Source organism: Alosa sapidissima, chromosome 6 (assembly GCF_018492685.1).
Source record: "Alosa sapidissima isolate fAloSap1 chromosome 6, fAloSap1.pri, whole genome shotgun sequence".
Classification (NCBI taxonomy): Eukaryota; Metazoa; Chordata; class Actinopteri; order Clupeiformes; family Clupeidae; genus Alosa; species Alosa sapidissima.
This window is the reverse complement of record NC_055962.1, coordinates 31,446,839-31,572,735: the sequence shown is the minus strand read 5'-3', so window position 1 is coordinate 31,572,735 and position 125,897 is coordinate 31,446,839. Positions and strand designations below refer to the sequence as shown.

At 42.8% G+C, this 125,897-nt stretch overlaps 7 protein-coding genes across 16 annotated transcripts; 4 read left to right on the top strand and 3 right to left on the bottom strand.

Moving 5' to 3' along the window:
* Positions 1–12,980: 12,980 nt before the first annotated feature.
* magl (MAX dimerization protein MGA-like) lies at positions 12,981–35,321 on the top strand. 4 transcript variants are annotated; one of them, XM_042094661.1, is made up of 23 exons: positions 12,981–13,189; positions 14,457–15,453; positions 16,559–17,075; positions 17,530–17,689; positions 17,842–17,949; positions 18,791–18,889; positions 19,334–19,447; positions 19,724–20,313; positions 21,107–21,404; positions 22,019–22,206; positions 22,928–23,080; positions 23,349–23,421; positions 24,402–24,778; positions 25,742–25,976; positions 26,657–26,917; positions 27,264–28,126; positions 28,229–28,474; positions 29,521–29,632; positions 31,162–31,431; positions 31,838–31,897; positions 32,414–32,500; positions 32,885–32,947; positions 33,664–35,321. In XM_042094661.1, exons 2-23 carry the CDS (start codon positions 14,732–14,734, stop codon positions 34,539–34,541), a joined length of 6,474 nt encoding a protein of 2,157 aa, XP_041950595.1. In that variant the 5' UTR covers positions 12,981–13,189; positions 14,457–14,731; the 3' UTR covers positions 34,542–35,321. The 4 variants fall into 4 exon arrangements, with proteins under 4 accessions (XP_041950595.1, XP_041950594.1, XP_041950592.1 ...); XM_042094660.1 differs by having other exon boundaries at positions 12,983–13,189; positions 27,264–28,474; positions 32,417–32,500; XM_042094658.1 differs by having other exon boundaries at positions 12,984–13,189; positions 27,264–28,474.
* A 2,342-nt stretch (positions 35,322–37,663) lies between these two features.
* On the top strand, positions 37,664–50,830 carry LOC121711312. Of its 2 annotated transcripts, XM_042094793.1 has the most exons (6): positions 37,664–38,072; positions 38,206–38,529; positions 38,779–39,072; positions 39,821–39,987; positions 49,480–49,576; positions 50,400–50,830. In XM_042094793.1, the coding sequence occupies exons 1-6, from the start codon at positions 37,886–37,888 to the stop codon at positions 50,435–50,437; spliced, it is 1,107 nt and encodes a 368-aa protein (XP_041950727.1). In that variant the 5' UTR covers positions 37,664–37,885; the 3' UTR covers positions 50,438–50,830. The 2 variants fall into 2 exon arrangements, with proteins under 2 accessions (XP_041950727.1, XP_041950726.1); XM_042094792.1 differs by lacking the exons at positions 49,480–49,576; positions 50,400–50,830 and adding an exon at positions 40,255–40,482 and having other exon boundaries at positions 37,670–38,072; positions 39,821–40,084.
* Positions 50,831–52,465: 1,635 nt separating this feature from the next.
* LOC121711306 (zinc finger protein 501-like) lies at positions 52,466–61,645 on the bottom strand. The gene is made up of 3 exons (XM_042094782.1): positions 61,034–61,645; positions 60,607–60,888; positions 52,466–53,656 (listed from the first exon to the last, which is right to left on the bottom strand). Exons 1-3 carry the CDS (start codon positions 61,041–61,043, stop codon positions 52,650–52,652), a joined length of 1,299 nt encoding a protein of 432 aa, XP_041950716.1. The 5' UTR covers positions 61,044–61,645; the 3' UTR covers positions 52,466–52,649.
* Positions 61,646–62,342: 697 nt separating this feature from the next.
* Positions 62,343–73,513, bottom strand: LOC121711322 (zinc finger protein 239-like). The gene is made up of 2 exons (XM_042094831.1): positions 72,666–73,513; positions 62,343–63,918 (listed from the first exon to the last, which is right to left on the bottom strand). The coding sequence occupies exons 1-2, from the start codon at positions 72,919–72,921 to the stop codon at positions 63,242–63,244; spliced, it is 933 nt and encodes a 310-aa protein (XP_041950765.1). The 5' UTR covers positions 72,922–73,513; the 3' UTR covers positions 62,343–63,241.
* Positions 73,514–77,394: 3,881 nt separating this feature from the next.
* LOC121711317 (T-box protein VegT-B-like) lies at positions 77,395–91,148 on the bottom strand. Of its 4 annotated transcripts, none has more exons than XM_042094818.1 (8): positions 90,726–91,148; positions 88,227–89,078; positions 87,642–87,820; positions 87,129–87,174; positions 86,928–87,035; positions 81,365–81,599; positions 78,500–78,850; positions 77,395–78,148 (listed from the first exon to the last, which is right to left on the bottom strand). In XM_042094818.1, the coding sequence occupies exons 2-4, from the start codon at positions 89,024–89,026 to the stop codon at positions 87,143–87,145; spliced, it is 1,011 nt and encodes a 336-aa protein (XP_041950752.1). In that variant the 5' UTR covers positions 89,027–89,078; positions 90,726–91,148; the 3' UTR covers positions 77,395–78,148; positions 78,500–78,850; positions 81,365–81,599; positions 86,928–87,035; positions 87,129–87,142. The 4 variants fall into 4 exon arrangements, with proteins under 4 accessions (XP_041950752.1, XP_041950751.1, XP_041950753.1 ...); XM_042094817.1 differs by having other exon boundaries at positions 88,227–89,059; XM_042094819.1 differs by having other exon boundaries at positions 87,677–87,820; positions 88,227–89,059.
* Positions 91,149–92,696: 1,548 nt separating this feature from the next.
* On the top strand, positions 92,697–93,715 carry LOC121711323 (neuropeptides B/W receptor type 1). The gene has a single exon (XM_042094832.1). The coding sequence runs from the start codon at positions 92,704–92,706 to the stop codon at positions 93,628–93,630; it is 927 nt and encodes a 308-aa protein (XP_041950766.1). The 5' UTR covers positions 92,697–92,703; the 3' UTR covers positions 93,631–93,715.
* Positions 93,669–123,317, top strand: LOC121711262 (bromo adjacent homology domain-containing 1 protein). 3 transcript variants are annotated; one of them, XM_042094674.1, is made up of 7 exons: positions 93,669–93,716; positions 109,157–110,827; positions 111,091–111,449; positions 113,259–113,418; positions 113,742–113,821; positions 115,282–115,373; positions 117,828–123,317. In XM_042094674.1, the coding sequence occupies exons 2-7, from the start codon at positions 109,177–109,179 to the stop codon at positions 118,024–118,026; spliced, it is 2,541 nt and encodes an 846-aa protein (XP_041950608.1). In that variant the 5' UTR covers positions 93,669–93,716; positions 109,157–109,176; the 3' UTR covers positions 118,027–123,317. The 3 variants fall into 3 exon arrangements, with proteins under 3 accessions (XP_041950608.1, XP_041950606.1, XP_041950607.1); XM_042094672.1 differs by lacking the exon at positions 93,669–93,716 and adding an exon at positions 98,015–98,667; XM_042094673.1 differs by lacking the exon at positions 93,669–93,716 and adding an exon at positions 104,141–104,340.
* Positions 123,318–125,897: the final 2,580 nt, after the last annotated feature.

The window sequence follows — 125,897 nt, the reverse complement described above, 5'->3', positions numbered from 1 at the left end:
GGTCAGGGCTGATAATGCAACTGTATTTGACAAAGGACCGATATAGGCCATTTGCTAGTGACAAAATATGAGCTTTCAGTGTGATACGATCTCTTTGTAGATTACGTTTAATTAAAACGTGTTTCATCTGTTCTGGCTATCCCGTTTGGATCTTACTGTATCTCACTCAATGAACAACATCTCAACACTAAATGATGATGATCCGTAATTGTCATCAGATAGCCTAGTCATATAGGTAGACATTCAGTGTGTTTGAAATAATTAATTCGATAATATTTTCCATCTTTGCATAGGAAAAGTTTTGTGTAAAGGGAATTAAAGGCCTGTCTCATATAGACGCCTGTCTCTAATACTAGCCGGTGCAGTTTGGCGATTTGGGAAAATAAAAGCCCGGGCTATTATTTGGAGTTTTACGGTATTCCTATTGGGGTGGGGGTGGCGTTTATTGAGATTGGCAATCTAATGTATGTACCCACTGTGCAAATGTGTCTATGAACATTAGAAGATTCTGAGAATGAGCATCTCACTTCACACACCCTCAAACATCCCCAAAAATACACTTCTGAATGCAAATGCAACTACAAGTACCTCTGCAGTGTCTTGCTGGTGGTGATAACCCTAATGGGGGGACTGGTAACATCTTCACTTGATCAACTACATGCAATTACTTTTGTCTCTTATAAAGGCTGTTAGGATGGGATTTTAAAGATACATCAAATTCCATGCAGTGTTTTCTGAATGCTTATAAGTATAATTGAACTTAAAGGTGCTCTGCTGTGATCTTTTATACTGTACAGTATAGACCTACAGTAGGCCCGCACATAAGAAATCCGGCAAGTTTTCACATAGATCTCTTTTTCTCGAGGTCACCGAGTACTGTTGATACAAAAAAAACAAATGTTTATTTATGTATTATAACCTCTTTATTCTAATACTCATTTTTGGTTTTCATGAGCTGTAAGCTGTAATCATCAAGATTACAACAAAATTGGCTTGACATATTTCACTTTATATCTAATTAATCTAGAATATATGAAAGCTCCACTTTTAGACCCACCTGTGTACATAGTTCTGTGCTCACCACACTACAGGGGCCAACAACTGAACAGAGCTGATGTGACAAGACTATTACCCGTATGAGGCAGCTGCTCTGCCCCCAAGTGTCACATCCTGGTCACTGCACAGCCCTGGCCCAAAGCAGGAGAGTGGGGGACCCGCAGTCTCCCATTCAGCCCCGCAGGACGTCATTCCCATAGTCTCCAGTACTGCTGTCTTTCACTAAGACACACAAACGCTCTAAAATCAACAGAACACTAGTCAGTCAAGGACCACAAAGGGCTGAACATGTTCTGTTGAGGAGGTCCTACACTAGCCTGGCCCCGCCCACCTAGATCTTCTTTCTGGGAGATCTGGGGCTCTGGGCCCTATTTTAGCGATCTAAAACGCATCAGTGAGTAGCTTAATTCAATTTAGTGGGTTGTCCAGTCCACATTGGGAGTGGTTTTGTTATCAAACATTATCTAATGTCGGGCGGATGACGCAACAAGGTGTTCCTATGTTTCTTAATCAGTCATGGGGGTGTTTTGGGCGTATTTAAACCAATGAGAATGACATCTGTCATTCCCTTCACAGCAAGCAGCGCAACTTCAAACAGCGCATCAGTATTTTGCCAGTCAGCGGCGCATTTGAAGGAATCTGCTTGCATGCGAAACCATGTATAGAAGTTTTATACATGGTATACATGTATTCACAAACAGGTTTCAAACAGGTTGTGACTACATGCATTCTGCACTCACCTATTATTTGAACTCAAAGGCAAAGTGAAACTCATCTCGGCAAAACAGTTTAACACAGTTATTTACTTTCACTACTGATTGTCAAGGGATTACAATCGAAAATGTAGCCTGAAAAAAAGCAACCCTTACCCCAATAATGTTCGAATGACTGAATAAAAATCCTATGACTATTTATGTTGTTGTTGTTTGGGATTGCTTGCTAAGGGCTGTTTACATCTCATGACAGTGCGTCTTCAGCTGTGCTTTGCATGCACCTTTCGCTAAAGACCAGGTTTTTCTTGGTCAGTGGCGTAATGATTTTTAGAGGGTGTAAGATAGCGATTTTTGGATCATGCGCCAGACAACACCTTCTGCCACACCCCTGGGTGCAAGGCTTAATAAAAGTGAAGTGCATGTTGCAAAATCTGCCACTGACTGGGTGTAAGATAAGAATAAGCTTTGCGTCACGCTTTGCACCACTTTGTATCACGTTTCTGATCGCCAATATTGAGCCCCTAGTCTGAAACACCATAGTTCCTAAAGAAAAATGTCAAGCCAATCAGTAATAAGAGGGGAAGACGAAACCGAAACTTATTGTGATAAACAGTATCAGCAACACCTGCAAACATCAAAAAATGCAATTGGAAAAATGCAGAAATGTATTTACAGCAAAGGTAGACCAACATACATTGTTTCCTGATTGTTGATGCTGTTTTTTGTCAGTTTGCAAAGTTTAGGCGAAGTAGGACGTAACGTTAGGTATCTCTGATCAATGTGATTGTTAAGGCTGGACCAATAATTTCAAAGTTAGTGCCCGCCTCGATCCAAGTGTTGGAATCCCAATCATGAGTCACCAGACTCTATTCGCTTTGTGAATTAGTCTGGATTCTTCCAGGCTAGTCCTCCACCCCCCACCAAATCCCTCAAAACAACAAACAATTGAAGTCAGTATAGGTGTAGCATATACTCAGACAAGACTATATACAACCCCAAATCAGAAAAAGTTGGGACGTTGTGTAAAATGCAAATAAAAACGTAATGTAACTAGATGTACCGCATAGCGGTACAAAATATGACCGCCGCTCAGTCCTGTACATCCGTTCCGCGAAAATGAATCACACTAATGAATTACTTCATCCCCCACTCTTGAAACTTTTGTGTATGCTTGTTTGGCATGCCTGTGTGTGTGTGTGTGTGCGGCTGCACAGAAAGTAGCCTACTGGTGCTGCAAAGGTGAATAGATTGTAGAATAGCCAAAAAAGTTGTAGCATTGTTATAAAACCTTTAAAATCTCTAAACAATCACAAGTAGGGCAGTTCATCACAGTTCATCCATTGCTACTGGATCGATGAAAGGTCACTTACACCTGTAGGCTACATTGTATTTGGGAAAAGCAGAAGGTATCAGCATAGTGTTATATTTTTATTTATTTCTTATTTCTTTATTTATTATTAAACAAAAACATCTCTGTCAGTTCCATGCAGTTTTCAACAGCTATCAAAAACAAAGGTAATTTTTGGATGGATGGATTTTTTGTGAATGTTTCTTCTTCTACATAAGATTTTAGTCATCTTTAGTTCATGTGATACTTTATTGTCAATGTACAAATTAAGTAACAGTAGTCTGAAACAAAACGCAGTTTTACATCTAACCAGTGGTGCAAATAACTGACATCCAAATGGGCCTTGATGAAAGACTAGACTCGCTAGACTGTTCATACACATTTTAATGGGCCAAGTTGAAGAGCTGTTGTCCGTTATTGTTTGTGCAAATATAGGCTGATTCATGTTCCCTTGCATTGTGTAACTGAGGTCCATGGCTAGTCTGGCTTTCACGATACCAAGTTCAATATTTTAAGAAATCAAAAAATAAATCGCCGGCAGATCAGGCTGGGTTCACCATGGTAGGCGCCCGATATTGTTTAATTTTCCGATTGAGATATCCACGCTCTGGCTATTCTAAATGCAAAAATGCATCAGGGAGTTATGACAAAACCGTAACTGTTAACAAACTAGATCCTAATAGAAAGCTGTTAGCTTCCCTAAGCTACAGGTATAAGGTAGGCCTATTTACAACATAAATTGTCAATAGGCTATGCTGGCGACACAAATATAATCTCCTGTGGAAACCAATGGCTTACGCCTACAGTATCAAGCGGACTTAAGCTGCCACATCGTGGCGAAAAGTTGTAATAAAATTCACGCAGCTCCGTGAATCACGGAAAGCGCGAATGAAGTAGTCACTTCTAAATGGGACCCACTACACAGTAGCTTAAGGTTTGTTGCTAAAGCAGCCATAATGAAAGCCATAATGAAAGTGTCATTGTTTGGATACTTCACGCACACACATGCTTTTTAATCTCACAGACTACAACTACCAAGCTGGGATCAAAGCACATAGATTCCCCTCTCACACCCTGCACGCACTTAAAACAAATAAACAGGCTTCTCAGTCTCACGCATGCATAGCCATAGGTAAAACTGTATCAGACCGGTGTAACGTTGGTAAATCTTCCATTGCACAGAATGATTTTTGTAGCACGTGCAACAAATAATATTACGATTATGTGTACAGCCCTGCCTTGGATACTCTCAAAGTGTGCTCTAAAATATTTGGTTTAGATGTAGATCATCACGGGTGCGTTAATTTTGAAAATAGAGTATTGAAGTAGCCTGGGTGTTTGGGAATGAACGTTAGCTCAGGTGCTTTTTGAGACTTTTTGTGGTCTTAATGCAACACTTTACAAAGCACTGACAGGGCCACCAAGGACTGTGACCAAATCAACAGCAGAAAAAAAACTATTTAGGAAGCAGAAATGTCCCAGCCCGGTGTTTGCATCATAGACAGGTTATCTTTCAGCTATATTTTCCATTAGAAAACCATCGCGTTAGGGAACATTGTGGCTAACTTACTTAGCTTGTTAGTAGGCCAGAATGAGATGACAGTCGAAAGATACAATTACAGTGCTGCTATCAATTTGCTTGGTATAACCGCATTTATAGTTTTCTACAAATGCAATCAAATTGGCCTCCATTACTCAACCAATGCTAACGGTAACATTATTGTACCTAGGTCCTTATTGATATTATAAGATTAACTTACCTGCAGTAAAAACCAAGCATGTCCGATAAACATTCTCAGATTTATTTCGGCTTCAAGAAGAAATGGGAATTACATTTCATGTGAAAATCCTCCTATCCTTATTAGACTCTGCGGTAAACTACAGTCCAGGAAGCATCCATTGTTTTTCCAACCCACTTTTAACTTCCAACAAAATTACGTCTCACTGCAACGATGCGCCATCTAGTGGACAAACGACTACGTATCACCAATACTGGAAATGCAGCCATGATGATGATGATGATGAATATTTGGCTTTCCTTTAATCCTACTGAATTTGTAATTATGTATCGGCCGTTCTAATTGCCGATACCGATAGTATGTGCGTGCCTGTGTGTGTGTGCATGTGTATATGTGTGCACTGCCATCTACAGGCCAATAAGTGTACAGTCACTAAATGTACACATAACCTAAATGTTTTTAGACCCCCCCATGGATGAAATTCTACAAAACGTGGCATACCCCCAGAGAATGCCAGGTTAATCATACACATAAAATTTGGTGCAGTTCTGAACATCTTAACTGAAGATAGGGGCGATTAAAGCAGAATGATATTGCATTTTAATTTTTTACCGGGGGGGGGGTGCAAATCACAAATGAGTGATTATGGGCCAGGTTGATGTGGGCCCTTGAGACCAACATACCATAAAAAATTCTTCATCCTCAGTGCCACGGTTCAGGTAGTTATTTAGGAAAAAATTAATTTTGGGGGTTTCGGGGGGCTCAGCGCGGTGGGGGAGTGGCCCCGGGGACCAAACGAATTTTTTCTGTAAAAGTCTAGTGGGGCTACATACCCACCAAATTTCATGTGCCCCGGTGTTTCGGTGTCCCGGGTATCATTGACCAAAAATTCAGGAAGTAGATGACGAAAAAAAAAAAAAAAACTTTGACAATCCCTATATGACCGCTATCTGCAAATTTCATAATAAACTCATATTTAGTTGCAAACTCATATTTAGTTGCAAAAAGGACACAGACAGCATATCAAATGTCGAAAATGACAAATTTGACTGTTTCATGGAAAATATGTTCATTTTGAATTTGATACCAGTGTAGCAGGTAGAACTTCTCTGCCTGCTATTTCCAGTAGCACCTGGCAGTGCTAATGAAGGGGGTGGGGCATAGGCAATTAAGCAATCTGGCACCAGTGGAGGGGCAGCAGCCAGTAGCAATGTAGGCTCCACTGGTGTAGCCCCTCTCTGTGCTATCGTCGTTTCCCTGTACATTTGTGGTTTTCTGTTATGTATATTGGGGTGTTTTCATTGTTTAATCTTCTGTGTTCTTTTAGGCAGCACAGTCATGATGGTAGGGTAACATGGGTCGTGCTGCTGTATTGTCTTGGTTTTGCTTTGGTTATTCGTTATGTTTGGTTTTTGTTTTGCTTGTCTTGTCCTTTTGTTTGTGTAATTATGACCACCGCGCAGCGAGGCGGCGGTCATATAGGTTTAGTCAGATTTTTTTTTTTTTTTTTTTTTTTTTTCCGCATGCCCAAATTTCCGTCAAGGATTCCCGAGACACTGAAAGACCGGGGTACACGAAACTTGGTGGGCATGTAACCCCACATGGATAGCATGGAACCATCGTTTTTCGTTTTGATCTGTAGCCCCCTTGCTGGACTGGACCCCCGAAAGGAGGGTAGGGCAGACCTTTCTGTGAATATCTCGAGAAACGTAGGGTTTAGGAGGACCATTTTTTTTTGTATGTTAATCTCAAGGGGCCATGTCAACCCATTTCATAACTACTCATTTCATGTATAGCGCCACCTAGTTAAACACAAAAAAGTAAAAATGAGGTGTTGTAATTGCAGGTATCTGTGACCTAACATAGTCAAAACTGCACGAAATTGGAAGTGTAGGATCATTATGACACCCTCTGTATGCACGCCAAGTTTCGTGGAATTCCGTTCATGGGGGGCCACACAATAAATTAATTTATGTTACTATACACCAACTGGCCTGTAGGTGGCCGGAGACAGTTTTCTGTGAATATCTCAAGAACCGTAGGGCCTAGGAGGTCCACCTTTTTTATGTATGTTGGTCTTAAGGGGGCATGTCAACCCATCCCATTACCACTTATTTCATGTATAGCGCCACCTAGTTAAAAATTAAAAAGCAAAAAATTAGGTGTTTTCATCACAATATCTCTGGCTGACATCGTCAAAACTGCACGAAATTAAAAGTGTAGGATCATTATGACACCTCCGAATGCATGTGAAGTTTTGTGTACTTTCGTTCATGGAGGGCAATACAATAAATTAATTTATGTGTACATTTAGTGACGTACACCAACAAGGATTCCCGGGACACTGAAAGACCGGGGTACACAAAACTTGGTGGGCATGTAACCCCACATGGATAGCATGGAACCATCGTTTTTCGTTTTGATCTGTAGCCCCCCCGCTGGACTGGACCCCCCGAAAGGAGGGTAGGGCAGACACAGTTCTCTGTGAATATCTTGAGAACTGTAGGGCCTAGAATGACCAATTTTTTCCGTATGTTTGCCTCCAGGGGTCATGTTAACCCATTTCATGTGCACACATGTGCACAAACAGATACACACGCACACACATACATTCACAGTAATCATACGTATGACACACACTCACACAGTAGACATATGTACGCATGCATGCACAGGCACATACGCAGGCACACACACAACATAAACATGTACATGCACACATGCACACAATTCAAGAATTTCTCAGAATTATGAACAGGCAAGATGAAGGTGGGGTTGTATAAAATGAATTTTACATGTGAAATCTATGAACTAATCATGTTTTGGTACTTGTTGTCTAGTAGATACCAGTGAGAATTGAGTGTGGATAATGCAATTTAGTGAGACAGTTAGAATCATATAGGCCTTTCAGCGTGATTTATTTTTGTGGGAAAAAAGATGTTCCGCTCTGCGGTACATCTAGTTTTTCTTTTTATTTAGTAGGGAGGTGGCTCTGAGGGGGGGCTAGTTTAAGCACATGTGTGGTGTTTCTGGTGTATTGCTTGTAGATTTGCTGTGTACCTTTGCTGTGTAACAGGTGAACCTTTCATGATGCTTGCATGGTATTGGTGTGAAGTTCCATATTTGCCACCCTCAGATCTCCATTTCCCAACCCTTGTGTCTTAATAAATCTTTTTATTTCCTGGAATTCATGTTTCCACTGTGTAATTTTCGAACCTGTGAGGGCTGTCTCAGTTTAGAGGTACGATCTCTTAAAGATTCCCTGATGCATTAGGCCTCAGGGTGGCGTAGTCAGGCTACTGTGATTGGCCCCTTGGCCCTTCTTATGTACCACCCTGTTACACCAGCAACAGGTTTTTTTTAAAGAAAAAAAGTTCTCACAGGGGTAACAAAATGCTGGAAACATTGTGTAATGATAAAGAATGTTTCATAACTAATTAGAGTAGCTGGCAACACGATTGGGTATGAAAAAGCATTTGCATTTCACACAACATCCCAACTTTTTCTGATTTGGGGTTGTATCACTCTTTAACCTTTTTAACAGATGTTATAACGTCATGTACACATTTCTGGCAAATTCTTCATTATACTAAATGTCTTTCTCACTTTGGTATAGATACCTGTCCTGTAACTAACATGGCATGGGGACAGAAAACCAGTGAGATCATAAGAAATAAGATCAATAAATTCTGAAGCAGTACAATTCATCAGCAATCCATCAGGAGAGACACAGCTCTGCTCACTGTGTGCCTGATGGAGCAATCTGTATCACACAAGTTTCAGGGAATATCATATAGAAACACATTCACCCTGGTTACCTGTTAGAATAGTCTGATTGGATTTTAAAGAAGTCATCCTGAGTCCACCATATTAATTCAGCACCTGTAGTTGGGGGATCCTCTGTGGAATGACGGAAACTAACACCAGTAATAAAATGAATATGACATTTTTATGAATACATCTACTGATGCAATCTGACACTACTATACATCACAAATATAATATGGGAGATTACTCAGACCTGTGTGTGTGTGTGTGTGTGTGTGTGTGTGATTTAACTTTATTGTAATTTCTGATGCATTGCATACAAAAACACAAAATTGCATTTATCAAAACCCACCCCTTTGACAGAGACAGTATAAAAAGGCAAAAAGCTGGAAGCTTGTGAATAAATAATTTTAAAATATTCAATATAATTTAAAAAAGAGTCATTTCACTCTAAATTGTGTATACATGCATTGCTATGCTTGTTGTGGTGCAATGTGCTGGGCTTTCAGAAGTCTAACAGCCTGGAGGAAAAAACTGCTCAGAAGCCAGGTGGTTCTGGACTGGTTACTCCTGTATCTTTTCCCAGACTGCATGGGAGAAAACAGGTTGTGAAAGATGGGAGGGGTCTTTGATAATATTGCAGGCTCTTCTGATGCAGCGTTGGTGGTAAATGTCCATCATGGATGGCAGGGAGGCTCCAATGATTCTCTCTGCTGCCTTCCTGACCCTGTCTAGCTGTTTCCTGTCCTCCACTGTACTGTTACCATACCATGAGGTGACAGTATAGGCAAAGTCCTTTAAGGCAAGTCCCTCCACTCGGCGGCCATTTGACAACGCTTTTTGGGCACTCGTCGGGCATCCATTTCGGCAGAAATGCGCGTGCGCAAGGCTTCACGACACCAATCTTGCTCCAGCAGCGAGATCACAACACATGATTGGCACGATGTCTTCACAACACACCATATTATTGGCTCAATGTATTCACATCACACCACATAATTGGCTCAACGTATTCACATGTCGACATTTTGCCGAGGAAGGGGTGGGATATGTGTAGACAACGGCCATATTGGCGTGACAAATTAGTCCTATGCATTTCTATGGAGTATTTTTTGAGTGCTGTGTCTCCACATTAGAAAGTCTCTGGTATAGGTGAGCAGGCTCTCAATAGTGCCAGATTGTGGCACTATAGGCCTGATGTGGGGAGGTTTGCCATTTTCAGCCCGCGGATGGGGTGAAGCCGCTTATAGGCCTTCTTGCTGATGGAGGTGATGTGACTGTTGGTGGATAGGTCCTCCAGCAGCTGAACTCCCAAGAACTTGGTGCCTTTCACCCTTTCCACCACTGACCCATCAATGATCGGTGGCTGGTGATGATCAGAACGGGTCTTTCTAAAGTCAACAATCATCTCCTTCGTCTTATTTGTGTTTGTGGGCGAGATTGTGTTCTCTCATGCACCAAATGACGAGCTGCTCCACCTCCTGTCTGTAGGCGTCCTCCACCCGTCATCTGCTGATTAGGCCGTTGTGCCACCGTTGTGCTGTCCACTAACTTTATAATGTGGTTGCCATCCCACCTGGCAGAGCAGTCACGAGTCAGCAGAGTGAACAGTAAGGGACTTAAGACACAGCCCTGTGGCGAACCTGTGTTCACAACAGCAGGTCTGAACATGTGTGTGTCTGTGTGTGTGTGTGTGTGTTTGTGAGAGTGAGAGAGAGATAGAGAGAGAGAGAGAGATTATGTGTGAGCATATACTGTCTTCTGTCTGTGTCTCCCAGACTGCATTTTCTCCATAATGCTGATTGTACCTAAGCTCATTGTTCTTTTAGTAATGTAGCTTTGCTATTCGGGGGTCTGGTTTGTTCTCCAGTCTCAGTGAGTGATATAAAAAACTCACACCAGGGTACAGTGAACTGACTTTTTTTACTCAAGGACCACATCCAACACACCAGTCATACCGCACTCTCCAACTCCCTCTTTTCCAAAATGAAATTCCTTTTTTGTATTAAAAGTAACCTAACAAAATCCTTTTACAGTAGGAAGGAGGAAGCAAACATGTATAGGAGAGAGTGACACATGCACACAGAGAAAGACAGAGAGAGAGAGAGAGAGAGAGAGAGAGAGAGAGTGAGAGAGAGAGGCTGGGACTCACTGCTCTAACCGCTTGCTGGGAGATGTAATATTGCTGGAGGTGAATTATAGTATTATCTGCTTTGTTTTGTATGCATCTACGTATCCAGCCTGCCTATTTTATCACCCAGTGTTAAGTGAACAAACTGTGTGTGTGAATGATTCAGCATAAATATACAGAGATTGTGAGCCCAACTCCATTTGTCTGGTTCTACTGTCCACAGTCTGACTCTCTATACATAAATAGTCATTAGGGGCTTTCACTGTTCCAGTTCTCTCCATTCCTCTGTATGGGCTGGGCAGGGCTTGGTGACATATATGTTGAAACCAAATCAGCCTATTCTCCCTGCAGTTCTCTGTGCAAGTACTATGCTGATGTGCAGTTCTCTACTCACCACACTACAGGGAGCAGCATGTGGGCTGAGGGGAGAGGATTGAGGCAGCTGCTCTGCAGTAGCTCCCTCTAGTGTCTGATTATGGTCACTACATGTCTCTGGGTCAGAGCTAGAGAAAGGGAGGCCCTTCGACCACCAGTACTCTACAGTGTCAGCCTCTTTCACAAACTCAGACTCACACACGGCCATCGCTTAAATTAAGGCCCTTGGAGTGAGACCAAGAAGATAACAAATGGTGACAAAGGGGACAAGCTCTCACCAATACCACAACCGCAAAAAATCACCAATGTAACCACCACCACCACTGGAAAAAACAACAATACCATCACCACCACAAGAAAAAACGATCAATCCACATAACATAGCCCAGTCAAGTTGACTGAGTTACGTGTGTGCACGTCTGCCAAGTTTATGTGTAATTCTTGCCAATAGGATAACCACTGGATCGGCACCACCCTACATAAGCGCTGTGATTCCACTTTATTCCCTTTCTCAACCACATCAGCCCTCTGATGAGATCTGCTGTCTCTGCCCTCCCTTAGTATTAAGAGTTCAGTCAGGATTCTTTGTGCACAGCGCATGTTGTAGCCTACATGGGCCCTCAATGGTGAATGATCTATGAAGTGCTGTCTGTTAAAAGTAGCCTTGGTAGGCCTATTCACCCTTTTTTTCAACAAGGGAGAGCCATAATTGTTAATGTTGTGTTAAACTTCACCTTTCCTTTCTAACCACCATCTGTCTAATAACAGATGTAATTGAGCCTTACTGTAAACTTTACTGTATGGTTATTATTGTTAGGCTACTATGGAATATTACTGGGATTTATTTGGTTGTTTTTCTAATAACTGATTCTCTTAATGTTAATGCAGTGATTAGTGTTGTTGTTAGCTGTTATAACTGCTTTGGAAAAATGCATAACCATTTCAGAAATGGGAGGCCTCCATTTCTGTAATTAAGTACATTGCATTCAGACTATTCATAGGGTGTTATCCCAATACTAATTCCAGATATTTTCCACCAAACTAACTACTTTCCCGTTAAGACCAATTTCTAGACTTCGTTTCACCCACCCAACTTTCCTCATTTTGCCAGATCTGGAAAACAATCATTCCTAATTCCGCAAGCCTACTTTTCTAGACTTTCCAGAGCCCTGTTTGCAGACCTGTAGTACAAACCAGACTTGCAGTTCAAATCAGTTTACCCAGACCGTCCAATGGGCCAATCTGTAACCACAGACAACACATTCTGACCATTTTCATATGCGCAACTTTAGCGATACGCAGTCATTCGGATCCGCTCCCATGTAATTGGTTCTTTCTTAGTAGTTTATAGGCCTAATAAGAGTTTGGTAGCTACTACTCAAATGTATTAACGTAGCCTATAGGCTAAGTGGTATAATCTCTAATGGGGTTAAAATAGCCTACAGCCTGCCTGTTTGCGTAGATTAGTCAAAAACGAGGACACGTGTTTTGTTTTTACTGTCGTATAGTGATAACACATTTTAATATGCCACACTCACACTTTCTGTCCTGTTCTGTCCAATGGAAGACACAAGTTCGCTGTGTGTGTGTGTGTGTGTGTAGCTTCTCTAGGCTATTTCATCCTCACCGACGACTTTTGGCCACTTGACGATTTCTGAACGCAAACGTAGCCTACATTGTAGTGTCGTCTACTTAAGACATGGTCATAATATGGGATGCCATTCACCAACAAAATGTGTTGTATTGTTGAAGCCTTTAACGCTTCTCTTCGAAAGACCTAGGCAGCGCTTAGTGGTCACTAATGAAGTGGTAGCCTACGAGTCACCTCTGGAGGGAGCCTGCGTATTGTTCGAAAAGCCGCCATGGTGCTTCTTACGTCACTCCTTGTGAGCACGGATGTGTGTGTGATCTGTGTGAGTGTGAGCGAGAAAGAGTGGTGGAAGTGTGCCTAGTACTACTGCTAGTGAGAAGCACGGCGAAAAGCCCGTGAGATTGTAAACGACAGAAAATAACAAGGATTTGAACTTCCGACAACTTAATCCACAAGACATGTTTATGGGTAAGCAACACACGGTTTGTATGCATGAGTTTTTGACGGACTTTGGAGTGTGGGCGAGTGGAGCTCGGTGGTGGTGACCACCACGGGATGGACTCACGCTCCAATCGCGGCACTGCAGGAGGAAACACGCGCCATTGAGGTTGATGTGCATGCGCTCTGACTGGCCTTTGCAGCCTAAGCACGATCTGCGAGTGGCGGCCTCCATTGCTGAGTTGGAGGTGTTCGTCGAAGAACAGAAGTCAAGAGACCTTTCAGCGAGAGAACTATAGGCAACAGTTCGATTTGGTTTGTACCCACAACAACATGTAGAGAGAAATAGGGGCACTGAAGGCGAAGCGCGGTGATATTCTGGACTAAAAAGTTAGACCACACCTGGCTAGCTCCAGGGCGGGCCTGGCAAAGAGCTACACGACGAAATTACGCGGCCAGTGTTGGGGTTTCGATGGGAAATCTAATTGGGTTTACATTAGATACGTTTAGAACTTACTTGTGTGACCACTGCTGAAATTGACTGATTGCAACTCGCTTTTAAGAGCCCGTGACCTTGCATTCACCAAGTCTTCGTCAACACAACTTTAGGCCTAGCGTAGCCGTGAAGTGGAGAGGCTTGACAGTCGAACAGGAAGTGAACTGAATTGTGTTTTGAATTTTAGCTACGCTTTGGTGGCTTTTCGAACATATTCTTTTATTATGTCAGTATTCAACTTCTAATAACGTCTAATAACGAAATTGGTTTAACTGTCATTTCGGCGCTAAATTAGTCATAAATGAGCCTCAGGGTAAAGGGAAATTAGGAGAAATCCATGTTTACATGTTGTTATACGCTTATAGCAAGCTTTTCCCCCAATGACTATTATATCGATATTTGCTCTCCATTGAAAATGGCACATGAACCTCAGTTAGTGTATGCCATAGGTGATATGGTTCCAGTGCGTTAGGGTCCCACAAATTTGACCAAGAAATTAAGTTGTTTAAACATGTATTCACCATAGTATTGGATATTTAATTGTGGTGTATGAATGGGAAAAAGCATTCCACGTTAGAGGTAATTTCCCACACTATGCCTTTGCATTTAAGCGTGTATGCATTTACACTTGGCCTTAATTAATGCTATTTGTAGCGCTTAACTGTATAATGCAGACATCTAGCCTACACATTGTTTCAATGTTATGTAGGCCTTTGGTCAAAGCTGTTATCTGACATTTCTGTAAACTGATTTTCATTAATTACTCTTTTTTATGTTTGTATCTTTTCTCTCCTCTTACAGAATGAGTCACCAACACCTCTCAGGACCTCAGATCTGTAGTCCAGAGCTGAAGCTGTGTGCAGCTTTGAAGCACCATTAAAAACACTCCACTCAGCTCTCTGCTTCAGCCACAGACAACAGACTCAGAGACATGACTGTCTCAGGTGATGAGGAAGAGGTGTAGGACGTGCGCCTCTCATCCTTTTTCTCTCCTCTGTCTGGTGTTGCTACGCCACTGACAAAAAAAAAAACAGCACTGTGATAACTAAGGATTAGCATCTGCTACTAAATCTAAGATGGCCAACCGAAGTGGCACTCTCTGGCCCTCGGAACACGACATGGACAGTGAAATCCGTGTCATGCTGGACAACGACTCAGTGTGGCAGGAGTTCCACAGCATCGAGACGGAGATGCTCTTGACGAGGAAGGGGCGCCGCATGTTTCCTTTCTGCCGCTACAGGCTGACAGGTCTGGCCCCCCGCGGCCTCTACTTCCTCGTCATGGACTTCCAGTTACTGGACGAGCAGCGGTACCGCTGGACAGTCGAGGGCCGGGTGCCATGCGGGCCGAGTGAGACGCATGAGGCGCGCGGCCGTGTCTACACGCACCCATCGTCACCCACCACGGGCTCGGTCTGGATGGAAGATCCGGTAGTGTTCCGTGCGGTGAAGCTGACCAGCAATCTCCAGAACAACGACGGCCTTGTTGTGCTGCACTCCAACCACCGGTACATCCCACGGCTGCACGTGGTGCCCTTTGACCCCTACGGGAGGAACACGGTCGACCTGGACAGCCCAGAGACGCAGACGTTCGTGTTCCCGCAGACGGAGTTCTACGCTGTCTCGTGCTACCAGAACCCCAGGCTCATCAAGCTGAAGATCAAGCACAACCCGTTCGCCAGCCAGTTCCGCCATGAGGAGATGCAGTCGGACCAGCTCATGCAGTTACCACCAGGTGGCGCTCATGAGTCCAGTGCTTCTCTCTCCCCCGATTCCAAGCACGCCAAAGGCAACAAGTGGTAAGAGGGGTCGCCACGCAACACACAAGCACAACAAACCAGACAGGTGCTGGCTCTGTAGTGAATTTGTTATCAGGATTGAGGGCAGGGCACATTTCAGTCACACTTTCTGTGGGCATGAGCACATCTCTCATAGCAACAACTCCTGCGTCTGAGGCTAAGCAAAACAAAAACATTTTATTTAAGCAACTGATGTTATTTAAGCAATGTGATGTTATATTGTCCTTTTTCAAAGGAGAAAAATATATCAAACATATATGTGCGCTTGCTGCAAAGCAAAATCCCTACATGACATGCAGTGGGTGGTGGCTAGATAGTAAGTTGGCTTGTTGTCGTAGCGGCAGGCAATTGATACAAACATGATATTCACTGTAAATTCACTGCAAACTTTTTGAGAAAGAAGCTTATTCACCGTCTACCCCAGAGTAAGATAGGAGGATACATACCCTTCTTGTCTCTGTGTTTGCAATAACCCAGTCTGATACCATTACCCTAGCTTAGCATAATTCACTAGAAGTGGGTTAGTCCAGTTAGCCTACAGCCCCCTTTTACATTACATTACATTACATTACATTACATTTGGCTGATGCATTTTAGCTATAGGCTAATTGGTCTAACCCACAAGGTGGCATGTTCCTTTAATCCATTTCACTGATATTGCAAAGAGTGTAAATCCACTGATGACAAAGTAGTTAGAGCGGACCTCCCAGATTCAGGAAGTAAAGAATTCCTGTGACATATTTGATTTAACCATTTACCAGCTAATCCTTATTAGTCATTATTAGTCTTATTAGCCAGCTAGGTTAGCAAATGAGTGATATCGCCTATGTTAAGCACATAGGCAGATCGAATAGACCCTTTCAACAAGGTAAACAAAAACAATGCTTGAACGTTCTATTTGGGCCCCAATCTACTTCCTCTGCATTAAGATAACATATGGAATGTTAAAAAGGAAGTCTTGTGGGGCCAACTATGATGCTGATAATGGAACTCTCTTGAAAGGGTCCATACACAGCAGGACTTTCTTTCTGAACCCGGGATACCTGCCTCTGAAAGTAGTGTTTTGTGTTTGGTTAAACAAGCCTTCCTCTTCTGACTTCCCCAGGGCTAAAAAGCGCTCATCTCTCCCCTCCTCTGCCGAGTACGGACTCGGTGCCTCTCTGGTGTTCAAGAAGAGGATGCACCTCTCAGAGCGGTCATTAGGCAATGACTCCTCGCGACTCTCAGGAGGCCTGAACTGCACCGAGGAGATGTTTTGCACGGACGACGAGAGCCACGATGGCGACGGTGACGACGAGTCCACTCAGTGGCCTCTAAAAGCCCGACCCAGCGCCCCCTCTCTAAAGAAGCAAGTCCCTGCTAAGTTCAAGTCGCGAGCCACTGCTTCCAAAGTGTCTGCACGCACCTTCACCTCAACGCCTCGGGTGATGAAAAGGCCCTCACTGACCTCTCAGAAAACACCAAAGATGCCCCCCCACAGGCGCAAGAGCACCAGCAGCGGGAAGAATGCCAGGGGTTCTAACGCAGTCACAGAAGCACCTTTAGAACCAGCGGAACCATTGGCTTGTGAGCTAGCTGTGGATGACGTAGAGGGCATGCTGTTTGTCTCGTTCTCTAGCAAGGTAATGAGCAGAGACCCTGTCTCCAAGGCTAATGAGAAATGCAGTACTGTGCAAAGTTACTTGTTTCCCTTGCATTTAGACTTTCTATGTGTAGATTTTTATACATTCTGTTCTGTTGATTAATACAAAAAACTATTCATGTGATTTCTTTTCACAACTTGCCTCAAACATTTGCTCTTGTTGCTGTAAGTCGCTTAGGATAAAAGTTAAGTTAAAGGATAAATTAATTAATGTAAGCGTAATTGTAGGTAAATGGTAGATGACGCCTGTATACAGTTGCTGATCCTGAACCCGTGGTTTAGTCTGTCTGCATTCTCAACACTTCCTCTGATGATTCATGATTCCTCTTTTGTGTAGCTTGCTACCTTTTAATTTTCTGAAGTTGTAAGTGGTGTACTACACGATTCTCTGAGACTCATCCATGATCATGTATGTGTGTGTGTGTTGTCTGCAGGATTCTCACGATACCCACGTGCCTTTGAAGAGGCAGCCACCTCCGTTGCCCCCACAGCCTCCGTTGCCTCCGCCACCTCCGTCGCCTCCATCTAAGTGCCCCCCTGTCCTGCAGGTCCAGGTGGCAACCAGGGCAACAGAACCTGAGGAAGTTACTGGAGGTAGGAACAACCCCCGGCTCTATTTGCAGCCCCCTGACCAAAGCGTATCAGACCTGTTCTTCTTCCATCGCCTGTCGACATCTTCCTCCCCTGTTGACAGCTCACTCTTTTTCTCCGTTCCTCTTATTCTGTGTGTGTGTGTGTGTGTGTAGAAGGTCCAGAGGTCCAGCAGGAGAGTATTGTGCAGCTGCAGAAGGTGTTGCTGTTGGATCTGGGGTTTATCAAACACAGACAGGTCATCCATCCTGCTCTACAACAGGGTAAGTCAACATCAGTTTTCTATCAGTTTCTGTTCGCTTACACACACACACACACACACACACACACACACACACACACACACACACACACACACACACAGGATGGTGCTGGTGGGGGCAAAAAACACCAAGGCCATCCTTGGAATTCTTCTCCAAGAAACTTCTTGCACACACACACACTCCCACACATATATCTGCCACCCATTGTTGATATTGTCTGTGCTAATGTGTTGTTTTCTGCTTACACGTTGAATGGAATGTCCACTTGATAATGGACCCATAGTGTTGTACCTCCACATGCATTCAGGCTGATTAAAGGTGTAATTCATGATTTTATGGACACATAGTGCTGCACCTCCTCGTGCCTTTAGACTGATTAAAGGTGTACTCCATGACTTTATTGGACCCATAGGATTTAGTAAACTACTCCTTGTGGCCCTTTGTCTGTCTATGCAGTGTGAGCTGAAAAGATCTCAGGTGTTTGTACTGGTCTACCTCAGGAAGTGGCTTAGACCAAGTGATTCCAGCAATGAACACATTGCTCCAGGGGCACAGGAGCAGGGGGATTTAATTGGCTGTTGAGTTTAAACAGAGTGCATACTGAGGCCACTGGTAAATCACCCAGAGAGGGTGGAGGAGTGCCGTACGCTCTGGCTCCTTATCGAGGATTTTATTCATGATAAGGTTTCGGTCTCTATCCTCAATTTAAATGTTCAAATGTCATATTTCAGAAGGATTGTAGATTGTTGCTGTAACATTTTATGTAATAATCCAGCACACCATCACTCACATGCCATGATTGTAAGCGTTCATTTGTGGTGCTTCAATTCTCTCCCTCCAGTTGGCCTGAAGCTGAATCTGGTGGATCCTGAAGTGGCTATAGATTTGCAGTACCTGGGCGTGGCCCTGCCCCTGCCGCCCTTCCCACAATCCTGTGCAGGTAAGGACAGGGTGATGTCACCCTTCTGCTTGTATTGCAAATGTATGGATAGTCAGTTTATATGGCAAAAGTATGGGTTTTCAGTTTATATTGCAAAAAGAATTGATAGGCTGTTTGTGGTGTGACTGTATATATGGATAGTCAATGTATAGTGCAATGTATGGCGAGACGGAAAGAGGACATCAGGTGGCTACTTGGGTGAATATAAATGTATGGAATGGAATAAAACACTGGCGAGTGTTTTAATTGGACACAGGGGTAAACTGAAGAGGAGATCATCATTTGTTTTCAGGCTAGACAGTATTCAGTCAGTATCACCGCTGAGTTCCCCATCAACAGACACCAATATATAGTTTTAATGTTGTCATCTATTATGGGAGTTTTATTTGGTCTGCTGGACCTGGAAGTTGATTGTTTGTTTTTCTGTGAAACCATTCTATGCAGAAGGGACCATTCCATTTGTTTCGCGCACAGGGAAGACCAATGACCTCACTAAGATAAAAGGCTGGAGAGACAAATATAGCAGCTCTTCAGACCTCCCCTCTGGCCCACCACAAGGTGAGTCGGCCCATTGCTGCAAGCAAACAATTCTTGAAAAGAAAAACAGTTTGTGTTGATTTCAGAGACAGAGATCTGTTGTGTTTCAATGGGAGCTTTGCAGTGCAATGGTGTTTGTCACAGTGATGTGTTTGTTTAAAAAGTAGCTGTGTGAGTGTTATATATGCAGAGTGTTATCTATATGCCTTGATCTGTGTGTGTGGGTTTCAGATGTCAGGGCTGTCTGTATTTAGCATGCTCTTTACTCTTTCTCTGTGTCTGTGTGTGTGTTTCCAGAGAGAGCGGTGAAGGTGCCGTCTGCGTTCAGCAGTGAGCTGCTGGATGAGTACCTGGAGAGTGAAGGCCAGAGCATCAGTGAGCGGGCAGAGACCTTCTCCTCCTTCTCCGACCCGGCCGCTGCTGCAGCCGCCGCTGGCGTGGCCTACAGCTTGCCCTCCAGGGGCAGCAGCTACGTGCGCACCTTAGACAGCGTGCTCAAGAGCCACGTCGCAATCGCCAGCGCCAGCGCCAGGCCAACAGCGGCCACGCGCAGTCCCACGTGGCCAGCTGATACCAGTAACGCCAAGCCAAGTCCTAAACCCGGCCCTAATTCTCACCAAGTGCCCGTCCACTCACTCAAACACAGTCCCATCCCGGGCGGCATGTCTCCAGGCGTGTCACAGTCGTGGGGCTCCAGAGCGCACCCTGGTGGCAAGGCACCGCTGAAGCGGGACGCCAGTTTAGGCGTCAGCCGCTACACGGGCTTCACGGTGTCACAGCGCCACCTTCAGGCCTTGGAGAAGCATGCGTTCTGCCGTGGACACACCGACACCTACATCACCACAGAGAGGGCCACCGTCGCTCTGAGCGTGCTCCTCACGGCACAGGTGAGGCATTATGGGAGAGTGATTGGGCAGTGTTTCCTATACATTGACTTATTTGTGGCAGCCCACCGCAATATCAACTTGTGAAAAACTATTGTATTCAAGGTAATTCTGCAAACCAACCACCACAAATGGAATTCAATTCTGTGAGAAACACTGTAGGGTGTAGGGAGGCTGTCACTACAGAACAAGTATAACTTCCACCTCAAAGGACTACCATCAAAGTGTCTTTATTCTTGTCTAGTATAAGTTTTCTTCATATTTGTTTAGATTCCTCAGTTACTGCTGTGTTGTTCTCCACAGGACTCATAAAGATGTGCCTCATTAGTCTGGTGTAGTTCGCAAGCACACACACAGGCTTTTCCTTATAGTCTTACAACTTATTGCAACACAATGTCCTTCTTTTACCTTAAAATGACGTCAAACTCTTTTTAATGGCACATTGACTTACAACGAGGAGAATGGAGAGTCTGAAATGGTCATTTTGCACTTGGAATTCCTAGTATCGTAATGTTGTTGTCGTAGGGTAGGACCATGACCCTTTTCATCTGTTTCAGACAAAGTGGTACTAAATGGGTACACGGTACATTGACATGTGATGAAAAGGGCTTAGGTGCCTTGCTCAACGGCACTTCAGCCGAGCCTACTGGTCGGGGTTCAAACCGGCAACCCTCCGGTTACAGGTCCGAAGTGCTAACCAGTAGGCCACGGCTGCCCACAATTGACATGTGATGTAAAGGGGAGTTCCTACATTGATGTACTGTAATGAGTGACCCTGCTCTCTGTGTCCTCTCAGGGCTCCGTGAAGGCGGACCGCGTGAGCTGGACGACGGCGGACGTGCTGGGCCCGTGCCAGAGGGACCGCTGCAGGCTGGGGTGTGTGTGTCTCAGCCTGACCAGGGAGCCGCGCGGGCCCACACACTGCCGCAGGCCCCAGTGCATGTTCGAGTGTGCGTGCTTCAGGCACCGGGTGCTGCTCGTGAGGCCTCATCCCGACAGCAACACCAAAAACAACGCCAAGACCGGCGCCCAGGGGTGGAGGAGACAGCACGTAGAGAAGACCGCCGACGAGGACCCAAAGTTACTGGCTTACCGTAAGTCTGCAGATATGATGAAGTTACTGGCTTACCGTAAGTCTGCAGACGTGTTGAAGTTACTGGCTTACCGTAAGTCTGCAGATATGATGACGTTACTGGCTTACCGTAAGTCTGCAGATATGATGACGTTACTGGCTTACCGTAAGTCTGCAGATATGATGAAGTTACTGGCTTACCGTAAGTCTGCAGATATGATGAAGTTACTGGCTTACCGTAAGTCTGCAGACGTGTTGAAGTGTGAAAAATGTGTAGAACTGTATTTTAAGTTCCAGCCTCATGTTCATTAAAATACAATGAACATAGTTTTCTCCTTACCCAATCCAACATGAAAACCAGTTTCACTGTCTTTTTTTTAAAGACCCCCTCCAACAAAAATCAAGCTTTAACCTGTAAAATATGCCCATTAGGTGTGTTTATATGTTACAACACTTATCAACAAATTTAGCAGTAAACTTAAACTTATATATCATCATCCCCAAACCAGATACCCTCTCTACTCTCCTCCTTAACTCTAGATAGATAGATAGATAGATAGATAGATACTTTATTGATCCCCAAGGGGAAATTCAAGGGAAATTCAAATTCTCACCATCCCTCCCTCCCTCTTCCAGCCATCTCTGACGCTGATAAGAGCCCCAGGCCATCCCCAGGCCAGCGTGTGCGTGTGCTGTGGGAGGGCAGAGCCAGTGAGATGGACCCTGAGCCCCTGTACAGACCGGAGAGGCAGCGTGTCGACACAGACAGGACCTCTGTCCTCTCAGCAGCGCTCTCCAAACCAGCCAGCAGATCCCAGCCCAGGGTAAGAAGCATGGATGTTTCTAGAATATTAACTTGTCGGAATGTAAGAGTTACCTTCTTCTGTACTTTTAAGGCGCTCTAAGTGATGTTACTAAGCTAAAACACATTTTGTCACATACAGCAAACATCGCCTCACCATCCGCTAGCTGCCTGTGCCCTGAATACACTGTAAAAAAAACCCCCCATAAAAACATAAAATGTTCCAGCCAATAACCGAGGAGATGCGTGTTTAGGAAAGTTTCAATTGCACAGGAGGGAGGGGGAGGGAGTAGTGCGCTAGCTCTCTGTTTTGTTTGAATGTCAACAGAAGTGATGTTACCCAACATCGCTTAGAGCGTCTTTAAACTCCTTGTGAGTGCTTAGTTGATCATATCTGACTTCCAGAATTTTAATTAGTTTAATTAGTTCAAATTACATAGTAGTAATTTTATGTTAATCAGTGTTTTTCATAATCAATCACAGTCAATTGTGTTGATTTAGAGTAGAGTAATGCACATATTTATCATTACTTAACTCTATAGTGCTTTCACCTGTGGCCTAATATTTGAAGCCCTCTCTCTGCTAGCTCCCATCTACTGTATGCTAGCCCCCCACCTACTTCACTGTCATCATGTGGTTAGCTTTGGTCAACATTTAAATTGAACTCTCATTGTGTATACTGGTCACATATTGTATTAGTCCCTGCCTACTGTGATGTGTTGCTGCGGGGTGTGCTCTTGTAGGGTGGTGGTCGTAGGGTGGATGAGGTGGAGAAGGACAGTCCGGTGTACATGTACTTTGACAGCATGATGACGTGTGCGCGCGTGCGGCCCATCAATAGCATGCCGCCGCCCCAGATGCACATCCTACCTTTCGCCGTGACCGACAGAGCAAAGGTGAGGTGACCACCAGTCCTCAAATGTGCTTAAGTGTGTGTGTGTGCGCTCCATCGACAGCATGCCACATCCAGCATGCATAGTGAGACACTCAATGTCTTCAGGTGTGTGTGTGTGTGTGTGTGTGTTTCTCAACAACATGTCAAGGCCCCAGGTACACAATCCACATTCAGTGTTTACAACAGGGCAGAAGTGAGACACTGTTTGAGTGTGTGTCATTGTGATTAACATATATGTTAGTGACAAATTGATTGTCTTCTTCTCCTAGGAGAAAGCTCATCCGTCTCCTGAGACTTCTGTAGGCAAGTTAGACGCTGCACCCTCCCAGAAGTCTGCGCAAGGTGAGACATCATAACACCAGTGATTTTGTTGAGTTGTCACAGACCAGCATTGGTCACATTGTGTAGGATCTTTTTTAATTAGGACATCCTAGAAGTAATGTTATGGTTATGGCTATGGATTTAGCAGATGCCTTTGTCCAAAGCGACACATAAATACAACACAACATAATAATATTTAAAATTGAACAGGGAACAGATTAGAATGTTGGTCAAATATAATAAGGAGAATAGTTATAATAAACAATAATATCAATTCAATCAATAGCCTAATAAAAATAAGCAATGAAAATGAGGGGAAAGGCAATAATAAAACAATTATGTCCATTCAATCAATAATATAAAAACAATGACATGCTAAGACTACATTAAGGAGAATATCAATAATAAACAATAATGTCAAATTAATTAATAGCCTAATGAAAATAAAACAATATTATACAAACCATAACACATAAGTGCTTAAACAACTAAGTACATGTTGAAGAGGAATGTCTTTAGACACCAACGACCCAAAACTACCACAGGAACGGAGAGCACTGGGCAACTCATTCCACCAACATGGATGTATGTAAAGTAATCTGTGTGGAGTAGTGAATCAACTTTCTCATTTGGCCTTTATGTAGACAGCCAAACAATGTCATTTACATAGACATTTGGACAAATTGGGCATTTATAGTTAGACTACAGTAAAAACAAAACACAGTAATATGTTTTTAGTTAACAGTATTAAATCCAATTTAAAGGAACACAATGTGGTTATTTTACCTTAAAAAATGCTTTAAACTTTTGATGCCACACTGACTTATAATGAGTAATATAGTGGGTACCCCCTGAATAATATACACTAAGTGACACTAATAATAATCACTAAATGGGTACCTAGTCCATTGATAATTAAACGAATTCCTACATTGTGTGAGTCTCAAAACGAGGTAGACTTTGTGCTTTATGTGTGAATGTGTTTGCTTTATCTGTTGCAGTGGCCCAGAAGCAAGTGCTGGAGACGGAGGCCCAGCCCACCAAGCTTCTGGAGATCGTCTCCGAGTGCAACTGGGAACCGCACCGCAACCTTGTCCTGAGCGCGCTCAACAGGCGCCTGAAACTAAACCTACTGACGCCGTCGTTCCGGCTGGGGTTCTACCGCGTGCGTTTGCTATCCATCGACCGGCAGAAGGGTCTGAACCACTCCACCATCACCTACAAGCTCAGCATCTCACACATCGATAATGACAGTGACGACTCCGCGGAGAAGAAGTCGCAGAAGAAACCGAAGCTCCAGCCGCCACAGCCCCCAAAGCCTGGCTACCTCAAGGCCTTCAAGCTCAGGCCCAGTGGCTCCCCCAACAGGCTGGTTGAGGTAATTGCTGAATGCTGATTCATTCTGATTATTTGAACAAAAAGATTATTTGGCAACAACTTTGTTTCCTTGAAACTATTTTATTTGAATGATTTTGTGTGAATGAATATTCCATTCAGTAAGAAAATAAATCACAAAGGTTCGCCAAGTAATCAAGGCAAACAGAAAACTGTTTGTAAATGTTTGTGAATGTTCCTTTGGGGCAGTTGGCCGAGGAACTGGTGGAGCAAAGTGCCGAGATGGGCACTCCTAGCAACATCAGAGGTGCCAAGCGTGCACCCCTAGCAAAACACCAGGGTGCCAAGCGTGCGCCAAGCGTGCGCCAAGCGAGCAAAACACCTGCCAAGCAAAACACCTGCCAAGCGTAGCAACACCAGATCAACATCAAATTCGCAAACATAGGCGAATGTTTGCTAACAAGTTTCTATGCGCTTTGAGTTTTTGGCGAACATTTGCAAACAGTCTGAGGAGGTAGTTCTCCACGAGCATACAGTGGAGCTCGACGTGACCTGGACAAAGTGTTACCATGACAATGGAATGTTAATACCAAGTCATTCAAATTTGACTGTTCAGAGAAAACCTGTTCGTAATGAACGTTCGCCACTGTTTGCCAAATTGAACGCACCTCAGGACAGCGGGTGATGTTCCTCAGGACCAAACGCGCTAATGCGAATATGTATCTGTACTGTTGTGCGAGCAAATTTAGATAAATAGACAGCCTGATGGCTGGGTAGATGTACATGCATTTTAATATTACCAGCCCGTGGAGGGCAGAATCTCGGCTCTGGGTGAGTTTGAGTGGACAATAAGTAATGGTCTCTTATTTTAAATTACATGAAGCAGGTTATAGCAGCTCAGCACATAGAAAAAGGCTTAACCAAGTCAAGTCTATTGTTGTTCAGCTCTGATGTGTAGCAGGCAGATCATGGTGTGTTCTTGAAGCTGATGTTTTGTGTTTTTCAGGTGAACGGGAAACACTATGCAAAAGCCAGACTCATGCTGGGTCGAATGGGAGCACTGCATCCAGCCAATCGGCTTGCAGCGTTCGTCACGGGCCGGATGGTGACCTTACCTCAGACGGAGGCTGAAGAGAGGCTCAGGGCAGCAGTCAGAAAGACCTCCGAGGCTCTAAGCTCCTCGGCTGCGTCCTCCCAAACCCAAGAGACCTCCGTGGGAGAGAGGGCACCTGAACCACTGGGTGAGTGGGTCTCAGTGTAACATTTGTCATTGTAGGACCACTGAGAGAAACTACTGATGGAAACATAAATGGCTGGCTGTGTATGTTGTTTCAGCAATCTAAGCAATGATTCCAGCTTTGCATTATTTAGGCTTTGTCTGTTCTAACATTCTATATGGAGTTGTTATTTGGGTCCATCCCAATTTATTCAGATGCCTGATCATGCAGCCCAGAATAGCTGTCAAGATGCCTGCTAAGAAGCATTTTTCCTCAGATAGACATATCCCACCAACGGAGAACTCGCGCTCCAGATGTTAAACAGTTTCTTGACCAAAAAAGTTTCTTGACCAAAAATAAATCGAAAAGTTGGTTTGGAGCTGGCAGTTATTGTAGTTGAGTGTGTGTGAACTGAAGTAGGCGTGCCATTCTACAGTTCAGTTATGTACGCAAGACCCTCTGCTGATGAGGTATTCTTGGTTCCGTTCAAGACTGATGGAAATGCGGGCTAGTTCACAGAATTCTGAACGTAACCAACTCAAGAACCAGATCTCTAGAAGCCATTATACTCACATATGAAGACATTAGCTGTTACAATGTACGGTAAATGATAGAAAACTGCAGTGTTTAGATTAACATTGATGTTGATCTTCATATACAATGTATAGATCTCAGTGTGTGATTTTGTTCATGTTTTGTTTCAGCTGATGCTCCTCCAAAAGAACCTTGTGCCTCTCAGCTTCTCTACATCCCCATTGGTTCTCCCGATGGAGTCACGCCTCCTGCCCAATCGACCCTTGACCCTGCTGGTTTGGTGACCCACGCCCAGAAGGTCATGCTGAAGCCAGTGGGCAGCACCCAGAAGGGTGCCCTCTACCGTCAGCCCAACGGCCAGCTGGTGCAGCTGGTGCCCCTGAAGCCGCTCCAGGCCATCAGGCCCAAACCCACCCTAGGTTCTGCTCCAGGTCAGTTCAGTTGGATTCATCACACAACCACAAGCCTGGCCTCGAATTCAACTGAATTACACATTTGGGAATTGAATTGAAATTAATTGAATTAACCAAAATGTAACAGAATTGCAAATGAGTTGTAACTGAGTTGAATTGAAGTGAGAGGCTGATTCTAAAGCTGATCTAGTGGTTCTGCACTAGATTAGCGTAGGGGCCTTTAAAATGTCATGGAATAAATTGAAAATGAACTAGTTTTAGATTAAAATTCATGTTATTGATCTGATATTGCTGGCTTGTCACACCATTGGACGTGGTGTCGGATGTTAATGTCCGGCTACTTGTGCTTGTGTCTTTTGAACAGGCACTCAGAGTGTCTTTCTTACACCCAGTGGTCCTTGGCCAGAAAACTCCTCTTCCTCTCAGGACGGAAGCACAGACCCAGACACTCCTCCTGTCACTCCAGACGCCTCGGCTGTCGTAGCCAAGCGCTTCTCGCTGTCAGGGAAGAGCACCATGTGCATCTCTCAGGGTTCCGCAGCCGTCAGAACCCTGCCTGGAGTCGGAGCCTTCTCCTTCAGGATCTGCCCTCCCTCGGAGCAGTCCAAACCGCAGGCGCTGGACTCGCAGGCGCTCGGGGAGGACCAGAACCCTTCTCAGAACACGAGCTCCTCTCTTGCACTGCCAGGGGGGTTCACGCTGATTCAGCTGCCAAAGGCTTCTGACGGGGAGGTGAAGATGTCTGTGGGGGGTTCTAAGACCGCTGCAGCAGCATTCCCTCAGGTTATTGACAAATCATACGGAACGTTGTCCAGAAAGGGTTCTAAAATCGCTGGAATGTCTAAGCTGGATACTCAAATCACCGGAACGTTGGTGAAAGAGAGGAAGAAGATCGTTGCCCCTGTGGTGATTCCACCAATGGTCTTGGGAACACCGAAGCCTAGCTACATATCACCTAGAACAATCAAACAGGGTTCTGGAACACCTCAGGCTAGTAACACATCAATTAGATCCTCCAGACAGGCTTCTGAAACACCTCAGGCTAGTAACACATCAATTAGAACCTCCAGACAGGCTTCTGAAACACCTCAGGCTAGTAACACATCAATTAGAACCTCCAGACAGGCTTCTGAAACACCTCAGGCTAGTAACACATCAATTAGAACCTCCAGACAGGCTTCTGAAACACCTCAAGTTAGTAACATATCACATAGAACATCCCAACAGGAATCTGGAACACCTCAGGCTAGTAACGCATCATTTAGAACCTCCAGACAGGCTTCTGAAACACCTCAAGTTAGTAACATATCACATAGAACATCCCAACAGGATTCTGGAACACCTAAGGCTAATGTAGCTGCAGTTCCTCCCAAGGCCACCGGGACAATGCACAGAGGTCCTGAAATCCAGCAGTCCTCAGAGCGGGGCACAAAGGTCCTCTCCACACCAGAGCCCCTAAACCACATCATTAAAGAACGGCAGCGCCGCGTGGTCCAGGAGAACGGCTTCAAGAGGCTCAAAGAGGTGCTGCGCATCAGCAACCTCAAGGTCACCCAGCAGGACATCCTGGACCAGGTAGGCTGCCATCCGTCCCACGCCGGACATCCGACACCTTCTCAATAGGGCTGCAATATATATCTAAAATCTATCGTTATCACGATATCAACGCTTGCGATGGACATACCGCAAAGATGACTTAATTTTCGATAAATTTCAATACATTTTCTGTGCCGTGCGCATTCCATACAGTCTATGGTGTATTCACATTCTGAATGTCAACATATTTTACCAAACCGATGCCGTCATGCTGGCCTAGAAGCCCGTCGATCCCCTACCAGTTAAGGTGCGTGGTGTTTTAGGTGTTGAGGTGGGAGCTAAGTCGTGATGGCTGAAGATAGTGAGTCAAGCGAGGTAAGCTACACTTGGGTGAAGAGGAATTGGTGACTAAAAGGAAAAGCACGTCTTATATGGATATTTTATATGGGATATTTTATTTTATATGGGATATTTTATATTTTTATATATATTTTTATTAAGGATGACGTGTTACAAACACAGCTCCAAATGTGTCCTTCTCCACTGTGTTAAAATAAACAATTTCTTTCGTTATCGTTATATTAGAAGATATAGTCTTTCACTGTAAGGCTTGTAATTTCATGATTTGCATTTAGCAAAAGCCCCAGACAGCAGCAGAGAGGTAGGCTAATAAGGATTCGTTATTTGTAAAAGTTGTTTAGCCTACTTCTTAGCCTGGACTGTGCGATTGCAGCCCAATTACTTTCACTTTCATAGTCGGCGTGCCGGTAGCCTAATAACGTGGGATGCGCAGCGTATGAGGTTACAGACTGAGATGACCGCCGCGATATAGCTTAAGTAGCTTTTTTGCTAGGCCCGTCGAAGGCTGGCAATGTGGAATATTCTGCTGGTTGGTGCAAAAGTGTTCAGATTAGCTGTCTATCCGTCTTTTACGAGGATTTTCTCGTAAAATTCTCTTTAAATTCCAACGGACCACCTTGGTAGTTCTAGTAGTTTTGAAATTGTAGGCAGCTCTAGTGTTAAGTGTCACCCTAGGGCAACAGGCAGCATGTGTATTTGACTGTTGTTTCCTGTGTCTCTCTCAGGCACGGCTCATCATTGGCGCATTGAAGACCAGAGAGAGGAGCTTGGAGAGGAGGAAGGCAGCCCTGCGTGACACGCAGTCCGTCTATATCAAGACCATCTCAGACCTGTCCGGTAAGGATCTGTGTGAGTGACTAACAGGCAGACTGCACCAGGCATGTAACTGAAGTATTCCATTTGCGGAGCGTACAAATAGTTTTGGAGGACTGGTCTAATTTGTTTTAATGTTCTCGCTGCGGTCATGTCTGGTGTAGCCAATTCCATTGATTTTAGTGGAAGCTGTTGTTGCAGCAAATGAAGCGAACAAAACGCTTCAGCGGGGAACTAGCTGAAGCAGATTGACCCTGACAAACCAGCAGTAGCTTGACCTACAGCATTGAAAGCCTGCCTATGTGCTCAGCCAGCTCTAATCAAATTAAATAATACATGTGTAGCTGGTAAACTATTAAAAAGAGAAAATTCTCCCAGGGTTAGATTAGATTCTGTCAAAGTTTAGGGTGTTCATCAAATGGGGTTTCAAAAACGGAGGCTCTTTTGTAAAAAGATATATAGAGCAGCGGTCCTCAAACTTTTTCTTCAGAGGGCCAGCTCACTATGCCTGGCTCTAAGAGAGGGCCAGAGACTCAGAGTATGTCAGTAACCGTAAATAGCTTAGTGCTGTGAACAACAGCAGTCTACCTTAGTTGAAAATGAATCCATTACGTTTAATCATAGGCTATTGCAATCTAATACCATTGTTAGCTGTGTTTATTTTATATTGCCATCATGCCATATCAATTTAAAATGCAGTTCAACATGGAAATAGCTCACTGTTTAATCAATGCCCTTGCACTGCTAACACCCAAAACTACACAATATATATATTTTTGCATATTCCATAATCTGCCCATAAACATGTGCAATATACCTATTAATTATGTACAGTACAACAGTGTATAGTTAGGTCAATACAGGTTTTCATGTCTGTGACAGAAAAGGAGTATAGAGGGCTATGTACAGAGAGTATAAATAGAAATTATATATAAATTATATAAACTCACTCTGAAGAAGCGTTGTGTGCTCCGGTCCTACTCCTTGATTAGTTAGAACTTGGTTCTCCTCTTTTGACTTCTGTGTCCTGTTCCGTGAGCACCAACCAGGCTGAAGCGCAAGTGACCCCCTTTTACTATATATATTATTGTACATAATTAATCTCTCGTTTACATAACTGCACAGAATACTGTACGCAACCTGCACTTTGGTATTTAATGCTTCTGTTTCACTTCTGGTTGGATGTCAACTGCATTTCATTGGCTCTGTACCTGTACTCTGCTGAATGACAATAAAGTTGAATCTAATCTGAAAAAAAAAAGTTGTGAACAAGCAATATCCTAAAAATAATTTAAAGTTCTCAAACTATTAGAGTTTTATGCTATGGTCACAAAATACCCTTCTAAATACAGTAGCCATCAGAGGACAGAAATGCGTAATTTGTAGCAATACAATCTGTCACATCAGGTAGGCTGCTACATTGTTGGCAGGTAGGCCTACATTTCATTCCGTTTTCAATGGCAAACTCGAAACAACCACCAGTGGACACAAAAAGTACTACATGTGTACTGTTAAGACTCGCCATAGAGAATGAATGGCCTTGTCCTCCTCAGGGAAGTCGGAGGAGCAGATCAGGAAGAAGCTGCAGGAGACGAGCAAGCGGCAGCGTCTGCTGGAGCAGTACCGCCAGAGGCAGAACGAGCGCAACAAGCCCAGCCAGACGCAGCTCACGGCCAAGGAGTGCGACTGGCTCACCGAGCGCTTCGCCATCTGGAAACGCCACAAGAGGAAGCGCAAGAGGAAGCAGCTGCTCGAGGACCAGGAAGAGGAAGCTACTGGAGTGGAGCCCGCCGTGGGGACCCTCAAACCCAGCTGGCGCTCAGGCAGGTTTTTAGGGGGACCCCTCATAGGGGGTTGGGGTGGGCCTGCCGAGCTGGTTTCAGGGTCTGTCAAAAGCAGTAAAAAATATTAGGTTTTGAGGTGTTGGTAGGACTGTTAGCCTAGCTCACACCATTTCCAAGGGGCGTAACCTGCAGTGAAATTAAACAAAGTCCAGAAAACATATTTTTCCTGTAATACTTATGCTATCAGCGCAGCCATCGTATTTTGTAAATCACTGTGTATTGGGGAATTGCCACACCGAGCTGCAGAGCAAATTCAAATGCTGTTCACATGGCTCATCACAGCTTGGCAACCAGGCATGAGGTTTCGGTTGCCAAAGCCAACCAAATCTAGTTGCCTGGATGGTCACCAGGAGTGTGTGTTAAAGTTTGCTTTGCTGTTTTCCAGACGTGAAGGCCAGAGACTCTCCTGAGCTCCGAGCTGCTCTGCTGACGCCGGGAAGCAACGGTAGGCAACCTTACACTTTTAACACTGTTAAAGGAACCGTATGTAAGAAATGTAATTCAATTAATCATAAAATGGCCCTGATTTGTCAGTAGACATTAGGAAATCATGCTAATTTCAAATACTTATATCACTGACAACAGTAGTCCGGCCAGGATATCGTCATTTAAAAAAGTAAAGTTGCAGCCCTCAACTCCTGTTGATGTTTACATATTTGTGTTTTAGCCTGATCCGCCACCCTCCACCTATCTAGTAATCACAAAGTCAGTAGTGTTTCGGCATCTGGGTTGCCAGCTCTGCTCTAGTTACCACATCTGCGGTGTACACCGCTCTACAGTATTTTGAAAGTGATTGTAGTACCAGTTTTGGCCAAAATCCTACATACGGTTCCTTTAACTACTTAATCGTGGTTAATATGTCATTTAATTCCACTACCTGATAAGCAAGTTTTGCTAACCCTAGTGTATGTGGCGATGGTGGATTTTATTCCATTTAATTTACTTCTGGTTGTTTTTTTAGCAGCGCAAGTTAGCAGTTCTAGCCAGCTGTCATCACCTAGCAACAGTGGTGCACAAGGACAGCAGAATATTCCATCATCGGGATTAGGTGAGATGAACTAGCCCCTTTATGGAACGCTGGTCATTATCGGTAAAATAAGTCCCTTCAGGGCAAAGCAAGACCCCTCTGCTTGCCCATCAGGGTCTGGTTCGTTCTGTCAGAACTTATTTTCCCAATAATGACCGGCATTCCATACATTATCCCTTATATAACTACTGCAGGTTTTTAAGTGTGTGTGTGTGTGTGTGTGTGTGTGTGTGTGTGTGTGTGTGTGTGTGTGTGTAAGCATGATATAGAAAAGTATATAACTACTACAGGTTTTTAAATGTGTGTGTGACCCTTAGCTTTACAAAAGCAGCTCCACCCACAAAAATGAACCTAAAAACTATACACTGCAGTATATAATACCACTTTAATGCTTTATTTTTACAGATATAAACAAGGTGCTATCGCTACTCAAGGTGAAATCCCTGCCCCCTCAATACAGCCATTTAGGTAATGTCTTTTCTTAGCATTCCTCTGTTAATTGGTAGTGTCACCACGCTGCTTAGATAATGACTAGATTTTTTTGCTTTGCTTTTTCACTTCACCAAGAAAATGATATTGTAGGTGTGACACCATTTGTCAGTCTGTCTGTTTGTTTGTCCATCTGTGTGCAAGATCGTACAAAAATCACAAGTTCAGTTTTCATGGAACCTGATAGAAAGGGGCAGCATTGGACGGGAACAAATTCATTACATTTTGGAGTGGCTCCAACTCATGTGGTGACTGGATCTTACTTCTCTTCTAGTGTGTCTTTGCCGTCGTTTCGTTAGAAGATAAAGGTGTAGGTTTTTGAACATTCTAAGTTCCGCAACCAATTGAAGGTTCTAAAATTCTATGTTGAATTCAATGAACCCAGATATTCTTTAGAATGTTAATTTCCCAACATTCCCGTCACACCGGTTAAGGGTTAACCCCCTTTCCCATTCAGTTTTCAACTGATTGTGAACCAGGGACCACCATTCTGACTAATTGCGTAACCCCAGGACCACCACTGAATTCCGAACCATACTGAAATACTGATTTCTTCATTGCAACTACATTACTGAATCCATGGTCAGGGACCACCAGCAATGTCCTCACGGACCACAAGTGGGCTGCGGACCAGTGGTTGAAAAACAGAAGATATGTGTTTAACCCCCCTTTTTTATTATTTTGTTTATCCTCAGGCGCACCTGTGAAACTGCTCCTCGTCCCAGTCTTGAAAAACGTTGGCAAACCTGATGAGAAAGCTGATGCAGAGGCCAAAGACCCGGCAGCGTTGACGGACACCCCGAGCACTGCCGACGCCACGGAGACATCCTCTGTGCATGCTGGGAAAGTCACCTTCAGTCCTTTTTCACTCAATCCTGGGACAACAGAGGGACCATCCGTCTGCAATGGCAGAGATCTGAAAGGAAATTGCCGGGCTGTGGACAGCTCTGATGACCACTCCGAGTCACTGGCAGAGGATGCTGGGAACATCTCCCCTAGTGGGCCGGTAGATGCCTCAAGCTCGGAACACAAGAACGAGAGTCGGCCCAAAGAGGTCCCTACTCCAGGGGGAGGGGAGGTTCCGGGCTGCAACATTGAGAAACCGGAAGAGCAGCCATGTTCAGATGTTGCCATCGCCACGGAGACGGCAGAACATCAGTGTGTGGACGAGAGCGTGTCTGCAGCTGAGGCCAATATGGCGAATGTGCATGCAAAGCAGCCAGCTCCAACACCAACACCCCTCGTGGAGAACGGTGTCCCAAAACGCAAACGAGGCAGGCCACGCAAGCATCCCAAGGCTGAACGAGGCAGGCCACGCAAGCATCCCAAGGCTGACGACCCCACACCCAAAGCCCAGCCTGCACCACCACCACCCAAAACCCAATCTGCTGCACCACCACCCAAAACCCAGTCTGCTGCACCACCACCCAAAACCCAGTCTGCTGCACCACCACCCAAAACCCAGTCTTCTTCCAAACACTCTCCCAGGCTACAGGCTCGTCATCTACGGAGCCACTTGCCGGTGACCACACGTACACACACACGAAGAGGAAAGAGGAGGGGACGGCGATGAGAAAACACACACACACACACACATGGAAGGGATACTGAGGAGCCCACACACTAAGCAGCAAAGAAAGACATGAGACATACACGAGCGAAGAGAAGAATTTCACTACTGGAGAATAATGCTTTGACAAGGCTTTGACTGTCGGGGGGGGCTTTTGAAATGAATTTTCCATCCATCCATCACACAGACAACAGGAAGCTCGCATGAGTGTTACATTTCCCTTTATTTACATAGCAGATGACCTCGAGCCCTCTGATTTCTATAAGCTAAATTATGAGACAACACAGCACTGTACAACTGCAGGAATCCATAACCACTCAGGAATGTTTCACACTGAAAACAACTCTAAACAAATGTCTGTTGCATTGATGTGTTTTTTGTTTTCTACTGAATTACTAAACCAATGTCTTTGAGTTGATGTGTTTTGTTTCCTACTGAATCACAAGGAAGAATACTACAGCAAAAAATAGAGCAGACCCTATTTCTCGAGTGTTTTCATAAAGCATTAAATTAATGTGTTGCTAATGCATGAATCATTGGTGAGCACGAACGTTAACTCTACCCCATATTGGGGACTTCCTTTTTGCTTTAAACATTCCGGTCTCTACCTACAAGAGTGCATATTTAAGTGCCTGAACAATAAATTGTGATGATGCAGGTTTCTTCTTTAGACACGTAAAATATTGGGTTGTAGATTGTATTGTAAACCATAGAGTTGATCATGCCTTCTGTAGTTGTGAGAACGCCACTGTGATTTGTTCAATAAACTAACCCTGAAAAGTGGTCAGTGGTGAGAGAGTGAATGTAGAGGAGTCACACGCTTCAGTCAAAATAACATGCCGCATATCCTGATGTGATCACGTTTGATTCAACCTGTTTGTGAGAGCATTTGCCTTACAGTCCTCGCCCCCAGATCTGCCTCTTATAGTATGGTGATGGCTAAATTGGCTTGAAAGTGTGCCTCACTGAAACATACTTTAAGGATGGGAAATGAGCTTATTCACCGTCTCCCCCAGAGTTAGATAAGATGATATGTACGCATCTGGTCTCTGTGAGTGCAGTAACTCCGTCTGAAGTACCCACATTAACCTAGCGTAGCATGGCTCATTGAGGTGGGCAGAACCAACTAGCCTATTTCCCAAAAGTGACAAAGGAGTAATTGACATGGGTATAAGGGGGTCAGAATTGGGAGGGTTAGCTTTAGCTTGGTTAGCTTTAGCTTGTTAGCGTCAAAGTTAGATGCCACCATCCTTAAAAATGGCATTTCACCCACATTTTCACAAATTGGTACCACATCATGATGGGGGATGAGTCGTCGGCTACTCTGAGCCCTTCAGTATTGATGTTGGTCAAGGACTGATGTTTGGTCACCCAGATGATGATGAAATCCATACAGTAGATGCCGAAAGCCTCAAGCAGTATATTCATTTTTACGCCCTAATTTAATTCAAAAAGTGATCATTTTTTTTACTACATATATTCATTACATATGAAGTAACCTATTTCAAGAATTAAAGCTATATCAGAATTAAAAGTTCCTACAACAGAAATGTCAACCTGAGAAGATCTTAATTTACTCAAAACACCTGTAAAGGTTTCCTGAGCCTTAAATCTCCCAGTCAGAGGATTGTGAAGTGAAGACAATTTAACAACTTGGGGGAGCTTCACAAGGAGTGGACAGAGGCTGGGGCCAGTGCATCAAGAGCCACTACACACAAACGTGTCCAGGAAATGGGCTACAAGTGTTGCATTCCCATTGTCAAGCCACCCCTGAACCAGAGACAGTGTAAGAAGCGTCGTACCTGGGCTAAGGATAGAAAGAACTGGACCATTGCTCAGTGGTCCGAGGTCCTCTTCTCAGATGGGAGCAATTTTGAATTTCATTTTGAAAGCTATGTCCCAGCGTCTGGAGGAAGAGCGGAGAGGCACAGCCGCCAAGTTGCTTATAGTCCAGTGTGATGTTTGGGGTGCATCTGCTGGTGTCCACTGTCTTTTACTGTATCAAGTCCAGAGTCAATGCAGCCGCCTACCAGGAGATTTTAGAGCACTTCATGCCTCTGCTGACAAACTTTATGGAGATTTTGATTTCCTTCTCCAGCAGGATCAAAAGTACCACAAAAGTACCCCATACCGCATTGATGGAGTAAATCGTGTTCAAGGAGCCCCAACATAACATGCATGAATTGACTTATAACGTATTGACTTATTTTTTCTGAAGGTTGACATTACTTTTTATACCTGTTTTGTTTATGAACTGTAAGCCCGTAATCATCAAAATTCAAACAAAAAAGGCTTGAAATAGTTTACTTTATATGTCATGAATATAGTCAACATATTCAATTTTTAATTAAATTAAGGGGTATGTCCAGGAGCATACTGACAGGGGGCACTGTGGTGCAGCTGGCTATAGAGCATACGTATCAACCTGAGTCTAGGTGCCCACAGGGATTTGTTTGTGTCCACCATGGGTCATTTCCCGATCCCGCCCTATATCTCTCTCTCTCCCACTTGTTTCCTGTCGCTCTTCATTGTCCTGGTACTCCATTGATACAAAAAGTACCAAAGAATATAAAAAAAAACTTTGCTCAGTTTGCACCTACAGATGGTGTCGGCGTGAACGTCCCTCAGGACACTGTTATATTTTGGGAAAAGGAGCCGGATGGTCCAAGGGGTCAAAGGTCAGCTGGTCTTGAGATCAGTGTACTGTAGGTGGGTGACCTGAGATAGAAAGATTTTAACATATTATGTGTTAGTATGTATATAATATATTTATATTAGGCTATATAATATAATATCATTTATCTTTAACTAACTCTATGAATGTTACAAAACATGAATTGAGACACATCATGCACATGCCCACTAAAAGGCAGGCATGTATTATGCACTATGCCACAGCCCCCCTACACCACCTTGCTTGGTGGTTTCATTAATGTTCGGGTCAAAAACCTTCTGAACTGATCTGTGCACTGCAGACATGTCTATTTTGGGGCTGAGGTGTGAGAAAGCATTTGCAGTGTAGAAGGTGTCAGACCAGAACCGCATGAGAACATTTAGTTAACAGAAACTCTACCACTAACTCTATAGGTGAGAGGTGCACTGAAACCACAGCCCCATATTGTGCGTATACGCTTTATCACAGTGTGGTACCTGGGACATGAATGAGGCTTGTTAATGTTTAAATGATTAATACATTGCAGGGGTGTACAGGTTTTGTAAGGGTTTGCAGTACATTGCATCTGACGACTGTGCCAACAAGGATGATAACCAGAGGAGATACTTAGGATGTGCATGTCAGACAAGAAGCATCATGCAGTCAGAACAGCATTAAGAGAGGGTCACTAACGATGATGCACTTGAGGAAGTGGTGTGTGTGTGTGTGTGTGTGTGTGATGGGCATTGGACAGATAAATCGTCGTAACACCCTTTGTGAGGCTCATAGCAGAGACACACCAGCTCAGAGATCAGAGGAAATGGCAAAGCTGCACAACCCAACAGTGGGACTACTGCTGACTGTGCTGCTGCTACTGCAAGGTGAGACCATGAGAGCTACAACTGTTGAGAGGATGTTTCAAAGTATTTAAGATGGTTGACATAAAATAATCTGCCTGCCGATGTCATTACCCTTGATTTAATATTTTTCATTCCTATTCTCATCCCTTCGCAGGTACCAGAGGAGACTTCATCTCTGTGTTCTCCAGTGCAGGAGGAGCTGTCACTCTGCCATGTAATAATGTGATGATCTTATTCCCACGCTGTTCATCAACTACATGGACCTACAACAAGAATAAGGTTACTGTGGAGGAAGTCAAATTTGGAAGGGTCCGACCAGGGATCACCCGCAGATCTGAGAGACTGAGTCTGCTTCGTAACTGCTCTCTCCACATCACGAATGTCACCAGTGAGGATGCTGGACTCTACACCTGTCAGCAGTATGAAAAAGGCAATAAAAGCAGAGAGGATGCGCAAGTCTACCACTCAGTTATTCACAGTAAGTGTGGTCACTCATGTCACTGAAAAAAATGTATATTTGTCTCTAGAGTTAGAAATAGCATTATAATAGCATTGTATTTTGGATAGCTATTTGTGTTTTACCATGTTTATGTCTATATTATGTCTATCCATGGATATATTACAGATGAATAGACTACAAATATTAAATAATATATGTCTCCACAGCTAATTGTTTACATTATGTCAAATAAGACATTTCTGTTGTACATTTTTGTGTGTTTTATAGTTACTAAGAAAGAGTCAGGCAGTGAGGTGACCCTGGACTGCCACCTGCACACCTATGAAAACTTTCAGAGTTTAGTTTATAACACAAACACACTTCTGAGCTGGGTGGACGAGGCAGGCCTTGACCTGCAGAACACAGACGACCTCCAGGTCAGACAAAAATTCCCCTCGTACACCACACTGACTGGGAAGCTCAGAGCTCTAAGTCCTACTCTCACTCCAAGGACTTGGACATGCCAGCTGACTGCAGGAGGGCAAGTTCAGACCTCTGCCACCTACACTATCGATGAACCAGGTCAGAGATTATGTCTCAGATGTTCTCTGATATTATACTACAAATACTTGTACAGGCAACATTGGACATTATTTTCTCAAATGTAAACATAAGCAATCACACCCTTAAACATAGACTGAATCAACACACTCATGGCTTGGCATGCACCAAGTGAAAGTGAATTTTATTGTCCAAAAGGAAGAAGCATGCTAGTAGGCTAACTTCAGTAACACCAACTTAGCGCTCTATCAAGGCACCCAAAGCAAAACAGTGAAGCAGGAGCCTCACTAACCACCACCAATGTGTACTGTAGCTACCACAGTGCTCACCACATACAGCTTGAGGTGGAAAGACGGGGAAGAGTTATGCCACAGACATAATGGGACTATTTCCAGAGACTATTTCAAGTCTATTTCAAGACTATTTCAAGTCTATTTCAAGACTATTTCAAGTCTACACATAGAGGTGGACTGCCCTAATGTGGGACATTTGTTTCTTTTTGGACTTAGAGTGTATTAGGCTACAATGTAAAGGCAACACGTTAAATCCACATCCAATTTTGATAACCCTACAGCTTTTGCTTTCCCATAATTTCACTGACATGCATTAGTTTGGGGAAGAGCCACACCCACTGGAGCGTAGGTGTCCCACATCAGGACAATTTAGCATAGTCATAGCCCCTTTAAACAAATGCTATCTATGTACATGTATGGTATGAAATCCAGCACAGTATTGCCTACCAGACTTCACTCTTCTTACACCCTTGCAGTAAAACCAGCACGAACCACAGCGGTGACGAGAAGACCAGCACCATCACCACTTTCATCAGCAGCAGCAGCAGCACCTCCACCAGAGGCAACAACAGCAGCAGCACCACCACCACTACCAGCAGGAGCTACCACGGCCCCCGTGTGTGTGTGTATGTTTTCCGTAGAGGTTTTCATCAGACTCAGCATCTTCTCCATGGTGCTGATTGTACCTGGACTCATTGGAACTGTTCATTTAGTGAGAAGGAGAAAGCAGACAAGTAGAGGTGAGAGTGACACACACACACACACACACACACATACACCATGTTGCTGACCGATGGTTTGAGTGACCTACATGTTATATTTCAGATGTACATAGTGTCAGATTCAGCTTCAGTGGTTTGTTCATATTAGTGATGTACTAATATTATTCATACTGTTTGTCATTTCACAGAGGCTTCTCCAGCCATTGAGCTGCAGGTGCTGAATTAACATGGTGCTGTCAGGAGGACGTCCCTGTTACACTCTCTCCAGATCCAGATCCAGACTAGAATATCCCTGCTACATGCTTCATGTGTATTCATCCATCAGGTGAGAGATCTGTCCTGGACAAAGCTGCCCCTCTCCTGATTCCCCAGGGTGGTGATGGATCCATCTGCTTCCTCATCATGCAAGTTCAGAATGTATTGATTTGATCTGTGTTTATAGTTTATTTGTGCAGTGACCACTGACCACATGATAAAGTGAAAATGACATGTATTATCTGATATAATATGTCACCTATAATATGTCACCAGGCATATAAAGTATATACTTTGACATTATATCATCTTTGGTTAAATAATATCTAAAATCAGACATTTGTCAGGCAGCTACCACAAACACCTGAGCTTTGTTGAGTTGTTGCTATTTCAGAAGTTCCTGCCTAAAATAACTCTGCTTGGGTGCAATACCCCACCTGGCCTCTAGTTGGAAGACAGGCGTCTGACTGATGGACTTAACATGCAAAACCAAAGCTGTAATTCTTTGTACTATTACTGTGTATGATTTTTGGGCGTTTTTGGGGGTGTTTTGTTTGTATATGTATGACCTTGGAGCAAGTAGGCACTTTTTTTTTACAATAAACTGAATTCAGTGGCATTTAACTGTATCTTTATTTAACCAAATTCGTTTTTTTCATATATTTCATTAATTTTAACTGACCCGCCCGCAAATGACCCAAATATCATTAAAATATTAAAGGGACACCAGGCAACGTTTTCATGTTAATTAATCATCTTCGTAAGTTGGTATATGGTTAAATGACTCATTACAGGGCGAATGAAGACTCTCTCGCCCGCCCCTATTGCCTGTAAGAAGAATATCCCACTTGCAAGTTCGGTGTATCCTACCCGCCGACCGAAGCAGGATCTGTTTACATCCTGCATACAGCACAGAGGCAGGCTAACGAAACTCTAGTGATTGTTGCAAACATGTGTATAATGGCAGAGCCAGTGAAGAAGCAGCGAAAACCCTTGACGGAAGATGCAAAGAAAAGGAAAAGAGCTTCAGACCGAGCGAGGGGGAGTTTTTTAGAGAAAAAGCATCAAGCTTGCCTGGTGTCCCTTTAATGATATGAGTCATTGTTATGACTCGTAACCGCGGGTGACCGCTCAATTTAGGACGGACCGCGCAACACTGGTGTGTATACAAAAACTGTGTTGCATCATTTCTTTTAGTTTTTGACAAACTCAGAATTATACAAAACACATGCAAACAGACACATGCATGCACTCACATGAACATACATTCAAAGTCACGCTTACACTGTGGCTTGCTTGGTGGTTTCTTAGTCTAAGTCAAAAACCTTCTGAACTGACCGGTTCTGTAAACGTGTCTATTTTGGGGCAGTGCGGTGAGAAAGCATCAGTTGTGTAGGAGGTGTCAGACCCCAACAGCATGAGGACATGTTGTTTAGTACTTAACAGAAACTCTACCACTACAGGGGCGCTGTGGTGCAACAGGCTATAGTGCCCATACCATGCACGGGTCCAAGTGCCCACGGGGACCCAGGTTTGGATCTGACATGCGGTTATTTCCCAACCCTACCCCATCTCTCTCTCTCTCCCACTCGCTTCCTGTCTATCTTCACTGTCCTATCTGAATAAAAGGCAAAAAATATACTTAAAAAAAGAAACTCTACCACCACATTTATGAGAGATGAACTGAAACCATATATCACGGCTGATTTATCACAGCTGTAGAATAAGTTTGTGTTTAAATGATTGGAAAAGTTGAAAGAGTGCAGTGACTTGAAAGGTTTGCAGTTCATTGCATTAACATGGCCAGCAATGTAAGACCAGCAGCACCAGCTTGAGGTGGTATGACAAACAAAACAAGCTAAATTACCATTGTAAACTAACCAGCTGAAGGTATGTTTTCGCAAGTGTTTTGCTGTTCTAGCTGGTCAACCACCAAACCTTAAGCTGGTCAGGCGGTTAAACAAGCTGGTCAACCACCAAACCTTAAGCTGGTCAGGCTGTTTTTTCAGCAGGGCTGTGTGAGAAAAGTCACAAACAGAGATGGAAAAACTTACAGGTGTCAGTATGTAGCGTGTGTTACAACAGGAAGTGATGTAAGTGTTCGAGGCACATTTAGTATCATCACCCCCTATGTGAGGCTCAGAGCAGACACACACCAGCTCAGAGATCAGAGGTGGCAAATGGCAAAGCTGCACAACCCAACAGTGAGACTACTACTGACTGTGCTGCAGCTACTGGTGCTACAAGGTGAGGATAGCTACCAGTGTTGAAGGTGTGTTGCAAGTACCTAAATGTTAAAATGTTTAAATGACTTAAAATAATATGCTTCTAAATAGCCGTTGTCATTGCCATTGATACAATTCAGTGCATTGCCATCTTCATGTCCCATAATGTCTACAATGTGTGTAAATAAGAGTGTGTTTATAATTTATAATGTAAGTTTTATTTAAGCTTCTTAAAAACTAATTTGACACATTTTTCCTTTACAGGTACCAGAGGAGACCTCCTATCTGTGTTCTCCAATGCAGGAGGGGCTGCCACTCTACCATGTAATAATGTGCAGTTACATTACCCAAACTGTTCATCAACTACGTGGATCTTCAGCAGGAATGGAAATGTTTTTACTGAAGAAGTTGCCCACGGCAACATCAGACCAGACAACTCACACAGGTCTGAGAGACTGAGTCTGCTCTCTAACTGCTCTCTCTGCATTGCTAATGTCACCACTGAGGATGCTGGATTCTACACCTGCCGGCAGTATGCAAAGGGAAATAAGAGCAAAGATGACGTGTTCATCTACCACTCAGTTCTTCACAGTAAGTCTGATTACTCATGACACTGAAGAAATCTGTCTTAATATTATGGCGTCTCATGTCCAAACACATATATAGGTTACTCTTTCAGGCTTGTTAAAAAAAAAAACTTTTACGACACAATACAATGCTAATGTCTGAAGTCGAAGTAAAGTTAATTTAATAATGTGACAAACTCTATCTGCTAATTTAATACCAAGAGTAAGATCCTAAGATGAAACATTGGTCAATACTCCCACACACGATGGCTATAGTAGAATTACACACAGGGTGCGATTTGTAGGGGGGGATGGTGAGGATTTCCCCCCCTCTGGTTTTCCTATCCCTACCTCTGCTAAATTATTTTTATCCCCGGTGGGGACAACATTTATCCCCCTCTGCCCCTCATATTGATTAATGCTAATTCATATAAGTAAAGCGCTGCAACGTGAGAACAGTCTAGTAGGCTAGCCTACATAATAATCTGACATCAGAAACGCACCGTCACCGTCAGCACTCATGCTGCTGACACAGTGGCTGCGTGATAACTTAATTTGGCCTTGATCGTGCAGGACATTTCAGAATGTCGAGTGTGTAATCCATCATAAATGGCTAGTTTCAATGGAAAAGTTAGCTGGACAAATGAAAGAAAACGAGAAGGATTCAGTGAAGCATAATAATGTTTTAGAACCTTCAAAATTAGAAAACTGATGCAACTGAGATGGAGGACAACTGCACGTAGAGTAGAACGTAGGCCTATTGTCCGAAGGAACTTACATTAAACTAGAAATGCAATTCCAAGGAATTACCAGTGCATGAAAATGCTAAAGTTGTGATGTAAAATATCATGTATAGTTAAAACAGATAATACAGAGATGGTTACTACGGTGATGCTAGGATAGACATGGTGGTTGCATAGCTTAATAAAAGTTGATAGTTTAAAAGTAGACTGTTTAAAAGCTGAATGTAGATAGTTTAAAAGTTGTTGATAGACAGTAGATAGTTTAAAAGTTGTTGATAGACAGCTAGTTTAATAGATAGTTTAATGATAGTTTAAAAGTAGACCGTTTAAAAGTTGAAGGTAAATAGTTTAAAAGTTGTTGACAGACTGGAAGTTGAATGAATGTTGATATTCAAATAGTTTAATGGCTGTGTATAGGTAGATATTTGACGATAACTGAAAGTTGGAATGGCTCTAATGTTTGCTAGCAGTTATGCTAAGATTTTTAACTATGCTAACCATGCTACTTAGCTAATGTTTTATAGCAGTGCTAGCAATGCTAACCTGCTAACCATGCTACTTAGCTAACGTTTTCTAGCAGTTTAATGAATGTTGATATTCAAATAGTTTAATGGTGATAACTGAAAGTTGGAATGGCTCTAATGTTTACTAGCAGTTATGTTAAGATTTTTAGTTCTGCTAACCATGCTACTTAGCTAATGTTTTATAGCAGTGCTAGCAATGCTAACATGCTAACCATGCTACTTAGCTAACTTAACTAACATTTTCTAGCAGTTTTGCTAAACATGCTAACTAACTATGCTAGCCATGTTACTTAGCTAATGCTAACATGCTAACCATGCTACTTAGCTAACTTAACTAACATTTTCTAGCAGTTTTGCTAAACATGCTAACTAACTATGCTAACCATGTTACTTAGCTAATCATTTTTAGCAGTTATGCTAACTATGCTAACTAGCATGTTAACATGCTAACATGCTAACTATGCTAACCATGTTACTTTAGCTAACCTAGCTAATCATTTTTAGCAGTTTTGTTAAAAATGTTAACAATGCTAGCAATGCTAACATGCTAACTTTGCTAACCATGCTAACTAGCTACAGTGGGTAGGAGTCATAGTTGATGAAAAGTGTTGACATAGTTGATGACAAGTTAAAAGTTGTTGATAGACAGCTAGTGAATGTATATAGTTTAAAAGTTTAAAAGTTGAATGTAGATAGTTTAAAAGTTGTTGATAGACAGCTAGTTTAATAGATAGATAGTTTAATGATAGTTTAAAAGTAGACCGTTTAAAAGTTGAATGTAAAAAGTTCAGTAGTTTAATGGGTTACATTGTTTAACAGTGGATTATTGTAGTGAGGACTTTTATTTTGAAACAGTTTTGGGCAGAGGAAACAGTTGAATAGGATGTGTATTCTTAATTGACCCAGATTGTATGCTTAAAGCCTGAGGCTGCAGGTGGCCTGAACACCTGCCATAGGATTCTAATTGCTTAACGGCCTTATTATGATGTCACGGCAATCGGCAATGTTAAGTCTATGGGGATTTTTAAAAAGTTTTTCTTTAATAGTTTAAAAAGTATAAAAGTTTCAAAGTTGAAAAGTCATACCAACCCGATCTGTTTGAAGACCTACGTAACACAGTTTGAATGAAGTTTCTAAGTTAAACTGTTCAAGAGAAATAGCGTACGGAAAAAGTGGTAAGCGGAATAATAATAAGAAGAATAAGTTGCCTAGGAAGAACAGTACAGTGCATTTTCATGCACTGTAATGAGGATATATTTGCTGAATGTCACAAAAAGTGTTACAGAAATTGCTTGGCATCGCTTATTCAATGGCTCTCTACCGAAACACCTGTAGTTTGCGGAGGACGAACGAGAAAGCACTCGTTTGATAAATCAGCCAGTAGGCTAGGCCTAGTAGACAAATAACTTTTAGAAATAATCTGTACTGCAAAAACGAATGTTGGTGGGTATTTAAACTATCTAGCGGGTGTTTTAACAGCTGCAAGAAATAGAAGCTTCATGGTCTTTATGTTCTGGTTCGTAAATTATTTTCATAAAACTTCAAGTTGCCCTATAACTTTACTCTCCAAACTCTTCACTGCACTGTAGGCAATTAACTGACAGTATGATAGGCTATTTATTTTCTGTAGGCTACAATAAACACATTTATTTTTTCAACTTTTGCAATATTACGCACTTGGCTACTGAACGCAAATCAGCAGGAGAGAGAATGCACGTAGCCTACGCAGCGTGTAGCGCAATGTGTAGGCTATTTGGTTACCAACTAACACTGTTAGCCAATTCACTAACTTAAGACTTCAGTGCCATCATATACAATGTTTTTTTACACAACAAATACAGAAAGGATGGAGGCAGCAAAAGTAGAGTAGTCATTTCAGATGGGGCAAAAACAAGGTGAATTTGTATGCTTGTCAAAACGTAGTCCTACCCTGCATTAGAGGAGCTGATCATCATACCAAGCACACTCGCTGTTTAAAGTCATACACCACGGTAAACTAAAACTAAAATGTTACAAAGGTGGCCAAAATAATATAGGGTATTATTAGCCATGACATTACTAGGCTATGAATCGTTCGTTCATTTTTTTTTGGGGGGGGTTACAAATTTATTCAAAATCATCCCCCCTCTGGTTTTTACACAAATCGCACCCTGATTACACACACCACACGATGACTTTAGTACATCAGCTTAGTACTGACACACACCACACTATGGCTTTAGTGCATCAGGATAGTCACACACACCACACAATGGCTTTAGTACATTAGCTTAGTACTGACACACACCACACGATGGCTTTAGTGCATCAGCATAGTCACACACAGCTCTGCCCATTATTTAAATGAGACCCCTTTGTCTCTACACACACAGGAAAAAGAAAGAAATTGTTGACTTCAGGATCCAATTTGACAATGAAATATTTTTACCTTCATGTTGGGGCGGGGGGTAGTCAACAAGCCATACACCCAAAGAAAGTCATGGAGGGTCTTGCATGTTCAGTTGAATCGCTAACCTTTAATAAAGAAAGTTGTGGAGGATCTTGTTTGTTCAGCTGCATTGCTAACCTTTCATACTCAGTCTCAGTTTCATATGTGACTCAGCGCTCTTTGGAAATCTTCTTACCCGCAAATAACATACATGTTGCTATGACTTGTGATCATCATATTGATATCTTCTTTCTCCTAAATGGAACAGGGCCTATCTGCAACGCCTAGTCTTTCATTGGTCACAAACATTCTTCATGCTTTCTTCCTTCAAGTTGAATATCCTCTTACCGTTTACATCTGTACATTCTCCATGCTAAACCCACACACATCAACATACAGATACATACAGACACACAGAAACACATCCACATGAAACACAGGGTTGGGGTTAGGATTATAGTAGGATCAATGTGCATAGATGTGTGTGTGAGTGGTTGTGAATGTGTTTGTGAGAGAGTCAATGTGCATAAATGTGTGTGTGTGAGAGAGAGAGAGAGAGAGAGAGAGATAGATAGATAGAGAAAAGAGTGTCCAACGTTGTGGGTGGACAGCGAGCAACATGTAAAACTCATGAGGACAACATAACTAGTGTCAAGCCTTAGAAACTACCTCCGACTACAGGAGGTGCAGCATAGCACTCTCTGTGGGCATATCTCCAGATTAGAGATTGGCTACTGCTACAAAATCCATCACTAGATGTCCTTGAGTGTGGATAGAAACAAGGAGAACATGATTATGCACCAGTCACACCAGATCCCATTGCACCAGACTACCTTCTGAAGTTTGTCAGCTGCAACTGTGCAGGTGTCTGTGACACTCTCAGGTGCTGCTGTAAAAAGCAAGGAGTCAAGTGTATTTCTGCTTGTTGGAACTGTCATGGTAACTCTTGCCAGAACATCAGCCAGCCAGAAGATAACAGGAGTGAGGAAGTGCAGGGGAGTTGAGGGATGAGGTTTGTTAAATTTTAAACTGATTAAGAAAGTTTTGTTTTGTTATGGACTTGGAGTCATTTTTACTCAAAACTAATGGCTGGGATAGATTCAGCACCCCTAAAACCCCCTAGTTAGACATCTCAAAAGCTAATATCTGTCAACAAAATGTGTTCATTATTTTCTCACTTTCCCTCTTGGCACCCCAAACTTGATGGGCTCTCCAGGTGTTTCCCCGAGGATTTGGCTTGGATAAATTGGGAGGTGTTACTAGACACCTATAGGAACACATAGTAAAAAAAGCTATTGGTAAGAATTTTTTTTGCAGATTGGCGAAAAAAAAGCCTAACTTTCCCTAACTATTAGGGTTAGAGGTTAGGGTTCATGTGTCATGACAGCGTCATGTGTTCATGACATTGTCATGTCACTCTTATGTCGATACTGTCAAGTAAAGTGTTACCAATCAAGATATTTCTGTTTTGTTTTCATTTTTTGTAGTTACCTCAAGAGGGACTGACACAGATGTTGGCAGTAAAGTGACCCTTCACTGTCTCCTGCACACGCATTATGACTGTGAGACTGTAGTTTACAACAGAACCGTCCATCTGAGCTGGGTGGATGAGGGAGGGGTTGAGCTCCAGAACACCACCCACCTCCAGATCAGCAAAGAATCTCCCTGTTCCACCACACTGACTGTGCAGCTCAGAGATCCAAACTCCGTTCACACTCAATGGACGTGGACCTGCCAGCTGACTGCAGGAGGGCAGGTTCAGACTTCTGTTGATTACACCATCATTGCACGAGGTCAGTGATTATGTCTTAAATGTTCTCAAATGTAGTCCTGTATTAGCCTGGGTGCCAATGCCACTGTAAACATTATGCATCAGTATCACAAATGTAAACACAAACAAGCACACTTCAAAAAGAGAGTGAGTTGAGGCTCTGCACATGGCTTAGCATGCACCAATTGCACTGGGTGGTTAAGTTCAGTTTAGAGTGGCAGTTTGATTTAAAGTGACAGTGTAGTTTTTTTAATGGGTCCCAACCTGTTACAAGTAAAAGGTGAGTCTTAAAGGAGAATTCCGGTGTGATATTGACCTAAAGTGTGTTGAAACATGATACCGAGTGTGAACGTATGTCTCATAGCTCACCTCGGCTTGTCCCCTGCACTCAGAAATCTGCCGCTAGTTAGCCAATGCTACCAACAGTGTTTCGTTGTGGTGCCTCGGGCATTGGCCTAGCCATGCAAATAAATCACTGTTTTACACCATTTACGAGGCTCAAAGTAGCTCCATACTTCATTGGTAGACTTCCGAGGGCCTTGACATTTAAAACGAGACATGGAGAACTTTGAAAAAGCACTGGTAGATTATTTACAAGACGATTTATACAGACAGTACCTTAAGGAATTTTACCGTTCGATGCCATCTTGAATTTAGTCATGATAAGTTGAGCGACAAGTACGAACGAACAGGTATGATAAGGGGTCAGATTTCAAAAAATAATTCAGTGGAAATGCATGGATTCCAGTTGCTGCTACTGGAAGCAACTGAATGTTTCAAGACACTTGACACACCGGAATTTCACTCTTCTGAAACTTTTGTAGTGAAACCAGTAAGAGCACAAGTGGTGACAAGAGGACCAGGAGCTGCCACAACCCCAGAGTGTGTGTTTTCCATAAAGATCCCCATCAGACTCAGTATCTTCTTCATGGTGCTGATTGTACCTGGACTCATTGGAACTGTTCATTTAATGAGGAGGAGGAAGCAAACAAGTAGAGGTGAGAGTGGCACACAAACACACAGGGTTGGGTAGTAATGGATTACATGTAATCTGGATTACAAGTCCGAAGCGCTAACCAGTAGGCCACAGCTGCCCCCAAAGTGTATTTGGTTTATACTGTAGTTACATTGTTGGGGATTACTTAATTACATTTTATCAGGCAAACAATGCAACGTTTTTATAATAGCCTAGCTAATGTTTTAATTTGACAAGCAGCCAATTCCTTTGTCCACTAGATATCATTATCATCCAATTGCCTGTGTAGTTTCTTGACAAGAAAAAGGTTCAAACCAAAACCGAAAATGGAGGAGCCGTCGACGTTGACCAATAGACCGCGTTCGTAAAAAATGCATTCAGTACTTGGCAATATCGCCACAATTTGAATTAAATACAGTGGAAAATAAGATTGTGTATGTCTTGTGTTAGTTATGTAAAAAGCTAATCCTAAAGTAATCAGATTACGTTACATGTTTTGGGTAATCCAATTGATTATGTTACTGATTACAAAAATTGCCATGTAATCTGTAGACAGTAATTACATTTCAAAGTAATCTGACTCAAACCTGCAAACACACACACACACTCACTCACACCATGAGGCTGACAGATAGGTTAACTTGATTTGAACAAATACCAGTTCATAAGTCACAAATTGACTGATATACTCTTTATATTGCTAGATTTAATAGAAGCCATGGTTTGGTTTAAGTGACCTGCATATTATATTTTGATTATTATTTATATTATATGTACTGTAAATGTAATAATGATGTAAATTATGTAAAATGGTAAATTTATTGATAATTTCTGTCATTTCACAGAGGCATCCCCAGCCATTGAGCTGCAGGTGCTGAATTAACATGGTGCTCTCAGGATGACGCACTCTCTCCAGACCCAGTCTATGGTATTTCTACATGCTTAATGTGTATTCCTTCATCAGGGGAGAAATCTGCCCTGGACAATTCAAGTCAAGTCACTTTTATATTATAGCGCATTTTTGTATGCACAGAGTGCAACCCAAAGCTGCCCTTCTCCTTATTCTCCCAGGTGGCGATGGATCCATCTGCAGAATTTGATCTCTTTATTCTATGTAGTACTTATTGCTGCACTCACATGTCCTGTCCTCATCACACTGTAGCTTGATAGTTCCCCTTGTTGTAAGTTGCTTCGGATGAATATGTTAGCTAAATTACTGAATCTATGTATGTATATCCCTTGGGGATCAATAAAGTATCTATCTATCTGTATATATATTTATTGGTTTGTGTATGACCTATTAACAAGTACTTTTTGTAATAAACTGAATTTGGCAGCATTTTTGCTGGTAAGTGATTTCTTATCATTTTGTATCACATGTTGATTTTATCACATTTTCACTAAGTTTGAATTACTTTTCTCAGGATCTTTATTAAGCCAACTAAAATTTCCCCAAGGGTATACTGTAGTTCAACATATTCTGCCGTCAAATAGTCAAGATTTGTAACCATCGTTGGTATTTAAGGACCAGTGTTACAGTGAGATGCCACTGTAACTCTGATAGCAAGGTGTTTTGCACAGAAACAATACACTACATAAAGGATTACAGTAGGGGGTGCAGGGAAGCCCTTTTGCTGTGATCAGCTGATGGGATGTCTTTGTCTTGTATGGTCTCATGTACCTTGATATTACACTTGTAGTTAAAGCAGCACTAAAGATTTGCTCTCAGGGTCCCCCCACAGTCGAGAAGAGCAATAATAAACTAAGTAAATATACATCTTTTGCAACAAAATATGACTTAGATATATAACTCTGATACAATATAGAGAGAATGCATAGACAGCAGTCTTTCCTAGAAAGAGCTCTGAATTCCTGTAGCATAGCAGCTGTTTTCTATTTCGATTGGAGGGGGGGGCTGTGTCTATACCTGAACACCAAGCTTCCTGTGGCTGTTTTACAAGCGATAAGAGTTTATGTTTTACAAGCGATAAGAGTTTATGTATCATCATGATTCATGATGATACATAATGTCAATCATGATTTTGGAAACATTATTTTAAGATAAAAAGGGGGGCTTTAAAGGTCCCACCCTGGGAACATGTGTGAGGTTTTTATGCTGTGTGAGTGCCCTGATGTGAGTAAAGATTGAATATACAATTGAAACTCTTCCAACATGTAGTGCACATATACAGCTTTTATTTTTTGAGATAATCGAGTGAAGTACATTGACTATCCTTATTGACCAATTAACTTCCTGGATTCACACCTATCAGCCAATCAGCTGCAGGAGCTCTTGGAATGCAAACTTGAGTGCCAATGTGATGTGGGAAGGGACAAGTTCTTGTTTTGTTTTGATACTGATTCTGGTTTTTGAGGCCTTTGAGGTGTTTTTCTCTCTTTTGGTGGGGGGTGTCAGAAATGCTATCCTATTAGCTTCGGCATGTATACAAAACCCAAGAGTATTGAAGGCAAAGTGTGTGTGAGAGAGTGTGAGAGAGAGTGAGAGAGAGAATAAACCTTACTTTTCTCCTAATGCTTTATGCCTGAACCATCACCTTCCTAGATTCAAACAAACCATCTTCAGGAGCATTTGGAATGCAAGCGACAAATACAAAGCAGTGGGAAGACATTCCATGTGAATGAGCACTGTTTACACTCCTGGTCCTCAGGTGGGAATGGCCATAGCTCAACCTATAGGAACTCCACAGAGGGGCACAGGTGGGGTTCAGGTGTGAACTGAAAGGGCATTCATAAATTCATGTATTTATTTAAGTATGTTAAACTATGTGTGAGTGATTGTATTGTTTTCTAATATGCAGTGCCCTCCTCGTGGTTATTTGTAAAAAAAAAATTAAAAAAAAATTTTTGGTGGATTATCTTGGCCTGACTGAAAAAGAGAAAAATCCAGCCATGAAGTAAAGAGAATTTATTTTGGAAAAACAAAATACCTCATGAAAAAGACAAACAAAATCAAAACATCTTTTCAAAAAAGATAAACAATAATGCATGCCAAATTTACTGCATCCCTGCATTTAACATGAAACACTTATTTTATTCTAAATCTCAATTCATACAGTTGAGGGATTAGGACAAGCCTATTTTCTACCCATCTTCTTGTGAGTGGAGAGCTGAGTGGATTGGACACATCTTTTTCTCTGATGTTTGTTGCGATTACCAATTTGAGTAAAGCCCCTTCCACAGTAACAACACTGGTAAGGCTTTTCTCCTGTGTGCGTCACCTGGTGCATAGCCAGGTTTGAGCTGTAACTGAACCCCCTCCCACACGTGGTGCACAGATAAGGCTTTTCCCCAGTGTGGACCCTCTGGTGAGTCATGAGGTGTGCCTTGGTCCCGAAACCCTTTGCGCACGTCGAGCATTTGAAAAGGCTCGCGCCAGTGTGTTTGCCCTCGTGGGCAGCGAGTTCCGATTTACTCCTGCACTGCTGTCCACACGTAGCACACGAGTACGGCTTTTTCCCAGTGTGGATCCACTGGTGTCTTTTGAGACCGTTACTCCGCTCAAAGCCCGCTCCGCACTGAGAACAATGAAATCGCTTCTCGCCAGTATGTGTGACCTCGTGGACGCGGAGAGATAAATAGCTCCTAAAGCTCTCCCCACATGTATCACACTGGTTTTTGTTATGAGTAAGCCGATGTTTGCCCAAGTCCCCACTACACGCGAAACCCTTCCCACACACCGTGCACTGATACGGCTTTTCCCCGGTATGGGTCCGCTCGTGTCTGTTGAGATTGGGGACTTGACTGAAGGCCTTCCCGCAATAAGAACACTTGTGTGGCTTCTCTCCAGTGTGGGTGCGCTGATGCAGAATGACATGCGAGTCTCTCTTAAAACATTTCCCACATATGCTGCACTGAAAGGGCTTTTCATCTGTGTGGATTTGTTGATGAGCTCTAAGAGCGGAGGGTAGAGCAAATGTTTTGGAACATTGGGGGCAGTTATGCGGTTTCTCCCTGGTGTGCGATGGCTGCCGCGATTTCTTGCCTGAAGTCCTCTGGTGCTGGGCTGGCTTGTGACGTCTCTCCCTGTTCCTCTTTGACTCAGTGTTCCCTCTTCTGTTACACTGGATCCTTTGAACGTCTCCTATAATATTAGAAAAAGGAATTTTAAGAAACATCCTTTCCCTTTTTCCTGTATCTGATGTGCAAGTCCCAAAATACTCAAAGTCCAAGTCAACCAAGAATAAATATGTGTTCAGGTCTTCTGAGTCACAAGCAAATCTGATTGGATAACAACACTGCCATATTAGATGTCATTACATACACACACACACACACACACACACATGAGGCTCATAAGTATTTGAACCCATGCTAAAGTTGACTAAAAAGAAAGATAAAGTTCCCTTGGCCTTTGGAATTAAAGGTGCTCTAAGCGATGCTGGATAACGTCACTTCTGTTGACTTTCAAACAAAAAAGAGCTAGCTCGCTACTTCCTCCCCCTCCCTCCCGTGCTGCTCCCGTGCAATTGAAACTCTCCTAAACGCGCATCTCGTCTGTGATTAGCTGTAACAGTTTGTTATGTTTTTATGGGCTAGGTTTGCCCATTTGTTTTTGTATTTCAGGACACAGACAGCTAGCGGTTGGTTAGGTGCAGTAAGTGACATAAAGGGCTCTATCTTGCACTCCAGCGCAATTGACTTTGTATACTCACGCTTTTGTCTTTCCTATTTTGCAGTCGGCGCATATTGGAATTTCCCTCCACAGGTCCGTAAATTAGGAAATTCAATTGCGGCCACAGGGGCGGTTCAGCGAAAAGAGGGGGCATGTTCCGGCGCAAACATTCCCTGTTGATATTTTGCAGTTTCAGAAAACAATTCCGCCACAGACCAGGAACCTCCTGGTCTAAATTCAGTGGCACAAATTCAGATGCTATTTTAAGGGCGCATGCATGGCCACAGGCCTGCAGGAATTAATGCTATGCACACCGATCTACAGACACCCCGTGCAAAGAAGGAAACATTGATATTTGTCCGTTTCCCGGTTTGGTTTGTGCATTGATCACCTGAAAATTTAGTAGCCTAACATCTACATGCAATATCTTTACATAAGTATAAGTATATTAAGGTTTTGCACCTCCGTTCTAATGTTACGTCACCGTTTGTTTACAACTACAGTGGTAGGCAAGAATGGTAAGCAAGGCACTGCAGAGTGGTAGGCAAGCCTACAACAGTTGGGTTGCATAGGCTACACATAGTTACAAATAGCTTCAAAATTGAAACTTTAATATCAAATATTGATCGGGATGCCGACCACTTGTGTAGGCCCTAACAGTTGGTTTTACAATAAGAAGCAAAAAGGCGACGAACGACCGTTTAGCCTACCTATCCTCATGGTTGTGGAGGATGATCGTTAGCAGCTGTGAAGTCTTTTATTCTCAAGATGGCCTAATGGTGTAGCCTAGGCTACTGTCTACAAAGACGTAGGCTAAAATAGCCTACAACTATCTACAGTCATCCAAAAATGAATTGCAAGAGATAGGCTATGAAGGGAAAAAATGCAGTATTTTAAACATGGCAAAAATAATTTGATCCTATGAATTGTTTAGCGATCACACACAACAACAACTTAACACAGCAACCTCAAACACCACTGTTGAACCTAGGCTACTGCTTCAGTCATGTAAGAATAGCAGTTTATGAATTATTTTTACCCGTTTAATCAAGTCCACATGACCAAAATAACAGCATATTTAAAGGCTGAGCTAGCATAACAGCCTAATATAGCAATGGATAACTAATAAAAATTCTCATACAATTAATTAACATTATCACTCTGGGTGGTTATATATCCATGCAGATCGTCTTCGAATAAGCCATCGCTGTTATGTTATAACAAAGATCCTTGATTACTAGCAAGATAGAGCAACGTAATTCGTTACTATGGGAGCAAAACGCGGGACGCGTCTATAGTTTTTCCAACCCAGTTTCAAGGGGGCAGGCGAATTCCCGGAAGTAGAAGAATCGACGTAGGCTGGAAGGACCACCTCTCTGCTAACTCCCATAGAAGCCCATTCATTCTAGGATTATTTTGAAATACCATAACTTCATATGGCGGTGGTAGTGTAGTGGTTAAGGAGCTGGGCTAGCGTGCAGTAGCCTGAAAGTTGTCGGTTCAATTCCCGGCTTCCACCGTTGTGCCCTTGAGCAAGGCACTTAACCCCAAGTTGCTCCGGGGACAATGTGATCCCTTGCAATATAGCTGACATATGTAAGTCACTTTGGTCAAGAAGTGTCTGCTAAATGTAATGTAATGTAATGTAATATAACATATATCCTGTGCCGATATTGTAGCTTCTTTGTAATCCACATAAACACTACAAAGGCAAAACAGACTCCACTACCTCGCCCGTAACGTTGGTTACCCGTAAGAAGAATGGTTAGCTTGTTCGGTTGGAGGGAAGCTAGCTTTGACGTAATCTCTCTTTCGCGCCGTAGGGAGATAACCGTATTGTTTGGATAAGAAGCTCAGTCCACCTTACGGTCTATGACAGTAACTCATAAGCAAAACCTAGCATACACGACCGTATGTTAAGGTAAAGCATTACACAGAGGCAACCTAATAATAATAAAATAAGTAAACCTATTTTTTTTTAAAAACGGCACTAATCATTTCAGAGGTTTTCGATGGATTGACCGTAGGTCGGAAAAGTGGAAAGAAGATTAGCTTCAAGGCTATAACTTTTTGGTTTTGTTTTAGCATGACTGTTTTTGAAGATGATCATGTATGGTAGCTTCAACATTAACATGACTTGGTGAGGATGATGTTAATAATAATAATACATAAATAAATGTTTAACTTTGATGACTTTGAAGGCGAAGGAAGTGTGAGAAGAATTTCTGTGTATCTATCATATGAGTTACAAGATTCAGTTCGATGGCTAACGTCACGAAGTTAAGTGTGAGTCTGCGCAGTACTGGGGGGACCAACTGAAAAATCATTCTATTTGACTCAGTGCCCTCCCATTGAAAACGACGGAGTCTGTTCGTCCATTTCTTTTACTGTCTATGCCCAGTTTAGATTAACTTCCGCATGACGCGGCGTTCGGTTTTTCAGTGTCGGTTTTTCAGTGTCCCGGGAATCCTTGTTGGTGTACGTCACTAAATGTACACATAAATTATTTTATTGTAAGGCCCCCCATGAACGAAAGTACACAAAACTTGGCATGCATTCGGAGGGTGTCATAATGATCCTACACTTTTAATTTCGTGCAGTTTTGACCTCGTCAGCCAGAGATATTGTGATGAAAACACCTAATTTTTTGCTTTTTAATTTTTAACTAGGTGGCGCTATACATGAAATAAGTGGTAATGGGATGGGTTGACATGCCCCCTTAAGACCAACATACATAAAAAAGGTGGACCTCCTAGGCCCTACGGTTCTCGAGATATTCACAGAAAACTGTCTCCGGCCACCTACAGGCCAGTTGGTGTATAGTAACATAAATTAATTTATTGTGTGGCCCCCCATGAACGGAATTCCACAAAACTTGGCGTGCATTCAGAGCGTGTCATAATGATCCTACACTTCCAATTTCGTGCAGTTTTGACTATGTTAGGTCACAGATACCTTCAATTACAACACCTCATTTTTACTTTTTTGTGTTTAACTAGGTGGCGCCATACATGAAATGAGTGGTTATGGAATGGGTTGACATGGCCCCTTGAGATCAACATACAAAAAAATGGGCCTCCTAAACCCTACGGTTTTCGAGATATTCACAGAAAACTGTGTCTGCCCTACCCTCCTTTCGGGGGGTCCAGTCCAGCGGGGGGGGCTACAGATCAAAACGAAAAACGATGGTTCCATGCTATCCATGTGGGGTTACATGCCCACCAAGTTTTGTGTACCCCGGTCTTTCAGTGTCCCGGGAATCATTGACGAAAATTTGGGCATGCGAAAAAGAAAAAAAAGAAAGAAAAAAAAATCTGACTAAACCTATATGACCGCCGCTTCGCTGCGCGGCGGTCATAATTAGACACCGTCATGGAAACGTCTTCCAAAGGCACTTCTCTAGTTGTTATAATTATGCTCTCCCTTGATGAAAAGACCTAAAACACAGTGGGGAGCTGTGTTTTATGGACTCTTCAGGGAACATGGACAGGGAGAGCTGTAGGGTGTTCCTGCTCTTGACCCACAGCTGTGCAGTGCGGTCTGCCACTTAGCATTCTCCTCTGCCAAACCGAGGAGACAATTTTTGAGGGGCTGGAGCTCCTCAGAAACATTGCAGGAGAAAAGGCCTTTGCTGGCAGGGGACAGGCAGGGGCCCAGGTCTTTGTGACTGATGATTGTAGGGCAGAAAGGGGAGCTTTGAGACGGGTCTACCCTGATGCCACCCTTCTCCTGTGCTCATTCCATCTGCTCCAAGCGTTTTGGAGGTGGTTGTGGAGTAAGGAGAGTGGTGTGGACAAAGGGGACAGGCAGACACTGTTCTCTATAGTCAAGAACATGCTTTACTCCAAAAATGTTAAAGAGGTGGACAGCATTTACATGAATGCAAAAGAGACTCCGGTGGCAGTCAGGTTAGTATAGTATATAAGTATATATACTTTTTTGATCCCGTGAGGGAAATTTGGTCTCTGCATTTAACCCAATCGGTGAATTAGTGAAACACAAACAGCACACAGTGAACACACAGTGAGGTGAAGCACACACTAATCCCGGCGCAGTGAGCTGCCTGCTACAACGGCGGCGCTCGGGGAGCAGTGAGGGGTTAAGTGCCTTGCTCAAGGGCACTTCAGCCGCGGCCCACTGGTCGGGGCTCGAACCTGCAACCCTCCGGTTACAAGTCCAGAGTGCTAACCAGTGGGCCACGGCTGCCCACAAGTGTGTTGTAGACTTTGACAAATAGGGCGTAGCCTTTAAACCAGTTAGGACAGAAACTTATATGATCAGAGTGCTAATGTGATTGCATACTTTCAGTGTTAATATTTTCCCACTATTCCCGCAAAAATGTATTCACCAGAGGGCACAACACCAACAATTTTGCAGAGGCAGCAATGCGTGTCCTCAAAGACAAAATTCTACAGAGGACCAAGGCCTTCAACCTGCCTCAGCTCTTTGATATTTTAACATCAAGGTTAGAGACCTATTACAAGGGGAGGATTGTGGATGTGGCCCTTCCAGAAAAAGCTGTTTCTTCCCCAGTTGGCAGGCCAAATTACAGCCTCACAAATTCCAAGGACCAAGGACCACTTAACCAAATAAAAAATAAATAAAAAAATAAAATAAAAACTCACGGACTACCTAGCTAAACAAAGAGTAGACCTACTTCAACAGTAGATTACACAACAGGCCTACTCACTGAACCGCCTTGCTTATTGTCTTTACACCCTGCTTATTGTATCAGAGGATTCATATGATTTAAACTGGCGTAGCTTACATAGGCATGTTGCAGAACTGTTTGGATTTTAATACAAGTTGGTTCAATATTGCAAACAACTCATCTATATTATACTTTACCATGTCTGCTCGTGGACCACTTGGGATACCTTGTGGCCACCAGTGGTCCCCGGTAACCTGACTCCGCATATCCATCTGGGAACTTTTCATTGAAGAACTTTTGGGAAGGGGCGGAAATACTGGTTAGCTGATTGGATAAACCATCTGTCTATCACTAACTTTGTTGGTTGTCGACGGGCCAAATCAACCAATTAGATGAACAAAGTGTTCTTTTAATGACTTCATTTAACATACAATTAAGTTAGGTAACGTAACTAACGTTAAGATGTTTTAACTTACCATTTGTATGTGACATGAACCTAATCAACGACAATTCCCATTAAGTTTTCACGGCTACACTTCTGAAGAAAGTATATTCCTCCATTATGAACTGGAATCAGCCGTGGAGGATGCCTGTGTCGTTCATTCCTCCCAGCTGCATGGCTGAGACTCATAGCTTCACAGCTTACCCAGAAATACTTTCTAATTTGAATAAAACTTGCGCGATAGCTATGCTCATCTCATCTGTGTAAAATTCATTCTACTTTTAAGTTCTTGATCAACATTCGTCAGAATTTTGCACAGGCAGAATTCCAAATATTTCACTGGAGCAGGTTGTAAGGTCTAAAGGAAAGTGCCTGGATGACATTGGTCTGGAAAATTGATTTGATCAACTTTGTAACATCTGACCTGTAAAATCAGACCAAGTAGGCCATACTAAATTTGGAGCACATGTTTCAAGGCATATAGCGTTCACAAGAATTGGATGTTCATGGTCAAAGTGACCTTGAATTTTGACTTCTGACCTCCAATTGAGCATTTGCATCAAATTTAGAGCATGTGCCTTGAGACGTAGGCCACGTACTTGAGTTACTGTGTTCACAAGATCAGGACAAGCACAAGTACAAGTACGTACAAACAACCATATTCCTCTGACCCCAGCTACCACCAGCATGGAGGCATAATACGATATGATACAATGTTATGGTCAGTCAGCGACAGTTAGTCTGATAATCTTTGAACAAATTTTAATTTGATCATACAACTTTGTTTTAACTACTATTGCTACTCACCCAAGCTGTGCTACAATAGAGCATGATACTCAATCGCTGATTCACTGATTCACAATGATTTGGCTACTATAGCTCCAAAGGATATCAATCTACGGGGAAAATAATCTTTTTGCAGATAAATCTCTGAGGGGTCCATAAAAATGTTCATCCATCATGACACCCAAATATTTATAAGCTGGGACTTGATTGATTTCTGAATTGTGAATCTTCACTGGGGGCAGTTGACAATTAGGGGTTTTTCCGAAGATAACTTCCTCTTCACAGTGTTATAATCACAGTGTTAAGTTTATCACGCCACAGACTGTAAATAGTATCCTTTCTTGATTAAAGCACCCCCCCCCCCCACACACACACACACACACACACACACACACACACACACACACACACACACACACACACACACACACACACACACACAATTCAGATGTTGTAAATATATAAAGTAGGCTAAACAATTGCAGTTTCATTTACTTTTGTTCAAAAAGTTCACAGACAACTTACTTCACAGCAACTTACTTGCAGGAGAAGTGTCATGACCATATCCTCTTAAATCAGACACTTCCTCTTGTTTAGTTTCCATAGGCGAGTGTTTTTCTTCTTTACAGGTAAAGGTTGATGACGTGCACATTTCAGTCTCAGGCCTGCAACAGCCATGTTTTAGCCTGGGGTTTTCTACTGTCTGAGATCCAAACAGATAGTCTTGTAGAAAATCGTCAAATTCTTCTTGTTTTATCTCCTCAGCTGATAACAGCAGTTGTGATGATGATTCAGTAAATCCTGCCATTGCAGACTTCAGGTCTGTTTTGCAAAAGAAATCCAGTCAAACTTCCCCTCAATGGAAAGATAATGTAGTGAATACGTGTACAAAACAAATATATTTACGGATGCATTACACACTTAAGTATGTAGACTTTTATTAGTGACCTACACAGGTGTAGCTTACCTTCTGTCATCAGTGTTTTACAAAAGTCTCACTACGTTCAGCAAACCATGCTTCTTCTCTTCTATCCATAGACTATAAAAAATATCCCATCAGCTTCCTGGATTTAATCGTAGCCAATCAGCTGCAAGGACTTTTACCATCCAACTGCGTTCCAGTGCCCATCCAAACCAATGGGACGAGCTCCCCCGAGTTCGCCGGTAGGAGGTTCCACTTCGACAGGCTTTCCGCTTTTCTTAGTGGGTCTCACGTTTGTCATCGTGCAATTTGAAACAAATTTAGCTGCTTATTAATGACAAAAAGATGAGTCATTGCCTCATTGTACTTGAATTATATACTATGCCAGCTTTAATGAGAAGTTGATGCTTGTGTTGCATGTTCTAATAGGATCGCGTTAAATATGCTAACTGTATGAGAACAAAATAATGTCACCTGTTAACAAGATCATTAGAAAATCCTCGTGTTCCACAGATCTAGACAAGGCTAGTCTAATTCAATTCGTATGATGTGTAGGCTAAACTGACTTAAATTGGCTGACACATTAATTAAAGCGACTTACAGACGTCAGGCCGTCCTCAATCAAAAATAAGTTGAGTAGGCTAAAATGGATTATAAAAAATAGCCTGCCTACTCTTCTGGTGCATTATGATTAGTCTAACGTTGATAAACAATGATTTGAAAATCTAGCTTCGAGGTGAAGCACATTTGCACATTCTGTGTCTTTAAGTAGGCTAGGCCTAAGAGTCTGAGACAACACTCGTCAAGAAACAATTATTTATACAAAAACGCATGCGTCATAACAGACAGCTTATGGCAGTAATTATGGCATGGTTCTCAAAATAGGGGTTTTTAAAGGAATTGTGTCTATTTTCTCCCACCCACAAAAAAACGTGATAGGCCTAATAGGATACATGTTCCTTGCAGCACAAAGGACAAATATGACATCACTCATAGCCATAAACAATAAACAATAAAGACACTACAATAAACACTCATAGGATTTGAGTGTGTTAGGACAATCGGACCATGGAGATAAGTCAGTGGCTGCCGTGGCTATGCTTATGCTTTTTTGAAAGGTGTGATAAGAGTTCCGATGTGATAAGTAATCGCATTCCATATTTTTTTGTCTGTAGGGAAAAAGGATCTCTGACCCTCTGTTGGAAGAAGCGCTTGAGTAACTGATGCGCCCCAGAGGTTTGCACTGCGTTGCTTTCTGGACTGGTGCAGTTACATTTTTTCATATATATCTCTGTTTCTCGAGGTCATAGGGTACGGTCAGTATGGGGGGGGGGGGGGTGAAAACAATGCGTTTTGCCTACAGCTAAAGTAGCTAGGCAGCTACAGCGCTACACTCTGGGAGCATATTCATGAGCCCCCATGTTCATGCCCCCAGAGTGTAGCAGAGAAACAGAGATCTATGTGAAAAATCTCCAGAATTCTCCTTTAAGATGATTCAAAATCAATTGAAAATTATAAATGGCACATTTACACATTATTTCTTACATGTTATATCTGTTACATTTGGAATAACACCGAAACATTTTGGACCTTGTATTCCTTTTATCAGTGTTTAAATTACATTACTACAAGAACATTCTAGGTATGCCAAACCATTTTTAACTTTAATTTCATCTAACCATGAAACACTGTCCCAGTCAACCACTACATACCACTGCAGTCTGAATACATAAGAAGATCAGATAATGTGTTGACCCAAGAGAAGAGAATCCCAGGCATTTATTTACCCCTGTTCAACAGTTTTTGTTAGTTTACTTTAACATTGGGAGACAGTAGAGCATCTTCTCTGTTAGAATATTTAATTTCAGAAGTTTAAATGTGAAAAGAGCAAAGTTATCTGCAGTACATTCAGACTATTTTAGGGTGAAGGGAACCTCTTCATACGTGACCGCTGTGGATTGGTCCTGTCTCTCATATGCCTTTTCTGGTGTGTGTTGAGATTACCCATTTGAGTAAACGTCTTTCCACAGTGATGACACTGAAATGGCTTCTCTCCTGTGTGTGTCAACTGATGAGTTAGGAGGCCAGAGCTACACCTGAAACTCTTCCCACATGTAGTACACGGGTACGGCCGCTCTCCCGTATGGATCCTCTGATGAACCATGAGGTCAGAGTTTCTGCTGAAACCCTTCCCACAGGTTGAGCATTGGAAAAGGCTCACGCCAATATGTTTGACCTCATGGGCAATGAGCTCTATTTTGTGCCTGCATCTCTTCCCACATGTAGCACACGTAAATGGATGATTGCCATCGTGGATCCACTGGTGCCTCGTGAGAAGATACTTCCGATCAAAGCCCGCTCCGCACTGAGAACAGTGAAATCGCTTCTCGCCTGTATGAGTGACCTCGTGGATGGCGAGACTTCTGCTGAACTTGAAGCTCTCCCCACATATACTGCACTGGTTTTTTTATGCGTGAGCCGATGTTTGCCCAAGTCCCCACTACACGCGAAACCCTTCCCACACACCGTGCACTGATACGGCTTTTCCCCGGTATGGGTCCGCTCGTGTCTGTTGAGATTGGGGACTTGACTGAAGGCCTTCCCGCAATAAGAACACTTGTGTGGCTTCTCTCCAGTGTGGGTGAGCTGATGCTGTTCCACGTGTGAGTCTCTCTTAAAACATTTCCCACATATGTTGCACTGAAAGGGCTTTTCATCTGTGTGGATTTGTTGATGAGCTCTAAGAGCGGAGGGTAGAGCAAATGTTTTGGAACATTGGGGGCAGTTATGCGGTTTCTCCCTGGTGTGCGATGGCTGCCGCGATTTCTGGCCTGAGGTTTTCTGGCCCTGGGAGCATTTGGGACGTCCCCTTTTCTTCTTTTTGTCCTCAGTGTTCCCGCTTCTGCCAGACTGGATCCTTTGAACGTCCCCTATAATATAAAAATTTACATTTTTAAACAATATTCTCAAACACAACAGGAAAACTACGCTGAATTCAGAAGTACCAATAAATTGTCCGCTGTGCATGTTGTATCGCTGAAAGGCATTGACCAAAACTGTACAAATACTTCAGACGGACTCCTGACCCTGAACTTGACCTTTTGTTGGGCTGAATAGAAAAAATAGAAAATTAAGTTTTGGTTCTGGGTGGACCTTAACATCAGAAGATATTGGCAATAGAATAATATGGGTCATACCCCATATAACTTTGACTCATAAAACCATAGACTGTATATATAGAACTGGACAGTGTGGTTGCATTCAGCAGTGTTCTATGGAATTGAAGCCGCCGAGGCGACGCCATCTTGGAAAATTTGCAACCAATTTGCGTGCGGCTGCACAGCAGAAGTTGAAGCATGCGCAGTGAAGAGGAGTCGTGGTCAGGCATGCCCACTCAGCGAGTTAAACACGCCCCTTGTCGATAGAAACCCGCCCCCTTGTCCTTTCCACAACACAGGTCGATAATGAGGTCGACTCGGCGCCGAAGGCTAGCTGGCTGGATGAATTTAGCGGCTGTGAGTTAGCTAAACAGCACAAACAACAGTCTTCGGTTTGTTCTTTGCTGGTAAGTGTTGTGTATCAACTGAAACGTTTTTTTTGTCTATTGTTGTTCTTAAATACGTCTAAGAGAGCTTATTATGTTGATTACAGACTGTGAGAAATTAGTATGGTGAATACTAATCAGCTAACAACAGAAATACGGACAGCGAATTACATGCTAACGTTAGCAGCTACATTAACGTTACTGTAAACTGTAGGCTAAGTTAGTCATTGAGGTGAAGATTAGCAAACAGCTCCCGTAAGAGTCGATGCATGTTTAGTCGGTTTTATTAGTTTTTGCTGTTTTCAAATATCTCAATCTGAATGTATGCCATCTCAACATGGAGTAACCATTGACTGTACATGGAGATTACACAGTCAGTACAGTTTATGATGTGATAAAGCAACGTAAGTTAACGTTATATGAATGGACCTCATCAACTTGTCATATTAATGTAACTACTAGCCAGTTTGCCAACGTTGCATTTTTTCTAACGTTAACAACAAAGACACCTCCGTTACGGCTCCCACACACAGCTGCGTGCATCGCGTTGCTGGAGATGCATCACATTCACTTTAAATGGGCTCACGTGATCCGTTGCCGAACTGAATTGTGGGTCCGTCGCGTCGCGTTTCTCCCGCTGCTCGCGTTGAGTTCAGCTGTTGCTGCACCGACAGACGGCACCGGCCAATCAAGCCAATCTACGGACGGCACCAACCAATCATATTACGGTTTTACTTCAAGTCATTTGCATAGCTACCGTCGGGAACACCCACTGGAATGCGTTGACGGAACGCAGCTGTGTGTGGGAGCCGTTAGAGCTACATCTGTGACGGTAGGTCGGTAGTTGTAGACCGCATAAGTGAATGATCGATAAATGCAACGCCTGCATTAAACACTACGCCAAGAACCAGTCACAAATTCCCAGGGATATCGGTGAATATTAAGAAAGTAACACCTCAATTTGTCATCTAACGTCCATGATCAGTCATACTGATAACGTTATTTTTCAAGCTGACGCAAGTTGATAACATTCACATATTTAAATATAGAATTTAATATTAAAATCGCATGTTTAAACGTGTAGTTAACATTAGGTAGGCAGTGACATTTATTGCACACATACTGTATATTTAATAAATTGGTATTACTAGTGGTGTTGAGTGCCTCATTATATGCTTTGTAATATTGTAAAATTGTCTGACTAACTTTATTGTAACTTTCCTTTTTGCAGATAAGGTATGGGTGATGGCTGAATGTACTGGAGGTGGCGGCAAGGAGGTCTCCATTAGTCTGCAAGGGAATGCCTACATGAAGTGGTTTGGCTGGGGTGGTCTGAGGTGGCATGTCCTCCCCCTTTCTCCAAGTTCCCAGACATTCATCTCCCTGACAACAGCCACTGTCACTGGATCAACCTGAAGCCCCTTATACATGGGACAGGGCACAGCACCACTACGAAAACATGACTTTCAATAACTTGCGTGGCACCAAGATAGGTCTGCCGCTGCTCTGAACCTTCTGTTAACTTGACATCATTCATACTTGAGGCTGTACACATCACTTTGTTTCTATTTTCTTTATTGATGCCACCCAAACTTCAACTTTCTGTATGCCCCTGAACTCACACAAATTGTAAATTGCAATGCGCCATTTAACCAGTGGTGTAGTTAGCTGTAGTGGTGGGTATACTGTGAGCAATCCTTGCCTATTTTAAATGGGTATACTGAGATGGTGATGCTTTTTAAGTGGGTTTACTGTGTAGTCCTGTGTATCACATAGACTATACCACTGCATTTAACTGCCTTGGTATTTAACAGTAGCCTACACACAGATGTAGAAGTTAGAAGAACATTAATATCAGAATAATTATTGGTTGATACTAAATCAATTTTGAATGTTTTTATTTATTTTGTTTGAAGTATCATTCAGAATGCCGCCTGGTCTTCAATCAGCCTAAGACACATGTAACCCCTCTCCTAGTTACTCTCCGTTGGCTCCCTATAGTAGCCAGAATTAAATTTAAATCTCTCACTTTGGCCTATAGGACACCGACTGGATCTGCTTCTTGTTATTTTGCGTCTGTTATGTCGACCAGTCTTAAACGCTAGGTCAAATTCAAGACTCTTTCTCTCAGTGGTTCCATGTTGGTGGAATGAGTTGCCCAGTGCTCTTCATTCCTGTAATAGTTTTTGGTCTTTTAAGAGTGGTCTAAAGGCATATCTGTTCAACATGCACTTAGTTCATTAAGTGCTTCTTAAGTGTTATGGTTTGTATAGTACTGTGTTATTTTCATTAGGCTGTTGATTAATTTGACATTGTTTTTTTTATTGATATTCTCCTTAATGTAGTGTTACTATGTTATTGTTGCCCCCCCCCCTTCCTCGTTTTCATTGTTTATTTCATTAGGCTATTGATTGATCCCTGTTAAATGTAAGTATTATATTGTTTTGTATTTGTATATGGCTTTGGACAAAAGTGTAACCTAGCCATCATAATGTGGTATTTTCTTATGCACTTGAAGCAAAAAATAAAAATATGTTTCTTTAAATGTAGTACCACTTTAAACACATGACTCACTGAACAGCAAAGTAGCTTCCTGATTATGTGTACAATGTCTACAGAGTATCCTGATGTAGTAGGTCTATGTTCTCATATTTCTACAGCTGACATGAAGGCTGCAATATTACATTTTTGATTTATAATGGAGCACCCTCTCTGCTGAAAGACTAGTACTAGCAACCCTGTGGTAGAGTCATACGATTACAGACATATTAAGAGAGCCTATGATGAGTTGTCACAGTTTTCAATTTAGACGTATTGAAATGGGGTACGTCTACGGGAGGATTTACACATCACTGGCAAGACCTGATCAAATCATACCAATGCAAAATGTTTCTCCAGCAGTGCAATCGCAGGTAACAACGATACCTTAACTCAGCATTTTCAGATACCGCTGTTATGAGCATACTAAGCAAATTGTCCATTTGTAACTTTGAATCCCTCCTCACGTTAAGCTATGGTCCAATATGTGTTCACTAAAAAACAAGTAACGTTATTTGTCTGGCTTATTAATAAATGGTCATAACGAGGTTGTCGACCTAGCAGGCTAGGTGACGTTTATTGCCATTCGTGCAAAACTAAGCAAGAGTTAACGTTAATGAAACTTAACATCACCTTCTCCCAGTGACTTAAGTGTATTCAAATGAAGTTGCAAAGGTGGTGGCGGCCTGTCCACTATCTAGCCTGGGATAATTTAGATGCAGTCTTGGCTTTTCACCAGGAGAGGTCGCTGTTACTGAAGCTTCGAGTAATGAACCCATTTTTGAATCAATTGTTCAAAGTGGTTCAGTGCTTCACCAAAGCTTCATTTGCCCATCACTATTCGGCACAATTGCTTTGAACGTTTCAGAAAGCTTCGTTCACAAAGCTTCGTTCTGCCCATCCCTAACAAACTTACTTACAGACAAGACTCAGACAGGATAACAGAGAGACGGACAGAGGAAAAGGGGGGTAGAAATTAGGGATGGGCAGAACGAGGCTTTGTGAAACAACGAAACGTTCGAAGCAATTGCGCCGGAATGTGTCGAGGTTTCGAAACAATCCGACACACGTAACTCCATGGTGACATCTAGTGGCCAGTTTTGCTAACATCACATTTTGACCGTGAAGCACAACTGCTTCAGACGAAGAATATAAATAGCCAACATGGAACGCAATATTTCGTCCACAGCCATGTGGTTCAGTGGTTAACACACTTGCATTCGGCCGGAGCAGCCGGAGTTCGACTCCCTGCTGGTGCTTAGAAATTTCAGACTAGTATGTGCGTTTAGTAACTAGAACATTTTTGTATCTGCCAGTTAGATGTTTTGTTATTTCAGTTTCATAGTACATTATCCTTTGGAATATGCTGGAGAGGAAAATGCTACAATGGTTTTAAAATGTAGGCTATGCTTATGGCCCAGGGTTTTTTTTGGGAACATGTTGTAGGGAAATAAAGGATACATGTGAAGCAGGTTAGACTAATCAGGTACAACATGGGAAAAATAAACAACACATTTTTTGTATGCCAAAAACATACATTTTTATTTAGGAATAACAGTTGTTCTGCCGTCTTGGCATTTAATCTGTTTCTTGTTTTTGAATAAACCTCCCCAGCCTTGGAAAAAATTCTTTCACAAGGCACACTTGTTGCTGGCATGCACAAATATTTTTTTGCCATCACAGTCAGGTTTGGATAAACCACTCTCCTCTCCTGCCAGTATTTCAAAGGGTCAGCTGTTCTTGAAATAAAGGCATCAGTTATATATTTTTTTTACTACTGCTACTATCTAAATATTAACGTCACTAGACTATATCTATCTAAACTACCGCCTGTCAATTAATCTATATCACTAACCTATCAAGAATGCACTATAAATCGCTATATCTCTATATGTCTCTATGTCGCTATATCTCTTAAAATCTCTCTCCTCACAAAAAAAACACAAAGATAGGATGTGTTTGAATGACTTTTAAGCATTCTGGGACTTTGTAATTTAGATCAAACAGGTGTTTACTCGGGTAATTGGCTCGCGCGGCAAGTGTGCCACCTGTCCAAACCAAATTGAAACACCACGAAGCCTCACTAAGCCATGGTCACGTGACATGGGCATTTTGAACCACACTTCGAAACACTGTTCGAAACACTTGCGTTTCGGAAGCTCGACACTGTTTCGAAACGTCAGCTTCGAGCGTCACATCCCTAGCGGCAATCACTGGTTACATTAAACCATTTGAAACAAGTAGGACTGTAAATGATCGTGACTATGGCTAACGTTACTTCGGATCAATATAGCAGAGCCCTTTTACTTTTCCTATCAACTGGCTAATGCTAGCATGACTTAGCATGCTATAAGCTAATATACTTAGCATCTACGAAAGAACAGTGTTCAGAACAGCACATTTTTCACTAAGAATCTGTCACAACTAACAACGATGTCTCTTACAAACAATCACACAATGTATGACTATCAATATGTATTTAATCAGACTGTGATAAGATATAGCCTAATGATAATAACAGCAACACTTATTTAGGTTAGATTACTTGTTGATATCAGGTGTCGTTAAAATAAGGTAGCGACAAAGCGTCGAGTCGGCTGCCAGCCAGCTGTCAATCATAGGTGTAAACACGCCCTTTTTAGATTTGTTAAAATAACATTTAAAAAAATAATTTCAGCGAGAAAAGAAAAATAGTGTGTATTGAAGCATCTTGAAAACTATTTTTTCGAATAAAAAGTTGTAGATGCAAAAATAGTTTTAGGTGAGAAAAGTGACACGGAAAGTTGGCTACTTGCCCATTGAAATACATGGAGATGGGCGGAGTTACGCTTTGTACTGCAACCAGCCACCAGGGGGCTCTGGACTAGCGCTCGCATCACTCTTAACAGACGGCACACTGTCCAGTTCTATATATACAGTCTATGCATAAAACAGATATAAGTAAGGGATAATGTATAGAACGCCGGTCATTATGTAAGGGATAATGTATAGAATGCCGATCATTATTGGGAAAATAAGTCCCGACAGGGCGAACCGGACCCCGACACGCAGCGGATCCGGTTCATCCAAATAATTTCCTTGAAGGAGTTTTTTTAATGGTGGAACTTTCTAAAATGGGAATTGGTAGCAATGGGAAATTTAATCTGCAGCTTCCATGTAATGAGAGGATTTCAACTAACTCATCAACATAAAAGTGATTGTACATAAGGCTAATATAGCCTCATTGGCTATTTTTTCAGAATTCCATTTTGCTTGGAAGTAACTTGTGAAACAGTCAACAGAGAAACTTAAAGGAGAAGTTCGGTGTGATATTGACCTTCCAGTAGCATGCAACTGGAATTCATGCATTTCCACGGAATTATTTTTGGAATCTGATCCCTTATCATACCTGTTCATTCATACTCGTCGCTCGACTTATCGTGACTAAATTCAAGATGGCGGCGAACGGTAAACTTCCTGAAGGTACTGTCTGTATAAATCGTCTTGTAAATGAACTGCCAGTGCTTTTTCAAAGTTATCAATGTCTCGTTTTAAATGTCAGGGCCCTCGGAAGTCTACCAATGAAGTGTGGAGCTACTTTGAGCCTCGTAAATGGTGTAAAACAGTGATTTATTTGCATGGCTAGGCCGATGCCCGAGGCACCCCCTTTGAAAGCCTGTTGGTAGCATCGGCTAACTAGCGCCAGATTTCGGAGTGCAGGGGACAAGCCGAGATGAGCTATGAGACAAAAGTTCACACTCGGTATCATGTTTCAACACACTTTAGGTCAATATCACACCAAACTTCTCCTTTAATGTACACTCAGGCACACAGACATTTCTCACTTTAAAGACTTTGATTTCTTATTATTTTTCTCTTGAACGTAACACACTGCAGATAGTGTGCTTTTTTTAAAGGTGCTCTAAGCGATGTTATATGTTTTTTAGGCTAAAACATTTTTTGTCACTTACAGCAAACGTCACCTCACCATCCACTAGCTGCCTGTGTTCTGAATACACTGTAAAAAAAAAAACGCAATCTCTGAGGACAACCCAGGCTCCAAAAACAGCCACAAAACAACTTGGGCAAACCTTGCCCATAAAAACATAACAAACTGTTCCAGCAAATTACCAATGAGATGCGCGTTTAGGAGAGTTTCAATTGCACAGATAGAAGCAACAACATAAATGTGCTTGTTGTAGCCCCCCCTATGGACAAAAATAGTAATTTCACTTGCTCAAGTTAATTTACCATTTTGCAAATTGATGGTAAAGACTTGGTGCCTGTGTGTCGTACAGTTTTTACTGCCTATTGTGCTTTACTGGAGAAAAGGAAGAAAGGTCAGAACAAATACTATAGGGATCCTTCAGCAACTTTACAGCTTGGACCCCAACAAATGTTATTTTTTTTATTGAGGAAGACTGGCAATACTTATCCAAATATATACAAAACCAACTCATCAACATAAAAGTGATTGTACATAAGGCTAATATAGCCTCATTGGCTATTTTTTCAGAATTCCATTTTGCTTGGAAGTAACTTGTGAAACAATCAACAGAGAAACTTAAAGGAGAAGTTCGGTGTGATATTGACCTTCCAGTAGCATGCAACTGGAATCCATGCATTTCCACAGAATTATTTTTGGAATCTGATCCCTTATCATACCTGTTCATTCATACTCGTCGCTCGACTTATCGTGACTAAATTCAAGATGGCGGCGGACGGTAAACTTCCTGAAGGTACTGTCTGTATAAATCGTCTTGTAAATGAACTACCAGTGCTTTTTCAAAGTTATCAATGTCTCGTTTTAAATGTCAGGGCCCTCGGAAGTCTACCAATGAAGTGTGGAGCTACTTTGAGCCTCGTAAATGGTGTAAAACAGTGATTTATTTGCATGGCTAGGCCGATGCCCGAGGCACCCCCTTTAAAAGCCTGTTGGTAGCATCGGCTAACTAGCGCCAGATTTCGGAGTGCAGGGGACAAGCCGAGATGAGCTATGAGACAAAAGTTCACACTCGGTATCATGTTTCAACACACTTTAGGTCAATATCACACCAAACTTCTCCTTTAATGTACACTCAGACACACAGACATTTCTCACTTTAAAGACTTCGATTTCTCATTATTTTTCTCTTGAACGTATCACACTGCAGATAGTGTGCTTTTTTTAAAGGTGCTCTAAGCGATGTTATATGTTTTTTAGGCTAAAACATTTTTTGTCACTTACAGCAAACGTCACCTCACCATCCACTAGCTGCCTGTGTTCTGAATACACTGTAAAAAAAAACGCGATCTCTGAGGACAACCCAGGCTCCAAAAACAGCCACAAAACAACTTGGGCAAACCTTGCCCATAAAAACACAACAAATTGTTCCAGCAAATTACCAATGAGATGCGCGTTTAGGAGAGTTTCAATTGCATGGGAGGGAGGGGGAGGAAGTAGCGAGCTAGATTTCTGTTTTGTTTGAACGTCAACAGAAGTGACGTTACCCAGCATCGCTTAGAGCGCCTTTATAAGCATTTTTTATTCAGATTATGTAAATAAATAAAGAACACATTACAGTTGAATTTGGTTTTGTTCAAACAATTCACAGTATACAGTATACAGCAACTTACTTGTAGGAGAAGAGTCATCATGAAGTCCTCTTAAATCAGATTCCTCTTGCTCTTCACTTTCCATTGGTGGGTCCTGTCCCTCTTTGCAGGTGAATGTTGATGGTGTGGATAGTTCACTCTTATGCTCATGTTCAGGTTTCTTGTCTGCTGTCTGTGCTCTGAAAAGATACTCTTGTAGAAAATCATCAAACTCTTCTTCTTTTATCTCCTTCTTCACTGACATCAGCAGTTCTGATGGTTTTTTAAATCCTGACATCAGTTCTGTTTTGCAAGTGAAATCCAGTCCTTTCAGTGCACAGATAGTGGAAGTGAAGATGTATATAAATAGGCTACAAAGAAACCAACCACAGCATTACACTGTTGTTGAATTGTATAGGAGTATACTTCAAAACTACTCCACAGTGCACCATGAAAATGTGAGTTCAGTCAGTGATCTCCCTCCACATGCCTCTGTCCGAAACATTCACAGCTTCCTGAATTCAAACCCAGCCAATCAGCTACAGGAGCTTTTGGAATGCAAATGTGCAAAGGATTGTGGGGAGGCATTCACACATCTGATGGCCCCTTTTTGGTGGGCATGCCTGCATATAGCTTAACCTGCAGGAACCTCACACAGGGCAGGTGGGGGTGGGCTGTTTCAGTGCTTTGTATTGTGTGTGTTTTTGTGTCAGGTTCTTTGAGAAAAGCCTACTGCGCCATTAATTGCCTATCTACACCCACAGGGCAGAAGAGACTCTTGGCTGAAATGCCACTCTCACCCTGAAGAAATTGTACTTTTTAATTTTGGTACAGCGTTTGAGACAGAGCACAAGTGCAATTTCCAGGGGAAACAGTCAATACTACATAAAATTAAATCTAATTTATTATTAGGTTACTAACTCTAAAAAAAATACAATTTAATCTTCGTTATTCATGACCAAAATTTGTGTATGCATTTATTTACACATTATTTACTTACTTACACAATTTTGCTGCTCTTATTTCTTCATTGTATGTGCCTTCTTATTTTTACTTTTTATATTGTTTACTTGAATGTTATGTTTGTCTGTGGACCTAATTGGTAAAATATGTCTTGTCTCCACCGTGGGATAGTAGGAAACGCAATTTCGATCTCTTTGTATGTCTTGACATGTGAAGAAATTGACAATAAAGCAGACTTTGACTTTGACTTTGACATTTCATTTTTTCGTGCAATTATTTATGTACACTAATGTCTGTTTTGGTCTAAATAACTTCCTGTAGCCATCTTCATTATCGTTATTTTGGTTACTGGTTATACTGTTTCCTACAAAAAATTACAGGTTCTCAGCTTTCTATAGAGGTCCAACATTTGATGGTAGGCCCCAAAAGAGGTGGGAACAATGCCCTTGTAAATAGGCACAGTGCAATTTCAGGCAAAAACTTGACATTTTTATTGAGATCCATGTGGTTAACTAATTATGCTTATTCCTAAGGAAAAATATAGGAATAAATGAGAGATTCCTAAAAGAAAGTTCTTAAATGCATCCTTTGTTTATTCTTAACTGTAAGATAACCCTGCACCGGACTTATAACTGTTACAGTAAAACATTCAGGAGAAGGTCAAAAATGAGCATGGCCCAGTTGTAATTCAGATGCAAATCAACTTGGTGAGCTACCTTGACTCGCCTTCGAGTTCTAATGGGAAATGTGACATATGGCAATATATGAACATATATGTTAAATAACGGGGACTTATAATTTCACTTATGGACATATATGGGATTCAAATATTTATGTCAAACATATATTCAATGCTATATGTCCATACATGCATACAAAATATTTGCATTTTCCCATAGAATATGCTATATCTTCATATACTAGATCCAATTATTTGTTTTCCAAATATATGGAGAAGTTTATGTGTGAGTATGTGGCAGGCATATTTGTAGTCTCCATATATGGTGGCATACATATCCATACACTAGATTCCACTATTTATTTTCTAAATATATGGAGAACTTTATGTGTTAATATGTGGCAGACATATTTGTAGTCTCCATATATGATGGCATATCCATTACTTATTTTCCAAATGGAGAACTTAATGTGAATATATTTGTTTATGTCTTGGGCCTAGTCCACACGTAACAAACCGACCTTTTTTTACTCCGTCTTCCCTGGAACCGTATCAAGAATATTTGTGTCCAAACGGATCCATCTCAACACGACTCAACACGTTACTTCATATCCCAGGCCTATAGGTGGCACTGTTTGTTACAGAAATTGACCAAAGCTTGCGCGCTGTGTAGGCCATACAACAGACAGAGTAGGCTACGACAAAACTGGCTAGTGAAAGGAAACCAGAATTGTTTGTGTGGATTTATAGTGAACTGTCAACTGTAGTCAACTGTAAAACTAATTAACTTAATTTTTACGGTTTGTGAAGGGTGCAGTCCCGTCCTTTATTTGGCTAACGCAGGTAAAAATAATCTCCTTTACTTTCTTTGGTTGTAGGATAGTCCGCGATTCACATTAGTTTTGGTTATCTCCGCAAGTGCAAAGGCTAGGCGTACCCAAGTTCTAGGCTATTCCGTCGCCACATTTATAATATTGCTATACTGTAATACCTTTGTTAGTAACAGTCGATACTTTTGCTTGCATCAAATTGCGCATTCGCATTTAGTGCGCATCTATAGGCTTAACATGAGTTCTTTGTATGCTCATATCTGACTTCACTATAATTGCATTTATTTATGTTGGAAGACATGTAAAATAAATGACACCGGCACTACGCACAAATTAATGTAAACTTCCACCACACTTCCCTAATAACTTAAGTTCTCTTGCGTCACTGACAGTAGCTAGAATGCATAAAAAAACACCGGGAAAAACAGTGTTCAGTCCACCAAGTCAAGCTATCGGCGCGGCGCAGCACCAGTTGTGATATTTATCCTACGGATAAAAAAAAAAAGAAAAAAAGTGCGGTTTCGTGCAGTGCGTTTACAGGATTCGTTTGGACGCTCAGCCAAGACGAAGCAAACCCTCTGCGTTTAACCCAAAAAGCGTCTCCGTGTGGACGGGCCCTTGGCGTCACAGGTATGGTGTCGACTATGCTGCTCCGTCAGGCATCTTTTGTCTTATGTGTCAATGTTTTGTGTGGAGCGCTTTGGGCTCGCATTTTTGCTACAAAGCTCCCCCTGCAGCTTCGGTAGCAAGTGACTGCTACGCTAAACCACCACTAGCTAACGGGCTAGCCATCAAGAAACCAAGCTAAACACATACAGGGCTCACAATAAAACGGTCGAGCAAACACATTGTTCAAGAGACTATCAAACCACATTACAAAGGCGAAGTTTACCCAAGGGTAGGCTACTACAATTTCAACAGCAACAAAGCCAAGTCAGCATCCGTTTTGCTTCTTCGAAACTACAATCTGACTACATTTTCGAGGCACGATTGGATACTTCCGCTGAGTCACATCCAGATTTACCCGGACCGGGTCCAGAAAGTTGCATATTCGGTTTTTCCGTGGAGAAGCGATAGGGGGAGACGAAGCACCCACCAAACTACCCAGAAAGTGTTGTAGAACCATCAGAACGACTCTCAACCTGCATAATTAAGGTCATTTTTGCTAAAATTGTTGCATAGTGCTTCTTTAACAAATAGGCACCTTAAACAAACAGACAACGCAGCACCTGGATGTCTCAACATTTTATTCAGCTGAACAAAGAAAAAAATGAAGTAATTATATTTGGTAAAAAGGAGGAAAGACTTAGGGTTGCCACTCTCCTTGACACAAAGGTGTTGAAGGCAAAGGATACTGTTAAAAATCTAGGTGTATTAATTGACAGTGATCTAAATTTCAACAGCCACATGAAAGCGATAACTAAATCAGCTTTTTACCACCTCAAAAATATTGCCAAACTTAGAGGGCTGATGTCAAAACATGGCTTAGAGCAACTCATTCATGCATTTATCTCCAGCAGGGTTGATTACTGCAATGGACTGTTCACAGGCCTTCTTAAAAAGTCTATTAAACAGCTTCAGGTGATACAAAATGCAGCAGCTAGGATTCTAACAAAAACTAAAATAACTGACCACATTGCTCCAATTCTTAAGTCCCTGCACTGGCTTCCAGTAAGTCACAGAATTGACTTTAAAGCACTATTGTTTGTTTATAAACCAGTAAATGGAGCAAGACCTAATTACCTATCAGACATGCTTCAGCAGTACACACCTTCTCGTCCTCTCAGGTCCCAGGTGAAAAACCTGTTAGTAAAACCTACTGTTAGAACTAAACATGGTGAAGCAGCTTTAGCTGCTATGCGGCTCAGCTCTGGAACTTTCGGATGACATTAAAAAGGCCCCAACTGTAGCCAGTTTTAAATTTAGACTGAAGACTAAACTGTTCTCAGATGTTTTCTGCTAACTGCGCGGAGTTACAAATTCTGAATCTGCCTTGATAATTATTCTACCTCGTCTTTTATTACTTTTTTTACTACTTTTGCTTTTTTTTTTGCTTACTAATTATTCTTTATTTTTAAATGATTTTACCTTGTGTCTTTTATGTTTTCTTTTTATTATGATCTTTACCTTTTGAACTACAGTATTCTTTGACTATATTGCCCTTTTATGCTTTTATTTGTTATTATTGTTTGGTTTTGTTTATGTAAAGCACATTGAATGACCTCTGTCTATGAAATGCGCTATAGAAATAAACTTGACTTGACTCTTTCCAAGGTTAGTTTTATTCAACAGAGCACACTCATGTCCTTTATGATAACAGAAGGCGTGATAAAAATGTCTCTGGTTTACAATACAATCTACAACTAATTTACAATAAGTCTGGAGTCTAAAGAAAAGACCTGTATCATGACCATCCCTGAAGGCACTTACATATACACTTGTCAGTAGGTACAGTACTGGTAACCGTAACAAGGAAGCCCCCAATATGGTGACCTGTAGTGCGTCCACTCATCTCCACCCCCTCCTTTTCCCTCTTTGTGTGTGTGTGTGTGTGTGTGTGTGTGTGTGTGGGGGGGGGGGATTCTGCTGTCGTCTCCTCTTCCGTCTGTCTGTCTGTATGTGTGTGCTCATCACCGTCACCTGCTCTTCCCTCTGTGTGTGTGTGTGTGTTCTCATCTCCGTTGTGCCCTGCTCTTCCCTCTGTGTGTGTGTGTGTGTGTGTGTGTGTGTGGCGCTGCAGCTGAAGATGCTCGGGGTGGAGCCCTGACATGGGTTCGGTGGCCTCAGATAGTCAGAGGCGTTCTTGGCTTAGGGCAGGTGGCTATGGACTTTGGTCTGCTTGGCTGGCCTGCCTTGTTTGCGGTTTGATCCACTGTGTGTCTTGTTTGCATGCTCAGCATTCTTTGTCAGTGACTCGGAGCGGTCATCAGGATAGTCTGCAGAGAGCCAATCGCACTCCATGGGCATGAGCTGCGCCAATTACACTCCATGGGCATGAGCTGCACCATCTCCTCCAACTTCCCCACCGGGTATAGGGAGGCTACTCTGAGTGCCTGTTCAAAACACACACACACACACACACACACACACACACACACACACACACACACACTCAAACAGCAGGATACTAACATTATTGTGTCAGTGCTTTTGCTTCTCAAATATGTATCATTTCTGTTTCCCTTTTTTCTTTTCTAACATTAACATGCCATAGACTGCAGATGTTTAAATCTGGCATATTTACATGGCTCACTTAATTGACGATGTTAATAACAGTACATTGACCATTTAAAAAAAATAAACTTAAACATAAATGGTAATGCACCCCATAAGTTAACACTTTAAGGGTCTGTGGCAACAGTAACTATGGCGATGATTGTTAAAGGTAACCCCAGTAACCATACCTGGAACAGGAGATGGGGTGAGTGCAGACCCAGGGGCAGGTATGAGCTTGGCCTGGTGCGTCGTCAAGGGCACCAGGACGACCTTCTGACCGTTGGGTTGGACGTACGTCATGTCTTTCTGATTGCTGCGGGACGTGACATTCTGCACTCGGAACACTTGGAACAGCTGCCCATTGCGTTGGCAGTAGAGGGCGTCCTTCTGAGTGACCTTGCTCACTGGCAGCAGAACAACCTTCGGGGCAGGGGTCGCCGGAACGGTGAGGTCAAGGGTCGCGGGGGCAGGAGGAGCAGCAGCTCTATCAGGAGAACCAATAGGGATGTGGACAAGCTAAGGACCGCTCAGAGCATCAACTGTTAAGGACAAACAGAAAGCACCATGGAGGCAAAATCCAGCAGTTAAACTTCTAAAAAGAGAGTGTAGGAAGACTGAAAGAAAATGGCGTAAATACAAACTTCAGATCCACTATGAAATCCATAAAGAGATGCTCCGCACATATAACTCTGAAATATGCAAAGCAAGACAGTCTTTCTTTTCTAACATTATCAATAGAAGTTCAAATAACACTCGTATTCTATTTTCAACTGTTGATAAGTTAACAAATCCCCCCTCACAATTAGCGCCTGAACTTCTCTCAACTAATAAATGCAATGAGTTTTCATCTTTTTTTAAAGGTAAAATTGACAAAATCAGACTCAACATATCTGCTCAATTACAAATTCAACAACCTGAACTTCCAGCAACAAACAGAGGGAAACTAAACTTGATGTCAGAGTTCAGCTTGATAGACTACGAAACACTTGAAAAAACGGTACAGAATCTCAGCTCTTCCACATGTGTCTTAGACACTCTGCTTACCAATTTCTTCAAAACTGTTTTTCACCTCATAGCGGCGGATGTCCTTCAAATTGTAAATGTATCACTGCTGTCTGGCACTTTTCCTAAGTCACTGAAAACAGCTGTTGTAAAGCCACTTCTCAAGAGGAATAACCTGGATGCCTCCATGCTAAACAATTACAGGCCCATATCCAATCTACCTTTTATTGGCAAAAGTATTGAAAAAGTAGTCTTTAATCAATTAACCACCTTCCTAACATCAAATGGGTATTTTGATTGCTTTCAGTATGGTTTTCGGGCAAATCACAGCACTGAAACAGCTCTCATTAAAGTTTCCAATGACATACGCCTCAACACAGATTCAGGTAAAACATCAGTCCTAGTGCTACTGGACCTTAGTGCAGCATTTGACACTGTTGATCACAATATTTTACTACACAGACTAGAACACTGGGTTGGATTTACAGGCATAGTTATCAGCTGGCTAAAATCATACCTACAAGAAAGGAGCTTCTTTGTTGCCATCGGAAACTGTACCTCAACACCAACGTCCTTGACCTGTGGTGTTCCCCAGGGATCGATCTTGGGGCCACTATTATTCAACCTCTATATGCTCCCACTTGGACAAATCATTCAAAATAATTTGATTTCATATCATAGCTATGCAGATGACACACAAATGTACTTAGCTCTATCACCAAACGACTATGGTCCTCTTGAATCTATGTGTCAGTGTATAGAACAAATCAGCACCTGGATGTCTCAAAATTTTCTTCAGCTGAACAAAGAAAAACTGAAGTAATTATATTTGGTAAAAATGAGGAAAGACTTAGGGTTGCCACTCTCCTTGACACAAAAGGGTTGAAGGCAAAGGATACTGTTAAAAATCTTGGTGTATTAATTGACAGTGATCTAAATTTCAACAGCCACATGAAAGCGATAACTAAATCAGCTTTTTACCACCTCAAAAATATTGCCAAACTCAGAGGGCTGATGTCAAAACATCACTTAGAAAAACTCATTCATGCATTTATCTCCAGCAGGGTTGATTACTGCAATGGACTGTTCACAGGCCTTCCTAAAAGACTATTAAACAGCTTCAGGTGATACAAAATGCAGCAGCTAGGACTCTAACAAAAACTAAAAGAACTGACCACATTACTCCAATTCTTAAGTCCTTGCACTGGCTTCCAGTAAGTCACAGAATTGACTTTAAAGCACTATTGCTTGTTTATAAATCAGTAAATGGAGCAGGACCTAAATACTTGTCAGACATGCTTCAGCAGTACACACCTTCTCGTCCTCTCAGGTCCCAGGTGAAAAACCTGCTAGTAAAACCTACAGTTAGAACTAAACATGGTGAAGCAGCTTTTAGCTGCTATGCGGCTCAGCTGTGGAACCAACTTTCGGATGACATTAAAAAGGCCCCAACTGTAGCCAGTTTTAAATCTAGACTTAAGACCAAACTGTTCTCAGATGCTTTCTGCTAACCGTGCCGAGTTACAAATTCTGAATCTGCCTTGATAATTATTCTACTTTGTCTTTTATTACTTTTTTTACTACTTTTGCCTTTGTTTTTGCTTACTAATTATTCTTTATTTTTAAATGATTTTACCTTGTGTTTTATGTTTTCTTTTTATTATGATCTTTACCTTTTAACTATTCTTTGACTATATTGCCCTTCTATGCTTTTATTTGTTATTATTGTTTGGTTTTGTTTATGTAAAGCACATTGAATGACCTCTGTGTATGGAATGTGCTATATAAATAAACTTGACTTGACTTGACTAACTGCAACAAAACAGAAACACACAATGTAATTTATACAAGGCACCCACTACTTTATACTGTGAGCCAATCTTTTTCTAAGCAATGTACTTTTAACTATTTTTACACAACAGCTAATGTCTTCATACGTGAGTGTGTGTGCGTGATCAACTCTAGTAGATCGAGTAGCTTTGCTGGAATGTTTCTCTCAGTGGTTTGCCCCTACAATGTTTCTGGTGGATGTTTCACTGAGACCCACTCACCCAGTGGCCCAGACACTGCCGTCTCCCCCACGGAAGCGTCTGGGGTTTGGGAGGACCCTGCCAAGGAGCTCAGAGCCTTGGAGGTCCTTCTGACCGTCGCCCTGGGCCTCTCTTCAGCCTCCATCTGAGGTAAGGTCACCATCCGGCCCGTGACCAGTCCTGCAGGCCGATTGGCTGAATGCAGCGCCCCCATTCGACCCAGCAGACTGGCCTCTGGGCAGGGTTTGCCATTCATCTGAAACACAACACATTGCTTTCAGAAAACACCACCTTCTGACAACGCTGACCAACACTTGACCACTTTAGCCATCTTCTGCTGCTGTCTATGTCCATCTTACAACCTGCTTTTTTTCACAGAATGAAATGAATTCATAGCCTGACGAGCCAGACCCACATTAAAATGTAGGGTCTGGGCACTCACCGTTCGCAGTGCTCAGTCCGAGGGGCGGGATAATCGGTTGTCTTTCAAATTCCCTCTGCACGCAATAGGACAACGCTGAGTCCCATACGTTTTCCCACCAGCGGAGCTAGTTGGCTAGTTCAAACTTTTGCCATCTTAAAACAAGCTTAACTCGTGTCACACTGTTGCCCAACAGCAACATCCATCTTCTTTGTTTTCAAGTAGCAGGGAATTCAAGCCAAACCGTTGCAACTCTGCCATCAATCATTATGTTAAGCCCGCCTAACGACTCTATACACGATTTGATTGGCCTGATAGAAGTTTAATTTTTCGAGCTCACAAGCCAATGGGGTCATTCCACGTCAATTCAACCAGGGCCCACGCACTTAGGTCTCAAAAAAATCTGAAAAAATTACCAGGTGTACCTATGTTACCTAGGAGTCCAAAATTACCAGGTGTACCTATGTTACCTAGGAGACACACTGTAAAATTACTCTTATGTAAGATCAATACTTTCCAAGATACAGCCAGTTTTACAGGGGGAGGGGGTGTCGATTTTGTTCGGCCTCTTTTTTTTGTCAAAGTTCAGAAGCCCACAGCGCAAGAACTAAACCATGTAGGAGGCTCAAATTTTGCATGCTGGTACATAAATAGGAATAGTATGTAGCAACATCGTCACGTTTGGTCTGGATAATCCTGCATGGTCATAGCTGTCCCTCAAAGTTGATACAAATTTTATTGGAGTTTTTGGCTGGGCTCTGTTTAAGCCTTCAGAAGACATATTTGTACTCAACATAGGCTCTTGATTTATTTTCCTTACTGAGATAAGTAGAAACACTATCACAAAAAACAATGAACAGAAAATAAATCATTTTAGGGTCTGAACAGCAGACCTTACAAGTCTAAAAAATCATTTTGGTTCTCATTTTCAGAGCACCTAAACACCTTGTGGGAATATACAAAGATTTTTTAAATATTTTTTTCTTTATTCTCCATGATCTTTTCTTTTTAAAAACACCAATTTGACTTGTCTTATGCAAATCTTTCTTTTTCACTATCCACCCTGAACATGGGCAAAATGCACCATTGACATCAATGTTTTGTATAGAGCTACTTTTGTATAGAGCACAGGTTACTCTATACAACCACAGGTGGCAGTGTGTGACTCTATATAAAACATATTGATGTCAATGGGGCATTTTGCCCATGTTCAGGGTGGAAAATAAAAAAGAAAGATTTGCATAAGACAAGTCAAATTGGTGTTTTCAAAAAGAAGGGATCATGGAGAATAAAGAAAAACCTATTTAAAAAATCTTTGTATATTCCCACAAGGTGTTTAGGTGCTCTGAAAATGAGAACCAAAATGATTTTTCAGACTTGTGAGGTCTGCTGTTCAGACCCAGAGTGGTTCTTCTTCCTCAGCTTGAAAGACGGTGGAAACCGGTCGAGTTTGGCGTATCTGATGAGTGCGCGCAGGACCAGGTTGCGGTCGAGGGCCCAATTGCATTCTGGGATAATCTGCAGCAACCTGGTAGGCTTCTTGTCTAGAGCCTTTGGTGCCTCCTTCTCCAGGGCCCTCTGTGCCTTCTTCTTTGGCACCTGCTTCTGCTGCGCTGGCTTGTCCGATGCCTCTGTCTCCGGCGCCTGCTTCTGCACCTCTAAAGCAGACAGCTAATGTATAACAAGAATGTATGAGTGCAACCCCCAAACCCCCAACAACATGAGGACAGGTCAAAGATATGTTGATATGAATTGGAACTAACAAGCTCCATTCCCCCATATAGAGGCCGATGGAGGGAATGACGAGCTGAGCTGTCTCACACTCACACATTAGCAAAAATGTGAGTTTCAAGAATCATTGAGCAACCAATTGTACAACATGCAAGGTTTGCGGCGTACAAGGAATTGCAGGAGTAAGGATGGAGAGCAATTGAGAAGTGGGATTTTTTAAAATCAAAACAAGTCAACTTTATTTGAAGCGCATTTCATACACAGAGGTCATTCAATGTGCTTTACATAAACAAAAGCAAACAGAAATATAGCTGCAAGCAGCAATGAGGGGGCCAAGCAGAATAGGCCGGAGTAACCACGGCGACAAGATAGAACTCAGCAGACACTCGCGATCAACACTTTCAACAAGTGTCACATCAAACATAACTGATTTTGTAGGGCTGAAACAGAGCTGAGTATTGCCACTGCCTCCCCCAGCCCCACACCCCACCTAATCACCCCTGCCCATCCCACCCCATCCTGCCCCGCCCTTCCACGCACGCATTAGAATGAACTGGATGGAACATGTTGTCATCAGTTTCACATCCAAAAATAAAAGAAGATCACATCAGCACATCAGCAACTACAGATCAAAATGCAATACTGCTAATCGCACCACCCACTACAGGTCAAAGGTCAACACATTTTTTGAGCGTCCTCCTAATGGGGGCATGAATCTATGTAGTAAGTTTGGTTATGATACATGGCAGGGTTGCTGAGATATGAGCTTCCTGTTTGGCGGCTTCGCCGCAAATTTCGATTGGCGATTACAGCCGAATGCTTCTGTCAATTGTTCCAGAAAGCAAAGCAATGATAAGGCATTGTCTGAAGATGGTCTATGCCAATTTTGGTGAGGATCCACTGAAATTTGTGACCTGTGAAAACTTGTACGTGTTTTTGATTAAATCCAATATGGCGGCCGAATCAATTACGATGACATCACAAGTTGGCTTGGGTCGACCTAAGGACCTCCAACAGTATTACCAGACACCACTAGTACATTTTAATTCCAAACACAACAGAAGCTACAGGCCAAAAGGCATGTTTCTTAATTACAGCGCCCCCTAGAGGTCAAAGGTCATCAGATTTATTGAGTGCTCCCCTGTTTGGGTCCTGAGTCCATGCACCCAGTTTGGCTTTGATACATGCAAGGGTTGCTGAGATATGACCTCTCTTCCTGTTTGGTGGCTTCGCATCAAATTTCGATTGGCTATTATAAATAATAATACATTTTATTTAAAGAGCGCCTTTCAGGACACCCAAGGTCGCTTTACAGATAAAACAAATAGAAGAGAGAGAGAAAAAAAAAAAAAAAAAAAAAAAAATATATATATATATATATATATATATATATATATATATATATATATATATATATATATATATCAAAAAAGGAGAAAAATATATATATAGTCCATTTAGCCATATCACAGTCCATAGGCTAGTCTGAAGAGATACGTTTTCAGTTCCTTTTTAAACTGGGCAGTGGATTCACACTGCCTGATGTTGTTTGGAAGTGAGTTCCATAGCTTTGGGGCTGTGTGGGAGAACGCTCTCTCTCCCATGGTGCTGAGGTTCATCTGAGCAGACCAGCTGATGAGGATCGCAGTGAGCGGGATATTATGATTATATTATGATACATTTACACAAATCCATGTGCTTTATCGTTTACCTTTTTCCACAGTTTGAAATAGCATAATGCACAATTTCTCCAGCAGAGGGGGAAATCATGCCAAGTTTCCCTTTAAGAGAACACCACACTCTAATACAACGTTCATGACATTTGACTGCAGTTGTGTTGGTGTTGTGTCTGTTTCAAACAGTTTTACTCATCATGAAATAAAAAGTTGGCGAAGCTCTGTTGGTCCAAAATAACGTTTTATATATATATATATATATATATATATATATATATATATATATATATATATATTGAGGGGGACTTTATGTCTTTAAAATTTGACAGGACAGTGAAGTGAGTGACAGAAAGTGAGTAGAAGAGAGATGTGGGGTGCGATTGGCATGTGGACCCAAATATGGCCCCTCAAAATAAAGAGTTGATATTTCATTCCTGGATGCAACAGGCAGCTCTAAACTCTTTGCACACATTCACTCCTCAGCACTCTCAAACATTTCCCAACCCTGAACTCACACTATACTGACTTTGCACTCATTCACTCCTCAGCACTCATGACCCCGCCCCCCCCCCCCCCCCCCCCCCCACACACACACACCTACATGACTTTTAGCATTTTTACATCCCTCTCCCTATGCTACAGACCTTTTATTTATTTTCTTATTTCATCACACGTCAAAACCACACACACACACACATATCTGACTTTCTCCAACTTTTGCACATCTCCATAGAACTTTTTATTTATTTTGATTTGTCCTCCATCGATCTACCCATGTCCTTGATTGCCTAGCCTTTCTGCCCCCCCACCCCCCACCCCCATCCCCATCACACACACAAAAACACACACACTTACATCATCACTGTCATCACCTCACATACATACAGCACACTGCTTGCTACAGTAAGCCTCCTCTACATACTTGCTGCACACTGCCCCCCCCCCCTCCCTACATACACAGCACATGGTCTTCAGGATCTTCTCCAACACACATCCTCTACATACTTACAGCACACTGCCCCCACCTACCCACACACACACTACACACACACACACACCCAATACACAGCACATTGTCTCATGACATATTGCACACTGCCCTCTCCCCACATACACAGCACACTATCCCATCTCCCTTGTCATCCCCCCAACACACACACCAAGACCCCTGGCAGTTGGGTTAGCCCCTTGAGCCGTGGATCTGCCCAAGGTTTCTTCCTTAGTAAGGGAGCTTTTCCTTGCCCCTGTTGCTCTTGGGTGCTCCTTGTTGGTGCCCCCCCCCCCCCCCCCAATCCCAATCCTCTCCCACCTTTCTTATGCAGCCCTTGCCACTTAATCTACTAAACCCCTCTTCTACTGCACTTTTTACCCCCCCCCCCCCCTCATAAATGCACAAATAGGCTGACACCAGACATAATTTCACTGCATTTCTTACATCCAGTAACTACATGCATGTAACAATAAACTTCCTTGTATCCTTGTAAAGTACACCATACAAGACCTGAAGCTAATTCAATTACTTGGCAAAATAATTTTGCTAATTTAATGACGTGAACCAGATGTGAAGTGCAAACATGAGAGCAATGCTGAGGATGTGGCTGCACACAACCATGGCAGTGCAACGACTTCTTATACTGCCGTCCACTCCCAAGCATTGAGACTGTCAGTCTGTCTCTGTGTGTGTGTGTGTGTCTTTGTTCATTTCTCCACAACCTGAGGGAACAGAAAAAAAAACAAAAAACTGATGTTGACTCACCCTGTTGCAGAGCAGGATGGATGACCTGTCTGTGTTTGATAGACCCCAGATCCAACAGCAACACCTTCTGCAGCTGCACAATACTCTCCTGCTGGACCTCTGGACCTTCTACACACACACACACACACACACACACAACAATATATACAATCTGATACACTGCGTTCAAGTAGTTACAAAGAGAACCAGGGTTTGTGCTACCTTCAGTAGCTTCCTCAGGTTCTGTTACCCCAGTTGCCTCCTGGACCTGCAAGAGAAGGGGGTAATTAGATAGAGACGAAAGAAGGTGACAGAAGCGGCTGCCTCTCCCTGGGCAAGTGTGTATTGTGAGATTCCTGCAGAGAACGCCTCTGGCCTAGTACCAGGGAAATAGAAGCAAAAAGCACAACCTCATTTGTGTGTGTGTGTGTGTGTGTGTGTGTGTGTGTGTGTGTGTGTGTGTAAGTTGTAGGGCTCCATGTGTGGAAAAAAGGCATCAACAGGAATGCCCAGAATGTTGGCGGACTAAACAACTTGATCGTTTGTTTTTTGTTTACTGTGCCACTTTATCTTCTTCAGTTGTTCAGTATGTTTCCCATCTTCCCTTTTGTTACCTCTCACCTCGCTTATAGCTACTCAAAAGTATTTACACTCATTTTAACCAGGCCTGTGATATGTTTACACAGGTAAACATATGTTATTAATGTGAGAGACCGTTTTATGTTATCCCCTTACTGGTAATGGAGACAGCCATGTTACAAGTCACTTGCCCTGGTCCAGATGGTGTTTCCGTGACTACAGAGGAGTCATCAGGTGATGACGGCTCTGAATCCATCTTCTTCTTGAGCACTGGAGATGCCTCGAGCCCCAACTGAGCAGCAGTGGGGAGATATGGCTTCTTAGCCCTGAGGAAGCTAACAGAGAGACATGCGTTACCATACCTGAAACACTACTTTCATAGTTGGGGCACTGTCAGTAGCCCAAAATTAGCTGAAGGATATTTTGCGCTTAGGAGCTAGTCATTGCAATTCAAACATTTTTGTACCAAAAACAGATTCTTTGTCGAATTATACTAGACATACTAGACTACTAAATTATACTATAACCTAAAGGCTTGAATCTCACCTGCACATTTACTAACAAGCTATTCTCCATAGAATTGGTTCTAATCCTCTGTACCTTGGTATGCTGACCATTTCTTATGTTTTATGTCTTAGTGAAATATAGGTAATCCATATCTAGGATTCATAATACCACTGCCATATTGGCTCCTCAGCACCTGGGTGTGGTACTTATGTGTAGTGTGGCGACTCCCCTTACCACTTGTTTTTGGTATGGTTGAAATCAGGTGATGGAGAGGCACTGGACTCATGGGCGGCCCCTGGTGGTGATTGCATGTACGTGCCTAAATGCATCTCTTCATGGTCAAACTGGTTGTGCTTGATCTTCAGGTTGATGAGCTGGAGGTTCTGGTAGCACGAGACGGCACAGAACTCTGTCTGCGGGAACATGAACATCCACGTCTCCGGGTCATCAAGGTCGACCGTTCGACCCCTGCTGGGGTCAAAGGGCACCACGTGCAGCCGAGGGACGTACCGCTGGTCTGACTTCAGCATCACGATGCGGGGATCATTCAGCAGGTCGCTGGTCAGCTTCACCATGTTGAATGTCACCGGCACTCGCATCCACTTCAAGCCCGTGGCAGGCGACGAGGGATGTGTGTAGATGTGGCTGACCACCTTGTGCGTGTCACTCAGTCCACCCTGCGCCCTGCTCTTGTTCACGAGCTGAAAGTCCATGAGGAGGAAGTAGTGTCGGTGGGGGGCCAGACCGGTCAGCCTGAAGCGGCAGAAGGGGATCATGCGGGAACCCTCCCTCGTCAGGAGCATCTCCGTCCCAATGCTATGGAACTCCTGCCACACGGAGTCATTGTCCAGGGAGACGTGGATTTTACCGTCCATGTCGCGTTCTGAGGGGCAGAAAGTGCACATGCCACATTGGTCGGCCATCTTAGTTTTGGTGGCAGGAGCAAAGGCTTGGTCATCAGAGTGCTCTGTTGTTATCTGCAGCGTAACAATGCCAGGTGAAGGAGAGAGAAAGAACGTCCTCCTCTTGCTCATCACCTAAGCCAGTCATGCCACTGAGTCGGTTGTCTGTGGCAGAAGCAGAGAGCTTCAGACATTTAAACAAAGGGTTCTATGGTCAATATGCTGCCTATATTTTTGGCTATATAACAGACAAATACAACAAAGAGCCTACAACACTGCAGAAGGAGTAACGCATATAAGATATAAAAGACTATAAAAATTAGGCGTATAGGCTATAGATTTACAGTAGCAAGAAATTACCCTGAAGCTCAACCAACTCATGCTCATTGCCATTTGCTGGCAATCAAACACCTGTCTGATTTCCAGTCAGACAGGTGCAATTTAACTCTCCTAAACGTGCATCTCGTTGGTTATTGGCTGGAATAGTATGTTATGTTTTTGTGGTTAGTTGCCATTTTTGGAGTCAGGGGTGTCCACAGAGACCATGTTTTGTTACAGTGTATTCAGGGCACATGCATCTAGCGGATGATGAGGTGATGTATGCTGTATGTGACAAAAAATGTTTTAGCTTAGAAACCGCGTAACATCGCTTAAAGCGCCTTTAAGTTGGGTTGATATCAACTAATGCCTCTCATGGCTCTGGAATGCCGGGGCGCTGGAGATATTTACAACGATTTGCAACTTACTTTGCCCTTATAATCAACTATTAGTATTTTATCAACATTTTAAAAATATCTAAATCCATGAATTATTAAAATATAAAAATAAATAATTTCCCCATTCAAAAATAGGCTATAGCCATGCTGTCATGCTATCTGACATATGCATATCCATATATGCATGCAATATGCCAACTGACATATATGGGGACTTGATGACTATTGCATTGGACATTGGCTGGGGGTGTATATGTCAACTTACATTGTTTGCCCTCTGAAAAAATTGTTATGCTAATTTTTTAATTTGGATTTTCTTTGTTGTGACCCAAGCTTCAAAGAACTCATCACAGCTGTGACAGGCACAAGTAAGAAGTATCTAAATTTCCAATTTGCTTAAGGACCCCCCTGAATGCTATTAATAGGATACACTGTATCCGATACAGAGATGCCTTTACTGTCTATGAGGAATTCATGTACCAAGGTAACTCAAGTAAATTGATTGTGTCTTGTAAATGATGTCTGCAATGAATGTTTTAGAACTTAAATGTGGTGTTAGAGTTACTCATCTTGTGAAAACGAGTTGATAAGTAGTAGGCTAGTTGAGTTGGTTATTAAAACATAATAGATAACGTCGGGATGACCAGGAGACGGTCTACAGAAGCAAGTAGCCTGGTTTAGTTTATGATGGTTGTTAGACAAACAGATCAAACATTTCCGTTATCCAACTGTTAGGCTACTAGCAGAGTGAAAGTGAGATTGTGCAGTCTAGTTGGCTGTGGTTAGTAGTGCTGTTAATTAGAAGTTTTATTTCTAAAACGTATTATTTAGCGTGTGGCTTTTCCCCCTCAAAAGTGAGGGGGACGATTGCGTCTCTTCAAAACTGCGGGTGTCATATCCCCCGTGTCGCCGGCGCGCGTGCTGGAATGCAAAGGTTCTCAAAGGCTCCAACATGACAAGAAATCGCTAGAGTGCCTAACAGTGCGTAAACTATTGGGCTACAAACTTAATGTAGTCGAAGAAGCTGCGTTCCCCTCGGAAATATAACACTTTGGCCAGTGGCCACATCATGCAGCTTATCGCCCAAACCCAAACCTGCCCTATAGCCTACCTACCTGGTAAGTTGTTGTGTGAATTTTAAACTCAAGTTTAAAGAACACTTTTAGCTCAGTGGTGGTGGAGGCCCATATTCAAAGACAGACTGCACAGCACAGGCCAATCAATGGTGCGAGATTCCAGCGGTAGCAATGGAATCTCATCTCATCACGGGTTATTTGCACACTGCAAAGTTCCTTCCTCAAAAGCTGACGCTCACAAATCGTGCGTCATCTTATCCATCTAAATCTATTGTGGATCGAGCTGTCGGAAGCGCAAATCCGTGCTATATTTCTTTTCGCTGACACTCTCACGGCCCTTTGACCATGCTGCTGCTTCTCACTACAGACACTCTCTCACACGCACACAAACAAATAAAAGCACGTTCGCATATCCGTGCTCAGAGTGACGTACGAAGCAGCCCCATGGCGGCTTTTGGAATTGTGGACTACGCAGGCTCCCTCCAGAGGTGACCCGAAGGCCCATCACTTCATTATGGTCACTAAGCTATGTTGGTCCTGACACAAGAGGCTTGTTGACATACACACAAAATAAAATTTGAAGGTCAGTGCCAGAATACAGTATGCCCTTGTATTGTATCCTATCATTATAAGGTTGAGCTTTTCAGAAATCAAATAGATGGCTGCATACAGGAGTGATTCTCTTCGTTTCACAGAGGGGTTAATGTTTCATTAATGAATGTTCTCCTAGTGTAGGGCTACAGGTTAAAACGGGTTGTTCATACTTTAGCCTAAAGGACTTTTAATTAACTATGCTTCAAATGTAAGAGTTCACGGGTCTCTTAAAGAAGCTTATGAATGGTGCAGAGGACCATTGGTGAGAGCAGATTACTCATTTATTATTCAAGTTATTATTAAATAACTTGTATTATTTATTATTTAACATATTTAATATATTATCCTATTGTTAAGACTATGCAGTTGGCAAGCCTATTTATAATGTTGTGTTATAGAGAAAGGCAAAACTGGACACACTCAAATCAAATTGTAACACGGCCACACTGACTGGGGCTTATCTCACAACAGTCTTTGCCTGTGGATGCATAGATGCCTCTGCCCTTTTCATTGATAGAACATTGAGTGTTTCCATATGTTTCTATTATGCAATTTAATTATATTTATATGTGAGTTAAACCATTACACGTCCAAATAAGTGCCCTTCACAACCTGTAGCACATCTGTCTCCATAGGTTAACATGCCAAAACTCAACCCCCTGATAGATCCATACACATTTACATCGTTCTTTTCCATGTCTCATCACCACAAAATATAGTGTTAACACAGATTTGTGCATTTACTTGAGGAATATACTGTACATGAAGAACATATTCAGCTGATATATGGAGGTTGAAATGCTCAATGTTTTGACCTAAGGGTGTTGGCCTAACTCTGAGAGAGCCAGAGTGTTTCATCTATCCCCCGTTTCAATTGTCCCGGCTGTCCTCTACATATAATTTAAAAGCACCTTTCACGGCACCCAAATTCACAAATACACCAAAAATACAAATACAATTCATACAATGCTAAAATAAGAGAACAATCTTATTAACTACTTTCGACCACATCACAATGTTACATTGACAGCCTATTGTTACAAAGGGCTGTCAATACACCTGTCAATAATAATCAGAGTTAGCTATAATCAACAAACAATCACCAGTTTGTTATGTAAAGACATAATAATGGTAGCCATGCAGGCTGTACTAACATAATTCTAATCTAACTCAAGGGGAGGACAGGGCTCATAGGCATCAATTAAAATGCTCCCACCACACATACCTGTAATGAACCACCAGTGAGCACCTGAAAACGCTGCTCAGGTCTCTATAGGTACATTATGACATCAAAGACATCAGGCCAGTGAGGCAGAAAGACAGAAAGAGTCTGAAATTAACCAGAGCACACCATGAGTCTCTTTCTCGGTTTGACTGTGGCCACGATACCACGGGCTAGTCTTTGCAAAGGTGTTGGATATAGATGGCGTTGGTAGGCCTGCTGATCCTGAGAGGGATTGTTTCTGTTGCTGGACTCGTAGGCAACGTGATGCTGATCCAAGCCCTCCTGAAGTTGCCTCGGCTGAAGACATTTGAGCTCTTCTTGCTGGGGCTTGCGTTCTCCAACGTCGAGGAGCTCTTGATCGTGGAGATCTATGACATCATTGTGGTCCTGTTCCGGTCACAGATCAGCCGCTGGGTGTGCCGCACACTGAAGTTTCTCACCATCCTGGGGGAGATCGGCAGCATCACGTTCACCGTGCTCATTAGCAGCTACCGCTACCAGAAGCTCCGGGACGCCGAGCAGCGGGTCAACAAGCCTATCCTCATGGACAGCACGCGTGCGGCGTACGCCTTCGCCTGGGCGAGTCTGCTCTTCGCGTTTCTCCTCGCCGTGCCCACATACGTCACAAACCTCGACGGGCATCTGGGCAACCTGACCTACAACTCCAGCTGCCCGCCTGACTTCTTCCAGTGCCCGCCGGACAACTGTCCCCTGCTCAACGCCTTGTACAAGTACCTTTTCATCCTGCTGTGCAACCTTCTGCCCCTGCTCATCATCACCTGGACCAGCTGTCTCATCATCAGGGTCCTTATAGCCCAACAGAGGGCCGTGCATGCTCGCCTTGCCACGCAGATACAGTCACAGCAGCAGCAACAGCCCAAGTTCCGACTCAGAACCTCAAAGTTCCAGCAGAGCACCGTTGCCATCCTGGTTGCCATGGTGGTGTTCCAGGTGGACTGGACCCTGTACCTGATGCTCCACCTGGCTTTCAGCCCTTACACATTTAGTGGCTTCTCTGAGTTTGAGTTCTTCATCACCACATCCTACACCACCATCAGCCCATATGTGTATGGGGTTGGAATTAACCTCTTGTCCTGTAAGACTTGTAAGAGGTGTGACGGCTGACTATACAGTATACACTACACTTGTGTGTAGGGCCACGTCTGCGGCAGAGGCAACAGGGATTATTATTCTATCCTCACTTGGCAAAGGTAGGCCCAGTATATTTAGTCCTAATCATAATCATCAGTGTATATGAGGACCTAATCTTTATCAGAAATTTGTACACACAAAAGGATTCTACAATCAAACATACAGTAAGATAATGATTGCATGCTGAGATGTTAGGCTGACTTGATTATTTATTTTTCATTAAAAGAAAACTTTATTTAAATCATAACTCATTTTAGCATAGGGATTTAAACAATATAATCTCCTCCTCACAGGTCAAAAAGATATTATAACTAAATGTACATCTTTAACACTGACCACTCTTTTTCTTTATCTATTTTTCTTATTAGTGATGATCATGAAATGATTACATAATGTTGTTCTGCTGCAAAACTCTTTATTATTCATTATACAAGAAAAGGCCTATGTTTTACTATATATCTCTTTAGCACCATGTCAAGTGACATGCACAGTAACAACACAAATTATGGTATGAATTATGAGTGATTATTGAGAGAGTGATTATAATTCCTTGTGTTTGTATTGTCATTACAGAATGTGTAACTCAGTTAAAGCTGATTACTGTAACGGTACTGCTTTTGATATATTTTTTGGTAATTTTGGTCTATACAATGCATTGCCATTTGTGCCCATCTAATGCATTGCCATTTGTGTGTCCATGCAATCCATTGGCATTTGTGTTGACATTGGCTGCCTCGGCAGCTGTATAGCCCATATTATAACGCCTCTGTATGTAATATAGACTTTATTCACCACTGTATTGTGTTTGTTGAAGTGTTTTTTTTATATATATATTTTCCTCTTGTCATTTATCCAGCCCAAATCAACTACTTATATTACATGAATGATTGACATGAATTATGATAAATAAACAAGGAATATTGATTCAATCTAGATATAATCCAGACTCAAGTTTGTGATTTTAATTTATTTAATTTGTCATTATTTGAATTAGTGGAATAATCCTGAATTTGTCATGTACAAATCATGAAATAGAAGTTAGAGTTAGTGAAGACCTTTCTCATCACAAACAGCATGTGACATTGAATTCCCCAATATCAGCTGACTGAACAGCAGCACTGTTTAGCAGTCTATCAAATTGTATGTCCAAATATAGTCTAAGACATTGTGTTACAACGCAAAGGAGAGGCCCTGCGTTTGTCAGTTACCAAGCACGTTGTCTAGGGGTTATTCCATCCTCGGTCACAACATTGACACAACACAAATAGTAAGAAAGAAGTCTAAACGTGAAACCTATCCTACAGTTTCTATATGGGATGGACATATGTGGAATCTACTGTGTGTGGACCCGTGTGTGTGTCAGTTTGGCGGAGCCACACCTGACTCACACAGGACTGGTCACACACCTGGTGGTGGCACTGCATGGTAACACTCAGGAGGCTCTGTTTGGCTGAACCCGAGTTCTGGCCAGCTCAAGCACCATTGTTGAAGTTCAAGGTTTTATTTTATTGGGCTGGTGGCTGCCTGTCCAAATGCCACAAGTCTTCTAAGACACAAAATAGAAGGAGACTATAGGCACCACAGAGGGCAAATTTAATTGTGTGCCAAGATGCCAGGGCAGGTGTGTTTTAATTAGCCACAGGTAGGGATATCACTGATGTCCTGTCCGTCAGTCAGTGCTTTCCCTACCATGTGATCTAACCTAACCTACCACATGTCAAACAAACACAAGATGAATATAAACCACATAACACTGAATCTGCTCGGAAGTTCTATTGAATAAACATTTCACATGCAGTCCGCATTTGGCAAAAGATTGCTATGAACAGAAGAGGGTTTTGACCATACACACACTGAAGAGGACCGTGAGAAGCATTTTGATAAAAAGTATATTAAAACCACACCCGTATTGCTTGCAACGTATTAAATGAGGCAATGCTTTTCAGAGCAATTCATCAGAACTGCTCTGAGCATGAGGAGCTGCAACAGCCTACAACCTCTTTCTCTGTTGATTTGCTGGGATGGATTCCTTCCCAGGAGACCTTCTCTATGCCTCCTGTGTCTCAGATACAGCTCATGGTCTTCATAAGGCAGCCCCATCTTAACAGCTCAACTGTGCCTTGATGTAACTAAATATGTAACTAGAAAATGTTGCTTTAAATCTGACACCATAATGGGTCCAAGTCTAAGGTTTTTCTGGATTTTGATGGAATTCTTTGTTTATCTTAGTGGTACTTGGTTTGATCAGCTTCAAATTGTGCATGATTGTGAATAAGCCATTCCAGATAATGAAAGACTAAGGAATCATTAACACCATACAGAAACAATTACTGCAATTTGGATAGCCTTAGAGTGGGGGTTTCTGGGTTTATTGGCTGATGAGAAGTGATCACAAAAACCTACAAATTAAGGTGCAGTATTGACCTGGATGGAGTCATATTAAGTAGTAGTTGCCTGATGTTTCAGACAGAAATGAGTACTGGCAAAGCTATGCTATGGAAAAATACTGAACTATGATGCAACATTTATGATGGTGGTGTTAATTCTACACAAGCCAAATGGACATTTTATGCGGTTGTATCTTTCCATGCAACATGCTTCCATGTCATGAAAATAAACACACTGTGGTGGGGAAATAATCATAATGGATAAGGGTGTTTATCCTATCACACATTACCATGGAAACATCACAAATCCAGGTAATAAAAGTCAAACGCAAAAAAATCAGATGACCATAATTCAGTGGTCTGGCGATTCATCCTCTAAATTGCAGAGCATGTTTAACCAACAGATACACAAAGTATGTATTTTCATTCACATTACGTTAGAGAAGGCACATTCACACATAGATGAAGAGCACATTTTATTGTGGCTTAATGTCATCCTTGCTGTTCTACTTTCCCTTGAAACCCGTTATGTTCCATCTCCTCTCCCCATTGTGCATTGTGCGGTTAGCTGGCCGTGACTTGTATCTCTGTGACTCATGGCTATTTTCCAGTGCATTCACCTGTGTTTGAGGCACGTGTTTGACCCATATATCATACTTGGTGGAAGTCAAAAAGTTAAATGGGCTTGGGGCTGCGGACTGAGGAGATCTATTAACCCCACAAACAGTAATGGTTGGAATGATTTATGCACAGGCATGATGAGATAAGCACAATATTTCATATAGATGGTCTAAAAAGTGCAGCAAAGCACACTAGCACTCTTTCATAAGACACAGTCAAATATCAGCAGAAAAAAAAAAAAGATTAAGAATGATTCCTTTCTTGTTGCCATAAAATGAGGAAAACTATGTCCGCCATATTGAACAGAATTGTGACTGTAAGAGTGTGCTCTGTTAACCCCACCCACATCATTGTGACATCACTAGGAAGCCTATGATGTCCTCTTGAAAGTGTAGTGGGACTCAAATAGGTGGCATAAACAATAAACACTGTTTGGTCTTGCTCATGTTCCCCAAAGAGGACAAAAGATGTATGGCCAAGTCTTAGAATAGGGGACCAGGGTGTCAGCCTATAGGCCTACTTTAAGATGATAACTATGGATGAAAACTAAATACCAGTCTTAAAAATCCGGAATTTTTTTTACTGTTTTACAAAGTTTTTGGTTCCAAGGTCCCCTTGTGGGAGAGAACATTTTACGAGGACCCCTAAATCGCAACAATTATCCCTATTTGTAATTCTCTGAAGTTGTGCAGGTTCACTATCTGTGTTATGGCATTTCTCCATGTTCATTAGCTAAGCCAATCTAACCAGCAGTAGTTAATACTCAGGTAGGTTACGTGATTCAAGTTAAATGTTAATGTGGGAGGGAGAACATAGACAATTTGCTTGTTTTATAGCCTAGTCGTCATCTGTAGCCTAGGTGTGAATTTTTAAAAGATATAGGCCTACCCCACTTTGAGAAGCACTGGTTATAGGCCTAGGCTATGTGGTCACATAGGCCACGAAGCCATTTAAATAGGCCAAAACAGCTGTAGTAGCCTATTTATATTTACATTTATTTATCTCAGCAACCATTGTCTGACTGCAGCTTATTGATCGGAAAACAAATGTCTTCAATGAGTCAAGGGAACTTTGCGTCTACAGCCTAGGCCTAGGTTACTGATTGGATGGGTAAATTAATGAGTGAGTGATGATCCAGTTATCTGGGGTATGGGGATTGCACTAGCCTCGGCAAAGCAGAGAATATGATTATGATGCCTAAGCCTATCCATTTGGATTTCATGCAAAGGTGGGCTAGAAGAGGCATTTAGCTTACTCGTCAGGCTACCCCGAAGTGGTCTTAAGGGGTACAGGTGACGTCTCTCTACGCATGTAATGGGCACGAGTGTCCCTTTAAGAAACTCCATGTTTTTTCACACATGTGATCGGACTAAGGAACGGGATGATGCTGTTATGTAAAATGCACTGTAATAGAACATGCCTGTTTGCACTAGAAAGAATCTGACGGACGGCTTTGGTCCCTGAAAAGAACTTAGTGCCGCGACGTATCTTACAGGACAACAGAAGTTGTCGAGCCTGCTGCCTGCTTCTCGGTAGCCCACTGGCGGCGCGTGAGAGTCCCAGACTACAAGATTCTCAGGCTATGTGCGCAATTGAGGGATGTTCGTTCTGTTACTCGCGAAGCTCGTGTAATAATTTCTACCTGTATGTAACATACGACCTGGTCAACTGTCTTACAGCGCAGTGAGGTCTGGTTCCTGTTTGTTGCACACGAACAGCCTCCCATCCGAAGTATGGAGGCGTGTTAGGAGTTGTTTTCCTCGCACGTTGATTATTTCGGGGCATCCTCGGATCGAGGGACAGGCGAAGGCAACCTCGCGGTGGACATCAGACATTAGCGAAGACAATTCGGCGTATTTTAGATTAAAAACGGCTTTAACTGGTCACATCTGGCTCAATATGAGAGTAAAACCTTGAAAAGAGCAATACATTCCAGCATCGAGAGGATAAGCTTGCTTGCATCGGCTTGCAGATCAAGCGACAACGGATTGCTTGGAAGTCGGTGAGTAACGCAAGGCTAGACAGTTTCGCTTTTTCTCTGTGTTTGTGTGTCTGCCAACTTGGTTGTAACCATTAAGATTGCATCGTTTAACATTATATTGATTTCGATGGCTGTTATAAGCTACTCTGTACGAACCTAAGGGAGTGGTACTTTCGTTGAAATGTGCGCTATGGACAGTGGTGGCAGTGGCAGCAGCCCTGCTGTTAGGTAGCCTATTCGGTTGTCCAGTGGTGTCCATCCAATTCCTGACACGTTTAATATTGCAATGTAAATATAGCAAATCGTTAAGTCAAATCAATAAGTCAGTATTTGTGGACACAGGCAGACAATGAATGTCACGTTTAATCAGATAATTAACGTTAGCTTAATAGCCATATGTGATCCTGGAAGAAGCTGTCGGGAGCTCCGATAGCTTACTTGACAGCAGCTTGCTAGCGACACTTAAGTACAGAAAAGTTAGAGTTTGTAGCACAGATGTGAACTTCACAGTGTGCCTGTTCTATTGTTGTTGTGGTCAATGTGTAAATATGTGTTTGTAAGCGCTTGTGGGTGTAGTAGTCGTGTAATAGATGAGTCATGTCATGTATGCTATCATGTGCACACGGCACGTTATGGTTTGGAGAACGCAAGGAAGTGGATAGACGTAACTTCTTTCGATAGTCAACACATAGGTGTTAAGTGCCTGACATAATTTAGCTGATCACATTGCTGTATTGATGTGTCTCTTGTCTTAAATGTATGGGAAGCAAGTGTATTCATTTCATACAGTTTCCAACTAGAATTCGATGAAATCACATGCAGGTGCACGACTTGATCACGACCTTGTGGGCTGCTTACGTCTCTTGTAGTGATGACATCACAGCTCGGACTGAGTAAGTGATACTTCAGCCATGTGATGCTGTTGATGAAGTGGGACAGTCAGTCACAACAATGCAATATTATACGCCCTGAATCGCAATTAACGCTCGATAACAGGAAGGGGAAAATCATGATTCAGAAATTACTGTTTTGGCAATTGTGTGCTTGCCCATCTTCTTCCTTCTTCTGACTGGCAGGACATATGACAGTTGATTAGGTGTTAAACTGTCCCTTTGGATGAACTGATCAGTCATATCCACCACTCTAGCTTCAGGGTGACTGCAAGATCCCAAACGTTGTTTCGTCTAAACATTTGATGTGAAAGAGTGAAACTGTGATGCTGTTGACTTTGTCTTGTGTCTGTCCGAACCACCTTACATTTTATCTGTCCTTGGTAGATTCAAACTTAAGGCAAATTTCCTTTTTGCCTCTCCGATCATCAGGGCCGTAACAACTGTTATTGCTGTTATAACCAAGATGTTTGAAGATCAATAATGTGTTCATATCAGCAGCCTTGGTGTGTGTTTGTTGTCTGACGTATCATATCCTACTCCACGACTGTTTCAGTTACTACTGTCTAACCAGAGAACTTTGAAGATCAATAAAGTGTTCATATCAGTGCAGTCATGGTAGTGTGCAATCAGCTCAGAAAGTATGCTGCGCCCTCGGTTTGGAATTAGTTGAAAAATCATTTGAAAGGAGCTGGTCTCATTGAACACTTTGAATGTTGTCTTAAAAGTATCTGGAAGCAAACCATATCTGATTTGTAGATGTTTTGAATGTTGATGAATGCTGCTTAGTGGTGCTTTTAACTTTGTTTTTGTTTTGTCTTGATCTGTAATTTTGGCCAACTGTCTCTCATCTTAAATGTTGATGTGTTTGTCTTTGTAATTGTGTGGCATCGCATGTGTTGCTGGCTGTTTTGGCCAGCAACTGTCAATGAATTAAATTCTTGGTTAAATAAAGGTAAGGCTAGCCTATAATAATAATAACAATAATAATAATAATAATAATAATAATAATAATTAAAGAAAGAACTTATACAGCTACGGTGAATCCTCTGATCAGGAGTGTTTCCATGAGCTCCATGATGACAGGATAGCCTGATCAGACTTGAGGCTTCTTCCCTATGCAGCACAGTGGGAACACTGGAATTTACCATATTACAGTAATTTCAGAAAGGGTTTTTTTGGGCCAATCCCAAAGTGAGCCCTGAGGACTAAAGACTAGACTTAATTGATCTCTGGTGCTAAGTGAGTGAGTGTGAGGCCACATGGACTCAGAAATGGGATTGGGATAGTACTTCACGATGTTTAATAACAAAGATGTTGCTGACACGTGTGTCGTGCTGTTGTTTACCTTATAATTTCCCGATTTTCTCTATGGTCTCCGCGGTAAACTTCACAACGCTTTGAACTGTGGGTAATTCCCTTTGGTGAAGTCTGCACCGATGCAGACTCACCGAAAAGGCTCGGTAAGCGTGTACTCAAACCCCCATAGCCTTTGAAATTCGACATTGGGACAACCCTTACGAATTTCCCGAGAACGCGCACCAAAGTCTGAGTCTGTGAGTCCGGACTTTGGGATTGGCCCTCATTTTACTAGGTTACCTCACCTATAGATGTTTTACAAATGGTTTGTTGAAATTTAAGTCCAGTCTAAAATTGTTGTAGAGCAGTTATTGAGCATCACCTTGACCAAACCTAGGCTAACCCCTAACCTCTACCCTTCAAGACAAATTGTTGTGTCAACAAAGGTATGTTAATAATTTGAGTATCTGTACAGTCCATAACAGATCATCCAAGTAAAGTGTGTGACCAGTTAAGCTGTATCCTACTTTCTCCCCTCTCATTGGCAGTCTGTAGGGTACATTACTGGTAAGCTGTAATGTTTGCTGTCCATAGCCTAATGTAGTCACCATTGCCTACTTCATTACGTCATTACTTTTCTCTGTAGATGCCGATACTACAGGTCAGCATGAACATGCTACAAGTTTTCAGGCGCATTCCAAAGACAGACCCTCTCTAAACATGGATTTTTAGAATAGACTGTCTGAGCAGACTGAGTCAGACATTTTACACTCTGAGAAGGAACGAAAACAGACACAACAAGTTAAATTGATAGGCTATATTTAGTCTCATGTTATTGTTTAAAAATGATTGCATGTGAGTGAGTTTACGTGTCATTTGCATAATTGTGCTCATCAGTGGATTATGGTGCTAGTGTTTGGGTGCAATAGTCTTTTAGATTATTTGGACAGAGATGTCTGCCCTCAATGGACCTCCCCCAAGACAACACAGTTTTCAGATCTCAGCTGTAGTCTGAACTGGCTGGGGCTTGGCAAACATGTCATGAGTTGTGCTTACTTGCAATAAAGCAGGTGTAACCATTCATGTTCCTCATTGCTGTTGAGCAGAGCCAGGGTAGTCGTGATGTTGATCAGGCACATTAGCAGGTATCAGTCCAAGCCGCTGTGCTTTTAAACGAGATCTGTGATTAACAAAATGACTAGAGTGGCTGACAACAGAGCAGGAAAACAATTAGCAGAGGAAATGTGACTGATGTGGTGGTGAAAATAGCAACCATCCAGATGCATTTGCCCTTTAATGTTGGAACAATCTGCTCTCCATCAGTATAGAAAGTAAATGGAAGTGGTTAAACTCTCTCTCTGGGTCTGTCTGTCTCTCTATCTATCTATCTATCTGCCTGTCTCTCTCTCTATCTATCTATCTATCTATCTATCTATCTCTCTGCCTGTCTCTCTCTCTATCTCTTTCTCTCTCTCTCATCTCTCCCATATTGGCCTGTGCTGAAGCCAGGGACAAATCCCGGTGGGCCACCATATCTGTGGGCCGATGTGCCATCAAAATAGGCTTAGTTTTTACAAGACACGCGTGCCTCCTCACTGGCCCTCCGGTCGGCAGCAGCAGCAGGGAAGTCCTGAGCCAAAATTCATCAGAAGGAATTCTGTCTGCTCCATCACACGTGCCGAATGGCTTTTCTGTTATCCCAGTTACACTAAAAACACATCTATTCTAACAATACTGTATTATGCATTGTATATTAATTGAATAGGAATAGAAGCTTTATTTGTCATTGTATAAAATACAGAGTATCAACACAACGAATTCAAGTTGCTACTCTTGGTCAGTGCTTTTTTAAAAGAGCAATAAATAATTAATAAATAATAGGTAAATATACAGAAAAAAACATCCCCAATATGCCCTGCCCTCTCTCTTACTCTCACACACACTCTCATCCACCCAGCCCCAAACACAGCACAACATTTACACACAAAAAATACTCTCCAAACCCTCCCAGACAGAACACCCTCCAGCACACATGAGTAAAATAGCCGCAGCCTAAATAGCAGGAAAAGTGCCTAGTGCATAGGTGCACAGAATGCAATATTGTCCAGAGGTGTTTGAGGTTGAACATGGCAGGGGAGGGGAAGATTGGGGGGGTGGGGGATGACCACAGTTTGCAGAGGGCTACTTGTGACGCGGTTTTGTGTGTTTGTTTTGAAGAAAGACTAAACCCTGGCAAGGTTTCAAAACAAAGCCTTGAGTCAGCTGATTTCGGTGACTTCTCTTACCAGTCGATGTGATAGGCAGGGGTGTGAAAGATACGGCCCGGGGGCCAAATCCGGCCCGCCAGCAGGTCATAACCACCCCCCCCCCCCCCCCACACACACACACACACACACACACACTTCCCATGTGGTTTGGTGGTTTGAGTAGGAAGGGGGGGGGGGGGAATAGATATTCACATCCTGTTATCATTGACTATGTGTAATAAGCAAATATCTCTATGATATGATACATTAATTAATTAAATGTAGCACTACACACTATATTTAGGAAGAAAGATGCAGAAAATGAATAATGTGGTTTGCTACACTAACAATTAGGCTACATTGCAACAAAGAAAGAGCAGTATATGACCGCATATAAGCAGGCTATGAAGTGGGAGTAGTAAAGGAATTCATGATGAAACAACATGATATCCATGCAGAAAAATGAGAATCACCATGAGTGGTCTTGACGATGACGGCCCCCCACGAGGTCTCATTCCAACAAATCCGCCGCCCTGTCCTTCTGCGCTAAAGTCGGATTTTTATGATGTTAACCCGCGAAGTAGCCTAACCTCAGTCTATGTAAGGCGCAATTGAAACAGCATATAGTGTTGAAATGTGACGCGCAGTCTGGCACCCAGTCACCCGACTCTCGCTTTTCTTGGAAAAATGACTTCGCGTTTCCATAAACAGTTTTGGTTTTGCTCGGACAAGATAAGGTTTCTAGAGAAAAGCAACACAGACTAACTTGACCCAATTTCCTTAGGACTGTGTTGCCTGAAACAGGTGGAATGGGCATAGAGGCGGGCCTGTATTTTGTGGACTGTGGTCATTAATTGGAGTTTTGACATCAGTCAGATGTTCTGTCAGCCACTGTGGGTCTACACAGCAGGTTAAGACAAGTCATCATATGACCATGATGATGATGAACGTTCCATGGGTTGTCTGAAAATGAAGGCACGGGCTTCGACTATACCAGGTCGAACTCCACAATTAGTCACGCAATTAAGCTATCGATATTTTACAAGACAAACGAAAAGCTGCCTTCAGCTCATTGGAGGGTAGAAATGTCAAGCGCTCAGTATCTGGGTGGCAATTGGTTGGGATGATGTATTGTAGGTCGCCAGAGCAGAACCAGGAAGAGGACGGTTTTCTAGAGACAGCCTGCGTACCTCGCACATCGAATCCTTTGGCGAGCTATATTGAAACTGTCATCACACTTGAACTGGATGACTTGTAATGTAAGTTAGCCTACGTCTTCATTGTTTTGGTATAACGTTTTGTATGCATGCTCAAGTTTAGATCAGAGGCACAGCGAGCTTTATTTTCGCTTTTGCACCGCGCGATTGCCATTGGCAAGGGGATTTAGCGGTGTGACAGACTAACTCGGCCGTTAGAAAACACTAGACTACAAACGGGTAGGCCTACATAAAACCCCCGTAAACAAATATCAAGAAGATAGGCTACTTCAGAACTTTACGTGAAGCCATGACGTCCATTAAAGTAATTTCGTGATGAGAATTCCATATCGAATTCTCTTGTGTACCAAGTCAGTGGCCCTGGAATTCGAATATGTAGAGATGTGAGATGTAACGTCATTAGAAATGTTACACTCCGTTAAAATCTTAAATTCAATCAAGGTAGGTGTCTGTTGCCTTATATTTCATCGTGAACTAATTTGGTAGGCTACTTAACTGATGCTCAAGAACTGTTTCAAAATAGACGGTCCTTCCATATTCTTGTTAAATGGAGACGATGGTGGTCTTCCAAATTCTTGTTAAATGCAGACGATGGGGTTTGACTTCACGGGTGGTTTCGGTGATTTCAAGATATAAAATTGTCTTTTTAAAGTAATTGTAATTAAATCATCATAGAGAACTTTTTCGTCTTTTCACACAACATTGAAGTTAATGTGGTTAACTTTGTGGTTTGTGGTCACGGTGCCCTCGGCGTGTTCATTCAGGTGTAGCCTGGGCTACTGCGTCTGTCGCAAATGATGATCATACAGGTGAGGTAATAGCAAACAGATGGAGAACATAACAATTATGGGATTCTCCATGTCAGTGATTGAAAAAAAAGCAGTTTGAGTCCGACTGCACCCGACACTGATCTGGCGCATTTCCGTTCCAGTTATGGCGCACTCCCAAACGCTTTGGGGATATGGCATATTGACATTATACATATAAATGCACGTTAGTGCCTACACACCTCACAACAAAGTAGAATACAGAGAGAGAGAGAGCGAGACTAGTAGGCTACACACTCATATCATACACACAGTGACACACACACACACACACACATTGAATTCTTGATCTGGAACTCCCTGAATGGGCTGTGCTGTGCATCCTGCATCTAGTAACTGTTTTCATGTACCGTACCCTGACCTTTGCACTCCTGTGAACCATTTAATGAATTCCCAAAAATGAGCCAGATATGCGTTGGCCTTTTTTAGGTCTTTTTTAGGTTTTTTTAAGTCGTTAATTATTAAGAAAGTCCAGAGTTGCCGTTATTCTTTTTTCCACATTAAACCAAGTTGAACCCAAATGTCAAGTTGTGTTGAACTGTCCATTTTGCGGAGCCTTTTGCACTTGTTTTTGCGTGTGAGAAAAGTGGGACATTCAGTGAGTCGAGTCGAGAGAAGCTTCTTCCTCATTCTTCCATGGTGAGAACCCACATCACACCATGCGCATGCAATGCCAAGTCCCTAATGCATTTGATGGAATTCCTAGAACAATCACCCCCACCCCCCGAGGATAATTCCCAAAACACCTTTTTTGATTTTTGATTATTCACCATGAGGTGCTGGCTTGCTGAGTCAGCATTAGCTAATCAAGGCTGGACATGATTCAGCAGGATAACAATCGAGCGAGGTGCTGCTGTAAAGTGGACAGGGTGTCGTGTGGGCGTCTCGGGTTGCGAACCCCGCAGCGGTTTTCCAAAGCGTCCCTGATAACTTCCCATTTTCCAGTAACTTCCCATGATTATGTTTATAGTAACCGAATAGGCTATTCAAATAGGTCAGATGCAAATGGTGACTCAGACATTCCATTATCCAGGGATGCCCCTATTAAGAGTTTCATGTAGTGATGTGCTTTTTTCCCCTTAATTATCTCATGTAGTGAACCTGCCTCCATGTTGGGAGTCTCACACAGAGGATGTTCAGGTCATCCGTGTGTTTGTGTCAAGTGGAGTTAGGCTACTGCTGTGGTGTCTTGTGGAGACATTTCGAATGTTGGTGGGAAGTGTTATGACTCTCTTCTGGTGTCACATGCAGTGTACCTGCTACTGCGTTGGTGTCCTGTCCCATGTATTTAACCTACTGCTGTGTTGGTGTCCTGTCCCAATAATTTAACCTGCGGTTGTGTTGGTCCCACTCCATGTACGTAACCTGGTGCTGCGTTCGTGTCGCGTCCCATATATTTAACCTGCCTGTTGTGGCGTGTTGCTGTCTTTATGTAATGAACCTGTTGCTATTCAGTGGAGTGAAAATGTTTCGGTGTGTAATGTTGTTATTCCATCTCTGTTCTTAGTGTTGGGTGTAATGAAATTAATGAAATGAAAGTATCTATTGAGTTAAACCTGCTGTGGGTGTGTTGGTATTAGCTGTATGAAGCTCTGAGCTGTTGTGACTATGACTTTGTTGATGTTTGAACCCGTCACTCTGTGGTTGGTTTAAGTGTAGTGAAACTCTGGGTTTAAAGTTCTCAGGCACTAACCCATGACATCAGACCTAAAAAAAAAAAAAAATATATATATATATATATATATATATATATATATATATATCACATCCTGGTAACTAAATAGCCTAGAGACTTTTGCATCAAACCCTGGAAACTCTTTACTGCAGTGTAGTATGGTGAAACTGTTGGTGTTTAGTGCTGTTTAGTAGCCTGACATAGTCATACTTAATTCTAGTCAGAATATGAGTCTGATACTGCTCCATTGGGACGTAATTATGGGGTGTGTTTCAACCGATACAGGGGGGAATGCCTCTGCACTAAATTGGACAGACCTAACCAATCAGAGCAACGAAATAGCTTACCGTGAGGTGTAGGAAGCAAACACACGAACCATCCTTCTTCTCCACAAATGCTTTAACATTGTTTTCTGGTCTTTTGTAAAAGTTAGTGCCGTCAATAACTCCTAGCCTACAAGACTCATTAGCAAACTGTAAGAGATGCGTAGTAGGGTAGGCTATTAGGAAAAAACTGATAGTTTTCCCCTCCCCTCCGTTTTTAAAAATAATTCTGTTGAACACTGATATGCTACAAACATGTTAAACAGCTGGGAAAGGCTGTTGCAAATCCCTCGAACAGGTGGTCAATCAGAGATTTCAAATGAACGAGGGAACATATCGCAATGCAACAGTGCTGTTTTCCCTTGATGAAAGTGAAACCACAAGTTTTCCCACATCTCAACTTTGGCCAAAGTTTTCAGAAATAATCGTTTTCAGTGATAAAACCTCATTAAATAATATGCATTTTCCATATGGGGTCTTAAAAGCCATGTATCCACAGCGTTTTTGTTTCAAACATGAGCCTAATCTAAGCGTGCTCAGATGACGTGATAGACCAGGCGCTCTTGCTCACCTGTCCATCATGGTAAAGCCTGATTTGATTGGTCCGCCCGATCTAGGGCGAGCATACTTGCTCCACAATGGAGCAATGCCAGACCGAACTTCCCGACCTCAAATGCCATATGAACTGCCCCCGTATATTAACCTCATAGCTGAAGAAATTTTGCAAAATCAATGTTTAATCGCGGCTAATAGTTTTACAGTAATTACAGAAATTACAGTAGTTTGTATCAGAAGCACTACTCTCAGTCCTTTTACAGCCGTTTAGGTGTGTAGTGATGTGTTGTAGTGATCTTGCCTCTTTGAGGCTTGTGGTGACTGTGTATCTACGTATGAGGCTGAAATATCAGGCTGAATATTAGTTAGTCTCTTGCAATCACAATGCTAATGAGGTAAAACCGGGTGAAATATTCTTGATTTATTTCCCAGACAGAAAGAAAGTTTTTGCCTCCGCCTCGTCCATCAGGGCACCTCGGCTGCTGTTATCCCTTACATATTGTCACTTGAAAATACAAACAAATTAACAATACGGCGGTGTGGGGGGCTATTAAGATCGTCTTGGTCTAGGTCTAATTGAGTCCCTGTCACTTTAAGACGTTTGAGGGAACCCTTGCAATTGTAACACAGTTGAAAGGCTGCTGATGTGTGGATGCAATTCATAACGTTTTCTACATAGTTAAAATAAAGGTTCGTACTTCTCCTTGGGACAAGCACTTTTAAATTTTGGATAACACTTTTCCATTTACATCGGGATTTTGCAAACATTCAGTGTCAGAGTCAATAAAATGAGCCCTTCAACGAAATTGACAAGCAGCTGTAAGTAGGCTAAGCATGCTAAATTCGACATCCAAACAGTATTCTAACGATAGCTTTGAGATACTGCTTGATTTCATAACTTAACTTAGTTTAGTCTCTTCAATGTAGCCTACTATGTTGTGATAAGACCTTAGCAGAGTTCACTTCAATGCAACAGTTTTGAACAAATTTGCGCAGCATGGTCACGATGCTAAGCGGATTTAATAGCAATTTAGCCAGACGTCTTCTATGCAATACTTCTATGTGGCAACAACAATCCTTCAACAATCGTGAATATTTTGTTAAATGCACATGCAGAGGAGGGGCAGCGGGCTACGAGAGAGAGCGGGGCGGGGCAAGGAAAGGCTGCGTGCGTAAAAAGCACAGCTTAATGCCAATGCAAGGATTTGACCTTATATTTAATTTAAATTAAATTAAATTAAACAGAATATTCATCTGTGGCGGACGATTTTTATTTCGTGGCGCCCCGCCACAGATTAGTCAATGTATGGGAAACACTGAATACTGTGTATATATAGCCTACATGTGGATGTTTTGGTATTCATGTTACACTTGTGAATAAAGGCTGTGTGTCTGTGAGGCTGTATGACCCGTCTGTTTCATGTGCACTGTACTGCATTGAGCCCTTGTGTCTCTCTCTCTCTCTGTGTATTTCTTAGGCCCTGTGTAAAAGAATGCGATGACCCACGCCAGACAGAAGGGTTCCCTGAGCCGGTGCCACAGTTTTGGGCGAGACCAAACCAGAGGTTGGCCGCGTGGTGAGGCCATGGGCCGGGCCTGGCCCGAACGCTTCCTGAAAGAGGTGGGACCTAAGAAGGGTGTGGGCGGGGCCAAGAAGGGCCAATCAAAGGAGGCGAAAGAGGTAAAGGGGGAAGTGGACAGAAAGCACTACCCTCTGAGAGGACGTGGAGGTACCCTGGAGGATGAGGCGCTCAGCACCACCGTACGAAGCACGGAGCCACGAGCTCAGGCCGGCGGAAAGTGTGGGAAGGACCAGAGCGGGAGAGCGTGTAGGGGGAAGTCCGCAACAAAGAGCTTCAACAGCCAGCCTTCAGATAGCACAAGCACAGCAGGTCAGGTGTCATCTAAAACCACAACCATAACAAAAGTGCACCACCCGGGGCTTCCCCCAGCACTGGAGCCCCGCAAGCGCAGGTTAGCTTCCCTCAACGCTGAGGCCGTCAACAGCCTGCTGCTAGAGAAGGCAGAGGTGTCCCCAGCCACCAAAGTCGCCAAGAAGAGCCCACCGGACGGACCCGCACCTGGAGGTGAATGTAGCCCCTCTACAGAACCTGCTGCTCAGGATTCCGCCTCTGGAAAACCTCAAACGTGCCAAAGCCCAAAACAACAACAACAACAACAACAAACAAAGAAGCCCAAGCCAACAGAAAAGGATGAGATCGACTACTGTAAAATTTTTGCTCCCACTCCCCGGCGCCTGGCGGGGCTCAACGCTGCTGCCTTGCTGAAGCTAACCAGCTTGTCCGCAGCTAGCAAGCAGCGTGTGAAAACGGACAACAAGAGCCCATGCACTTCAGCGGGAAAGAAGGTGGCTGCTAGCACAAAGACACTTGCACCAGTAGCCAAGGAGCAGCTGAAACCAGCTGGACGGAAAGCGCCTTTGGCTGTATCGCCGCGGTCTGGCTACTTCTCCTGCAAGAAGGGAGGCTTTGAGCCCAGTCCGCACTGGGAGAGCCCTGTGGAAGACCCCCACATGGCTAAAGTGGGGTATCAGTCGGGTAGCGTGCCTGAGTACACGCTGAAGCAGGTCAAGGAGGAGCAGGTGGAGGCAGAGCTTAGCCCCTACTGCTGCTGCGGCCCCCCCGACACGTCGCTGGACTACTGCTGCCACCGGCTGGGCCTTTTCCTCAGGCAGCAGCCTGCCTACCCCGAGGCTGAGGAAGGATCCTTTGCACCAGTCAAACAGGAATGTCTGGTGCCACAGCCCCCGCCACCCTCGTTAGCGCACCCGTCGATAGCGCTAAGCGCCCACCACCCCTGCCTCTGTGCGGACCACTGTTTCTCCAGCTACTACGTCCACATGGCACACTCGAGGGCGCCGCCATTAGCAGCCTTAGGGTCACGACCTTTGACCTATGGCCCCCCTGCACTCTGCCCTGGACCTGTCTCTGGCTCTAAGCTGCTAGCGCCCGGCATTGCCCACTCCTCAGGAATCCCTCATGCGCCATTCTGCACCTCGGTGAGGTCGCCATGCTACGGCGAAGCCTGCAGGGTCTCCTCGTACACCTACAGAGCGCTGCAGCCCATGGCCACCAGGGGGTGCTCTTTCAGCACAGGCTGCTCAAGGTGTAGACAGGAAATCAAAACAGGTGAGGGGGATATATGGGCTATAAAACAGGTCAGGGGGATATATGTTTCTGATACGGGACCTCAAACAATGATGAGCTACAGTTATTTAGTTTCATACTGTGTGTGTATTTATATAGACATAGTAATTTCATGTCTGCTTTGGTCAAAAGCTTTTGCAAAATACTATAAACGAATTCACATTTATTATAAACTATTACACATGTCTTTTCTATAAACTAAGACAAATGTATTTAAATTTATTTTTCTTGTGTGCCCACTGCAGAAGGATACTCCTCACCACGACGAGAGCACAGTCCCTCTCTACTGCAGGTGCCCCCTGCACTGCCTCTCTCGGGCTGCCCGTTGCCCCAGGTTACTACCCCGACTGCCCCCGTTCCCCACCTCCTGTCGCCCTTGTCTGAGCGGAGACCGAGTGAGCCGGGCATGGGGTCAGTCCGCGAGTGCCCCCAGGGCAGCAAGCCGTCTAACGGGGCGCTGTCTATCCGGCGCGCCAGGCTCTCCCTTAAGCAGCAGGCGCCCACGACCGCGCCCAGTGCCAAGCAGAAGAAAGTGGTCCGCCGACGCGCCACCAACGGCTGGCGGCCCCTCGGAGTGCCCGTCGAGAAGGAGGTCTTTGTAGTGGTGAGTGCTGAAGATATCACAACACAAGATGTGGGCACGTTTGTCCTCATACTGAATAAATAAATAAATATTGATGCACAGTAGTCAACATACACACCAGACGTGGGTTTGTCTGGTCCTCACATGAAACAGACAGACAACACAAATACCAACTGAGGGCAGAGTCACTCTCACCCTGAACTAAGATCTAAAAGGAGATGTTTCATTCTCGACCAGAGGAGATGACATAAACTGGTGACATGTTCACCAGCTCTGTAATAAGCGTCAGTCAGCTCTGAGATGACAGGGAGCCCAGTTGACATTTCTTAAGAGTTGCAAGTGTTTGTGTTTTGTGCTGGAATTGAAGTACATCTATGCCCTGTGCACTCAGAAGCTGAAGACATACCCCAGCCACATTCCAACACAACCAGAGAAGGAGGTATTCATAGAATGTGAATATTCTAAATTCATTCTGAAGATACAAAACTGTACTTTCAAACTCGGCTTTCTCCATTCCCATGGAAAGTTGATACCGATCACTTTCATTTTATAAAATAATAAGATAAGTTCTGTGTGGATATAATTTTATCATCAGAGAGAAAGAGAAAGAGAGATTTAGTGTGACCAGTCTTAATTGTGGAACTGTTTTTTTTTTTTTTTTGAGTAACTACTCCATCCATTACTAATTCATCTGTGGCAAATTGATGATGAGAGGGCTGAGAACTCTCTGAATGAAGCGAAGGCAGATCAGTCTCTCTCTAATTATCTAAATGAAGCGAAGGCAGATCGGTTTTGCTCGTGCTCATCGGCACAGACAGACACACTGGCCTCCCGTGGACCAAACTGACTCCACATCAGCGGTGCTGAACACTCCTCTCTGTGTTTGTACTACCCATTGGGGATGTAGACAGGGTGCATGCGCAAGTCTGGAAAGACTGGAAAAGTATGGAATTATGAAATACTGTTTTCCAGACCTGGAATATGGAAGTCTGCTCATAGTATTTACACAAAAAAAGGTCAAAAATATTTAAAGGTCAACCAATATGTGCACTTGTTTTACAAATCTATGAAAAGTAGCATCTTTAAAGAACAAATGAGTGGGGAAGTCAGGAAAAAGTATGGAATTTTCCTTTTTGGAATAGGTGATTGGATTCTCCCCTCTTCGGCCATCACGTAGTTCACCCCTCCCACTGGGCGTTCATAACACCAAGCCTGTGACTCCTGAGAAGGTCAGCTCACTTCCCCCATGGCCACAGTGTTGAGAAGGTCTGCTCACTTCCCCCATGGCCACAGTGTTGAGGTCAGCTCACTTCCCCCATGGCCACAGTGTTGAGAAAAGGGGGTTGGCTTCCCCCATGGTTACAGTGTTGACAAGGTCAACTCACTTACCCATGGTTACAGTGTTGAGAAAAGGGGGTTAGTTTTTACTGTTGTGTTGTGTAGCCATGAAAAAACAACCTCGGTTACACCAAGGTCAAAGAGGTTGTGCTTAGGATGTTGAACGTGCCCGTGTTGAGTGTTTTACATGGTGCTTAGGGTAAGGATGAACATACTCATACTCTCTGTTTAGGATCAGGATGATGAACGTGGCCGTGTGTTTTCTATTTTGTTTAGGGTGAGGATGTTGAATGTGGCCGTGTTGAGTGTTTTATATTGTTGAGTGTTTTATATTGTGTTTAGGGTGAGGATGTTGAACGTGGCCATGTTGAGTGTTTTATGTTGTGTGTTCAGGGTGAGGATGAATGTTGCTGTGTTGAGTCTTTAATGTTGTGTGTTTAGGGTGAGGATATTGAACGTGGCCGTATTGAGTGTTTTATGTTGTGTGTTTAGGGTGAGGATGAGCCTGCGCTGAGGCAGTGTTTTGAGGGCGTTCAGCGTGACGGGGAGGAGATCCGCGTGCGAGACACTGTGCTGCTGCGCTCCGGGCCCAGGAAGAAGTCCCTGCCGTACGTCGCCAAGATCTCAGCGCTCTGGGAGGACCCCAAAACAGGTCAGACAACAGGGTTGTGTTTATTTATTTATTATTATTATTTTCCTTAAAGAGACTATGTATTGAATTCTGTTGGATTCAAGTTGTCTTGAATGAGCTATTACATTTGTGTTTGTATCCAAGTATGTATTTACTGGTATCATATACCAAGTACCCTGGCTATACTGTAAAAGGCATTGGGTAGTCCTGCTACAATTGATATATAAATACACTACACTATATAATACAAAAAAGTAAGGGGACACTTCAATCACACATTGGATCAGTACTCTGTGTGTGAGATACATAGTAGTGAATGTAAACGGCGTCTCCTCTGTCCCCAGGCGAGGTGATGATGAGCCTGTTCTGGTACTACCGACCTGAACACACCCAGGGGGGTAAGGATCCCAGCATGCACTGTGAGGTGAGTGGGAGGTGCAGGCTGACGCCAGCACTCCAGCACGTCTGTCAGAAACCGCACTAATTGATGGTCCTTTCTATTAGACTCGTAAATCATCGTACACCCACCCGTATAACATGTACGAATGAGTTGCTAAAGGAACGCGTTTCTCTCGAGCCACGAGGGGCATTAGCAGGAGGCTAGTCATTGTTATTGTTTTGTGCTACATGTAGCCTCTAGCTAAACGGCTGGAAAACAAATTGTTACATTGTATTGCAGGCACAGCAAGACCGTGCAATGCATGAATTGGTGACCGGATTGAAGCAGCAATGTAATCTAGTGTGTAAGAGCATTGCATCAACATTAAAATGACCAACACAGTACATATGCAAAAAAAAATACATGTCATCTCATCTCAATAATGGGCGCAGCCATGGTTGTTGTAAGGTCGTATGTCCACCTCGGGGTATCCTCGAGTACTCTGAGGTAAAGGGGGCGTGCCTGCGCAAAATGCTGCAAGAAAGCTGGGTAATTTACTCTTTCCAACTCGAGCGACGGATTTACAAGTCTAATGGAAAGTACCATAAGACCTGTCCACACGGCCAACCCTAAACTGAAATGATATGATGATATGAGCATCCACACTAACAACGGTAAACTGTAATGATATGATATGAACGTCCACACTAACAACGCTAAACTGTAATGATATGATGGTATGAGTGTCCACATTGAACAATGATGAGTGGTTTCAGTCATTTAAACAGTCTCTCTGAAAGTGATGCCCAATGACATCATTCTTCATGTTGGTTGAGTGAGTGAGAAAAATATTAACAAGTTAAGTGTTTACAATTATTTTGATGATCATCGTTGCAATGCAGACGTTAAACACCTTTAAGGTTGTATCAGCAATGGCGAGGTAACGTCACTTCTGTTGAACAAAACAGAGAGCGTTTTTTGACGGCCTGCTTATGGGGCAGGCAGCTAGCGGATCGTTAGGAAAGATTAGATAAATGTGATCATTTATGTTTGGGCCTTTTTTTTGGGCCTGAAATCGCTGCAGCCGTGGCCTACTGGTTAGCACTTCGGACTTGTAACCGGAGGGTTGCCCGTTCGAACCCCGACCAGTAGGCCCGGCTGAAGTGCCCTTGAGCAAGGCACCTAACCCCTCACTGCTCCCCGAGCGCCGCTGTTGTTGCAGGCAGCTCACTGCGCCGGGATTAGTGTGTGCTTCACCTCACTGTGTGTTCACTGTGTGCTCAGTGTGTTTCACTAATTCATGGATTGGGATAAATGCAAAGACCAAATTTCCCTGGCGGGATCAAAAGAGTATATATACTTACTTACTTACTTATACTGATACAACCTTCAAAGGCAAAATTCCAGCACTCTTACCTGAGCTCTACTGTTGGGGCATTGTCAGGTCCTCCAATAGCACAATGTTAAGAGTTAATACCTTTCAATGTCTGTTTTTAATTTCACAGAATGAGATATTTGCTTCCAAACATCAAGATGTCAACAGTGTAGCCTGCATCGAAGACAAATGTTACGTCCTGCCCCTAGCCCAGTACTGTAGGTAAGTCAAGGTGTCCGAGCCTGAAGGTGCGTTAGATCTATACCAGATTCCTCTGTGTTACAGAAATCACCAGGATGTGATTTACAATATTCTAGAATTTTCCTTGTGGAGAGTAAAGAACTTCTCTTTTGTCCTATTAATCGTATGTCTGTCTGAAATTGTAATCTATTCTATTCTATTCTATTCTATTCTACTCGAGTCTACTTGGTCTGAAACATCACAATGGAGTACTCAAGTACTCGCTTTATAATTGTATGCCTCATATTCACACACTCACACACACATATGTATACACACACACACACACACACTTCTACACCGATAGCTGGCTGCCATGCAAGGTGCCAACTTGTGTATCTGGAGCAGTTTGGGGTTTAGTGTCTTACTCAGACATTTCGATAATAGCTGTCTGTATTAGTTATGAAAATTATCTTACAAATTCACTTTTGGTGTCAAGTGACCTTGGGTGTCATGAAAGGCGCTTTAAAGGAGAATTCCGGTGTGATTTTGACCTAAAGTGTGTTGAAACATGATACCGAGTGTGAACGTACAGTATGTCTCATAGCCCATCTCGGCTTGTCCCCTGCACTTTGAAATCTGCCGCTAGTTAGCCGATGCTACCAACAGCTTTTTCAATGGGGGTGCCTCGGGCAACGGCCTAGCCATGCAAATAAATCACTGTTTTACACCATTTACAAGGCTCAACGTATCTCCACACTTCATTGGTAGACTTCCGAGGGCCCTGACATTTAAAACGAGACATTGAGAACTTTGAAAAAGCACTGGTAGTTTACTTACAAGATGATTTATACAGACAGTATCTTCACGAAGTTTAGCGTTTGCAGCCATCTTGAATTGAGTCACGATAAGTCGAGCGACGAGTAAGAATGAACAGGTATGATAAGGGATCAGATTCCAATACGTTCACACTCTGTATCATGTTTCAACCCCCCCCCCCCCCCCCCCCCCCCCTGATTCCCCCTATAAATAACAAACACACAGTATTATGCTGTAGCAACACTTCATAAACTGAACCCAAACATTTAGATTTGGACCTATAGCCTATAAATATAATATAAATATAAATAGGTTATTATAATCACAATAACACGGGGGTCTCCGGGATTTAAAAAAAAAAAAAAAATCATAAATAATCACACCATTTTAAAGTGATTTGAGAGGGACAGGATTCAGGGATAGGCTACTAAAGACAGGCTCATCTTCTGTCTGTCTCACGTCATGTTACCCCATGCATTAAACCACATGTCACTGCTTGACTAAATGAAAAATATAGCTACTGAACATGGACATTGTCATAGTTGACAGAAATTACATTTTGTGCCAACATGTTGTAGAAACACAACCACAACCTTTATTTGGTGCAAATCTTCTCCTTTACTTTGTTAGTCCGCGATTCACATTAACTGTCGGCTATCACCACAAGTGTATACTAAACGTTTTTTGCCCAAGTTTGTGTGCTGTCATCACATTTTGCAAAATTAGGATACCTTTGTTACTAACCTACCAGTTGATACTCTTTACCTGCATCGAGTCGCGATTGATTGTGCATCTAATGTAACACTCGGTGGAGAGACTTCCACTTTCCAAGTTTCACTTTCACTGTCGTTGTGAGCTAAAAGGCTACTATATGGGAAATACTTTGCAGTTCCTTTTGAGTCCAAAAATGAATGGGTTTTCTTTAACCATGTGCTACACTTTTCTACCAAGTTGTGCGAAAATTGTAGGCTACCCGTAGTTTTTTTATGTTGACAGACAAACCGCACTACAGTAGCCTAGCCTACATGGTGCAGTAAATAGAAGCTCTTGGTAGCGCCTGCAACTAACGTCTATAAAAACAATATATAGACACCTCTGATTGCTGTTTACGGTTAAACTGTGATGATGTGAACACCAGCCAGCATAGGGCACTTATAGCCTAGGCTACCATGCATGGACTCGTAGGCTACATTTCCCCACAAACCTAGAGGCTGCTTGGACAAATCTACTTGAGGGGTGGGGCAGGGGGGCGCGATCGTAACACACACTGAACCTGTCATGAAGAGGCCAAAATAATTGATCTGTCACCCCCCAATCCAAATGGATGCAACTGCATTTATAGGCTAGGCCTAGGACTACATGACAGGCCGCAAATAGGCTAAATAACTTTACAAAAAAAAAAAATCCCGGAGGTCGCCCACGATTGTACAGATTACCAGTCCGAGCCTGATCACAAACATTATTTGTAAGGCATAGAAAGCTGTGAGGCAATAAGAAGTTCAGTTTTTTTTATTAGAATCACATACTTAAGCTGTAACAAAAAGGATTGAAAGATTAACTTTATTTTACAGGTGAGATGAAAATTCAGTAATGTTACACTTTCTAGATTAATCTAAGCCATGATCAACTCTTAATGTCTGTATTTTTCTTTGTTTGTTTGTATGTGTTTTGTTGCAGATATTGTGCCTTGATAAAGCGGCGAACAGAGGGAGTGTCCAAGGGCCCTCCACTGGTGCCTTGCCCTGTCGACCCGCCAACCCCAACCCCAACCCCCCCACACCGCCGAGTGCCCCCGGACGTCGACCCCGACCTGGTGTACCTTTGCCGTCACGTTTATGACTTTCGCTATGGACGCATCCTGAAGAACCTGCAGTAAGAGGCATGGCCTCTGCATCTGTGTGTGCGCACTCACAAACAAACACACACACACACACACACACACACACATTTTTACACACACACACACAGAGTCGCCTACAGGGGGCATTGTTCCCCACACATGCACACCCCTGCCTTTTAGTGTAGGGGATGTCCTTGAGATGACCTTGAGAGATGCACTGGAATTATGGGAACAGGGCACGGAAGGTTGGGGGTGTAGCTACATTCTATGTCCTTAAAGTCTGTATTGACATGAATATTCAATGATTTAAGTAATGTTTTTTCCCCAGAAGCCAGGTGGCTTGTTTGGGGCTGCTGGCATTAACAGAGAGGATGCTGTTGCTATGCTACTGACACCAGACCAAAACCCTACAGGATCTAATAGAGAATACTGCTGTAAAGCTACTAGCACCATACCCCTGCTGGCAGCAGACTCTGGTACCAGTCTGACCTGGTCTTGGTTCTGATCCAGATCTGGTCTCTTGGACTTGATTCTGATTCAGATCTGGTCTTCTGGGCTTGGTCCTGTTGTGTGTCTGGTCTTAGTTGATCTGGATCCAGCCTGGGCATCGTGTCTGATCCAGATCTGGTCTAGTCTCAGTGCTGATGCGGATTTAGCCTGTTCTGTATCTGGCCTAGGCTGATCTGGATCCAGGTGTTCTTTTCGGACCAGTTCTGTGCCAGATCGAGATCGGCACTGCGGTACATCAACACAGTCGTGTCCGTGATCAGGACGTTGTGAAGTCCAGGCGTGAGCGCCCGCATGCATTCAGCATCAGTGAAGAGGGTCGTGCCTGTGTCTGTTGACCTCTCTTTTATTTTCAAACCAGGTCAAACGAGGGACAGTCACAACCCCAAAGTCCAAGCCCTTGAATAGCACCCAGATGGGAGCTGGTCCTGAATGTGCTCAGGGGCAGATCTTAGTCGGACCTAGGCCAAACCCAGGCCATGTTGGTCCCAGAGTATACTGCTGACGGGGTCTAGATAGAGTCTGTTCAACGTGTCCTATCCTCACGCCTACCCCTTTGCCCCTCTCCAAAACTTGCCTTATTGCGGTAGGCAGCTAGTTCTTTTCCTTGCCTTCCGTGCTCTGTGAAAGCTAGTCCTTGTTCTTCAGCAAGACAAAGGGCAATTAGCATCAGTCCAATTTTGCATCCTGCTGTCATATACCGATTCCATCGCCCGCACACCTGAATCAATCAAAAATGTTGTTAGACAAAGCCTGCTACATCTGATCATTTGGAATGAAGGCCTGAATATCGTTTGGAATTGCCAGTTACTACATACTCCCCTGGAGAGCCAGCAGAATTTGGCGTGAATCTGGATTGAATCTGAAGTGGATTTGGATGTGTTCATTTTAGACTCAACCATGGTTTTTGATTCTGTGATGGCATTGTTTTTGTAAATTCTACAACCTTTAAAATATGGTTACACAAATACATTTATTCCCAATTAAGTTAAGTCACTTGTAGATGTGACATAAAAATATAGTGATATTTTATTAGATCTTTATTGCTAATGCTATCCTTATAAATTATTTGCATTTGTATGTATTTACATCATAAGTTCATTTATGTATTTATTTATTTGTTTATTTCACACACTTGAGTGAAATGTATATCTGATCCCTGCGGCATCTTTTAGTTAGTAGAGGTGGATTACAAATGTGACTGCTGCTTTAGTGAGCAGTGCCCAGAGGTGGCCTGAGGCATCTTTTAGTTAGTGGATATGGATTATGAAATGTGACTGCTGCTTTAGTGAGCAGTGGCCAAAGCCATTCCCCCCTGATGTCCAGGCAGACTTCAGATGGAGTGACCGATGGTCATTTGACACCGGTCTAACCTTTACTCTTCTCTTCTCTGTCCCGGCCCAGTGAAGTTGCACTAATTCAGCCCATCATGGGTGGAACTGGTTGTGTTTCATGGGCTCTCTCTTTCAGGTTTGGGAAAGGGGGCATGACATCAGTGCCCCTTTAGATGGTGGTGATGTGTCACATTCCAGTAAGGGACTATTCCATTCTGTCTTGCAGCAAATGCAGTAACTAGTTAGCTGATCAGTAACTGTCAAATACAATCAAATTGTTTTTGTTTTTTTTGGGACCATAACAAAACAATAAGCGTTCCCAAGACTGGTTTTTTTTTTATTTGTTTTGTCCATCTTTCTGTATGTTTTAAATATTATTTCAATTAATCTGACATTTGATCACATTTCAGCCCTGACCTTGTCCTGACCTTGACAAGTGGTCTGTTGCATTTGTTCAGCTTGAGTGTTTGTGTTGCCATCTTTCACCAGTTCCTGCGCTAGTTTCTCTGACAGGAAGATATGCCATCTAGAACTTGTATGGCTCCCTCTTCTGGTCTCGTTCCTGTCCTGGCAGGAAGCAGCCTAAAAGGAAATAGTTTGAAAAGTTTTCTTTGAATTTCTATGAAGCACCTTTAAGAGAGTTCTCTGATGAGAACAAGCTGATTTGACATCAAGGCTTAAAACCTGGTCCTCTCTTTCATTCACGCCCCTCCTCACGGAACTCGCTCTGCTCCAGGGTTCTGCCACTACATATGCAAGGGCAAGGGGCCATTAAACTTCCATAAGCAATTTCACCCATGTTGAAATTACAGCCAATATTCTGGAGCACATATCCTTCTTAAAAAGATATCTACAATCGGTTTACTGCTTCTCTAAACAAGCAAATGCAAAACAAATTCAAAGACAAATATTTTACTATGTCTATTTCCTTAGTTGGAATATGCTATGTATATTTTTCAATGGAGTATTTTTGGAAAAGAAAATCTTTATTCCGATGAATGATTCTAACATTGCTAATTTCTGATGAGATATTCCATCATTGATGCATTTAAAGTGGAGAGGTAAAATGCCCAAGCCTGACCCAAAGCTGAAAAAAGTATTGAGCCATCAGTTGAAATATTTCTAAGGGGATGTACATATTTTCTTTCTTTAATAAGTGAAAGGTAGTCTTTTATAGATACTACTCAGTGCATTTGTATTAAAAATTTAAAAATCTGATTGTAATGAAACTTCTTTAACAAAAATGTGTACATTTTTAATTAATTAGATTTTTTTTTTCTTTACGTTGCAATATTGTGGTCAGTGACAGTGACTGCTGTATTACAAGAGATAGTTATTTAAACAATATTATTTAAAAAAAAAAAATGTCTATTGAAAAGATGAGTGTATGTTAATATCTGTGTGACAATGCAAGTTAGCATCACTGGTGAGGACCAAAGCACACTCTTCTCAACCATCTGAGAGGACTCCCACCAGAGCTGGGTCGGCCATTTTGAGTCGGTTCCTCCCACAGACCACAAATGTGGGAATCGAGTTAAAACACACATACACACACACACACACACACACACACCACTGTTTCAGGGATCACACATTCTCTGAAATGCAGAGCTCTGAATGCTACTGTGTTCCTCGGAGCTCGTTTCTAAGCGAGAACGTTTCGCGGTTCCGCCGAGACCCTTAAGAGGCGTTCTGTATCGGCCTATGGAGCACCTCCGGGTCTTACTCTCCGAAGAGAGGGGATGGTGATGGTGGTCTTCTAGTCTGATATCCCAGATGGCCGACTCTCTCTGTGGGCCTCAGTGTCTCACGCCAGAGAGCAGCGGGCTCGGCCCAGATGTGGTCTTCCTCCGGGCCAGATCTGGGCCACTGAGTCCGCTCCTGTCTGTGAGTGTGCTGTATGATTCTGTACTGTTCTGTCTTGATCCTCTGAGATTTTTTTAATCGGTGAGCTCCTCAGCTGTGCTTTTGTTTTAATTAGTGTAAATTAACATTAACGATGTGAGTGGGTAATATATCCACCAAAAAAAAAACAACAACAACAAAAAAACATGTATATCTTGAGGCCATCACACTGTATTGAGTGTGACCCTAACTTGGCATGTACCCTTATTTCCCACCAGGGGGAGCTGTTCAGGGGGAATCCTGAATGCTTTGAGCAGTGAGCCTCTTACATGCAGTACTTTTCACAGAGAGACTCTAGTGTGCTCAGCTGTCCTGCGAAGGCTCCTTAGCCCAGAGGAACTCCCACAGTCAGCTGCTACCTGTCTGTCTACTTAGCTATTACAAGCCATCTACGTAGACACCCTCCCTTACTCCAGCGAGAGCAGGAAATGTGAGAGGGTTGTGACATCTGCTTCCTCATTCCCCTGATTTGAGATCTTTTAAGATGTGGCTCCTGGTGAGAACGGGGGCATTTGGGGATACAGCTGTTAGTCAAGTGCTCACTGGTGTTTCTCTGTGAGACAGAGACGAAAACAAGCTGTGTAGTATGAAATCTCTGTAATCTAAATGGAGAACTCTGCTCTATTTTTGGATGATAATGATCCAAAGTTCCGCAGGGGACTAAAATGATGTTAATTGGAGAAGCATTGAGTGAGATCGGATGTAGTGAAGGCTAGGCCTCAAGGCTATGCTATATGCTATTTACTTGCACATGCATATTCCTGTCTTCCTCAAAACTACTCAACTGCCCAAGCAAAAGTTTACACTCATTATCATCCAAAAATAGACACTAGGTTCTTAGACAGAGAATATCCTGGTATACGCCTGGACGTTCTCCACCCACAATCCCTCTCCCTCCTGGCTAGAAAACCCAAATCCAAATCCCTCTTACTAGTATTCAGGGTAGTTATAGTATTTCCCCAAAACTATGGGACTAACTTCCTCTGTAACTGAAAGTGTTGAAAAGGACCCCTTTGGTGGTGGTTAGTAAAGAGCAGAATTGTTTTCCGAAACACAGCCCAGACGTCCTTGATTGTCTTTGCCTGATTAGATATGTGGTGGGTACAGGGGATATCTCTAGTCTTTAGTCCCCATGGCAGACTGTAGACTTCCTCTCACTTTTATGACATCACTTCCTCTACAACCAAAATTCTAAGAGGGGGTAAACAATGATATGGAAGTTGTCCAGTGCTCAGAGCGCTTTTTTTGTTCTATCCAAGGCTTAATGTTGGCATATATCTATATTTATACATATTTTGATATTTAAGACTGGGGATGATTCCTTTTGAAGAGTTATTTTTAAGTAGAGAGATGTTTGTACTAGATCATTTTGATTCGCTTTGTCATGCACTCTTTTTTTGTTTGTTTCTAAGTGTTGTTTTGTTTTTTTAATGAAGTAAGAATCCCTGCTGATCTGTTGTTCAACCTGAAAACCTATTTATACGTTGTCTTTTGTGAGTATAACTTGGACTCCCTTGATCTGCTGGCCGTACCTTTTTCGAGCTTCTGCCTTTGAAGGGAATAAAATGTACCTTGATATGAGATCTGGTTGTGATTGTCTTTCAAGATGTCTCTTATTCCAACATCACACACACAGCACCCATCTCTACCCTGGCTCGCCTAGTAAATATGAGTTCAAAGTGCTGTAGGAAATAAATTACATTTTGCTGAATTGTCTTAATCCAACCTTTAGGTAAAGCCTGAAGAAATAATTATTTTTCACATTAATCTTACACATCTGTGAATCAGGGTAGACCCTTAAAACTACATGATATCTTTTGTGGTTTTATGGTCTTCTGTGAGGATATGTTATGTGGATATGTGATGTATCCTAAAGAAAATTAACTGAACGCTAACAAGATTACCGCATTCTAGGCATTCTAATATAATATGATCACATACAAACCTATCAAACTTCCCCCTGAACTCTGCACACCCCACTCAACTCTGCTCATAGTAATTGGAGAGATTTATGTAAATGTTTTATGATATATTAATGATATGCAAGAGTAGAATAATTAGTTCCCTACTAAAGTATGCACATAATCACCACGTTTAAAATACCAGTCTGCGTGACTGTCTGGGTTTGTGCCAGTCTGGGTTGTCCATGACTGGGCTTTGTTGATCTGTACTGGTCTGCTATACTTGACTGACACACACACAGACACACACACACACACATCTAATGCCTCACTAAGGCCCTTGTGGTGCATTGTGGGTAGGAGGCTCGGCTTTGTTCCTCATCCTGATTAAGGATATCAGGTGTCTGTGTGGCGTCTGTGGCCCAGGACTCTGGCTGTATGCTAGGGGTTGCTAGAGTTGGGTAGACCGCACTGCTACTGCGTCCACAGTTCCGCATGTATGGTTGCTAGGGTAAGGTAGACCGCACTGCTACTGCGCCCACAGTTCCGCATGTATGGTTGCTAGGGTAAGGTAGACCGCACTGCTACTGCGCCCACAGTTCCGCATGTATGGTTGCTAGGGTAAGGTAGACCGCACTGCTACTGCGCCCACAGTTCCGCATGTATGGTTGCTAGGGTAAGGTAGACCGCACTGCTACTGCGTCCACAGTTCCGCATGTATGGTTGCTAGGGTATGCTGTATGGTTGCTCCGCCTGGTAAGAAAGAAAAATGCAAAAATGAAAGAAGAATTGAAATAAACACTTTTGTATGCAAAGTGCAGCCTTTTCCCTCCTTTCTTATCTTGGGCAGCCGTGGCCTACTGGTTAGGGCTTCAGGCTTGTAACCGAAGGGTTGCCGGTTCGATCCCGGACCAGTAGGAAAAATGTGGGCAGGGGAAGTGGTTGAGCACTGCTCTCCCATGCCCACATCCACGGCTGAAGTGCCCTTGAGCAAGGCACCTAACCCCTCACTGCTCCCCAAGCGCCGCTGTTGCAGGCAGCTCACTGCGCCGGGATTAGTGTGTGCTTCACCTCATTGTGTGCTGAGTGTGTTTCACTAATTCACGGATTGGGATAAATGCAGAGACCAAATTTCCCTCACAGGATCAAAAGAGTATATATATACTTATAGGTTTGGCCTAACACAGTAAAAGATGCTTCCGCTCCTCACAACCCAACAGCCTTTTTTGGTACCGCGGGCTGAGCGGAGGGCTTTGAGCCCACTCTCCTCAAATAATACCCTTATACTGTATTGGATGCTCTCAAATAATACCCTTATACTGTATTGGATGGTGTCTCTGTGCCCTCCTGCCCCCCTCTGGTCTGAGGGGGCTATTAAATAATGTCACCGTGGTTAAGTGGGGAGTGTTATTGTAGAGAGTGTTGTCATATTGTATTATTGCAGACTAGAGTGTGTTCTCCATGCCTGTGACATCTGTGCTGAGACAGTGACTCTCCGATTGAGCTTAATCGTTTTGATTATTACTGCCCCAAGAGGATAGTGATGAATTGGCATTCGGTGCCCTGCGAAACATCTGCCAACGGTGCCAACAGGGGTGGCAATCCCAGCACTGCGCTGTCGACAGAAAGAGTGCTTATTTCTGAATGGCCTTCTGTTGCCCCCCGCACCACCCCCTCCAGCTACCCCGAGCCGTGTCTGGCAGTGGGGTAATAAACTGCTGTGTACAGTTCCTTAATGAATCAGTCACTAATTAAGTTTCCCTGCTAAGCCACTAAGGGGGGTCATCAATCCTCACACTGAGCTGGACTTACCGACCTGCTGCTCTTTTTTTTAAGACGGGGGGGGTCATAGGGCAGCATGTAATGGTATGTGGGTGGATTAGCATGTATGTCATTGTATGTTTTCGAGTTTAAGTATGTGAATGTGTGAATTTGTTCAAGTGTTGGTATATGATCGTGTTTATGATTGTGTGTAGGTATATGAGTGTCTGTATGTGCAGGTATACGATTGTGTGTAGGTATATGAGTGTGTGTAGGTAAATCAGTGTTTGGCTGTAGGTATATGAGTGTGTTTAGGTATATGGGTGTGTGTGTGTGTGTGTGTGTGTGTGTAGGTATATGATTGTGTGTGTGTGTGTGTGTGTGTGTGTGTAGGTATATGAGTGTGTATGTGTAGGTATATGAGTGTGTGTAGGTATAATTGTGTGATATATGTTTGTGTGTAGTATGAGTGTGGATAGGTATATGAGTGTGTGTGTGT

Coding starts and splice junctions, on each gene's coding strand:
- magl (XM_042094658.1), top strand. CDS start 14,732: ATGGCCAACCGAAGTGGCACTCTCTGGCCCTCGGAACACGACATGGAC. Junction 25,977..26,656: donor GAGGGCACCTGAACCACTGG/GTGAGTGGGTCT, acceptor GTTTTGTTTCAG/CTGATGCTCCTCCAAAAGAA. Junction 32,948..33,663: donor CCCTCAATACAGCCATTTAG/GTAATGTCTTTT, acceptor GTTTATCCTCAG/GCGCACCTGTGAAACTGCTC.
- LOC121711312 (XM_042094793.1), top strand. CDS start 37,886: ATGATGCACTTGAGGAAGTGGTGTGTGTGTGTGTGTGTGTGTGTGATG. Junction 38,073..38,205: donor TGTGCTGCTGCTACTGCAAG/GTGAGACCATGA, acceptor ATCCCTTCGCAG/GTACCAGAGGAGACTTCATC. Junction 38,530..38,778: donor CTACCACTCAGTTATTCACA/GTAAGTGTGGTC, acceptor TGTGTTTTATAG/TTACTAAGAAAGAGTCAGGC.
- LOC121711306 (XM_042094782.1), bottom strand. Junction 53,657..60,606: donor TCATGACACTTCTCCTGCAA/GTAAGTTGCTGT, acceptor CTAATATTATAG/GAGACGTTCAAAGGATCCAG.
- LOC121711322 (XM_042094831.1), bottom strand. CDS start 72,921: ATGTCAGGATTTAAAAAACCATCAGAACTGCTGATGTCAGTGAAGAAG. Junction 63,919..72,665: donor TGATGACTCTTCTCCTACAA/GTAAGTTGCTGT, acceptor TTTATATTATAG/GGGACGTTCAAAGGATCCAG.
- LOC121711317 (XM_042094818.1), bottom strand. CDS start 89,026: ATGAGCAAGAGGAGGACGTTCTTTCTCTCTCCTTCACCTGGCATTGTT. Junction 87,821..88,226: donor AACCATACCAAAAACAAGTG/GTAAGGGGAGTC, acceptor TCTCTCTGTTAG/CTTCCTCAGGGCTAAGAAGC. Junction 87,175..87,641: donor CATGGCTGTCTCCATTACCA/GTAAGGGGATAA, acceptor CTTCTCTTGCAG/GTCCAGGAGGCAACTGGGGT.
- LOC121711323 (XM_042094832.1), top strand. CDS start 92,704: ATGGCGTTGGTAGGCCTGCTGATCCTGAGAGGGATTGTTTCTGTTGCT.
- LOC121711262 (XM_042094674.1), top strand. CDS start 109,177: ATGACCCACGCCAGACAGAAGGGTTCCCTGAGCCGGTGCCACAGTTTT. Junction 110,828..111,090: donor TAGACAGGAAATCAAAACAG/GTGAGGGGGATA, acceptor TGCCCACTGCAG/AAGGATACTCCTCACCACGA. Junction 113,419..113,741: donor CTGGGAGGACCCCAAAACAG/GTCAGACAACAG, acceptor CTCTGTCCCCAG/GCGAGGTGATGATGAGCCTG.